Source organism: Pezoporus flaviventris, unplaced genomic scaffold (assembly GCF_033815535.1).
Source record: "Pezoporus flaviventris isolate CSIRO_AGI_PZ_B2104156 unplaced genomic scaffold, CSIRO_AGI_Pfla_v1 ptg000043l, whole genome shotgun sequence".
Classification (NCBI taxonomy): Eukaryota; Metazoa; Chordata; class Aves; order Psittaciformes; family Psittacidae; genus Pezoporus; species Pezoporus flaviventris.
In genome coordinates this window covers 1,926,390-2,029,145 of record NW_026892591.1, presented here as the reverse complement: position 1 = coordinate 2,029,145, position 102,756 = coordinate 1,926,390, and the positions used below count along the sequence as shown (strand labels likewise).

Sequence of the window (102,756 nt, the reverse complement as noted above, 5' to 3'; positions counted from 1 at the left end):
TATCTTGGTACATACCCAAAAAACCTTATCTTTTATGGCTGTGGGAGTGAGGGGCAGTATTCAGCAGTCACAGATCAAAACATGATTTATACAGCAGAGGACAGGCATGGTTCAGGGCTCTTCAACAAGGCTTTATATTCTGAGATGGAGTTTTACAGGCTTGTGCTGTTGAGACAGTATTGGGGGTCCTGCGCCAGCTCATGGGGAATGGTTACCCCTGGTGAAGCTCTTCCTGCTGTGCTCTTAGTAACTACACCAGTATCTTGATAGAAAGGTTGGACCAGATGATCCTTGAGGTCTCTTCCAACCTGCCAGTCTATGATTCTGTGCTTTGATGCTGCAGAGCAGTATGCTGGTGACTCTCTAAAGGGGGCATACAGGAAATCTGGGGGGGGATTTCTTACAAGTGCCTGTAGGGACAGGACAAAGGGAATGGTTTTAACCTGCCAGAGGGGAGACTGAGATGAGCTCTTAAGCAGAAGCTCTTCTCTGTGAGGGTCCTGAGGAGCTGGCACAGGGTGCCCAGAGAAGCTGTGGCTGCCCCATCCCTGGCAGTGTTCAAAGCCAGGCTGGACAGGGCTTGGAGCAGCCTGCTCCAGTGGAAGGTGTCTAAGCAGCTATAAGCAACTATAGTCACTGATACATCTGCCACAACACCAACCTGTTTGTGTCAGCCGGGCTATTGGAGCAGAAACTCTGTTTTCAAGCCATCACTCTGCTGCGAGCTTGATTGTGTAATGCTGGATTGGAAAGGAAGGTGGGGACTGAAATGTGTAAGCAAGAAAATTCAAACGAGTCACTGTATTTGTTTTCAAATTAACCTTTCCAGCCACACAGGTATTTATAACCCTGCTTATTATAACTGTGCTGACTAACAGCTTTAGAAAAGTCTGGAAATAAAGAGCTGAGGGACAGCGTTTTAGTAAGATGAGAGAACAGTCTTAAGTGCTCCAGGAAAGCATTATTGCACACTGGCAAACAATAATAGTACACATGACCTGTCCTCCTGAGGCTTGAAAGCAAGAATGATGGGGTAGGATTTTTTCTGGCCTATGTAAGGCAGGAGGATGGAATACATCATCTTAAGGAGATTCTTACTTCTTTTCTGGCCTTAACCTCCGCACAGCTGTGCTGCAGGGATTCCAGAGCTGTGGTCCACAGGATTAGCTCTTGCTCCTTGTTTTGACTGAACTAGTAAGTAGCACTTTAACAGCTTTTCCATGTAAAGAGCAGCTGCCATTTGCTGAAGGACCCATTTTTTTTTTCCCTTCTTTTTCTCCACTTGTGAAGAAAACCCCGGGTTAAACTAAAGCCATTTGTTGTTGCCAAAAGGTGAAACGAGGAGCTGCAGGGATGGGTTCCGGCATTACCCACTCAGGTGGTTACAGGCTGTTCTATGTCCCGCTTGATGCATGATGTTTGCATTTTAGAGTGTGTGCACGCATTCATACATGTACTTAAATGTGGTGTTATACAAGAGATAGAGCACGTGCTCAGGCATGGAAATAGCTGAGTTCTTATAAAGAGCTTTAGCAGAGTAGTGGTGGTACGAGAAGAGGGTACAGGCACAAGGAAAGGGGGGAAGCATGCAGAAGAGGGGAAGGAGCAGAAGCTGGTTCAGCGGAGCAGGGGCAGGATTGCAGCAGGAGCCAGAACTGATCTAATTCAGCATGTCCCTGCCCATTGGAGGGGCTGGAACGAAATGACCTCTGAAGGTCTCTTCCAACCCCAACCATTCTGTGGTTCTTTCTCATGAAGATTTACCTCCTTTGTGGTTTTATTTGCACTCGTGAAAGGTTCCTATAAAGTAACCATCACCACTTCATTCTTACTTTAGCACCGGGTAAGGGGCTGTATTACCTTGCAGTGACAGGAGAGAAAATCAGGTCTTTGGGGATGTTCTGTGTGGGCTCCATCCCAGTTAGTGCTGCCGTGTCAGCTTTGTCACCTCACACGGCCTAGCATGGGCTGTACCTTCCAGCTCTTTCCCTGGCACCGTTCAAGGCCAGGTGCGATGGGGCACCCCGTTAGTGGAGGTGTAAGCTCCCTTCCAGCCCGCTCCGTGTTCGTACCCTCTGGGGGCAGGTGCCTGTTCCGCTGCGGGCGCACCCCCTGTGAGCCCCGTCACCTGCCCGCTGCCTTCCTCCTGAGGGCTCGGACAGGCTCCGGCTCACCACAACCCGCCCGCCTCCAGCAGGCCCGGGGGTGCCCCGCTTGAGGGAGGCCCCGCCGCGGGGCCCTCAGCGCTGCCCCACCCGCAGCCAGGCCGCCCTCAGCCGGGGGGCGCGGGCGGGAAGGGGGCGGAGAGGCCAGGCCAGGCCCGGCCGGCGCCAGCGGGGAGCGGAGCAGAGCCCGGGCCGGCTCCGCCCCGCGGCCGCCGCCTCCTCGCTCCGCCCGGGGCGCGCAGAGGCCGGGCAGGGCTCGGAGCTCCGCGGAGATCGGGTCGGCGCCGCCCCGGCGGGGGAGGCTGGAGGTGAGCGGGTGAAGTAGCGGAGGGAAGGGAGGGGATGGCGGGGCCGAGGGGTCCCGCTCGGCCTGCGGGAACCGCGCTGGGAAGGGGGGGCCGGCTCCTCATGGAGGTCCCGCGCCGGGACTGAGGGAAGGGCTGCGAGGAGCCGGCTCCCGCCTGCCCGGCCCGGCGGGGAAGGGGCCGGGTGGGCTCTTGGGGGAGCCTCGAGAGGAAGGAAACCCTTTCGTGCTCTGGTACGGAACGAGGCGGAGAGAGAAGGGTTCCGTCGGGCTGCCTTTGGGCGCAGGAAGGTCAGGGCAGGCGCCCGACAGCGGCGGTACTTAGGGGAAGCCGCTCTGTCCTCCTGAGGTACCTTTTAGCGGAGGCTTCAATACTTCGCCCTTAACCCTTCGCATGAAGAACTTGGGGGAAGGTTTTCCTACTGGCAACAAAACCAGTTGCCAGGATGGCGAAGCCGTGAGGCTGAAGGAAAACGCGTTTAATAGTTCAACAACGGGTTTGTGTCGCGGTCGCAGTTCAGGTGGCACGAGGATAAATCAAAAGTCGTTGTCTAATGTTAAAGGTGCCAGAAAACCAAGCGCTCGATGGCAAATTGCACTTCTGGAATCGTTGGAAGCCAGGTGGGATGCTGGGTTTTAAGAAGAGTAAGAATAAAATCAGGGATCAGAGCATGAGCGTTCCTGGGATAGACACCGATGCTCTGGGAAGTCAGGCACCTGGATTTTAGTTAGCCGGGCTTGGAAATGCTGGCTTAATCTACACCATTTATCAGCACTTAAAGGTAATTCCTTGGTTTTCAAGTGTAATGTGAAGTGTTTGAGGTCAGTTTTGCAGGAGTCGGGCGGAGGGTGCATTAGAGAGGACAGATACGGTGATGTTTATCCTCTAAAAGATGGACCAGTCTTCTCCTATGGCCAACAGGGACGACTGGTTCCGAGATGTGAGGCTGTGCTGGCGATTGATGCATTTCCGAGCTCAGGTTTATCAAGATAGGAGGCTTAGTGAGACAGAAACGTACGGAGGAGCTTTCCCCCATTTCTATGTGGGGGTTTTGTGTTTGTTATTTAAAGGGAAAAGCTGCTGTGTTGTTAACCGGAGGCTCTGGAAGGTAACAGGCTTTGTGAGAGATGCTTGTGTTCAGAGCAGCGAAGGAGCTGGCGACATTGGAAAGTGCGGCTGATGTTAAGCCCACTGCTTTTTACCTGCTGAGCGAGGAGTCCCTGTTAGCGTGTGCAAACGGTGAAATTCCCATAAAGCGTGGATTTTCACGAAGCTCATTCCCTTCTCGTGTTAGAGTTACACTAGGGGATAAAGCAGAAAGTGGCCATTTCCCAGGTTGATAGCATTCCCGGCAGGAAGGAGAGCAAATACAGTGAGAAGTGGTTATTACATTGCCCTCCTGTTATAGACCACCTGAGTCTGCAGAACCTGGGTTGATTTGTACAGTGTCACCCAGGGGATTCAGAGACTCTGCTTCCCTGTTCACGTGTGGCAAAGACTGGATTCCTGCTGCTAACCCCACAGGCTGTGCTTGAGGAGCTAGTGCTCCTTTCAGCTCTGATTGAAACACAGCGGTCTCTGTTACCGTGTTCTTAGTGCTTGGGGAGGCCCTTCCCCACCAAGAGAGACAAGTGGTGTTGCTTATGGATGTGTCAGTTCTCTGCTTTTACCTCCCAAGTTTACCTCGGGACATGGACCTGTCCAAGCTCTGAGGCCCTGAAGTTATGTACTCCTGCAGACATCATCACAGGTTTCAAAGGGCAGGTTTTTACATGCACTCTTTTGGGCAGAATTAAGGAAGGCTCCTTTTTAAAATGTCCCCACTTGAGGGAGTCCCTTTTCCCTTCGTGGAATCACCAGCTGGTTGTAAGACATTTATTATTGTGGTTTCAAAGGCTTTTCTGACATCCTTTAGAGTGCAGAACTGAAATGGTGTCTGGTCTGAAGGAGAACCTGAGCTCTGAAGAGTCAGGATCATGGCAACAGCCAATTTTTTATAGAGCCAGCAGTGTCAGTAAACACCAAAACACCCATATCGATCATTCCTGCAGCTGAGAATCTTCCTGAAAGGCAGCTGATGAGGATCTCTTGACAAGGGCCTGTAAGGACAGGACAAGGGGGAATGACTTTAACCTGCCAGAGGGGAGACTGAGATGAGCTCTTAGGCAGAAGCTCTTCCCCATGAGGGTGCTGAGGCGCTGGCACAGGGTGTCCAGAGCAGCTGTGGCTGCCCCATCCCTGGCAGTGTTCAAGGCCAGGTTGGACACAGGGGCTTGGAGCAAGCTGCTCCAGTGGAAGGGGTCCCTGCCCGTGGCAGGGGTTGGAGCTGGAGGAGCTTTAAGGTCCCTTCAACCCAGACCACTCTGGGATTCTGTCATTCTTTGTGATGTGATGCTAAGGGTCGCTGCAAATTCATTGCATATGTACATTCAGAAAATGCCTGGGGCTGCATGTATAATATATTTAGGGTTAACTTTGTGTTTTGTTTTCAGACTCCTTTTGCAGAAGCCAGTAAAGACTTGAAGCTATGAATCTGGATATTTCCAGGTATGCTGTAGCAGTTGGACACTCGGAGCTCAGTGGAGGGGTTTTCTGCAACAGAACGGTTTGATGAGCATGAGCTGCCTTTCTGCAGCCACTTGTGCTTTTCTCTTTTACCTTGCAGTGAGCCTGCACAAATGATTTTGAAGGCAGGTTGCGAATTGCATTGAGGAGCCAGCAGGGAGTAAAACGAACCCCAAGTCAAAGAAAAGAAGCTGCAAAGTTTAAGTCTTTTTTTCAGGCTGATTCTCTGTGAAACCTTATACATTCTTGTGTTGAGTAGGGGGGGTGCGGGCAGTGAAGTGGGAGTGATGGCCAGGAAGGGGTGGAGGCCAGGCTCTAGTCTTTGATGGCAGTGTTGGTTTACACTGGCTCTGTGTTATAAGGAACGTGTCTCAGCAGGGGAGTCCTTTCACACTGGAAAGAGCAGTGGTTTCATTTGAAGGATTGTAGTGGATCTCTCCACCCATTGATAGACTCTTAAAGGAAACACATCTGTTTCTTCCCTTGCTGTGGTCGCTCGTGCTCTGGTCTTTGCATCCTTGTGCAGCGGGTTATAAAGCCCTGGTATATACAGTGCAGGTTCTGGTTTTGTCAGAAGATCAGTTCCAGGAACCAGCCCAGACTGATATCTGGTGCAATGCTACCTTGAAGGGCTGAAGTGTGCAAAGTGTTGCTTTCCACCAGTTGCATCCTTGGTGTGACAGGACTAAGAGCTCCTCTCCCATGTAGGTTGGACAGGGCTTACAGCAACCTGCTCTAGTGGAAGGTGTCTGTGCCAGTGGCAGGGGGTTGGAACTGGAGGAGCTTTAAGGTCCCTTCAACCCAAACCAGTCTGTGAGTCTATGAACTTCTTCAAGTACTTTGCTGTGGAGGTTGTTGCACCGATGGCCACGCACACAGGTATGACATGTGTGACGTGGCCTTCCAGCCCCACAAGCGCCAAGGCTTTGAATCAAAATACATAAGGCAAAAAAGCCTTTAAAGAGACAAACTGCAGGCTGTGCTTAGGTTATGTTTTTGTAGCAAGTGGTGGTATTTTCACTCCTGGGGCACTATCAGAGCTTTTGGGGCAGCTGCTTCCTTGTTGTTCATCTGTCTTTGTCATACATATAAGAAAGGTCACCTCCTTCTAGAGGATTTGAGATGTTATGTCAAAACGTGTGTGTAATGTTTTCTGTTCAGAGATGATGCTCAGGTAAAAGCACAGAGGCAGAACTCCCAAAATCGTAATTTCTGTGTGATTTTTCTCGTCGAGTTATTTGTGGTCAATTGAAGCAGAGAGAAAGTGATCCTTGGTATCTTGTGTTTTAAAAATAACCCCTGAGCTCAGCCAGCATGAACCAGGGCTGGGAGGTTCTGACTTTGTGAGGGGGATCCAAATGGCTGTGGCTGTCACTCTGGCCCGTGCTCCGGGCTGAAGCTGGTGCAGGTCTGATTGTCTCAGCTCAGGCAGGGCCAAACAGCTGCCTGCAGTGCAGAGGGATTAATCCATGGATTGGAGAGAGATTGGCCCAGCGTGGACCAAATGTGGTGCAGGAGTGATTGCGAAGATGCCCCAGTGTACATCACATCCAGATACCACCCCATAACGCCAGAGGTGCTGGGTAAAAACCATGGTGTGGTTGCAGCCTTCCGTATCCTGACAAATAACATACTGCCCCATCGTGATTTATTTATGTAAGCGGTAAAGCACACTTGGAGACAGGTTCTTTTGATGTTAGATAATATTTCAGCAAAGAAGAGGACAGTGCCTGCTGAAAGAACTTGTTACGTTCTGCTTTATAAGCTCTCCATGTTTGCCAAGTCCTGCTCCCGCGGGTCCTGACAGTATTACAGGGCTTTCAAGTTATCTTTCTAATCAAGACTAATTCACGTCCAGATTTGTTTTTAAATCATCTTCATCATCTGATAGACCGCATTTCTCATTAAGCAGTAACGATTGTGAAAAGTGAGTCACAATTCTTTTAATGTTGGAGAAAGGCACAGCTTTCTATTGGTTGCTGTTTCTTTCTCAATGCTTTTGAATGTGTTTTGCATTTGTGGTATAGTTGGGAGCGCAGATGTCATTCTCAGATAAGGTTTTGTGTTTTGCAATTAAAAATGATGAAAACGTGCTAGTTCGGGGGGGGGAAGCATCATTAAAAAAAAAACTTAATTAAATTCCTTTTTTTTTTATTTTCTCCAAGCTTTGGAACAGGCTGGGGAGTTTGTGGGAACAAATACCTGGGAAACTGATGGAAGTGGTGATACTGAGATTCACAGCCGGCTCATACAGAGTAATTAAAGCCTGTGTGTTTCCTGCAGGAGGGACGAGAACGAGGACTGTGAGAAGTCCTGCTCTGCATCGTGTAGGTGTAGTCAGCTGTAGTACAGGATGCCTCCCTCCACTTCCCAAATGCATCCCAACTGATCAAGAATTTTCCTAATCTTCGTTGGCATTCAGGATGATCTGATTCCACTTTGATGTTTTATCTTTGCTAAATCTGGGGCAGAGTAGTCACAGGCATCTGTCCCTTTGTCTCGTTTGTCACAATTGAAATGCTGCCAGGGCTGGAGCAGCTCTGCTCTGGAGCCAGGCTGAGAGAGCTGGGCTGGGTCAGCCTGGAGAAGAGAAAGCTCCTGAAGGGGAGACCTGAGAGCAGCTCCAGTGCCTGAAGGGGCTGCAGGAAACCTGGAGAGGGGCTTTGGACAAGGGCCTGTAGGGACAGGGCAAGGGGAATGGCTTTAACCTGCCAGAGGGGAGACTGAGATGAGCTCTTAGGCAGAAGCTCTTCCCTGGGAGGGTGCTGAGGCGCTGGCACAGGGTGCCCAGAGAAGCTGTGGCTGCCCCATCCCTGGCAGTGTTCAAGGCCAGGTTGGACACAGGAGCTTGGAGCAAGCTGCTCCAGTGGAAGGGGTCCCTGCCTGTGGCCGGGGTTGGGTTTGGATGAGCTTTAAGGCCCCTTCCAACCCAAATCAGTCTAGGATTCTATGAAAACTGAAGGAGAAGGTCTCACTGGGGCTGCCTGACTCTTGCTGTGTTTGGTACAGATGAATTCAGAGAAAGAAGACATGGGCAGTTCAGGTAGAAGTAAGCTCCTTGATTTATTTCTGTGGTTTTCCATCCTGAATTAGCTACCTGTGGCCTGAGACCGATCACTTCATTTTCTTCCTCAGTTAAATCATGTGATAACAGCCAGGCTACAGCAAGACTGGAGGAAATAGCAGGCATTAGAAGAGAGAATGAAGGAAAATACCCAGAGAAATTGTTGAGTAGCTAATCTGGATTTTCTAGGTGCCTCCTTCTTGCATTTTACATTTGTACTGTCTCAAGGTACACACGTAGCTCTGGGACTGTGTGTCTTTATTTGGTGGAGATGTTCTAGCTGGTACTTCAGATGCCTCGGTTGCCTTACTTGGACACTAGTCATGGCTGATGTACTCCCTAACATTTCAGGAGGGTAGGCTTTGCCTTGTTCTGGTGGGATCTCATGGGAGAGTGGTGGGCAAAGGGGCCCAGCCACTTGGTTGATCTTCCAGGGCAGCCTCACCTAATCACAAGTGTCGTCCATCCCAACATGCAAGAAGGCAAACAGAAATGGTAGGAGGCCAGCTGAGATTAACATGGACTTGTTAGCTGAGCTCAATCACAGAATGGAAGTATCAGGAAGGTGGAAGTGGGGGTAGATGGCCAGGAGGATGTCTGTGTGTAGAAGAATGGAGATAGGAAAACCAGACCTTAGCTGGGGTGAGGGATGTGAAGGGCAAACAGAAGGGCTCCTGTTGAAAGTACACTGGCAGTAAGAGGGAGGGTAAGAGAACTCGGGTCTGCTGCTCTGACTACCTTCTGACCAGGGACATGGTGAAGCCAGAAAGCACTCGGGGCCTTTTCTTGTTTTTAACTGGTTAAACCAGTACTTGTTTTTTCCTGGGCAAACCCAGGGAGCTGTGCTCATCCCCCTCAGTGAGGGATGATGGAATGAGTCGAGCTGTCTCATTTGCATCCTGATGTGGATGGGTGACATCAGCCTGGCACCTGCGCTCTGGGTCAGACGGGGCAGCCTGCTTGGGAGTCAGCCACTCGCAGGCAGAGCAACCCAGCAGCAAAGGGACTGCCAAGCAGGGCACAAGGTATGGAAGTTCGTAAGTATCTTATGGTGGCTAAGGAAGATGGTCACTGCAGAGCTAGGTAAGCAAGACTGCCTGCTCGCTGGGCTTTTTGTTTGCAGCTTCTAACATTTGTTTGGGCATTTTATGCTTTTTCTGGGACAAAGATCTCTCAAAAGAGGGTGTATATGAAAACTTGCCTTGGAACAGAGAAGCACATGTCCAGCATGCACCAAAGCGTGAGATAGGGTTAATGTTGAATGAAAAGCTGGGAAGTGTAGGAAGCAAGGCAGAGCAAGCCAGCTCTTAGAGGGCTAAAAGGAGATGTTTTCTTAGGCAGAGGGTTTTGGAGGTGAATTTTACCTTTCTGCTTTTCAAGTTAGCAGTGAAGAATCAAGCTTCTGTTGGACTGGTGGTGGAAGTAAGCAAATGGTGAGAAGTTCCTTGGAACAGTTGAAGAACAGCAAACTGAATTGATGCAGGGGTGGGCAGCAGACATGAAATAGATCACTAGGAAATGTCAGCTGGTAGATCTAGGTGAGGTGAACATCTGAAAGCCAGGAAGTTGAAGGTAACTGGTCATTGCAAGAGAGATGAGAAAGCTGGGGACCAGAAGAGAAATAAAGTAGAATTAGCTGCAGGTAAAGAGAGATTCGTACCCAAGGTTCATACCAGAATCCATCCATGTCTTTGGGGATGCTGCATCGCTTATGGCCAGAACAAAGAGACTTCTAGTCATCTCCAAAAGACGTTCAAAGAAATGGAGGTGGGTTTGTAGGGAAGTTATTTGGACAGAGCGAGGAGAAGGCATGCCATGAGAGTGATGGTCAATGGGTGATTCATGGACTGGAACTATAGGGAAAGTGGTGTGGGTTTGGGTTTGGTGCTGGTTTGGTTTGGTTTGGTTGTTTGCCATGGGAGGACATTCTTAGAGAGGCATTTTTCTTGGTGAATGAGTTTCAGCTGTGGCCTTTGGACATTGTTCAGGGAGAATTGACCAGAGCAGGACTGGAATACAGTGGCTGTTCCAATTGGAAATAGCAGGGAACCATTATAAATATAATAGAATCATAGAATAGTTTGGGTTGGAAGGGACCTTCAAAAGCTATCTAGTCTAACCCTCCTGCAATGAGCAGGGACATCTTCAACTAGATCAGGTTGTTCAGAACCAGAGGATTTTGTTTCTTGACCCCAGCTTCTTCTAAGACAGATAGGACAAGCCTCTCTGTTGTGCTTTCCAGCACATCAAGATCTGAGTGGCTTTGTGGGTTTTCATTATCTCAACCCTAGCCCCATGACAAATATAAAGCAACTTGAATGGAACAGCAGTGTGGCTGCTTCCACATCAGCTGAGCGTTTCCCCCATGGCAGCACTGTGCTGCTGGTGGTTAATCCTGGGAAACTGGCTTTACCAGGAAGTCTTTAGCAGGAGTACCTGTGCTGGTTCTGGCAGCAATGTCCTTAGTATGATGCTTTGCTTAAGTTAAATAAGACTTGGCAGACCTAAGCTTGGCCCAGAGCCACTTGGAGCTGTTTGTGCCTGTGGCATTGTTCACCCACAAGCCTCTATAATCCACCTGCAGACAATGGACCAGCTCTGGTATCCTCCAGAACTGGAAGGCCTTCACAGTCAGACTAAGAGGAATTGAAATAGCATGGTGGGCTAAGTTCTGTATTTGGGGACTAACAGCAGAGCTTTGTATTAAAAACGTGGGTGTTAATGCTAGTCACTCCTCTCATTCAAATTCTTTATTGGGGTTATTATGTACCTACCAGAGGGCTTAGGAACAGCTTTCTAGTATGAACAATTGATGCAGAAACACCACTAATACAGCTTGCTACCCCTAGTGAGAGGATCATTGTTGCTTGTCATAGCAAACAGCTGAAAGTGGCCCAATGAAGTCCTGGATGTCCCTAAAATAAACAGCTTTCTGAGGCAGAAAGGATGAGGAAAGAACTTAATGAGTGCTGTGCTGGAATTTGGAGGGAAGTTGGCTGTTCTATGCTATGGGGATGAGAATCCCTACAGCAAAGACCAAAATTACCATCACAAGCTGCTCTAGTGGAAGGTGTCCCTGCCCATGGCGGGGGTTGGAACTGGAGGAGCTTTAAGGCCCCTTTCAACCCAAACCACTCTGTGAGTCTAAACTGCAGGGTAGGTACCTACACCAGGTCATCATAAAAGTGAGAGGGTGATTATCCAGTTTGCCACAAAGACTCGTCAGTCTTCTCTCTCTTTTTTCTCCACCCTTATCTCTAATATTCGCCTATGTAAATGTACATGAGTATTCATGTGCCTATATTTTAATGTTTAGTTTGGGAATTGGTTCTCTAAGTGCATCAGCAGAATAACTCTGACCATGTCAGCACAGTTACATTTTCTGGCTAAACCTGCCTAGCCATTTTCCCTGTGAGACAAGGAGTGAGCTTTCTAGCTAGACACTGTGCTTTGAAAATGAGCTTGGACATAAATCTCTCCCTAAGGGGCTTCAGTACCACTTCCTGTCTGTGGCTCAGGGTTCAAGAAGCCCTTCAGTGCTGCTCTTTGCTGCAGTGTGCCGATGCTGCAGGTGCATTCCTGCTGGCCACCATGGAAATTCCTGCTTGGAGCAGCTCACTGCAGCCTGTCAGCGGAGACCTTTGTACCGCTAAGGATTCAGATAAAACCCCCAAGTTTAAGAACAAAGGAAAGGCAAGTATGAACAGGGTAAGTATGTGGATAGGGCTGCTGGGCTGCACCAAGTCCAATTGTTTCAATACCTTTTAGCTTTGTCATAGAATCATGGAATGGTTTGGGCTGGAAGGGACCGCCTGCCACAGACAGGGACACCTTTGACTAGACCAAGTTGCTCCAAGCCCTGTCCAAGCTGGCCTTGAGCACTGTGTGAACTCCTAATGCTGATGTGTTTGGTGTCAGGTAGGGGAACGTGCTGCAGTGTTTTCCCTCTGTTCCCGCTGAACTTGTCCGTGAGAGGCTCTGTTACACTTGCATTCAGTGCTGGAGGGCTTGGTGCTGTGTCTTATTACAAAGCTCCAACCAGTAACACAGGATGCTCTGTGAGGCATAAAGAACTTTGGAGAAAGAAAGGGGCCTGCTGATGCTTTCCTGTGGGTGCTCAAAGGACATTTTAAACACGCCATTGTCTTCAGCTTTCCAGCTGCCTCCACTTGGGAACTTGGCCTGTGGGAACTGCAGAAGGTAACTTCTGCCCTTACTGTACGAAGCTATCTCTGTACTTTCATCATGTGTAAAGATAGCTGCAGACATAAGGAAGCCTTCCAGGAAGGTGATCCTGGCTATATATAGTTTGCACATGAGAGTATATTAGATAATGGCTGTTTACTTCCTTAGCACTTTGAGTCTAAGAATATTTCCCCTAAGCAAATTGGAAGACTTGCTTTGTATCCTCCCCACAGAGAGCCCTCGGCAGAGTTCAGCTTTACCAAGCATGCGTTGCAGCTTTTTGTGCTGCTGCCAGATGTCTCGTGTTCTGGAGGGGGAGACTCCTTGGTTGTGTAATTGCAAAGCTTGCTATCGTGGCAGCTTTCCCTAACCTGCCTGCTGCCTTTGCACTGGCAGAGAACCCTGCACTACTGACCACATGGCTCCTGCAGAGCTGAAGCAGGGGGGAGATGCAGTTCTAGGCATTCCTGATGCTTTTCCTAACTAGAGCCGAGGTTGGTGTCTTTCATGCCTTGTAAAGCTCTTTGTAATTCAGACACCTTGCTTAGGGAGCTGACTTCTCCAAGCTGATATCCAGTACGTATCTGAAGAGCATGAGCTGTTCTGCACCACTGTCACCTGTAGTGCTGGTGTGTTGAATTCATTGGAGGATAAGTCCATACTTGCACCGTTTACTTGGACATAGATACTTTCTGCACTGCAACTGTAGAGTTTGTGTTCACGTGGTCTATAGGTGATCTGGGGACATCCTGTAAGCATGGTTCACAGGCTCTGAGGTTGAGCACAGCAGCCAGGCTGTTAGGCAGTTCTCCTGGCAGAAAACGGACCAGGGCTTGGGCCTCCACTAGGTGAGATGCTTTGTGATATTCAGGTCAGACACTTGCTATCTCAATTACATGCATTATCTGAATTACATGCTTTTCCCCTTTGTTTTGTAAGGTAGTGTTTCATGTGTGCTGCTCAGATGAACTCAATGGCATCTCATTCCCGTGTTTCCTCTTTCCTCATTCTATGCCTGCCCAAAGCTGGTTTGACTTCTGTTCAGAGCTTGTGTTTGGGATATTTGTTGGTATCAGCTAGAATGAGCAGCCTCTGTTGGAGGGTGGTGCAGTTCATATTTGTGTATGGGGTAGAATTATCTCACAACAGTTATTTTCATGTTGAATTCTTTGTTACACCCATTCCACTGCCTTTTATGCTGCTCTGATCAGGTATGTAAATCCCACCTTCAGGCATGGTCTTTGAAACTGCATTGCAAATCCAGCTTACCACGTAGCACAAAAATTCTTACCTGGAAGTATTTTCCTTAATCATGTCAAGGAAAATAGGGATCTTTTCTTCTTTTTTCAAAGGTGAAGTTTCAGAGTAACATTAGTTATAATGCATGCACATGTACACAAGGTGGAATTGCAGTCGTAGAATCCCAAACTGGTTTAGGTTGGATGGGACCTTCAAGCTGATCCAGTTCCAACCCCTGCCACAGGCAGGAGCACCTTCCACTGGAGCAGCTTGCTCCAATCCCCTGTGTCCAACCTGGCCTTGAGCACTGCCAGGGATGGGGCAGCCACAGTGTATAAATAGAAACAAATGCAAAAGTTCAAAGACTAAAACACGGATATGTGCATATGAAAGAACAACTGGCAGCCAGCCCTGGAGCAGACTTGCTGCATCCTCCTGATACCAAGCTGTCAGTCTCTACAAAGGAAGCTGTCAACTGAAGGAGCTGCAGTATTCAACTGAAAACCTCCAGATACACCTTGCTGAGAATGACCCTGTTGAAGTCTGAGGCATCTCTCTCCATTTTAGCCCTTTTTTGGTTCTGTGCCAGGAGTCAACGAGCACCTGATAAAAAATCTGGGAGCAGGTTCTCAGTTCTTTGGGCCCTGGTGCAATCCACACCTCTTCTGCTTTCACAGCCAGATGCGAGCTCAGCAAGGGTGTAATCCTTCCTGGCTTCAGTGGCTTGTGCTGACAGGTTTGCTGGGTGCACAGCTGCCCTCAGTTCATTCTGCTCTCTCTTCCTTCCAGGATGGCACGCTCTCTGTACGAGTGGCTCTGGCACCATGAGTTCTGGCTGCCCCCAGGAATCACCTGGGAGGACATGCAGGAGTCTGAAGATGTCCATTACCCTCAGCCTCGTGATGTCCTGCTCAGTATCCCTTTTGCTTTAATCTTGGTTGTCGTTCGCCGTGTCTTTGAAAGGTAAGTTCTTTAGTGCTCTTTATGGATTTTTAGGGTTAATGCTGGCAGTTCAGGTCCAAAAGCTGACTTCAGTGCCTGGGCCAGTGTGTGACTGAAGGGATCCACAGAAATTCCAGCTCATAAAGTCTGCTGAGGGACATTTTTCAGCTCTTCCTTTCCAGCCATGTGCACTGGCTAACGAAGTGTGTTGAACATAGAACACAAAACCTACCTTTAAGGTCTGATTATGAGCCATGTGAATTAAACCAGGTAGGCCCTAAATGAGCTTTATGCTTGTGTTTCAGAAGGCAGACAAGCTGTTTTGTGTTTTGTTGCATATTAGTGGCAGTTTCTGGGTCGAGTGCAGTGGGAATCATATTTAGACTACCCAAATACAGTTAAGTCTCCTTTATCGCGGGTAATGGGGACCTGGGGTATCACACCTGACAGACAAGCCTCAGTACGATGCCTTAGATTAGGCTGAGTCATTTGACCTCAGGATCAGCCACACAAATGTGTGCATGTCACAGACCACTGCTCTGGGTTCAGGAGTGTCATTCCCTTGGCAGAGCCATGTAAAGACATTTGTAGCTGCTGCTTTCTTTCCAGAACCATGTCAGTGTTTTGCGTATTACTCCTCAGCACAGAAAATTTGGGGGGTATGGCAAAGAAATCCTGCAGGGTTCATTGACTCAGAGTTTCATAAGGATCCTGAGCTGGTGCTGTTGGCTTTATGCAGTTGAGTCCATAGTTTGCATGGTGTCTGCCACTCAATATGATTTGCTGGTGGGTAATTGAGATTTACCATAGTGTCAACCATTGTCAAGACTACAGAGTTAAGTCCCCTTTCATGACCCTGAATACTCTTCAGAGTGGTTCTCGCTGGACTGAAAAATCCCTATTCCTTGCTGCTGATGGAAGAGGTAATCTTCTGAAATAGTTTAGTCAAATCTACAGTGGTTTGAAGCTTAGAAAAAGGCAAAAAAAGACAATTGAAATGTCATCTGTTTAAAAAGAAAGATGACAGATGGAAGCACACCTCTGCAGGTTAGGAAGATGTTTTCCCTGCAGACTGGGACAGATTGGAAAAGTTGGTGGAAGCTGAAATGATTCAGAGCTCTGTTGTGATGAAAATGTTTTTAATGAAAACCCCAGTTATAGCCAGGATTTGTCTGTAAACACAGAGACGTCAGTGATGCTTTAAATAATCATTTGACGCTGACGCAAAATTGGAATCCAGATCTCTTCTTTGTAAACAATACGTTTAGTGTTCATTCCAGGAATTCCACGGAGTTCACCGTGCACTTTCCCAAGGACAGAGGTGGCTTGGGTACCTCCACTGATGTGGGAGCCAGGGTGCTGGAGGGTAACCATTAAGACACAAGTGACTCCCGGTTTTATCTTGCTGGTCCACAAGACAGGGCTGGATCCAGGAGTCCTTCAGGTACTCACTGTCCATCAGTGCCTTGGACAGTGGAGATTAATCCCTGTGTCCTGCATTGACCAGGACTCTCCAGTTCTAGGCTCCCCAGTACAAGACAGGAACAGGAAGAAGAAGGAGAGCAACTATTCTTAGTGGTGTCCAGCAGCAGGAGGAGAAGGAATGGACACAAACAGAAATGTGTGATGCTCCAGCTGAACATATGGAAATGTATTACTACTTTGAGGGTGGTCAGACATTGGAACAGGTTCCCCAGAGGAGGAATGGTGTCTCCATCTGTGGAGATACTCAAAACCCATCTGGAAACAGCCCTCTACAGCCTGCTGGAGCTGAGCCTGCTTGAGCAGCAGGGTTGGCCTGGGTGATCTCCAGAGGTCCCTTTCAGCATCGATTCTGTGCTTCTGTGACTCTGATCCTTTATCCCTCTTCCTTTTGCCACACTGCTACCAGTCAATCTAAATGTCTTTTCCGTCTGCTTTAAGATGCTTGCGGCCAGGTTCAAAGATCTTTTTGCTTTCCCATCCAGGCGATGCCTCAGCTGGCAGAGTTTCCCCAGGCCTGGTACTACTTATTAATTTTAAAGCTGTTTTGATTCACAAACTTCATTAAATAAAAGCTTCTTGTCACACCCTTAGAAAAAGATAGTATCGCAGGCCCAGGAAGCCTGTAATCATACCAGTACCTTACCAATGCAAATTACAAGCCAGTATTCTGAGCTGTGTTCTTGTTTGTCCTAACTCTTCTGCAGGCATTTATTTCAGCATGACATCTTCTCATTCTCAATCATTACTGTGTCATGTGCAGTTCATCCTGGAGAAGAAAGCTTCCCCTGGTGAATGGGAGGTATGAACCAGGTCCTCTGTTGCTCCGTTACCTCGTGTGCACAGTGACAGTATTCCTCTTTAAAACAACCTGCACAAAGGGTTGAGAATTGCACACTGAAGGGATGTATGTGTTATTTCTGCTTCTCCGTGTAAACGCCCTTGGCTCTGTGGCTTTGTACATCTGGTCTGTAGGACAAAATGAGTGTATGTAACCAGCATACAAGTTTGGGTTTGGTGGTTTTAGCTTGGCCTCTGGCAGTTTATTCTGCCCTCACCTATTTTACATGCAACTGTGCAGGGATGCAAAGCATTTTGTTTTCTCTAGAGACACTCTGTGTTCCTGCTTGTACCTGCTCTGGGCTTTCAGAAACACTGTAATGTGTTCATGTCATTCATCTGTGTTAGAACTTCAGGAAAATACTAAAAGGAGGAGAAGCCCAGAGGGTTTTCTGCAATCCTTCATTCAGCAGTTGCATGAACCACTGTGTTTAGCCAATGGATCCATCTTCCTTGTTTGGAGATTAAACCTGGGAAGGACCCTGCTTCCTCGAGCATGGATTTCCTTCTCCTTGGCATCTGCTGGCTGAACTGGGATGAACTGACATCCTTTTAAGATGAGACTGACATCCTTTTAAGAACCATTTATGCTGTGGATTAGGTGGTGGCTGTGGGAAGAGGGCATGCGATAGCTGGGTGGGGCCTGGGAGAGCTGAGGACGTGGGTGCAGCCCTTGGGGAGAAGAACACTTGGGTGAAGCAACTCTTCTGGGAGGCTGTTTGCTCTTGGGAAGGTGCAGAATGGGGGCATTCAGTGCTGGAGAGCAGAAACCTTCCTACCTCTGCAGTGCCTCTGATCTTTGCCATGACCCTGAAGCAGGGGAGTCGGTGATGATGTCCTGACAAAAGAGGGGGCCTGGAATTTGGGAACCTCTCCTCTTCCTCTGGTGTTTCCAGATGTTTATGAGTAGGTGGTACATCCTGCACCCATGATTTGGAGGCTGGTTTTAGGCACCTGTATACCTTAGCAGAACTTCACCCTGCTTCTCTTCTATAATGTTTGAGGTCCTTTTGTTTAACAACCAAATTCTTGGGAGTGCCACGATTATGAAGGAAGCACAGCTTCCATTGCAGAGTGTTTCTTGCCTGTATGGTTAGGCAAATGTGGGAACTGGAGTGCTTTTGAGGGACAGCAAAGCAGGAAGTTGCAAGCCAGGATGTACATACCATTTAATTGTGTGATTTTAGACTTGACCAGTGATCTTGGGATGTTGGGGAACTGAAAGTCAAGGTGGGTGAATTTGAATTCAAGTAGATGAGGTTTCTTAGGAGGACTGCAACTGCACGAGCCGTGGGATGACCAAGGAAAGAAAGGGATACTGTTGATCCGCAAGGAACAGATGCTTGAACTCAGAACGAGAAGAAAGAAGAGGGCACCCTTCCTTCTGAAAGGGCAAGCATGAAGCTAAAAGAGATTGTACTTCAAAGAACCCAAGTTCCAGTTGCTGCTGTCCCTGGTTCTGCATTTCTTACTCCTAGAAGATGCTGACAGGGGGGCATCCTAGTAAATTCAAAACCATTTGTGGGAGAGGCAAAAACCCCACTCCCCAAAGCTCAGTTATTTCTTGTATCTGGTGGTAACTCAGAAGCCTCTGCAGGAGCTGTGTGGCCTCATTTTGCACGGTGGGGGAGCATCCTTTATGCCCCTTCCTGATTAATCCATTTAGTTTCAATTGCAGCAGGTTTTGCACAAGACGGTTTGTTCGTTAGTGCTTGCCGAATGAAATGGCTTAGTGTGAACCTTCCTCTGTAAACCATGGAGTGCAAGAAGCTCACTGGTGGAGGAGGCTTGAGATGAGAATCATTCTGTGTCTTGCCTTGCCTACCTGTAGCGAGTGGTACTGATTAGTCCTCAGACTTCCTCCTTCTGTCTTCCAGACAGCTGATAAGTTGCCATGATGAGACCATCCCTGCAGCTGAGATGATGAATCTGTGATGTTGAAATCAGTACCAGCATCATCCTTGGAACCAGATTTAAATGAAAACTGAGTCAGAGCATACATCCAACATGTACCAACGTCCCTTAGGAAGAAGTTCAGGCCTTGATTTCCCAATGATGGTCATAAAAATAGGATTGGCCCCATAACTGATGGGTAAAACCTTAACAACAAAGTGATTGTAACTTTGGTTAATTACAGCCTGTCTTCATCAACTGCAGCTGCCTTGTTTCTGTTATAGTGTGATTTTATGCCATGACTGTAACAAGCCAGCAGGAAGGAGAAGAGAAGACAGGGATTAAACAAAGCTAAGAAATCAGTCAGGAGAATTGAAATAGTTTTCCCATTAAAATGCTCATTAGCAAACTGCCCTGACACCTGGCAGGAAAATTCTCTTTAATGTGTCTGGAAAAGTTCAGACCTTTCAGTTCCTGATGTGGACTGATAAGAAGGTGCAATAAGGTTCTTCTTCAGCAGCAGAACTTGGTTACATCTTCAGAGGAGCTTGTGTTCAATGACTTGCTTTTTAAAACGAAAGCTCAGGCCCATTTCAAAGAAGCACTTAATGTAAGAGCCAAGACCTAGTGCAGAGCTTGGATGGGGCTTGGAACAAGCTGCCCTAGTGGAAAATTGGTTGGACCTCCTTTCACACCATTGGTGAGGGAGAGAAGAGCGTGTGTAATGGAGGAGTTGAATTGTTGAGCACAGCAATTCCATGCCCAGTTTTGTTACCACTTGGTGTTTATGCAGTAGTTTTGCCCTGCATTGTTCCCCTGTGAAGGGCTGAAGATGCACAGCTAGCACAAGCATCCTTGTGGCTACGTTTCTAGTTGCTGTGTCTTTTATTTTACAACCCATGTTTGACTTGCCTTAGGAAAACAGAGCTAAGTTACTCCAGTGAAGACCAAGTGACCTCCTGTTTCAGCAGGACCTTTCATATCGCACATCTGATAGAGACTCTGTCTCGATCCTGAGCCAAATCCTCAGTTCAAGTGGATGCTGTGTATGTTCAGGGTTTTAGATGGAGCAGTGGCCTTATCATTAAGGCCTTATCAGCAATATGTAACTGTGCATAAGCTGTAAGCAAGCCAGAGAGCACTGATAGGTATCACAGCTGACTCTGCGTGCCTGGGCTTAGTGCCATAATCCTGGATGACCAAGCATGGTGGATTTAGAAGTTGGCAGAGGAGGATATAGCATTTCCCAACCTTATGTGAGCACAGACCTCAGGACGAGTCCCACTGTTTTTGCTGTAAATTTGGGGTTTTTTTTTCTTCTCCGTTTCTTTATCCATCTTAGTTGCTTGGTGTGATACTTGTGCTTCAATTCAAACTGTGGGAGGCAGCTGGGATGTAGTACATCATGTTTAAACAGTGCTGCAATATCAGAAATCACTGTTCTGGTTTTGGCTGAGCCTTTATCTTTTCTGTTGCAGAGCCATAGCCCTGCCCCTCAGTAGCAAACTGGGTGTGAGAGACAAGCAGAGACCAAAAGCTCAGCCCAACCCTGTACTGGAAACATTCTACAGTACACGCTGCAAGAACCCGGGTGAGGTAAGTCCTTTCTTCCTTTGCTTTCCTCTAGATTCAGCCCTTGTGTCTTATTATTGGGCACAGAATCACACACAATTCTGAGGCTGGGTAATGCCACTCGTATTTGGAAGCTCAGTGGAGCAGCAGGAACCACTAAAGCACTGGCCACCCAACACCAGCCACAGGAGCCAGAGATGTTCTGCTCTCTGAGATCTTTACACTAAGACCAGACAGCTTGCTGCAAAATGCCTTAAGATTGACCAGATTTGGGCTTGTGAGGAGCTCCAGCTGGGCTCTGTGCTGACTTGGACAAGATGCCCATATTGCCACATCTGACCTTCCAGGCTGGGTCTGACCCCTGCTTTCTCCCCTCTTTTCCAGGGCGAGCTGCTCGGTTTGGCCAAGCAGTGCGACCTGCCGCTGAGGAAGGTGGAGAGGTGGTTCCGGCGCCGGAGGAACACGGACAGACCCAGCCTGTCCAAGAAGTTTTGCGAGGCCTGGTGAGCAGCAGCACAAGCCATGAGAAGCAGGGGCCTTCCACCAGAGCTGAGTTCCGTGGGCAGCTCACTGCTCCCCAGCCTGGCCTCCACCCCTATGCAGAGAGCATCCCAGCTCCAGCAGCTCCCCAACCTGCCCTCCACTCCTATACAGAGAGCATCCTGGGTCTTCCCTGCCCCACATGGGTTGCAGTTCTTCTTTGTTGCTTCTCTGTTACTGAAACAGAGCTGCTTTTCCCCTTTATTTTCACTCCCAAGTCTCCTTTTATTCCTGTCTCACCTTTATTCCTTCTAGTACTTCTGGTTTTGACTCTGTAAGTCGGCATTCTGCTTTGAAACACAATTGTGCCTGAAAAACTCCCTACTGCTTTGCATCTTACTGCTTCTTGCCGCTTTGCTGCCCCCGAAATAGCCTTTCTGTTGCCTTTCCTGTGACTTCTCTTTGCCTCAGTGCAAGCTGATTCCTTCTGCTGCATCTTTTCTGCAACTGTTCTGCCCGCTGTTGCTTTCAGAAGTCACAGGCAGTGGGCTTGATTGCATTCTGCCTAAAATGTATCTGTCTGAAAGTGTGTAACCAAAGGGTAGGCATCAACTTTGAGCTAATCCCCTTGTGCTCACTTAGCACTCAATCTCTCATTCAAAACCCCTGCTTAAAACCCCTCATTTATTTATAATATTCTGGGTAGTTGCAGCTAGAAATACAAAGTCTGTGGACGAGGAGTTGTAAAGCAGTCTGCTTCATCTCCTCCCATGAAGATGCAATCTAAATTCCCCTGCACTTACGATAAATAGGAAACAGTAAATAGTTGGTGACTCGACTCAGTGAGGATGGAGTCCTTCCACCTGCCCTCTGTCACCAGGCAGGGTCTGTAGAAGGAATCTCTGTCTGTGATGTAGTAGCTTTGCACTGGTTATGTGTTGCTTGGAGCTCCTGGGGGTGTCATTGGCAGGTAGGGAGTTCCTTCTGATTTGTTATGGAGATGTTTGGAAATGTAAGGACTGGTTTAGATCATTTGAATCCTTTGAAGGTTTCTTGTGTTTTGTTTTATCAACAGCTTGCTTATCCCATTGGGGTGAAATTCCTTCATTCCTTATTATGTGTGTATGATCGGGTGACCTGCCTCTGTCCACTGAACTTGGCAAGCAGCTCATATGTATTTGTATGTGGGTTTAATGTGGTTAAACCATTACCAGCTTCTGACTGAGCTCGAGCATGACATACTCATTACTTCACATGATAATGAATTAAGCATGCCCTATCTCCAAAGCCTAGGAGAGGGATTGGTGCTGTTTGACTGCCAGTGCTGGGAAGGTTTGGAATGATTATCTGGGAGATTTTAGGCAGCAGGATTCTTGTGTTTTCATCTAAAGCACAACAATTGCTCTTTGTGACCTGGTGGATGTGCCAGTGACACGCAAAGAGCCACTCCTGTTAGGGGCATATTGATATACATCTACCTTAATAGCGCCATTCTTTGAAGGGGTAGGGTTGATGCACAGACCCGCAGGGGGGTGGTTAATGAACGGCTTCTAACCTGCTCTGTTTTGTTTGTTTGTAGCTGGAGGTTTACGTTTTACATCACTTCTTTCATCACCGGGCTCGCTGTCCTGTACGATGTGAGTACACGAGCAGTGCCACCTGCTGTTCTATCCAGCCAGTGCCTGCAAGAACGGCAGCTTGTCTGGTCAAACATGTCCTTTCAGACCTTCTCGTAGAGGTTTTCCCCCCCGGTCAGTGTGTATCCCCTACACAGCACGTTTATGAGACCACACACAGATCGGCCCCTGCTTGTTTTAAACGCTCCAGCTCAAACCCAAGAGGTTTCCTCTTCTTCTGGCAAAGCAGAAGACAGTTGGGGTTGTGTAAAAATACATTTCTGTGGGCTAGGAGATGGAACACTTACCTGAGATGGAAGCTGCAGGGCCTGATAGTGTGTTATATCTGATACCTGCTAAGGTAAAAAACTCAGGTTTCCTTTGGAGCATGGACTGCAATTTAATCATTTCATGTATTAGTCTTCTTTTCCTTGCCCAAGGTGTGGTTGGTTCAAGCTCATGCCTCTGCCTTTTCTCCAATCTGATAAATAATGAGTTCTCAATACAAATTGAACTGCCTCAACAGGCAGAAGAGGTAATAGAAGCCATGAATATGCTCTGATCAGTGAGCTGACTGGGGCACAGGCCTGCCTCTGACTGTGTGTTAGACATTCTCCTGGCTCTCTTCCTGAACCACTTCCCCAGGTGAGCTTTACATTGGCCCATTCTGAGGGGTTAAGGAATGGAAAACCTGCAGCTCCCAAGCCTGCAGGCACAAACTATGCTTGTAACTTCTCATTATGGTAACAAGTGAAGAACTTCTGAACTTAGACTGACTTCTGAGTCAGAATTTAAGGTACTCTATGAGCTAGCAGAGGACTGAAAGTATCTAAATCCCAACTGTAGTGTTTTGTGAATCCCTGCATCCAAGTTGAAGGCAAAATCCTGTTCTTTTGCATGTTCTGACCGTTCTAGGAATAAAAGATCATCCTCACGTTTCAGAAGAGTCTTTCTTCAGTACATGTCTTCCAATTTTCACAAGAGAGGGAGGCATCTACAGACAGCACCTTTAGATCCTGTAGCAGGTAGCAGGTTAATCTGTTAGCTGAAGTTGTAACAAAATGAAGGACAAAGAATGAATGTGACAGGGCTTAGTTACTTGTGACATTTCCTGACTTTTACATGTTTACTTTGTAATGTGAGCAGTGTTTTATTTGTTCCTCTGAAGCATCTTTCTTTAGAAAAAAAGCAAGTGTTTAAAGCTCATCTTAGCAGCTGAAAGCAGAAGACTTCTGTCCCATGAGTCAGAAATACCAGTAGGAACTTACAGAACCATAGAACGGTTTGGGCTGGAAGAAACCTTTAAAGCTCCTCCAGCTCCAACCCCTGCCACGGGCAGGGACCCCTTCCACTGGAGCAGCTTGCTCCAAGCCCCTGTGTCCAACCTGCCCTTGAACGCTGCCAGGGATGGGGCAGCCACAGCTTCTCTGGGCACCCTGTGCCAGCGCCTCAGCACCCTCCCAGGGAAGAGCTTCTGCCTCAGAGCTCATCTCAGTCTCCCCTCTGGCAGGTTCAAGCCATTCCCCTTGGCCTGTCCCTCCAGGCCCTTGTCCCAAGCCCCTCTCCAGGTTTCCTGCAGCCCCTTCAGGCACTGGAGCTGCTCTCAGGTCTCCCCTTCAGGAGCCTTCTCTTCTCCAGGCTGCCCCAGCCCAGCTCTCTCAGCCTGGCTCCAGAGCAGAGCTGCTCCAGCCCTTGCAGCATCTTCACGGCTTCCTCTGGGCCTACTTATCTCAAGTAGGCCACCAGAAAACAGCTTTTCTTGCTGAGAGTAGAGGAGCGATGAAATTCAGGACCTGTGGTTCCTACCTAGTTCAGGTAACACAGTGTGCCAGAGTTTCTAGATCACATTTCTCCTGGTTCTGTACCTGTATCTGCTGGAAATCCTGCTCCCAACCCCACTTCCAGCCAGCAGGAGGCTGTGTCTACACAGCCTCATTACCACTGCTTGTAAAAGCCACTGCTCTGCTATCTGGAGCCTTGTAGAACTGTTCTAGACAATTACCCTTTCAGAAGCAGCATAGAATATGTTCCATCACTGTATGCTCTGATCAAATCAAAGGGTCAGAGCATGCTCCATGCAGGGAGAACTTTGGGGGACTTTAGTTGCCAGGGTTTTATGGAAGCTTCTAAGTTGTCAGGCTCTCAACTGGCAATTTGATATGAAGTGTGGCCACAGTCGGATCTTCTCAGAGGTTCATTACTTAACAGACTGCAGCACGAGCCTCACATTTAGAGGAGGAGCCATGTTCTTGACACACAAGTTTTCAGCCTTTTTGCTACATTTAAGTGGTGGTGTCCAAACCACAGAGATTCTTAATGAAACAGTTGTCATTTAATATGCTCAAAACATCACCACCCCAGACTTGTAGAACAGGTTGGTATACCCCTTCTTTGAGCTCTTTTATTTAGGACCAGGCTGAACAGCCTGTGAAAGCTCAGCTCAATGGCCACAAACTGGTAGTGCCACAAGCAGCTGCAAGTTCTTGCAGTGGAAACCTCTTTGCAACTGAATTCCAGACAGTGTGCCCATCTCTGCCTTTGATAAACCACGGCAAGGTTTGTAGTAGGCGAACTGAAGGAGTCAGGTGGGTGATGAGAGAAGAATTCTTCTGGCATTCTCACGTTCATGTTGTGTTTTCTTTGCAGAAGCCTTGGCTTTGGGACCATAGAGAATGCTGGACAGGATATCCACAGCAGGTGAGTCCTGCAAGAGGGAAAACTGCTGTTACAAACCATGTAGTGTCATTGCAAATCAAGTTGTCCTGGTGACAAAAGAAAGAGCACTGAACTAAATGCTCAGGACTCTGCACAGTGCTAAAGAAACACACCAAAAATTCCAGATCTTCCTGGTGGTTCCTTAAATGGTCCACATGATTCAGCAAAGTGGAATTTCCTCAGCAATTTGCTTTTGCCTCAGCACAGCTGACATTCCCCAAGTAACTGCCTTGTTCAATGGAAGTATTCCCCCCTGAAGCTGCAAGAACCAGTTTGGTTGGTTTGGTTTCTGTGGTTCTTTGGCCTAGGAAGGAGCCTTCACTTCCAGCCTTTGCTCTGCTTTAGCTGATGGGTAGTTCCCTGTCTCTCCCTCTCTCACAGCCCCTCCAGTCCTCCCTGTTCTGGTACTACATGCTGGAGCTCTCCTTCTACTGGTCATTGGTCTTCACCCTGCCCTTTGATGTGAAGAGGAAGGTGAGTGGCAAGGCTTAGGGAAGAACCAAGCACAAAGAGGCTGAACGCTGGGGACAGTGACCTTCAAGAGCAGTGTATAATGCTGCTCTGAGGTGCTAGGGGACTCTTTCCTTGCTCATTCCCAGGACTTTCCATTCCCAGTCACTGGCTTCCCTCCCCTCTGGGAAGTAGAGCATACAAACCCTGATATAGAAAGGCACAAACTGCTGCAGAGTCCACAATCTGGGTGCACTGATCACTGAGAGGGGAAGAGAGATGGTTCTCTGCCAGTTAAGCTGCATGTGGACCTAGGTGCCAGTGCACCACAGAGAGGGTGCTGCATGGTTACATACACTTGAGGCTGCAAATGTACCCTTGTAAATAAAGAGTGATTGAGTCTCCATCAGTGAGAAAGGGGTATGAAATGATTGTGCAAACAGGTAGGAACTGGGGCACTGCTTTGTGATGGAAAGGAAGCTCTCTTGATGTTGAATCATTGGTTTTTACTCTTCTGTCTTCTGATTTGTATCATCCTGGGACCATTACTGAGGGAGGGAGAGAGTGTTCTCTGTTGCAGGATCCTCAGTTTACACCATAAACTGGTCTCTTGGTTGCCTGTGTTTCTGGAATGTGTTTGGTAGAAGAGTTCTATGGGTAATACCTTACAGTGGAGGTTTCTTAGTCATTGGGTAGAGAGAGATATTAGGTGCATTATGGATTCTATTCACTGCTGTCCCCTTTCTCATCAGGATTTCAAGGAGCAGATAGTCCATCATGCTGCAACCATCTTCCTCATCAGCTTCTCATACTGTGCCAATTACATCCGCATTGGGACCCTGGTGATGATCATTCATGATGCTTCTGATTGCTTCCTAGAGGTGAGCTCCACAACTTACGTGCCAGGCAACGGTGCTCTTCAGCCAAAGGGTGCCTTTTGACCTAGCACAGTGTGGGCCTGGCATTAAGATGCTTCCCAACCAACTCAGTACTGATCTGACCCAGCCTAGGGTGCCCTGCAACCAGCCAGGAAGAGGCATGATTGACTGCATGCAGATTGTGTCAGATCTGGCTCTTTAGCACCCTGGAGCACATGCAGATGCACTCACTGTCTTGGCATTCGGTTTTATTGTTCTTTCTCCTTCCAGCCAACTAAGATATTCAATTACATGAAGTGGAAAAGAACTTGTGACAGCCTCTTTATGATCTTCTCAGCTGTTTTCCTCATCAGCCGCCTGGTCGTTTTCCCCTACACGTGAGTCTGCTGCAGGAGAGGGGAGTGGAAAAGCTGCCTTCAAAGGGACAGGATCCTACAGCTGGGGGCTGAATCTTTTGCTGCAGCCTTTGCTTTTCAGGCCTTGAGCATATGTCCCTGCCCTTTGCACAGGCCACAGTGGCACATGGCTCTTGCAGCTGCCCTGGGGTAAAGTAGGGTGGCCTGCCTTGGAATTCATAGAGTAGTCTTAAAGTCCTGAAGAATATTGCAGAGGAGGAGTCCTTGGCTCTACCCTCTTATTTCTGGTGGGAAACTGGGAGCTGGCTCACATGTGCTATATATATATGAAGGTGATTGCCCTTAAACTTCCTCTGTGACCAGAGCTTTCTAGGGCTTAATTACGGCCATATTAACAACATACTTTCCCTCCACTGCAATTCCCCCTCTTTTGCAGAGTGCTCTATAATACCTACTATTACTCCATGGAGATATTCCAGCCTTTCTTCGGATACTACTTTGTGAATGCTCTCCTGATAATTCTGCAGCTGCTCCACGTCTTCTGGTCCTGCCTAATTATTCACATGGTCTACATGTTCATCCTCAGAGGCACGGTATGGATGGGTTTGTAGTCCCCTGTGCATCACACGGGGAGGGAGGATCCACCTCGACTGCTTGCCACCAGTCCCAGCACTTGCTCCAGGGTGATCTGCATTTGTAACAAAACAAAGAGATTAAAACAGGGAAAGTTGGGATTGGTGAGGGCAGTGCAAAAGTGCTTCACCCTAAAGTACAGGATTTGTAATGACAGCATTACTGAGATCACAGAATCACGGAATGGCTGAGGTTGGAAGGCACCTCTGGAAGTTCTATCCATATTCATTCCCTGGCTCACTTAGAAGTAGGTTGCCCAGGATCATGTCCTGCCAGCTTTTGAATATTTCCAAGGACGGAGACTCCAAAACCTCTCTGGGCATTTGTGCTAGTGCTCGGTCCCCTTCTCAGTAAAGAAGTGTTTTCTGATGCTCAAAGGGAGCCTCCTGTGTTTCAGTTTGTGCCCGTGGCCCCTTGTCCTGTCACTGGGCACTGCTGCGAAGAGCCTGGCTGCACCTTCCTTTCAGCTGTTAATATACATTGATAACATCCCCCTGAGCCTTCCCTTCTCCAGGCTGGACAGTACCAGCTCTCTCAGCCTTCCCTCATGCAGTCCCTTCATCATCTTCATGGCCCTTCACTGGACTCTCTGCAGTATGTCCATGGCTCTCTTGTACTGAGGAGCCCGGAACTGAACCCAGAGCTTCAGGCGAGGCCTCCCCAGTGCTGAGCACAAGGGAAGGATCACCTTGTCCTGTTGGCGATGCTCCTCCTAATGCAGGCCAGGGCATGTTGCTGGCTCCTGTTCAGCTCGGTGTCTGCAGAACTTCCAGGTTTGTCCTAGAGAAACTGCTCAGCCCCCAGCATGTTCTGGTGCCCGGGTTCCCACTTCCCCCCTGTAGAACTTCACAAGGTCTCTGTCAGCCCACTTCTCCATCCTGCCAGGGTGCCTCTGGATGGCAGCACGATCCTCCAGCGTACCAGCCACTCCTCCCAGCACATTTGCTTAGGGTACACTGCCCCATCATTAATACATGTTTCATACGGATTGTCTTGCAGTGCTGTAGATGTCTACAGGTAGATATTTCTGTCTAAACTAGCTCTCTGGACTGTTTGGAGCAGTAGAGAAGTCCAAACCATAACCCATTCAGTGTTGCACCCAGGTAGTGCTGTTCATAAGTCACAGAGCAACCCTAGATGAAAGTCTGAGATGCAGCTGTATAAACTTAAGGGAAGGGCCTCCCACTCTTTCTGACCCATCATTTGCTGTGAGACCAAACTGCTGCTCAGCATGAAATTCTTCCCAAAATCAAAGGCATGACCTAATGGCATTTAAATTGGCCACATGCAGAAGCTAGAGGCCAGGAGTAAGAAGTCAGTGCCTTGTGGGAGTTGACCTCATAGCCCAAGATGAGTTGTTTTATTAGTATCCAACTGGGGAATTCTGTGTTATGGGAACTGAGAAAAAGCATTGAAGGCTCATCTTCATCCATATTGTCCCCTTTTCCTCCCTTAAGGTTGTGCAGGGCAAATTCCTTGCAAACCAGGAAACAGAAGTTTCACAGGGCAGAAAATGAAGACACAGTTGAAGATGCCCTTTTACTATTTTCCTAATCTTAATTTAGTATTTTACTAATTCCTGGCCAGAGCAGTGTGCTCAACCTGCAGCCATCCAGGCCAGGCGTGGTCAGAAGCTAGTTCCTTGGCCCTTTTAGAACGTGTGAAAGAGCCTCTCCCATCCTTCTTCCATCCTTTATGCCCAAAGCACCAGTATGGATCTCCTCAGTCTCCTATCATTGCCCTCAGTCCTGGCTGGCTGTGTTTTGGTGCTGCTTCTCAACCAGTACTGTAATTTGTAATGGTTATCAGGCCAGGTTGGAGCAAGCTGCTCTAGTGGAAGGTGTCCCTGCCCGTGGCAGGGGGTTGGAATGGATGAGCTTTAAGGTCCCTTCCAAGCCAAAACATTCCGTGATTCCATGATCACAGCTAGGATTACACTGAGACTGAAATCAAAGAGACAAGAGAGAATCTTGTTTCCAAAGGTGATGTAAGCCTTCCAGTATCTGAAGGGGGCCTATAGGGATGCTGGGGAGGGACTCTTCATTAGGGACTGTAGTGATAGGACAAGGGGTAACGGGTTAAAACTGAAACAGGGGAAGTTTAGATTGGATCTAAGGAGGAAATTCTTTCCTGTGAGGGTGCTGAGGCACTGGAATGGGTTGCCCAGGGAGGTTGTGAATGCTCCATCCCTGGCAGTGTTCAAGACCAGGTTGGACAGAGCCTTGGGTGAGATGGTTTAGTGTGAGGTGTCCCTGGCCATGCAGGGGGGTTGGAACTGGATGATCTTAAGGTCCTTTCCAACCCTAACTATTCTGTGGTTCTGTGTAAAAGCTGAAAGGACACAGCAGGACTGCGTGCCAAAGGCTGAGGCACGCGTTCATCTGAGGCAGCAGATGAATGTTCCTGCTGTGGCTCAAGCTAGCACTGCTCCTTGTGCAGACTTGTATGTTGTCTTGCTTCTCATTTACGTGTTTCTTTAGATGGAAAAGGACATGAGAAGTGACACAGAAGAAAGCGACAAGGATGAAGAAAAAGAAAAGCTTAGGGAGAAGGAGAAAAACGGGATCACGTATTTCAGCAGCGTCACAAGCAACAGCTTTATCCAGAGGAATGGGTCTGAGCCACTGAACAACAGAACCCATCTCACCAACGGCCACGTCAAGGAAAGATAGCTACTGCGCCCGTGCTTCTGATCTGCTCTGGCGTCAGCCCAGTTCAGTGTCTTTAGAAACAGTTTTGCTTATTGTATAGATAAATTGGAGTGCAATTGCAGTATCATAGCTGAATTCCTGCTTCCTGCAAACAGAAGTGGTTAAGGTCAGTGCTAGTTGGAGGAAGTTTTTGGTCTTTCTTCAATACAAGCTTACTGTAGCTGGTAGCCTTGAAGCAGACAGAAAGGGATCAAAGCGGTTTGACTCGGGTTAGGCTGTGCCACAGTTGTTGTTAAATGTGTTAATCTTGAAAAATGCTTTATAAAAACAAAAAAAAAAGGAGGTGGATAAACTCTGACAGCGTCAAGTTTTAACCACATAATGCTGTGTGAAAGGATTCTGCTTAGCCTTTACCAGCCCCTGGAGGCCCTGGCCCATTGCCACTAATGGTTATGGCTAACAAGTTAAGTGTGAGACTCCAAATCCTAATGTGGGGAAACCTTTGAGAAGACAGGTGCCCATACACAGAAGATTAAACCTGAGCATAGTGAAATGGAAGCTTTGGAAACACATAGGAGAATACATGTGCTTCTCAAAGGAAATGTGCTGTGTGCCCTATGGATCTCAGCCTCTTCTGTTACCAGCATTATTGCCACAAAAGTGGGAACTCCAAAGGCCAGACTGAGAGAGCGCCCACCCAAATCATAGCTGGAGAATCCAGACAACTGTGTCTCAACTGTCAGGTAATCCTTTAAACCTGCCCTGGGGGTAAGCACAGCAGCAGGAGGGAGGTGACAAGAAGCCCACACTGATTTAAGTGCTCATGTTTTCACCTAGTGTGATTGGCACAGCAAGAAACGTTTACAGGGTCAGCTTGTGGCAAGAAGGGAACACATTTCCCCTGAACTCAGAGGAAAAAGGATCCAGAGAAGGTCTGCTGAACCTCATGGAATAATGCTTTAATGTGGCCTTCTAACTCTAGGGCCTTAGCCTAGGTGTATCGAGAAAAGCAAGTTTGAAGCAGTAGTCCATGAAGTCATGATGCAGTTCTGATGCAGTTTGTTCAGATGTCTTAGGTCTTACATCCTGTGTAGTCTTAGACTTTGAATTCTGTAATACCTCGAAAGAGTTAAATTCATATGACATGAATTTCTGGTTCATAGATCAATTAGTCTGTGAAACCAAAGTATTCACAGCTTCATTGCAATGAGTGCAGGGACAATGACTGCCAAGGCCATGCTGACACTTTCCTCTATGTGTCCAGTAAGAACCAGTGCTCACTGGGGAAGGACATGCACCAAGGAAACACATGGCTTCAGAAGCACGTGTTTAAAAGGCAAGTGACAGCATAGAAGAGGGTTTTCAGCAACCCACCTGGTTCACCTGAGATGTGGCTGAGAGAGCTTGGCTCTGAGCTTGCATGCGCTCATCTTGGGTTTCAGTTAAAATAATCTGGATCTCTTCCCAGGGGGAAAAGTGGCTCCAGTGGGGGGGGGATTCCAGGGCAGTAACGTGCTCTGGGAGGAGAGCATCTGTTCCTGCATCATCCTTTCCATTCAAGATAGTTTGTCTCTGAAGCCTTGAGCTGATTTGACGTTTAAAGCACATGTTCTGTATCCCGTCATGTTCCTTTCATCTGAGTCTGCAACCTTGCTGCTCCTCTGTGGGCGATGCGTGCAGGAGGGATGGTTGTGGATCGTTTTGTACTACTGATTGTAAACAGTCTTTATAAATGACTTTTGAAAGGTTGGAGTGTCTGGGCTCTTTTGTGCTGCTTTAACCAGCAGGAGGTAACCTGCCTTGGTCGCGCCTTGTCGGTGGTGTGTGACAAGGAGACACATGCGGGTGCCATTGCCAAGGTCAGGACACATGCAGTGTGCACGGTGAGGAGGCTGCATACCCGGGACATGCAGGCACATTGGGCCATGCTAACAGAGAACACCTCATTTGGCTTCAAGTAGGTAAAGATGTGTTGGGTGCTGGAACAAGGGACACCTTGGGCACCCCTAGACCTAGGGGCAGGTTCCTTGGTACTGCCAAGGCAGTGGCAAGTCCAAGATTGCAGCACTGGGGAGATGCTTTGGACTTGCAAGAACAGGAGGAGAGGAGATGAATGTCTATTTTTCAGAGAATCATAGAATGGGTTTGGTTGGAAAGGACCTTAAGACCAACCAGTTCCAACCCCTTGCCACGAGCAGGGACACCTCACGACCACACTGCAGGGGGGTCTCATGAGATGTGACCATAAACCCACTGGTAAGAGGTTTTGCAGAAGCCTCTTGCAGAGGTGTGGGAGGGGACCTCAAGGGTGCTCTGGATTCAGGTAGCACTATCCTGCTTGAGTCTTGCTGAATGGGTTCTTTGGGATAAGGGGCATTGTTCAAGGTCACTGTGCAAACCTCTCTGTGGCGTAGCTTGGTCTAAACACTTTGCACAAGTTCACTGTGTGGAATCAGTGAGCTGCTGCTTGTACTATGACTGCTGATTTAGTGCACTGAGATTGAGGATGACCGAATATGTGACAGCCATCTAGCTTTGAACAGGAGCACATTCCTTCCCCCATCTCTTACTAAAAGCATGCAGTTACATACATGCTAACTACTGCCAGCATTCTGGAATTTAATCTTAAACCTGAACTGGTGAATGATGTGGCTTTGGGGAAATCAGTGGGTTTGTTCCCATAGTTGTTTCCTATGGTTTTGATTTGCAGAAGTGAGAAGTATCATAATGGATACGGGTTCAACATTCTTCTACTGCTTCTGGCTGTTTAGTGAGTGTTTGAGGCAGTTTTGGCTGTTCCTCCTTTTTCCTCCTTGTCCTCCAGGCCCTTTGCTTGGCTGATTCACTGTGCTCGTGTCTGCCTGAGGTAGGTGCCAGTTAAAAGGGGGGGTTTTGGTTATACAGCTCTGCTCTGAAAGCAGCAGGAAAGACTGAAGAGCAAAGCAGGAGGGCAGAAACCACGCTTTATTTTTAGCACAAGATTGCCTTATCTTGTATTTACCCTGGCTGGGGGGGGGGGGGGGGGGATGATGTTTCCAGAGACCTCACAGGAGCAAAGGCTGAGTTAATTTTAACCGCCTGGCACTCGAGGAGCATGGAGCCCGCACAAGAGCCGGGGGAGCCGGGGCCTCGGGCGGAAGCGGTGGCAGACGCGGTTCTGGAGGTCGGGGGGAGCCTGTTCCAGGTCAGCCGCAGGGCGCTTTCCACCCACAGCCGTTATTTCGAAGCCATGTTCTTCGGGGGAGCCCGAGAGAGCTCTGAGCACCACATCGTGATCAGAGGGGTGGAGGCCGTGCCCTTCCGGGCGCTGCTCGAGTTCACTCGCACAGCCCAGGTGCTCCTAGAGCAGGAAACCGTGACCAGCTTACTGGAAGCGGCCGATTTCTTCCAGTTTGACAGAGTGAAGCTGCTGTGTGAGAAGTTTCTGGAGAGGGAGCTGCACGTTTCCAACTGCCTGGGCCTCATGAGCTACTCGCAGCAGTTTGCCTTCGCAGAGCTGCACGCCTCTGCCATGAACGTGGCTCTCACTCACTGGGGGGACGTGGTGTGCCAGGAGGAGTTCACGGCGCTCCCCAAAGCAACGCTGCTGCAGCTCCTCCAAAGCGATGAGCTCTTTGTTTCCCGGGAAGATGTGGTCTTTGACAGCGTGATGAGGTGGGTCATGGAGGACCCGGCCGCAAGAGAGGAGGATTTCCTGGAGCTCGTGGGCCACGTCAGGGTGGCGTTTCTGAGCCTCTCCTGCCTCGACTTCTTGGTGAAGCGCAGCAAGCGCTGCGGGGAGGCAGACGCCTTCTCCAGCCTCCTCAAGAAGTTAGAGCTGTGTCCTCCACCCAGCTGGCAGAGCACAGAGCTGCGTCCTCATGCAGGTCGGAGCTACGACACCCTCTATGTGCTGGGAGGAAAGCATGACAAGGACCAGCAAGAACTATTTCTCTTTCACCCTAAAACGGGGACCTGGCAGGCTTGTTCTCCACTGCAGCGCAGGAACCTCACCCAGTACGCGGTGGCAGCAGTAGGTAACTCCCAGAGAAGTGGGACTGAGCAAATGCAGGCAGAAGTTGAGGCTGAGAGCCCCAAGTGTAGGGAATTCAGTTGCTTTTCCTGTAAATCTGTGCTAGTCAGCATTGCTAAAACCTCACTCCTATTTGTCCGTATATTCAGTCACAGAATGGTTTTGTTTGCCTTAGTCCTGGGAGCACGTTAGACAAGGGTGAATATTGCTTTTCATTTAGCAGAAACTATAGAGCCTGAGTTATCATGGAATGGTTTGGGTTGGAAGGGACCTTAAGACCATCCAGTTCCAACCCCGGACACCTCCCACTAGAGCAGCTTGCTCCGAGCACCCTCACAGGGAAGAGCTTCTTCCTAATACATTACCTCCATCAGCTTTATCTGCAGTGAGTCCAGTGACTTCACTGAAGGGGTATTTTTGGCCCTCTCTTTCATGGTGGCTTTGACACACGGTGACTTCCGATTTATAGTTGCCATGAACTTAAACTTGCCATAGATTTTGTGAAATCTTCATGCTTTGAAGACTTCCAAGACAGCTCAGTGCCATGGCTTCCCTTATCTAGTGCTGGTGATGGTGCCATTTCAAGTGGGTGTCTGGGTATCGGATCCCAAGAGGTTCTTTCAGGCAGTGTTTGCATGGTTCTGTTGAAGAGCAGGAGCAGACCCGGGAGGACGCTTCCTGCAAGGACCCCAATACTGCAAACCAATAGAAAGAGCAGCCCTTTTCTCTCCTCATCTTGCACCTCATTGGTACAGCCCAGGGAGAGATGAGAGCTGTAGCTCTTGGGAGCCAGTTTTAGCCTTCCTGTAACAGATACTTTCCCCTGTTGTCTTTCCAGGGAGCTTCCTGTTTGTGACAGGAGGATATTTCCGGGATGAGTTTGTATGGTATAGCGTGGATTGGGTTCTTACCTACAACTGCTTGGACAATAGCTGGCTGGAAGGCCCTGCCATGAAGAAGTCCCGCAACAGCCACTGTGCAGTAGGAGCAGGGCTCTACCTGTATGTGCTCGGAGGGAGCACAGATGAAGGGATAATCCCAGCAGTGGAGCGCATGGCTTTGGTGGACTCAGAGTGGGAAAGCATGAGTCCTATGGCTCAGCCTGTGGAGAGGGGAGATGCGGTCAGCATGGGGACCAGGATCTATGTGGTCTGTGGCCTGGATGAAAACGGACATGTCTATGATGGGGTGCAGCGGCTGAACACGGAGACAGACAGCTGGGATGTCATCTCATTCTCCCCGCTTCCAAGGTAAGAGAGAACCTTCTGGGGCCTGGCAGGAGAGGAGAGGTTCTAGTGCTGGTCCTGCTCCAAGAAGAGAAAAGCAGAAGTCCACCGACACTTGTATGGATTCTCTATTAAATGGGACTCGTGATTTGAGGACCAAGGTCCCACCGAATGCTTCAGGGCCAGATGTGGCTGTCGATTCTGATCAAGGGTTTCTTCCCTCCCAGGTATGATCTCTGCATCACATCACTAAATGGTGCTTTATACACCATAGGAGGAGGAGCTTTTCGATTCGATGTGGAGACAGATGAATGGACCCAGGTGGATGAGGAATGCCTGACCCGCAAGTTCTTCATGGGATGCAGCACTGTGAATGGACGAATTTATCTCCTTGGACAGAGGAAGGGCAACGGTGCCCTCCCCATTGCGGTGCTCTTTGATCCCTACACTGATACGTGCCAGGTCATCGATAACAAACTCCCTTGTCCCCTTCCTATTAATGGATGTGTTTCTGTGCGAAGATTTGATACGTGGGCATGAGCCAGGCCAGATCCAGCCTGACCAGGAAGAAGTCCTGTGCATTCCGGCTGATGGGAGTCAGATTGGGTCAGGTTTGGGCTCAGAAATGATTTAATTTAGAGAACAGCTCTGTTCCTTCATAACAGTCTTATTTTTGCTACCTGGCAAATGAACCTGAAGCAAAAGCTGCTGGAGCTGTTGTGTCTACACAAAGACGGCATCATTGAAGAGTGGTCAGTGCTGGTGTGGTACACAAACCCCTCAGGGTCGATGCTAAATAAAGGGTTGCTGTGACCTTGAACCTCTGTGGTGCTCTGTCCATTGAACAACTTGGGAGAGGCAGGAACGTCACTGCATCAGTGCTGGAAAATAGTGTAGGAGTAAAATGATGTGGTCAAAAGAACCTTCGGGAGGATGGATGAGCTCTTAGTGCTGTAGGACAGAGCAAACCAACCCCAGCCAGCCACTGAAGTGGAGCCGTACCCAGTGCCAGCATCATTTCAGCCTGGAATAAGCAAGTTTCCCAGGTTACATGATTATAGCTGAAATTACCTTTATTCCAGGCTGGGAAGCACTGCAGAAGGAGGGAGGCTGTTCTGGATTTATGCATTTGACAAGGGCCTGTAGGGACAGGCCCAGGGGAATGGCTTGAACCTGCCCGAGGGCAGAAGCTCTTCCCTGTGGGGGTGCTGAGGCACTGGCACAGGGTGCCCAGAGAAGCTGTGGCTGCCCCATCCCTGGCAGTGTTCAAGGCCAGGTTGGACACAGGGGCTTGGAGCAAGCTGCTCCAGTGGAAGGGGTCCCTGCCTGTGGCAGGGGTTGGAGCTGGAGGAGCTTTAAGGTCCCTTCCAGCCCAAACCAGGCAGTGAATCCATGACCTCCTCTACTCAGAACTCCTTAAAATGCCCACCAGACAAGGGACCAGCTGCTGCCACCTCTCACTGATTTCCTGCCTCAGAGGGGTGCACGGGTTCTGATGTGGTCCCTCCTAATCCTGCTGTGCTCACGGCCCTCCTGAACAAATGTGACTGGATTTACAGCTGAGGAGGACTGCAGTGGCAGGCGCAGAGCACCTTTTCAGATGAAAGCCCAGACATTTAGGAACAGATTCAGTTGTATTTATTTACTCAAAAAAATCCTCAAATCTCATTCTTTCTTCAGTATAAAAGAAATAAAAATGTTTACTTACAAATCAAGTTCCAACAAGCAGAACCACAAGTGGACAGCCACAGTATAAAAATATGCAGTATTTCCAGACACTGCCTACGGCTGAACATTAGGATCTTACATATTCTTCCCCTAAAATTCTGAGGATCAGATAAGTACTTCCACAAGGTTCATGTCCTTTAGCCAAGAATCATCCTAGAAGTTAGTCCAGTCCTTCTGTAGAAACGTGGGAGCTTTCTGATGCACAGATCCCAGCCCCAAGGCCTGAAACAAGTGCTAGAAAAGCTCTTTTTAGCTACAAAGCCTGTAAAGGTGATGACAAGGTACTATAGAAAACCAGTTGTCCTGCATGTGGAGCAAGCAGGCAGAAGAGACTGAACAGCAGGAAGACTGTACCATATTGCTTCTTAGCTGAGTACTGCTCTCTAAGAGGAAGAAAACCATGTTCTAATGTATTTAGGCTGTAGATTAATTTAAATACATTTTAATGTATTTAAAAACTTAAAGGATATAACCGATATTCAGGGGACTCTTTACTAATTTTATGTGGTTGTTTCAAAACTCACAAGATCAAGAGGGCCTCAGACAATTCCATGACAATATGTGACCCCCTGGCAGCTCACAACACTGTAGTTACACATTTACTGGGAGGGGGGAAATCAGAACGTACTTCTTAGATGTCATGCCCCATCCTTGCATCATTTATGGCAAGCCACAAACATAAGAATTGATCATTCTTTCACACTAACAAACCCACATTTAAACCCCTTCCCCAACTCAGGAAGCTTCTCAACACACTGATAAGTTTTCTCTGATGATTTGCACCCCTGAAGTCGTCAGAGGCAATCCAGAGCAAGCACTAGCCATCTTGCTGCTGAATGAAAGGGTTTGGAATAGCTTCCATCCCATCCTGGGGGCAAATAAGAACCACAGAAGTCCCTCTGCAGACCACCAGTCCCAGCTGACGTGTGTCTTCTGTTAATTTGTACTGATCATCTGGATCTGAAGAGCAGAGATCCACAGTTAAAATGGCAGCATAAGGAAAAGAAACCAAATTCCAGCAACTTCAAAAGGCACGAACAGAGCTGTGTGAGTTCTGTGATGAAAATGGTTCTGGGGAGGGGAAGGAGCCTTATACAGGCAGCAGGTTACTTACCTCGCATGTATTCAATGGTACCATCAAGCACAAGGTTCAGAAGAGGGTCGAATCCTTTCAAGACACCACTTGCTATTGAAGCCCACACATAAAACAAAGATTAGAGACCAAAATCAGGTATACAGCAACACAAAACTGCAGGAAGAGCAGGTTCAGTTCTCCAGTGCTGCTCCCTCCTTCAATCAAGGTTATAAAGCAAACGAGACCACTGCCATGAAACAAGTGTGCTCTTTAGCAAAGTGCAAGGCAGGGGCACCCTGTCTGTGGGGTCACCCGGAACTCACAGGGGGTTTTAAGCAACGCTTCAAAATGCTCTTCAAAACACACTTTGTGTGCACAGAGGAGTTCACTGAGTAAGACTACACAGAATGATCCCCCAGTATGACAAATACCTTCTCATTACCACTAACAGCCCAACTCAGACAAGAGATTTACAATCCCAGGTGTCAGATGAACATCATGAAAGAACCTGGTGTGAATCGTTTGGGAAGAAAATCTAAGCCAAGGGATTCAATGGAATTGACAACTGCCCCAAACCCACCACCAAAGAGAACCACACAACCCCCAAACCCACTTTGGGGGCTAACACAGTAACTGTTGTCTGCTTATCAATAAGGAGGACAAGTGAGCTTGTAGGCATCAGGAGCCAGGGGAGTTTTAACATGATTTTAACAGCCTGCTGCCAACCTTGAGACAAACAAGTGGTCTGCAGGTGGCACCGCCAGCGCATGCCATGGACAACTGCACATACACAGCAAGGGAGGAGGAGGAGAAATAGTGCCACAAGAGCCTTGGAAGCGATGAGAAGGCCTGGGGAAATGTATTGAAACAAGGATGAAGTTTACTGTGAGGGTGCTGAGGCACAGGGTGCCCAGAGAAGCTGTGGCTGCCCCATCCCTGGCAGTGTTCAAGGGCAGGTTGGACACAGGGGCTTGGAGCAAGTGGAAGGGGTCCCTGCCCGTGGCAGGGGCTGGAGCTGGAGGAGCTTTAAGCTCCCTTCCAACCCAAACCAGGCTGGGATTCTATGAGCTCCAGGCACATTTAGCATGTTGAGAGATGAAAGGGATAACAGGCGAGTTAACGGTAGCACCCGTAAGTCTTTCTTTGCTGCTTTAAGTGCAGTGTGGAAAGAACAGCTAAAAGCAACATGACAGTTAAAGACAATGAAAGAACGGTACAGGAACGAAACACTGCGATAAAACCGCAGCCTGGGGTCAATGGCAAAGGTAAAGCAGAGAAGCTTTTACCCCGGTAACAGCAAATAACGACAAATAAAAACCACGGATGGTCGTTCCTTACAAGACCGGAACGGGACCACCCGGAAGACGAGGAAAAGCCCCGTAAGCTCCATGCTGCACCCCGCCTCACCTTCCCTCCCACCTTGGAACTTCACCCGGATCGTTTTATCGATGTACTTGGAGAGATCCAAAATACTCTCCTTCTTCTTCTTCTCTTTGTCCTAAAAGAGAGGACCAAAAGCAACCTGGATGAAGAACCCTCCCCGCCCGCTCCCACACAGAAACCCCAGCACACCCCTTTTTAACATGCTGGCGTTAACGCGGGCACGGAAACGCGAAGGGACGGGGGGGGACGGGCCCGGCAGCCCCGCAGCCCCGGGCCCAGCCGCGCTGAGGTAAACCCGGGCCGGGCCCCGGACCCCGCGCCTCCTCACCGCCATCTTGCTCCCGCTCCCGCCGCCGCCACTCGCCATTTCATTCGCCGCTGCCAGAAGTTACGTCGTCCCTCGGCGAAGCCCATTGGCCAATGACGCAACGCAGGGCGGGACTTCCGGGACAGGTTGCTGGGATACGCGGTGCGGAAGAGGGCCCGGCCCGGCCCGGCCCGCTCGGAAACAAAGCGGGCGGCGGCGGCGCCTCGGGCCTGGCATGGCGGCGCGGCGGCCCCGGCCCCGGCCCCGGCTCCGGCTGCAGGTCTGGCTGCTCCTGCAGCTCCTGCCGCAGGTGAGCGCCGAGGGGGAGGAACCGCGGCGGACAAAGCCGGGTGCGGGCCCGGCTCTGGTGCTGCGGCCCCGGCGGGCTTTGTGGTGCCGGAGGCCGGGCGGTGTGCGCCGGTCTGGGGCGGGCAGTGAGAGCGCGGGGCCGGGGCTGCCCGGCGGCAGGAGGGGGGAAATGGCCGAGCGGAGGCTGCTTGTGCTGCTGGGGAGAAAACGGCGTCTCTTGTACGTGAGGCCGCAGGCTGCGTTCGTGCGCGCCCCGCTGTTTAGCAGCGGGTTTATGTAACGCAGGGGCACGGAGGGGTTGGGGTGGGAAGAGACCAGTTCCAGTCCCCTGCCGGTTCCATGAGCAGCACCAGTCCGATCGTCTCTTGTCCAAAGCACGCAGCTCCTTGTGTCCGTTAAACCTCTCTGAGGTTCAGGTGCCTCAATCGGTTGATAAAGCCAATGGAAGCAGGAAAACCGTATGGGGCATGCGGGTGAGTTCGGGACAGAGGCAGGGAGGAAGGGACAAGACTGAGGCGCTAGGTTGGCTCAGTCGCTCATACTGCAGCTTCTTGAACTGCGGGTGAGCTGGATTCCTCCTCTCCATCTCCTTCTATGTTTTTACCTTGCGAACCCCGGAACTTGTCTCTGAGCCGTGTTAATTCACCAATATCACCCAAAGCTTCACTCAGCAATAAAACTCGGGAGCGTTCTGATGTTTTAATGTATTAAATGAGCCATGGAAGGATCTGATGAGGGTCAGAGCAAACAAGTGTGCTCTTAATGCCACCATTAGGTTGGCTCGGCTCCCTGGTGAGTTGTGCTTTGCACTTGTGTTGTGTGAAAGCCTTCTGCAGCTTTATATAAAGCACTTTGCTATGTGTTAGTTGTAGAGCAGTCTCCATAAAGCTGGGATTCTTACGGAGCTCCAGCTTTGCAGAGGTCTCGCTGGTACCACGGCACTGTTGTTTCTATGGATGCCTGGTTGGTGAGATGTTTAATTGCAAACACTCTGCCGTTATTCATGCGGGAAAAGTGGGTAATTCCCTAATTAACTGGGAGATGCTAATTCTGTTATTTGAGGCTTGGAAGCCCATTCCCATTGAAGCTTGTTGCAGTGCTTCCTACGTTATTATGTATTGTAAGAAGCCAGTATCCTAAACCACCGTGTTGTCACAAGAGCTGCTGTTTTCTGAATGCCCTTTGGGGTTGTAGGAACGTGGTACAGGGTCTGCGCAGATTACATTTCCTTATGGGTTAATGTAGCGTATGGACTGAACTCGAGGAGCTAAGAACCATCAGAAGCGTTGCCAACGTCCCAGTGCATCAGCTGTGTTGTTTTGAACTTACTTTTGTTCTCTGCTACCTGATGCCATACAGAAAAATGAAACAGGAAGCATCAAAGCTCTGTGGGACTGATACAAGAACCTCTGCTGTTGACAGACTTCAGAAGTAGGCTTAGATGCTAAGTGAGAATCGCATTGTAACAATGTCTGTTAATCCACGTTCTCCATGGACGCCATTCTCCGTGGGCTTCCCAAAGCTCTGTTCACCCTCTTCAGCTTTTAGCCCTGCTCATATCCCCTTTAATTCCTCTCATCCTTGAGTTCTTCACTTGGCTTTTGGCACACAAAAACACAGAGCTTCTGAAATGGTTTGAACATTTCACATTAAGAACCTTTTACTCCCTTAATACTTCTTTAAAGAGCATCCATTAAGTTGCTCAGAAAGCGTAATTGGGTATTACTGTCCCCAGTGTTCCATTTGGGATTATTACTGGGTCCCAGTGATGGTTATTGAAATGGAAATGTAGCAACACACCCTGTACTTATTCCCTTCGTTTAAAGGCCTGTAGTTTGTACCTTAGAAATGTAACACTTTTAGCTGTGTAGATTGATTGTTTCTCAAATGCATAAAAGTGTTGGATCACAGGGAGCTGCTCCTGCGGAGCTGCCAGAAGAGTTTGGATGCACTTTGGATACAGGTGATATTCAAACCCGAGCTACTCGGAGTTTGTTTGTTTAAGCCCAGTCAGATCCTGTAACGAGGAGAAGCAGGAAATGCCTTTCTTGGGGTCTTTTGCCTGGCTCTGTATTTTGATCTCTGTAAGTTGTTGCTCTTGGAAAATTCAAGATGTTGATGGCTTCTTTTTTGCTGTGCGTTCCTTTTGGTGGGCGGGGTTTAGGTGCTCTGGATAAATAGCTGAGATAGGGGTTAAAAAGTCCGCCTTGGCGAGTAGTTGGGTTTTGCTAAATACGTTTTCTCCTTATCACATATGCACAGTAGGATCTCGTATCTTGGGAACTTGCACTTTGATTGAGTGGCTTTAATCTGCACTGAAGTAAACTCTGTCACCTGCTATGCCGAGCACGCTTCAGGACCAATGGGATATGTTTTAGAGTGCTTAACGAACACTAATGTCCAAAAAGTGTCTCCTCAGGGTGCAGCATAACTTCTGTGTAGTGGGGGTTGAAATAAAGAGGGAGAAATGCGAGCGACTGGTTCTTTGAATGAGGTTTTGAACAAGACAACTTTGGTGCTGCCTCCAGTCATCTTCAGCATCTTGTTTCTCACCTGCTGCCTGGAGAAACAAATGTGTAAGACGTAGCTGTAAGAGTGTAACTGTATAATTATCAACTCATTAGCCTGTTTAGCTTATGAATGTTCAACTAGATGTTGTCAGATCAGTCTGTCACAACTTTGTCTCATTTGAAAGCAGCAGCGGTTAAGGATATTACATTGTGTTTCTCTCCAGAGCAAGATTTCATCAGTTCTGATAAGCACAGGGGCAGGACTGCAGGTGTCTTATCTGTTCTGCAGTAATCCGGTTTCTTACTATTGCTCTGGTTATATACTTACATGCTCCATTGTAGCTGTGTTGTTTGGGATTGTTTGGGGTTTTTTGTGTTTTGTTGTCTTATAGCCATCCGGTGAGGTTTCATTTGATTCTTAAACAAAGTCAGTGGGTACAGGGAATCTGCATAATATATCTGTACTTGTTTGAAGTGTGATAGAAATAAGAACAAATTCCACTGTACTCCCTGCACAGATACTGAAACTTTGTAGAATGGTTTTTTTTTCTTTCAGATACAAAGCAGGGCAGTCAGCAGCAAGTTGCACCCATCACTTCTACTTCATGTGATCTTGTTGGGAATCTTTTGCTGTGTTTTCAGGTGTACTGTGAGTATGGGATGGTACATGTCCTTTCGGAGATGCCCGGCAGCAAAGGAAAGGACTACTGTATCCTCTTCAACTCTCAGTGGGCCCATTTGCCACAGGATCTGGGTAAAGCTGTAAGTACCTGGCCAAGCAGAAGAACTGGGTCAGAAATGCCTTTGGTACAGGGAAATTTCTAACTTGAATTCTTAGGATTTGAAATAACTTCTTTGTTTGCTCTGCTTAGAAGATATTTCTCTCTGTTAAGATCACCCTAGGCAGTGCTATGATGGCAATATTCTTTTCTATACAGCATGCCAAGGTAATAGCTATTCCTGGTTCAAAACAAAAATCTTCCTTTTGTACAATGTGACCAATTAAATGCGAATGGCACTTACCTGTGGTTGGAAAGGAGGTTTTGTACGAAGAGATGCCTGTATAGCTGACTGCTGATGTAAGAGTCAAGCTGTCAGTAGCTCCAAGCTGATTCAGAAACTGATGTCGCCAACCTGGACATGCTTTTGTGCTTTACCCCAGCCTGTGTTTGTGTTTCTAGCTGTTCCATACCTTTACATCCTCTCAGCCTGCAACTCTGTGCCACCCTAGCAATGACAGCACTTTGCTGTAGTCCTCCTACATCCTGGATGCATGCATCAGAACAGCAGCAGGGCTGAAGAAAACGAATGCAAGTGCATGAACCCAAAATTTATTACCAGCAGAATTCTGTACAATAAGTTGAAGCAAGGCAGGACCCTAAGTAATAGAGAGGCCAGCACTGGTTTTAGCTTTCAGGTTTCTCAGAGTGCTCTATTACTCCATTACTTGAGAGTTTGAAATTGTCCCTTAGAAACTCTTTGATTTCTGCTATTGACTTCTTTTATAGTGTTTTATATGTATATATGTATGCATTTAATTAATTTCTTTCTTTTCAGTCACTCTTGGAACTGCAGAATCAGACAGCATCTGTTTTGTGTTCTTCTTCTGATGTACCTCACGGGGGATTTAATAATCAAATCCCCATGGTGATGCGAGGGAATTGCACCTTCTATGAGAAAGTGAGGCTTGCTCAGATAAATGGAGCTCGTGGGCTGCTGATTGTTAGTAAGGAGAGACTGGTAAGCTTCCTTCTGTCTTTCCCACATTGCTGATCCTCCTCTGATGTTAGATATTGTCTTGTCTTCAGTGCTCACTGCTGGTATTTGATGCTCCTCTTTAAAATAAATAGTATGTGTGTGTTTGTGCGTGTACATACATTGCACAGCTATGCATGGAAATAATCCATCTGGGAGAATGAGGAGGAGGGTACTCATTCAAGTAGGAAATGCTGCATAGAGCCTATGTCAAGCCAAGGGCTCAGAATTATCCTTGTCATGTGAAATACTGGAATCAAAGAAGGAGTTTGGTTTATTGACTCATACTACTACCTTGAATGAGATCTAGGTCACAGAGAATCCAGTGTTTTAGATTCAGCTGGAGCATCACCACTGCATGTTTTGTAAAATCAGTGGGTTTGAATGTTCCAGTCAATACTAGGTGCACACATCAGTCATAAAGTCTGATATGCAAATGATATTGCTTGAAGTTTATTTGCTGCTGTTACAGTCTTTCTCAAGTTATGTTTTAGTGGAAGCAGGCATACATTTTTACTTTGAGTTTTTGCTGTCGTGGTGTTCCTTTCGGGAGTATTTCCCAAATTAGTAGAAATAGAATTTGCAACTTTAACCTTCTGGAAGCAGTAGAAGAAGTGAATATATTCTTACCTGGACTGAACTGTCTTTCAGGTTCCTCCCGGGGGCAACAGGAGTCAATATGAAGAGATTGATATTCCTGTGGCTCTGCTCAGCTATGATGATATGTTAGATATTCGCAAGGTAAACTTGATACTACATTCTCTGGTTTGTATTGTCTCATTTAAATGAGTCACTCAACAGTTTTTGAGGTCCATCTGAAGAGCTTTGAATCTGTAGAGCGCTGTAATAATGAAGATGGTATTATTATGTTGAAAATATGTATTGAAAAAACCCACATCTCTTGGGAGGCTGTTTCTCACTTTGGAGCCTGGTGCTAGAAATGAACATCACTAATAGCAGAGCAAATAGATTACTCTTAAGTAGTTCTAATAAAACCTGATTCTGAGGTTGCTTAGTGAAAACTAACTAACTGAACCTTTGCTGAGGTAACTTTCTGGAAGTGATTCATATCTTGCACTTACCTCTGCAGAATTTTGGCACCCATGTGAGAGGGGCATTGTATGCACCAAATGAGCCTGTGCTGGACTATAACATGGTGATTATATTTGTCATGGCTGTGGGGACTGTTGCAATTGGAGGCTACTGGGCAGGAAGCAGAGACGTTAAAAAGTGAGTCCCTGGATTGGAGTAAGTCAGTTTTCCTGTGTCTTTCCCAGAAAAAAAGAACATGTGGTATTTATGTAAGATCACTTGGTAGCTCTGCAATGGGGTTTGGAGACCAAAGGATAACAGCGATGCATGCTATGTTTGTTATGAGTCTTGGGTTGAAAGCTCATGGTTATTGTTTGCCAGTGAGGGGAGGAGGTCAGCTGTGCCACCCTGCTTTCTAACATTTGCTTTATATACACAACCTGACTGGAGGATTTCTTCTGAAGTCACCAAATTATTCTGCAGTATTTCAGGTTTCTGTTGAGTTCTTAGTGAATGAAAAATAGTGCTGTTGGTAAACGAATGCAGTGCTTACTGGCTTGTGCATCACATTATAGCTGATGTTCGTACGTCCATGTGAAACGTGGAGTTTCACTGACTTGAGTGGAAATCAGTGCACAGGCATTGGTTCCGTGGTGTGTTTTCCGACCCCATGTTGTTCTCTCTGAAGGTTCAGTGCCCTTTCCCATTTTGTTGCGGAAGGAATGGACTGATTATAGTTGTGTTACTCTTTCAGGCGGTACATGAAGCACAAACGCGATGATGGCACAGAGAAACACGATGATGAAACAGTTGATGTGACTCCCATAATGATCTGTGTGTTTGTAGTGATGTGCTGCTCAATGCTGATCCTCCTTTATTTCTTCTATGACCACTTAGGTACTTTTAAAGTTGTATTTGTACTGATACATCTTCAATATCACTTCTTTGATATTTTATCACAGGTATTCTCAAACCTATACTGGTCTTTATGTTATTGTTCAATTTGAGGTTAAGTAATGGGATCCAGGATCGATTTTTTTTTATTGTTATAAAGATAAGTTTCTACTGATCACTTATTAAATTGATTGACAAAAGCGCTTGAGAGCTTAATGCACTGGAACTTCCATCATATTGCTAAGGAAGTTGTAAAAGATGCATCTCATCTGTATTAATTCATTTTGCTACTGAGTGATTTTAAGAGTTGCCATGTGATGCTCATGTATACTCATAATGAGAAGAGAAACACTTGATTTGTTGGGCTGTTGCATAAAGTACACCTGAGTAAAATGAGCTAGAATTAAATCCTTAAAAAGCATAGATTAATTAACAATTGTTTCAAGGCTCTGAATTTAACTTTTCCTAGTGAGCTGTAAGCCCTGTTTCTCATTCAGGCTCTTTGATTTGTCTGTTCTTTATTCAGTCAATGTATGGCAAAAAAGCATCTCTTACCTTATCCTGCTTGACCTTACTACTCTTTCTTTCCCAGTCTACGTTATCATAGGGATATTCTGCCTGGCTGCATCAATTGGTCTTTACAGTTGTCTGTCACCCTTTGTAAGAAGATTCCCCTTGGGAAAGTGTAGGTATGTGGCAACTTCTGCATTTTTAATGGGCAGAGTTAATTTTATATAATATAAATGTTGGGGAGCTGTGGGATTTACAGGGTGGTTTCAGGCTTCACCATGTTTCTGAAGGAGGAGGGGAACTGCACAGACAACTGCAGCTTTGGTATGTGTTTCATTTTCAGAATCCCAAACAACAACTTGCCTTATTTCCACAAGCGGCCACAGGTCCGGATGTTGCTGCTGGCAGTGTTCTGTATCTCTGTCAGTGTAGTCTGGGGAGTCTTCAGAAACGAAGATCAGTAAGTGTATGCTTTAGTATCTGGGCTAGAAATCATAGTATGCTTTATAGTATAAGTAACTGACATCCACATAAGCCTAGACATGGCCAGGCTGTAGAGTGATAAGAAAGAAACTGGAGACCTGGGCAGAAATTCTCATTGGAAAGCCTTACTAAAGTCTAGATAGACAATATCCTCACTGCTCTCCCCTCACCTACCATTCATTTAATTGTAGGAGGTATTCAGGTTGATGAGGCATAACTTCCTGTTTGTGAATCCATGCTGACAGCAAGGATGTTAATAGTCTTTTGTCCAAGTGGGTCCCTAGTGAGGACAAGGTTTGGTCTGGTTTTCCTGCTGCTTCCTGCAAAAATATTACTCTTCTCTCTCTTTAGGTGGGCCTGGGTTCTGCAAGATGCTTTAGGAATTGCTTTCTGTCTTTATATGTTGAAAACAATTCGCCTGCCTACATTTAAGGTATAAAAGTTAAATGTAGAAAGATGTTGTTTGCCTGTATATAATTCAACAGAGGAGTTGCTTATAATGGAGTACATTGGCTTGGAAATGCACTTCCATTCACATGTGGTTTGGAAAACAGTAAAGTAATGACTAAAATGTAGACCAGTAAGTGCTATGTGATTGTTATGCACGGAGTCCTGTAGTGTTGAGCACCAGTAAATCACACACCACACACTCATTTGTGGGGTTTGGGGGAGGCTTGTTGTTTGGGGTTGGTTTTTGTTGGGTGTTGGGGGTTTTTTGTTCTCACATTTGACACCCAAAAAGCATCATTCTGGTGCTTTTTTCAGATCTTCCAGAACTTATTCAGTATCCTAAGACAAAAATCAGAATTAGTCATTTAGTTGCCCCTTAGGCAGCTCTTCAAACTCTGTTTCAAGTCATCTTCAGCTATAGGTTTGTTTCCGTGTACAAATGGGCTAAAGGAATGTGGATACTGTTCCAAGCTATGACCTTCTTTTCTTTGGTGCATGCAAGACCCAATTCTTCCATCTGAAACATTTAGGACTGAAGAGAAATAACTTGCTCACTTGGTTTTGTTAGCTTTTTGCCTTGAATAGTCTGAAGTTGCTGATTATTTCTTTGCTGTTTACTATTGCATCTGATTGTCAATACCACATATCTTGTCTCCTCCTTCAGGCTTGTACCTTGCTCCTCCTGGTTCTTTTTGTGTATGATGTATTCTTTGTATTTATCACACCTTTTCTAACAAAGGTAAGTAAAGTATTTCTCTAATGCCTGCTGCTCGCAGAGTGTTCCTAAATGATCCCAAACCTGCTGAGTGAAGTGCTGCTTTCCAATTTCCCTTTTTTTTTCCCTTTAGTCTGGGGAGAGTATAATGGTGGAGGTGGCTGCAGGTCCGACTGATTCTTCCACTCATGAAAAGGTACTACATGTAGACTGAAAGCATGGCACTAATTTCCAGCTATTACACTTGCAACTTCTCCAGAATTCGAAGGCCACAAAGCTGAAAGGGAGGTGCCAATCTGAAAAGGATTTAATGTGGAAATAAGCACTCCTGAGCTCCCTGGAAATCTGTAATAAACACAGGGGGCAAATCGGGCTTTTAGTGGTTCATCACAGCAGCTTCGGTCTCCTTGGGTTCTTTTTAGAAAGTATTTCGTTATTTGTACCTTAAATCCGTTTTGTTAATTGTTGGCAGTAGCATTAAGAAACTATTTTAAACGGGAAAATAAAATTCCAAGAATCTATAGTGTAAAAACAAGAGACATTTGCTCTATTTTGAAGTCTGCAGTTTCACTACAACAGGAGCAAATGCTGGTAGGTGGTGTCAGTATGTAGAGGAAACAGCTTTTCATAAGGCATCTGTCTCTCCTTCCAAGCTCCCCATGGTCCTGAAGGTTCCACGCCTGAACTTCTCACCCTTGGCTCTGTGTGACAGGCCTTTTTCTCTTCTAGGATTTGGAGACATTTTAGTTCCAGGTATTTCTCGCTGAGCATGTGAACAATTTTACTTGTTGCACTGTAATAATAGTTTATACCTCTTGTATTTCTACTTCAGACGGGCAGTTTGAGTTGACTACTGCACTAGTCACCTTTTCCCATAACAAATTCAATGCACATCAATCTTATGGTTCAATTCCACATGCAGTGATGCCAAGAAATGTAGAGAAATCTCCAGAGTTGGTTTAGCAATTAATTTTATAGTATAAAACATATTTAGTAGTATGGTGATAGAGGAAATGATTTGTCTGTTTGGCCATGATTTGGGTATATATGTACCTGACCACCCAAAGTGTCATCGTTCTGTTAGTCACGCAGCATCCAGAGTTTCTACCACATGTCCTCTCAACTTTGGCTTTAGCTAGTATGTAGAGGCATGCCTGGCATCACTGCAGGTGAGAATGAGTTGCACCTTCTGGCTTTCACTTTTTTTTCTGTGAAATTATTTATTATTTTGTGTGTGTTTTGGGGAAATGTGAACTGTGTCATCCCTGGTTGTGTGCCCTCTGACCTACAATAGGCATAGACATCAACCATAAATTCCTGTCTTTACTAGGAGCTGGAAGGGATGAACTTAATCTTATTGTTGTTAACACTATTTTACCGCTGTTTATTAGGAATGGGCTGATGTTTTGTATTTAGTATCTGTGTATCTGTAGCTCTTAATTTGATTATTAGAGTGCTGCTGTTACACGGGGCTTGTGGGAGACCTGTTCTGGAGGCTGTGCAGCCTCCTGCATGATGCTCTCATAACACTTAAACACTGGGGTGCCCAAGTAAGGCTTGGAAGGGGGGAAAAAGTCTTAGATAATTTGATGGCTTTGTATATCTTAAAGCCATGAATGGGTTGAAAGCATGTTGTAATTGTTCTTTCCTTTCCCAGGCTTACTGGTAGCCTATTGCCATAGATTTGATATTCAGGTCCAGTCATCCAGAGTGTATTTTGTAGCCTGCACCATAGGTACGTATAAAAGTGACTGAAAAAATACTGGAGATACTGCTTTGCATATTACTTGACCAAAGTTCCTGTTCGGATGCTCCTCTAGCTCATTATTTAGTTCTTGAGCGAAGCTGTATCTGAGTAACGGGGTTTTGCTGGTTTTATTTCCCTTCAGCATATGGCATAGGCCTCCTCATGACCTTTGTTGCCTTGGCAATGATGCAGATGGGCCAGCCTGCTCTCCTCTACTTGGTGCCCTGTACCCTCTTCACAAGCTTTGCTGTGGCTTTTTGGAGAAAGGAGCTTGCCATGTTCTGGACGGGCAGCGGCTTTGCGGTGAATACCAGTTTGATATGAGTGTCTTCAAGAAATACTAATGTTATAAAAACCTAACTAGAATTAAAGTTGAGTAAAATATTGCAGTATTATCAAACCAACCCAAAGATTATTGTTGTGCTTGATTCTTGGCTTTTTTAACTTACTTTTTATTTGCCTCAGGAAGGTTTTATTTAATGTTTATGGCCACTTAAACCAGTTAGTGAGAGGTAAAGTAGATCTCGTCTCTCCTTCTGGATTGGGACAGAGTTTTACTCGTTTAATCTATATTGAAATTACTATTATTAAATATTAAAATAATGATTTCTGTTATTAAATACATCCTTAAAATATTTGTCTTCTGCTTATGAAGGTAGAAATCTGGTTCAATATAGTAAATTATCCCCTTGTTTCGCTGGGGGCAGAAGTGAAATTAATTTGATTCCAAAAAGAGTCATTTCCATTGGGATGCATAATTCTAGGTTCTGAATAATTACTTGAAGGGCAGATCTATCAAGCTAGAGGTTCCCCCCACAGTCATATTTATTTGTTATTCAACTATTTATGATAAACTTCACAACTTTCCTCTATGGTTGTGCATTGAGAGTATAGGTGTGGGGAAAACCAGAGCGTGACCAAGTGCCAAAGTGCTCTTTGCCTCTTCCTGTGTAATCAGCAGGGAATAATCAAGCAAAAAGCAATTAAACACATTTCTGGAAGAAAAATCCCCTTGTGTGCTATGAAACACAAAGATGGGATAACTGCATGTGTCCACAGTGATAACGGAGATGATGGACCTTTAATCTTCATCTTGTACAGCCATCACTCCTGCTGCCTGAGCACGGTAATTCTTGCTTTCCATCCTTCTGACTGTGATCTTCCACTTACAGAAAGACCTACCTCAGCCTCCCTTGGTGATAGCTCCTGTCAACTGCCCTGAGCTACCCAAAGACAGCAATGTACCAGCCTCTCAACAAGACACAGAGCAGATGATCAATCCTACCCTCCATGTGAAGGAGCTGCAAGGCCCCACCTCAGCTGCAGAGGAGCTGGCTGATACCACCACAAAGAGGGACCAGTCAGAAATCCCTATTGCACAGAGTGAGGAGGAACCAGCTGGTCAGGATAAGGACAACGGTGAAAGCAAAGGCGTAAATACAGAGCAGAAGCAGCTGGAATAAACAGTGGGATAAGAACTCCTTTTCCCTCTCAAGCATATCCATGTAAAACCAGTATGTATTTAGGACTGGTTTAGTAGTGTTTGCGTTCATTGAGGAACCTCACTGGGAGTCTGATCATCAAATCCAACAAGGAATGTTCTGCCTCCAGCTTCGGTACAGCTAGACAATTCAAACATCTTTCTGAAATATGGTGCTCTACAAGGGTTCTGATGTATGGATTTCAATGCTCATTTTATTAGGGAATGCCTTTGACCGTTCCATTTTCTCTATAGCAAGGTAGTATTTACAAGTTTATTTACACAGTACTCTGTGCTTGTGTGGCTATTTTGCTGCTTTAGCATAGTGTAGATTCAGAAGGAGGAAAAGCATTGAACAAGTCTGTTACAATGCTTAATTGAGAGAAACATGATAGGGTTTGGGGGTTTTTTTAGCACTTTCCCTATTGTCACCTTTGCTTTTTCCCTACTTGTCACAACCATTGATATAAGGGAATGCTTTAGTACAAACTCATTCAGGAAATGCAGAGAATGGTTTAATTACCAGCCTCTGAAAGGATTTATACTACCATGGTGCATTAAATGCATCTCTTAACGTTTTCGTCTGTCTTCTACTCCAGGTACCTGGGTTGGTTACTAGTTTAGTTTAAAAGGCAGGATGAATGGAGCTACAGGAAGCTTTCGAAGCACTTGTGTGAACTCTAGGGGCTGTTCTGAAAATAGAATCACAGAATCATAGAATAAACCAGGTTGGAAAAAACCTGTAAGATCATCAGGTCCAGCCTTTACCCCAGTACTGCCAAGGCCACCACTAAACCATGTCACTAAGGGCCTTGTCTGTGTGGTTTGTGAACACTTCCAGGGACACTGGAAGCAAAAGCATATTAGGAATGTTTAATGTTAGAGGAGTAAAACCCAAGCCAAATAGGTAAGAAAATAGGTAGCAGTGCTATACTAAGCTTAACAGGCAGCATTTTTGTTGGGAAAATGTTAAAGCAGTAGAAGTTCCAGTGTTTGAGGGTTGGAGCTGCTGCTTGTTACTCATTTGAGGGATGGAATTGTGATTTCTGGTTCTGAAGAAAATCAGCTGGTGATTTTATTCCCAAGGGAGCACATACAGTGCTACAGTCAGCTGTGATTTTAAAGCTTGCTTGCTCCTCAGTAACTGCCTCAGTCATGCTTTGTCCCAGGAGTAGCCAAAGCATGAGCTGTCAGGCTCTGGAATGAGGCTGTGAGCTAACCTGTTCTTTTGCACCTCTTGCTACATGACATTGGGAAGGACTAAATTGGTGAATTTAAACCTTTTTGGGATGCATCTGGTCTTATTTTATATATCTGAAATTGGGCATTTTCCTGTATAACATGATTAAGTCTTAGTACATACAGAGGGATGATGGGATTTGCAGGTTATTTGTTCCATGCAAGACCATCTGGTTTTATCAAAGGTGCCTGATCTGTTCTGCACTCAAGTTACAATCCCAGAGAGCCTCAAACACTTCCTATTAAAACTGACAGAGAAATCTGAAGTATTGTAGGATCCTAGAATGGCATGGAAGATAGACTCTTCAGTCTATGTCATTTACAGAAGTATTATGATAGTGACATGGTCGGAGGTGATGCTTTTAAATTGGAAGTCTCCCTTGGCATGTTGAGTTGGATTCTCTTGTGATGTCTGGCTGTTAAGTTTCTGCCGTTGTCTTTTTGGCTAGGTCTTCCAAAACTTTACCCTGGGCTTTTTGGATGGCACCTTCTATTTCTGCTTCACTTTGGGTCGGTACTGTCCTTTCTCTGGAATGCAAAATGCTTTCTGTATAAACCACATTTAAGGCTTCAGAGTTTGAGCAGCTTCTGCTTAAACCTGCAAGCCCTGATGCTAAGTTCATTCAATGGTGAATTTCTTGAAAGGCTTCCTGAGTCCAAAGGCCTGCACTACATCTGATCTTCGACTCACCCAATGGAAGATGGTAGTACTAAAGAGAGCTCTTTCTCAATCTCCTCTTTAATGGACTATGTTACTCTTGCCAGCAGTAATCTGAACCAGTTATTACTAATAAAAGCAACAGAGACATTTTCCTGAAACCTTCAGCCAGCTGGATTATGCCTTACTTTAAGCCATTGTATAAGTATGTATATTAAACTAAGAAACCAATCTTGTGTTTAAATAATGAACTTGACAGCAAGAAAACAAGTTTGGAGACTGACTCAAAGATGTGGGTTTCTTTCTTGGTTGTCTTTCAGTCATAGTGTAACTTGGAATAGCTTTTTATATACCTAAAAGCCAGTAGCTTTCTAATGATGAAGTATTAAGTTTGATCATCGACTTGAACGTGTGTTTTAACATTTGTTCTCATATGTTGTGGGTTGGGTTAGGAAACACTTCCAGGTGTTTAGAACTGAATTAAAGTAGAAGAATGGATGACATTTAACTTGTAGGCATTTAACAGCTGCTTTATTCCCATTGCATTCTACGTAGGTGTGCTTGGAGCATTGTGCTTCGCCTCATGGTTCTGGGAGTTTCACATGTATTTCTAAGTATGATTTTATTTAGTCAATGAGGAAAAACCCCAAGAGCTCCTCAATGCAGTATCTCCAGTTAAAGTCTAAACTAGTATTGAGTTACATGCTGTGACTATTGCAGTACTGCACAAATTGGATGACCCTGGGCACCAGTGTGGCTGTGACTGTTCGGACCCTGATCCTGGGCAGTTCAATCACTTCCCTCAAAAACCAAGGTCATGCATTTTGTCTTTTAAAAGCCTCCCTGATCAACTTGATGTAAAACTTAATGTTCTGTGGGAAACTGCGAAGGGACGTTCAGTGTAACTGATTTTATTTGATGATTGTACCATAGGATCCCAGCCTGGTTTGGGCTGAAGGGACATTAAAGCTCACCCAGTCCCAACCCCTGCCACGGGCAGGGACCCCTTCCACTGGAGCAGCTTGCTCCAAGCCCCTGTGTCCAACCTGGCCTTGAGCACTGCCAGGGATGGGGCAGCCACAGCTTCTCTGGGCACCCTGTGCCAGCGCCTCAGCACCCTCCCAGGGAAGAGCTTCTGCCTAAGAGCTCATCTCAGTCTCCCCTCTGGCAGGTTCAAGCCATTCCCCTTGGCCTGTCCCTACAGGCCCTTGGCCAAAGCCCCTCTCCAGGTTTCCTGCAGCCCCTTCAGGCACTGGAGCTGCTCTCAGGTCTCCCCTTCAGGAGCCTTCTCTTCTCCAGGCTGCCCCAGCCCAGCTCTCTCAGCCTGGCTCCAGAGCAGAGCTGCTCCAGCCCTCACAGCATCTGGTGTGCATCCCCCAACAAACTTGAGTGCAAAGGCTGACAGTAATGATGCTACTGCTCAAAGGAAAGTTGGTGCAGTTCTTGGTTACATCTCTCACATGCTAAGCCTTTAGCCATCTTCCTTAATTCCATAAGGATTCTATTGCTAAAAACTTGGATGTATTCAGGGGAAGCACCTTTTTGAGTCAAAAACCTCAAAGAAACAAAGCCACATTAACCACCCACAGACACCCACACCCCGACATCTCTTTGCATCACAGCATCCGAGAGCAATACAGCCAGAACCCAGGTATGTTTCCACCCTGGCTTTGTGCCCATGGGTTTCGCTGCGTCCTGCCTTTCGCTTTGAGGTACAGCAGTGAGATGGGAAGACAGAAATGGAGGAGTTGCTTGTGTGAGCTGGCTTTCAAGCCAAGAAAGACTCCAGCAGGACAGCCTTTCTGTGGGGGCTGCGGCTGCGGAACCAAGAGACAGCGCCTGCCATTCACACAAAGAGGGTTCCAAACCAGAAAAACTGGTTTTGTGTTAAATAAAGGGTACTAAATGGGAAGATACAGCCTGGCCACAAAGCTCATCCTAAGTTACTCCAAACCTCATCCTCTCGTGGTTAAAACAGCAGCTAGCATTCCAGCTTTAAACATAGACCGGTATGCTAGGACAGAATTAGCCCGATGAACAAGCTGTGTGTATCCAGTGTGTAGACACGGGCAGAGCAGTTGTTTGAAAACCAAACACAGATAAAGCCTAAATTATTGGGTTTGGCACAGAGTAATGCTCCAATGGGGAATTGAACTGCTCAAACGGGAGCATGGCATCATCTGGGTCGGGTGAGACCCTAAACCAACTGCCCCAGGGGTGGAAACGCAGCCCTCCCATTTGCCATGAACTGATCCAGACTGCACTGCACCAGCTACCAAGGAGGAGAAAAATGACTGCTACTGCTGAACCCAGGACACTGCCCTTCTGAGGAACTTGGCCCATGGTTGTACCACGCGTGCATGATGCATCCCTTAGTGACTCTGAAAGCACCTCCAGTCTGATGTGCTCACTGAAGATGTGTCCTGCGTGACCACTTCTGCATGTGCAGCAGCACTTCGTGTCCACTGCTTCCAAGCATCTCATCCCTGTACGAATTCCTCAGCCTTGCAGCAAGAAGCCCCTTGAGGAGTCTGTGGAAGGAGGATGCCGTCCATCCCGATGGCTCCATTAAGCACGGGAATCGCAGAGGTGATGCCTGAAGCTTGCCTTCAGGGCACACTGAAATTCCTGCACCAATTCCTCACATGCTTTCTTGGGAAGCTCTTCAGTCAGCTCCTGCTTTCAAGTTAAGTCATTGTCTCAAATCATTTCATGGTCTCACCTGGGCAGATGATGGAGAGCTCCCGGACCAGCCTGATCCACGCATGTACCTTCTGGTGCATCACTACGTTTCCCCGCTTGTTCTGTGGAATTTCGGGGATGACATTGCTTTAGCGCAGTGTTTGTTGTGTCTGGATGCTGTAATGGTGTGTAGAGCAAACCCGCAATGGCCAGGGTGGCCGCAGCTGCCCCTTGATTTTGATTGCCAGTGATTAAAGGCAGGTTGGATGGGGCTTGGAGCAAGCTGCTCTAGTGGAAGGTGTTGGGAGCCGGGTGAGCTTTAAGGTCCCTTCCAACCCAACGTGATCAACAGAGCGTGGGCTGGGAGTGCTGTCGATGTGCCTGAGGCAGTGAGGGGGGGTTTTGACGTGCCCCCCTTCACCGGTTTTACCCCGTTGGGGCTGACCCTGGGGCCGGGTACGTTCAGTGCTGCTGACGGGAACCACCGGCGGCGGTTTCGCCGCCCAAGTGAACGGGAGCTGCAGACCCCGCCGCAGGCTTGGGAGGAGCAGGAGCGGGGGCATCCCGAAACCCAGCGAGGCAACAGGCGAGCTCCTCAGGGCTCCTGCTGCGCCTTTAAGCTCCGTATGCAAAATCCCCGTGTGCCTCCCACCCTCGTCTCTGGTCACCGGGGGAGGGAGCCGGGAGGCGCCGCTCCGGGGGAGGTTTCCAGGGAAGGAGCACCTTGGTGGCAGCGGGAAGAGCGAAGCGGGTGAGTTCCTGCTCCCTCCTCACAGCCCCTTCGGGTTCCTTCGAGCGGCCGGGCTCTGGGCAAGGGGGGGAAGAGAAAGCGTGAAACCTGCCCCCATCCCGGCCATTGCCCCCATCCCGGCCATTGCCCCCATCCCGGGGTGCTTCTCGCCCCCTGGTCCAGCGCGGATTGCGGGCAGCGCAGGCAGAGCCGCATCCCTCCTGTCCTGTCCCATCCCCATCCCTGCTCCCGCACTTGGACATTTCCAGGCCAGCGCCAATTTGGAATTGCTCCTCCCCACTTGAATATTCCCCCCCCCCCCCGCCCTATCCTGCTTGGGGAAATTCCTCTTGCTCTGTTGGCTCTAAGTCCAAGGAAGCGGCTTCTGTCTGAATTTATTGCTAATAGGGTTTAATAGGTTTAATTGCATCAACCCTTTTATTTAAGCTAAGAGGCACAAATAACTTCGGCGCTTCCTTCTTTAGTCACTCACGGCTAAACCAGAGAATCAGAATCACAGACTGGTTTGGGCTGGAAGGGACCTAAAAGATTAGGGAACCCATAGAATAGTTTGTGGTGGAAGGAAAGGACCTTCAAAGGTCAACTTCAACTGGATGAGGTTGCTCAGAACCACATCCAGCCTGGCCTTGAGCGTTCCCAGGATGGGACAATCTAGTTTCAAGTCCCTACAACGGCCCGGACACCTTCCACTGGAGCAGCTTGCTCCAAGCCCTGTCCAACCTGCCCTTGAGCAATGCCATGTCTTCCAGCCACGAGGCTGCCCTATGGAGCTCAGGCATATTGCCCTGTATCCTGCTGGAAGGAGGACCCCGTGGGTGAAGGGAACAAGCAGCGCAGAGCAGGGTTGGAGCATCGTGTGCGCAGCGTTCTGCAGCCCGTGCTTGGGGACACGGGCACAGCAGCTGCCTTCAGCAGACGGTGCTACCCCACATAGGGACCTGCAGGGTTTCCTTCTGCGTTTCCCTCTGAAATCAGTGGCTCAGGGGCTGGCAGTCCCCTGCGTGGCTGAGATCTTGTATCACTGCCTGGTTTCTCCCTGTGACCCCTCCTTTGAGGGAGCAGGCGTTGCAGGCGGCTGCTTTCAGGGCAGCATGGAGGGGGTTTGTGCCCATGCACATCAATGCCTGTCAAGCTGTAACAGCGGCTGAAGCTGGGTACTCCACACATTGCTTCTGATGTGTGGATGCTGGTCAGAAGGAGCGCGGTTATCTGCAAGACAAAGGCATCTACTGCAGCCCCTGTTCTTCCAAGAACCCCCGGTCTCGGTGCCTCCACCAGCTCCATCAGGACCTACACGTCTCCAACAGCCTTTGCACTGGGCCAGATGCAGTGTCCAAGGGAGAAGGGTGGTTATCTGTAAAGGAGATGCCAGGAGTTAAGGATGTGAGTTTTTCTTGGCCATTCGTGAGCTGGAAAGGATCAAATGATAAAGTGCTTCTGTTGTGAAAAGTAACTGGACAGAAGTGGCGCTTCCTTGCTCACAGGATACTCCCCATGTGTATTCTGTATTTACTATCATCTGTACAGAGCTTTTGGGCCAGCATGGCTTGGGGGGGGGGGGGAAAGGCAGCTTTTATTTTGCTGATTTTAGTGATCCACGGCTTTAGAAAGCAATTGCAGGTACAAATCTGCCTGGTTCCCTGTTACCAAAGGGAGAGCCTGGGGCTGAGCGTCTCCAAGGTGGAAATGATGCTGAGCTTGTGCTGCCGGTGCGAATGGAAGCAGAGGGGAGCTCGGCCGCCTATCATGTCCCAGCTGCGAGGGCAGAGCTGGCAGGCAGGGAGGGGATCTTCTTACTTGTAAATCGAGAGACACTGGAAGTCCAAGAGGGACAATAAACAAGGCCCGCACAGTGCCATGGGCCTGGTGTGAGCAGGGCTAGAGCTGAACCCGCTGCACCTCCAAAGAGGGAGGCCAGCGAGCAGGCACCCACTCAGGTCATCACTGCACCCAGAACAGGCTTACAGTGCTGGGGGGCCTTTGCTCAATAGAGAAGAGGTGTCCCCAGCCCGGGCTCTGCAGCCTCTTAGGTGAGAGGGTTTCTTTCTGCTTGGAAGGAGGTCACAGCCTTTGAAATGCAGCACAACCCCACTGAGCAGTAACCTCCAGAGATGGGGGGCATGCACCGCTCTGCACCTCCTGTTCCAGGAGCTGGAAATGGGTTAAAGCAAAAGGGTGTTGGGTGGCTCCAGGAACCAGCTGGGTGGCAGGAGATGCTCGTGCCACATGGAACAAAAAGGCCGCCTTAGCCAAACCTGGCTTGTCTGTGTCGCACTGGTGATGTGGATGCCTATGGAAGCACCATCTGGTCCAGCTGGTGTGATGCTGAGCAGCTCTGGCCTCTCCTCTTGTGTCCTACTGGCCGGCTGCACAGGGGTTTGGTCTCTCCACTCTGACGCCTCTTTGCACCCCCAGGGGGTAACTGGAACATCACAAGGTTTGCCCTCATTTTAAATGAGGGGTTTGGGCTTCTTTGTCCTCACTCCCCGGCTGTGCCAGCAAACTGCACACAGCATCTCTTCATCTCCTCTGGTCCTGCTTCTGCTTTCACTTGCCACAAGTGACCGCCTCTGTTGTGCCCAAGCTCACGCTTTGGTGGCACGGATGGGGTTTGGAATGGGGAATGCACCAAGTGAGGCTCCTCTTTCATCCCGGGCTTTACCCTCGTGGAGCAGCGCGATTCCGCTCCTGCTCAGCCCCTCCTGCTCAGCCCCTCCGCTCTTATCTCGCTGATGAAGTCCTTCACCCACCTTTGACCAGATGCTCTTTGCTGCCTGATCTGCTGCTGATCGTCCTTGCCCCAAGCAGGTCACATATTTCCCATACCAACGGCACCGTTTTGCAAGGGCTCTGTCTGGGGGGGGACTTCCAGGCAGGACCTTAGACCACGAGACCAGTTTTACAGCCCTGGTGTCTGAAGGCTCAGCAGTCACTGTGCTGAGCAACGCAAACCCTGCCACAGCAGCATCTTACTGTGGGATCAAGCCAATGTCCTCCTGACTCTTGGTTATCCACATGCAGCGTTTCGGATGCCCTTTATAGCCATAGCACTGGAGAAAACCACCCCATAATGCTAGAATGGAGAAACGCAGCACAAAGGCTCCGGAGCAGCCTGAACTCCGCCATAGGAGGGTTTGCTCCCTTTCGCTGTACATCAGTGAAGCTGAGTTTTGGGACATGGGTACCACCGTTTCCTTCCTCTGCTTCTGTCTCTGTGCCTTTGCTCACCAAAGGGGCTTGGTTCGTGGCCTTGTGCTGGGAGGCTGCTGCTAGGGGCTGGCAGAGCAGGGACAGAAGCTGGACAAGAGCAGAAGGGAGCTGGGCGAAGCAGCATGAGATGGGTGTGAGCATCCCTGTTCTGAAGGGACACAGAGCAGGAGGAGCTGGAGAGGACTGGGACGGTGGGAGGAAAGGCCTCAGGAGGGGAAAATGTGAAGGGAAGGGCACAACAGAGGCAAAGAAAGAGAAACCCCAAGTAGTGCAAGAGAAGAGGCTGGATCCTTGTCCCGCATTGCTCCTGCCCACGATGTGCTCCTGACCTGCTCCATGAGTGCACGCACGACACAAGTGCTACTTTCTTGTGCTCCTTGATGAGAGGAGCAGCTGTTAGTGACAGTTTGGCTACTGAGAAGGAGGGTAAACGGGTGTTTGTGATGTCCCTGTCTGCACCAGTTGAGAACGAGCACAGAGCTTCCAAGGCAATCCTATGGAACAGCCCCAGGCTGCCCTGGAGCCAAACCCAGACTCCTGTGGTGAACACGAACCCTGGGCTGCCAAGAAGCAGAAGAGCAGAGGGACCGCTGGAGATGGTGATTCTCATGGGACAGTTGACGTTTTCCATTGCCTCCCCTGCTAAAGAGGAGCACTGAGAAGAAACCCCACCGAGACAGGAGTGGAAGGATTCTGTTAGGCTGCTGGTGTCCCCAGTGTCAGGGCCACCACATTTTATAGCCACTCACAATTGATAATCGGGCAGAAATACACATATGTGCTTTTTCTTGTCAAAATTCCCCACTGGAAACTCCTGCTCCCCTCTCAATGCCTGCCCCCAGCAGCTAAATCCCCTTTTCACCCATGCGGTTTCATGCAGTGACGTTCCTCAACGTAGCTCCTGGAATCCCATCTCCAGGATGGATTTAGAGAGGGCCCTTGTCTTCTGTCACTGGAAAAGCTCCAGTCTCTATTTTGCTCTTGCAAGGTGGGTTTTCTGTTGGTGTCTTTTCTAACCCCACTCACACAGAAGGAAAATGAACTCTTTGGATGCTAAAAGGGGGAGCAAAGAAGACAGGTTTGGATCGTTTGGGGAAGCAGGAGGCTTCTGTGTCTCTAAATGTGCTGTTTTTTCCAGTTAAATATCAGTGCAATCAATAATACAGCATTCTTTCCAGGCTCCCAAGTACCTTTTATTGTAATATGGCTTTTTATATGCAGCCAAGCCGAGTTCAATCTAACTTGCACTGTCAAAATAACAGCCAGCCTTGGCCCGTTGCATCTGTGACCTTAATTCATCCTCAGATGTGGTCGTTCCACCTTGAAAGCCCATAGGTAGGAAGGCCACGGTTCCACCGGTCAGCACATCTGGATGAGAGTTTTGAGCTTCCATCCTGCAAGAGTGACCCCAAACCCCCTTGGAAGCCTGGAGGAGGGGTCACTCAGCTGCAGGTATTGGGGTCTCAAGGACCACGGGAGAAGGATGTTTCCTGCCCATCTGCTCTTGGGCAGAGCTGAACGGCCAAACGGAGATGCTGTTAGGGAAAGCCCAAGTGCCAGGAAAAGAGTGTTTGGAGATCTGTTAGCACAAAAAGAGGCATCTTGGGCAGCCTGTCCCTTCCTCCCCCCCTTCCTCCTGTCTGCTGCTCACAAAGAAGTGACCTTTTCACATCTCTTATCTAGAAGCTTCAGTTTAAAGAGCTGCTGACGCCTCTTGGAAGCCACTGAAAAGCTCTCCCGAAAGAGCTCTGCTGCTTCCTGCGGCCTGGGTTCTTTTCCTCCCTCTTTCTCTTTCAAGGCTTGATGCATTTACATGAGAAAAGGTTGCTCCTCCGCGGCTTCCCGGTTTGCTGGGGACAGCCTGGTTGACAGCATCACATCGGCTGCTGCAGCCCAACACCTCAGCATCTTCTCAAGTGGGCAGTGCAGATGAGATGGGATGGGATGAGATGTCCAGCAGCAGGACAGAGCTTGGGACTGAGGAAGGAGAAGCTGAGTGACTAACATGACATGAACGTGATGGACTGACTGTGGATACAGGATAGCCCAGGCTCCTTCATTGCTATCGATAGCCAGTTGATGACACGCAAAAGAAGGCCTACCACAGGCTCACGTTGCTACAAGAGTGCAGACGGAAAGCCAAGAGAAGTGCCCTATTTTGGGCACTTTTGGGATCCCAAGGACTCCTGGATCCCATCAGTACATGAAAAGCACTGACACAGTGAACCAAGTATAGCAGAGGCCATTGAGCTGATCTCAGGAAGCAGGAAAGGTCACGTGAAGGGACTTTGATTCCTCTGCAGGTTGTTTGTACCACTTGGAGCAAGATACTGGGAGCACCAGTGCTGACCACGGGGGAGGAGGAGCTGCTCACCACAACAGCAGCAGAGCTGTAAGTCAAGCAACGTTGATTGCTCCATACAACTATGCACTGGCAGCAGAGCTAAGCACTGTGTGTACAGGATGTTATACCATGGGAATATAGGCAGCCTAGGGCCAGGATTTCAGTAGCCAAGTTGGAATGATCCAGTAGAAGCAGACAAGGATTCTAGAGGTTTTCCATCCCAGTTGCCTTTGGTACATTTACTGGCCCTAGTCCAGACAGGTCTGCCCCCACAGCTCTCTATCCAGACTGCAGTTTCATGTTCAAGGATGTGACTGCAGCCCAGTCATGTCATTTGAGGCCTGGCTGGAGCCCAGTGATGCCAGGACCCTTGTTCAGCACTCACCCAGAGCTTGTGCCACCAAAAGTGCCTGTGCAAAGCACGGGGATGGAGGCATCAGGCTGGTTTGCACTCACAGTGTACGTGGCCGTGCTCAGAGGTGGACCACCACGGGTGATGTATTCACATCCCAGAAGGGATGCAGTGTGTGTCCATCCTTTGACCTTTTGTGCTAATGCACTGGTTGGAGCTCCTGGGGTGACCACGGCTGTCACGTTTCATCCTGGACTTAGAATCATAGAACCATAGAATGGTTTGGGTTGGAAAGGACCTTAAGATCATCCAGTTCCAACCCCCCTGCCATGGCCAGGGACACCTCACACTAAACCATCTCACCCAAGGCTTCATCCAACCTGGCCTTGAACACTGCCAGGGATGGAGCATTCACAACCTCCCTGGGCAACCCATTCCAGTGCCTCAGCACCCTCACAGGAAAGAATTTCCTCCTTAGATCTGATCCAAACTTCCCCTGTTTCAGTTTGAACCCGTTACCCCTTGTCCTTTTGCTTCTCTTTTTGATCACAGGGGCCACTTGTAGAGCTGCTCAGAGAGCATGGACCAGGTGAAGCCGGAGCTGGGAGCCCAGAGGAGGGGACTGAGGGCCAGCTGCTGGAAGGGAGCCATTGCTGCTGCCGTGGTGGGCAGCGTCACAGCCCTGTACCTGGGGATCCTGCTGGGTGAGTGTGCAGCCCCATTCGTTCTTCCAGCTTCTAGGCTCCAAAACCCCAACGGGCTGCACAGCTCAGCCCTCCCAGCACAGAGCCCCAACGCCTTCTGCTGAGGCCAAAATGCAGTCAGCTCCCCACAGACGGCACTTTATCCTCAGTGCTGCGTGACACCTCTGTTCTATTCCCCTCCTGCTTCACTGACCTGAACTCCTTCTATGCCAGGATGACTCCGGGGGTGAGGATGTGGACTTTGCCTACCCAGGCTTTAGTTCGACACCACTTCCCATGTGTATTTAAAGACGTGGTGCTTGGGGACGTGGGGTAGTGGTGGACTTGGCAGTGCTGGGTTGCGTTAAGACCTTAAAGGTCTTACCCAAGCTAAATCATTCCATGGTTCTATCCTCTAATCTGCCCCGGTGACTGCCACATTTCCCGTCCCTGCGCCTCCCTGGAGGAACCTTTTGTAGAATCAGAGAATCATGGAATGGTTGGAAGGGACCTTAAAGCTCATCCAGTTCCAAGCACGGGCAGGGACCCCTTCCACTGGAGCAGCTTGCTCCCAGCCCCTGTGTCCAACCTGGCCTTGAGCACCGCCAGCGATGGGGCACAAACTTTTGTCCCAGGCTTGAACAGAATCCACCATTTTCAAGCTCCAAGGAGCTCTTTGCCAGGTTCTTCTATTGCAGGGGAGCCCAGCGCAGCCGTGGGGCACCCCCAAAGCAGGCAGCGGGGGTCAGGGACACTCAAGCTCCTCGAAGTGGAGGACACGATGAGAGCCCTGCTGCGAAGCAGGCGGCGAGGAAAGCCGGGTCTCACCGTGGCCCCACAGCCCCACGGGTGCTTTGCACCTTACGAGCCCTCTTCCATCCCCTTAGCCTGGCATCCTGCGGGAGAGACCAGCTTCGAGCACACGGTGGAGCTGGGCGGCATCGCCTTCAACAGCAGCCTGCAGACGGAGAGCTCGGAATACTACCGGGTGCTGACGCCTGCCCTAGAGAGGCTGGTGAGTTCCTGCGGCTTGGGAAGGACGGGTCTGGCTCCCCAGGACCCAGCTTCCCAGCCTTGGGAAAAGGGCTCCGCATGGGCACCGCTTGGGCTGCCTGGACCCCTCTGGGCACCATCCAGGGCTCCTGTGCCCGGTGACTACGGGCGCATCGCTCTTTGCTTTGCAGTTCCTGTCCAGTTTCCAGGAGTCCCGCTTGGACTGGATGTGCACCGGTTGCACCATTCTGGGCTACAGGTGAGTGGGGGCAGCTCCCTGCAGGCCGGCAGCTCCTTGTCCACCCCAAAGGTGAGCTCGCATCCGCATCCTTGTCCAAACCCAGCGCAGGTTTAAGCGGCTTCTTGGGCAAGGCTGGGTTTTCCAGGCTCCCAGCAATGGGAAAGGCAGTCAGAGAGGCAGAGGGAAACAGCTTTGTCCAACCAAAGCTGAGCTTTGGGCCATAGGGAACACGGCAAGGGACCGCTCCAACCCGGGGAAGCTCGCACCTTGACTTACTCAGAACCAGTTTTACTCCCCCCCGGGTTCCCTGCCCCTTGTCCTGGCCCCGGAGCCAACGTCCCCGTTGATTCTCCCCGCAGGAACGGGAACTCCTCGTCCGTGATCGTCCGATTCCGCCTCCGCTTCGCTCCCCAGGATTCGCATCCCCTGAGCTCCACGGTGGAGGAGGAAGCCCTGCGGCGGGGGCTGGCGGCGGCCCTGCACAAGCAGGGGCTCTCCCTGGATGCCTACGGGACCATCTTCTCGGCTTCTCTCACAGGTAGGGGCAGAGCAAGGCGCCAGCCCCGAGGGCACAACCACGGCTCAGGCACTCGGGGCTTCAGCCCTGGATGCGCAGCTGAGGCTGAGGCTGCTGCCCAGCAGCACTGTTAGAGATGGAGGCACCCAAGCAGTCCCACAGAAGATGCTCTGCCTGTCCCCCAGGAGCCCCCAGCCTCACAGCACAGCACCAGAATCAAGCCTGGGTCTCGGTAGCTGTGGGCAGTCCCTAGGTCCCCTTCCAACACGAATCTGGTCCTGCAAGAGCAGCTTTGGGTGCCTGCAGCACAAATTGCAGCTGCTTTGGCTTTGCTTTGGCGCCCGGAAAGAGCCCGAGGGATAAAAGCTGGAGCTGCAGGAGGCTGATTGCTGGCTGGTCTGTACCAGGCGTGGGCAGCCCTCGGAGCTGCAGCAAGCATTCCTGCTCAGGTGGATGCTTCTCATATTTGAGTTGTTCTCTGGAGCCACCTGAATGGAAACTCCTTCCCTTCGGTGCGCGGAGTTTACATGGCCACAGGACTGCAGCTCCAGCGGGTTTAACCCTGGAAAACAGGGGGCTCCTCTGTGCTCCCCACAACGAGGGAGCGGATGCCCCACCTGGGACCCTTGTGCAGCCCACGTGGACGGGGCAGGGGTAGTGCCCTGCTTTAGGCATCGTCCCTGCCCGGGGTCAGCTTTGGAGCCTGCTCCTTGGGAAGCTCTCCCCAAACCTGGGGTCATCCCAGAGCCTTGAGGGCTGCAGGGAGCTGGGGAAGGGAACGGGGCCAGGGGCTCAGCGCTGGCGGTGGGGCAGGGGAAGCCATTGCCAGGCAGGAGGAGATGAAGCAAAGCCTGGGAGCAGCGGAGTCCTTGAGAGCACAGAGCTCCTGGGATACCCTCCCTCAGCCCCATCCCTCCCTCAGCCCCATCCCTCCCTCAGCCCCATCCCTCCCTCAGCCCCATCCCTCCCTCAGCCCCATCCCTCCCTCAGCCCCATCCCTCGCTCAGCCCCGTTCCTTCCATGTTGTCACAGGTCCCAGTGAGGTTTCTCCCCGCAGACCCGGACTGAGATCAGGTAAGAGCCAGCAGCAGGAGCCGTTGCCTTGGTTGAGCTCCGCAGCCGCAGCTCCCGCCTGCTCCTGCTGCCTGGCTGCGGGTACAGCCGGGGTTTGTGCCCCATCCTGTGCAGCCTGGAGAAGAGAAGGCTCCTGAAGGGGAGCCCTCAGAGCAGCTCCAGTGCCTGAAGGGGCTGCAGGAAACCTGGAGAGGGGCTTTGGCCAAGGGCCTGTAGGGACAGGCCAAGGGGAATGGCTTGAACCTGCCAGAGGGGAGACTGAGCTGAGCTCTTAGGCAGAAGCTCTTCCCTGGGAGGGTGCTGAGGCGCTGGCACAGGGTGCCCAGAGAAGCTGTGGCTGCCCCATCCCTGGCAGTGTTCAAGGCCAGGTTGGACACAGGGGCTTGGAGCGAGCTGCTCCAGTGGAAGGGGTGAAGCTGTTTTCCCCCTTCGTCCTGAGGGCGCTTTGCCGGGCGCAGCATCCCAAGGCCCGGGCTCTCCCCGTCCCTTGCAGACTGCGGGCGCCGCCCGGCCATGCAGACCCCCGGCAGGATAGTGGGGGGCTCGGCGGCATCCAGAGGGGAGTTCCCTTGGCAAGTGAGCCTGCGAGAGAACAACGAGCACTTCTGCGGCGCCGCCATCCTCACGGAGAAGTGGCTGGTGTCCGCTGCCCACTGCTTCACTGAGTAAGCTCCAGCACCCCCAAAGCTGCTGCTGGCCCCCAGCTCCTGCTGCACCCCCGTTTCCGTCCCCCGTGGGGAGCCGCTGTCCCAGCGGGGCAGGCTCAGTGGCCCTGGCTGTCCCCCTCTGGCAGGTTTCAGGACCCAGCCATGTGGGCAGCTTACACGGGGACCACGTCGCTCAGAGGCTCGGACGGCGGCGCGGTGAAGATGGGCATCGCACGGATCATCCCGCACCCCTCCTACAACACGGACACGGCCGACTACGACGTGGCCGTGCTGGAGCTGAAGAGACCCGTGAGCTTCACCAAGTACATCCAGCCCGTGTGCCTGCCCGATGCCGGGCACCGCTTCCCCACCAGCAAGAAGTGCCTGATCTCTGGCTGGGGCTACCTCAAGGAGGATTTCTGTGAGCAAAGCGGGGTGGGAGCAGGGCAAGAGGCACCAGGGAAGGGGATTCGGGGCCATGGTGCTGGGCTGGGACAGGGTCTCCCTGCCCTGAGCTCATGGTCGCATCCTTCTCCTGTAGTGGTGAAGCCTGAACACCTGCAGAAAGCAACGGTGGAGCTGCTGGACCAGACACTGTGCTCCAGCCTCTACAGCCATGCCCTCACCGACAGGATGCTGTGTGCTGGCTACCTGGAGGGCAAGATAGACTCCTGCCAGGTATGCTTTGCCCGGGGAAGCCAGAGACCCCACAAGAGTCTTTTCCCTCCCAGTACGCACCAAGTAGCACTTCAAGGAGCAGGATCTGCCAGAAGTGGTTACCCTAGGTTTTATCCTTGTGTTGTGGCATCTCGAGGGCTCAAGGCTTGATAGCCAAAGGCCAGCACAGGTGATGCTTCAGCACCGGTGGGTTGGAGGGAATAAGCAGAGGTGAGCTGGGGCGCGCAGGGGTACCGAGCATCCCCAGGAAGAGCTCACCCTCTGGCTCCTCTTGCAGGGTGACTCTGGTGGGCCCCTGGTTTGCCAAGAACCATCTGGCAAGTTCTTCCTGGCGGGAATCGTGAGCTGGGGCATTGGATGCGCCGAAGCCAGGCGGCCTGGGGTGTACACCCGTGTCACCAAGCTCAGAGACTGGATCTTGGATGCTATCTCCGAGTTCCCCACGTCCATCGGCCGCACCCTCCCCTTAACCCACTCCAGCACCAACAGCAACGCAGTCAACCCCAAAGAGCTCAACTCCACCCCAGGCAGAGCCATCCCCACCTCTTCACCAGCCCCAGCCGCCAGCAAGGCGGTGACTGCACCGGGAGCACAAGGTACGAGCACCCAGCCTGGGGCAGGTACAGCTCCTAAGGTCAGGATTGTTCCTCTGCTGAGCTCAGCTCTTCCCTGTGAGGGTGCTGAGGCACAGGGAGACCAGAGAAGCTGTGGCTGCCCCATCCCTGGCAGTGTTCAAGGCCAGGTTGGCCACAGGGGCTTGGAGCAAGCTGCTCCAGTGGAAGGTGTTGGGGTTGGAGCTGGAGGAGCTTTAAGGTCCCTTCAACCCAACCCAGGCTGGGATTCCATGACTCTATGGCTGTGCACAACCACCCGCAGGGACTGCCACGATCAGCTTGGGCTGCCCTGTCCCTGCTCGGACTCAACTGCTTTGAGAGACCAAAAGCCTCCTTCCTCATTGCCTCCTGCCAGGAGCACTCACGTCATTGCTTTGCCTTGTGTTCAGAGTGCGGGCAGCGACCGGGGTTCTCGAAACCCATCAAGATTGTCGGAGGAGCCGATGCTTCCAGAGGAGAGGTGCCCTGGCAAGTCAGCCTCAAGGAGGACTCGAGGCACTTCTGTGGAGCCACCGTAATCGGGGACCGCTGGCTGCTCTCAGCAGCTCACTGCTTCAATGAGTAAGAGCCCATCCCTGCACTGCTGCTCCAGCTCACCCACCCACGGCCACGGAGCCAAACCCACCACTGGGGCAAACCAAGAACACCCACTGGAGTGGTTGTAGCCAGAGATCCATAGGGAAAGGGATTGGGATGAGGCAGAGAAAGGTTAAAGTAGCCCGGGCAGGGAGCAAGAACTACACAGCTAATGGGTGGAAAGGTGCCACAAGAACAAGAGTTTCCTCAAGAGAACCTTCAAAAGTGGCTGTTATATATGGAATAGAGGGGAAATGGTCAGTTCAATCCTGCAGAGCAAGAGCCCAAATTGATAGCCTGGACAAAGAAAGGTGTAGCAAGAGGATAATGCTTGTCTGAAGGCACAAAAGGTGGGGGACAAGCTATGAAGTGTTTCGAGATGATCTTATGCTTTAAATAGCCTGGCAATAAAGCAGCAAGGGAAAAGCAAGGCTGGCAAGTGTGAAGTGAGGCACATAACAGGAAAGCAGTGCTTTTGGTGACTGTGGGTCTCCATCAGCTTTACCATTCCAAACAAGAGGTCAGAAATACTGTGGGTATTGCCATGGGAACAAGTTCTGTGGGCAGTGGCAATCAGAGAGCAAGGGGATGCTGGAAATCATTAGAGGAACAACTGAGGGCACCAGTACATTGCTGGTAACCCAGCACGTACCCGCTTCCCGGACATCTCATGCAGCACTGGGATAACACTGGGAAAAGGCTAACGCAAGGCACAGGGATGAGGTGGGGGCAGCATCCACAACAAGCATGACGAAGTAGAGCAGCCCGGACTTGGGGAAGGAGACAACAGGGACCATACAATTCCAAAAGGCACAAAGTGTGTGGGGAATACTGAGCGTTCGCCTGCTCTTCAGGAGCCATCCAATGCGTGCGGCACCGGGAGCGGCTCTTCGGGCCTGGCTTAGCAGGGCTGTTCTGTGAGCCAAGCTCTGCTTTGCCAGGTGAGGTCTCAAACGCTGATCATTGGGAGCTGTCTGCAGTTTCAGTGTCAGAATTCCCACACGTGTGTGTGTGTTTGCATGCTTAGAGTTCCACGTTTGCAGGACAAGTGCAGAAGAGATCGAAGCCCACGTGGGGACAACATCGCTCAACGGAACAGATGGAGGCGCGGTGAAAGTCAACGTCTCGAGAGTGATCCCGCACCCCCTCTTCAACCCTCTCCTGCTGGACTTCGATGTGGCTGTCCTGGAGCTGGCAAGGCCTCTTGTCTTCAGCAAACACATCCAGCCCCTGTGCCTCCCGCTCGCTGCGCAGGACTTCGCTGCTGGCCAGCAGTGCGTCATTTCTGGATGGGGTAGCCTCCAAGAAGGGAACGGTGAGCAGGGGTCCATCACCAGCCCATCCACTTCAGAGCAGTGACAGCATCGGCAGCCAAGCCTGGGCAGTGCAGAGGCCACCCGGGCCAGGGGAACAGGGACACAAGGATAAGGGCCCACAGAGCACTGCCTTAACCCATAGTTATGTAGGAGCCAGCAGCAAAGAAAACGAGAGCAGCGTGGCAGGGACCAGGCTGGGCTCCTCTCAGCAGTTAAACAAGAGCGGGGCACAGGCTCAGAGCCCTGCTGTAGCTCTACCAGGACCCTGTGCCCTCCTCAGCACCCACACTCAGTTGCAAAGATGCTCCAAGTAGTCAGAAAAGCAAAGATCCCATTGTAGGAGGAGGGTTTAGCACGTGAGCTACCAAAGAGGCCCAACTCTCCCTCCAACAGCTAACCAGGAGCCCACCAGCTGTCGAGACAATAGAAACGTGCTGCCTGTGTGCAGTATCCTTTGCACAGGTAGGAAAGTGCATCCTGGTGCCACTGCAAGCTGGGAAGCCAGGAGCATCAGGATGCTGGGGAGGGACTCTTCATTAGGGACCGTAGTGACAGGACAAGGGGTAACGGGTTCAAACTTAAACAGGGGAAGTTTGGATTGGATATAAGGAGGAAATTCTTTCCTGTTAGGGTGCTGAGGCACTGGAATGGGTTGCCCAGGGAGGTTGTGAATGCTCCATCCCTGGCAGTGTTCAAGGCCAGGTTGGACAGAGCCTTGGGTGAGATGGTTTAGTGTGAGGTGTCCCTGGCCATGGCAGGGGGGTTGGAACTGGATGATCTTAAGGTCCTTTCCAACCCTAACTATTCTATGAGTGCTGAGAGCTGATGTAGGATCGATGGGATGTAGGATTGATGTAGCTGATGGGCTTAGGGATTGTTTTCCATGAGTTCCCTCTTCCCTCCGCTCCACTCACTAATGCTGTGGTTTCCATGCAGCCACCAATCCTGAGGTCCTGCAGAGAGCCTCTGTGAGCATCATAGACCAGAAAACCTGTGACTTCCTCTACAACTTCTCCCTCACTGACCGAATGATCTGTGCTGGCTTCCTGGAGGGGAAGGTAGACTCGTGCCAGGTAAGAGGCTGGGATTTGTCTCTACTCTTCCACGGCTGGGTCCAGAAAGCTGGGCTAACTCCCAGCCTCAGCATGTCCTTGGGTGTAATCCACACGTCCCTTAGCTCAAAGACCCCAGCCCACGGCCTTGGAGCTTTAGAGGAATAAATAAAGCCCCCTCAAGTTGAGCAACAACCTCTCACTGCGCAGCGGGGCCAGGCTGGATGCAGCACATCCCCTGTGGCTGTGAGGCAGTGGCAGCTGGTGGTGGCCATCCTGCCCGGGTGGAAAGGTGCTGTCAGGAGCTACCGATGTCACTTGTATCCGTGCAGCCACCGACGCCACATCCATCGCACCCATGCTGCAGACCTGCAGGGCTAGAGAAAGGGGAGTTAGCCAAGTCCTCCCGGTGCGGCTGAGCAGCAGCTCCCACGTAGACCTGTACTGGGGAGATGAGGCTGAGCAGCCGTCGCCTTGCTTCTTCTTCCCCAGGGCGATTCAGGAGGCCCCTTGGCCTGTGAGGTGACCCCAGGAACGTTTTACCTGGCTGGCATCGTGAGCTGGGGCATTGGCTGCGCCCAGGCTATGAAACCCGGGGTGTACTCCAGAGTCACCAAGCTCCAGGACTGGATCCTGGGCACCATCTCGCCGTCGCCCAGTCCTGGCCCAGGCAGCCCTTCCAGTTCAGCTCCTGCAGCCATTCTCACCCACCAGCCCAGCCCAGCATCTGCAGGTCCAGACAACAGAACCACGCTGGGGATGAGGACAACCACAAGCATGAAAGAAACCTCCCCAGCGCTGGAAACCAGTGAGGCTGCCGAGCCCACCCAAACCCCGGGTAAACCTGATTCATTGCCATGCTGGGACGAGACCTCCAGCCCCAGCACAGCGGGTAACTGAGCAGGGTATGGGTTATTGCCTTCCAGTGGTGCCTTGCACCAGCCTCACCTTCAAGTGCTCCAGCAAGGTCTGTATTGGAAAAGAAAACCCTGAATGCGATGGCATCGTGGACTGCAGCAACGGCTTCGATGAGCGCAACTGCGGTGAGCACCACACCTGCTGCTCAGCCTCATTTTACACTGCCCAGCTCCCCACTGCAACTCCCCAGCTTCACACGGGTCTTGGGCCCCATGTTTTATGCTGGGTTCCTGCCCCAGCCCCTTCTTGCTCTGCCAGAGCCTATAAAGAGATGAAGATGGATGAGCAGAGATCAAATTCTATGCCAGAAAATTTGGCATCTTCCCCTCTGTTAGAACCATCAGACCCACTCCCCAGCCCTCAGGTCTTCCAGCCAGTAAGGACAAGCTGGCAAGACCTCTCTGCTCAGTGTGGCAGTCCAGAAGATGCCCTGTCATCCCCAGGACTGGTCCTTGTGACACCAAGTAGAAGTTCCCAAACCACACCATGTCTGCCAAGCCTTCCCTCACATGGGCGCCCTATGGATGTCTCCCCCAGAGGCTGCCCCATGGCATGGGGAATGGAAGGAGGGCAGCTATCCCCTTCACTGCCTGGTGTTTAAAGCCATAGCGCCTCTTCCTCTGCCCCAGATTGCGGCTCCACAACTGCTCTGGCCTTCAGCAAGATCGTGGGCGGCAGCACCGCGGCGCGAGGAGAATGGCCCTGGCAAGTGAGCCTCTGGCTGCGGCGGAAGGAGCACAAGTGTGGGGCTGTGCTCATTGCCGACCGGTGGCTGCTCTCTGCAGCCCACTGCTTCGATATGTAAGTCCAAGACCCCATAAACCCTGCTGCCCTCCCCGTTCCTTGCCTCCAGCACCGTGGCTGCGATGCTGCGCCCCACTGGGAGCACGCACTACTGCACATGTGCCCCTGTGGGTTAAGTGTGAAGAGGAAGGAACTGGAAACCCACAGACTGGTTTGGGTTGGAAGGGACCTTAAAGCTCACGCAGCTCCAACCCCTGCCACGGGCAGGGACCCCTTCCACTAGAGCAGCTTGCTCCAAGCCCTGTCCAACCTGGCCTTGAACAGCACAGCCCAGCCCCACGAGTGGAGGAACAGCCCTCCTTGTGAGGCCATGCTCCTAACAGCCAGGTTTGCTGTCTTTCCGCAGTTACAGTGACCCCAAAATGTGGGTGGCCTTTCTAGGAACCCCCCTCCTGAATGGCGCTGATGGCAAGATGGAGAAAATATTCCGTATCTACAAGCACCCCTTCTACAACGTCTACAGCCTGGACTACGACGTGGCCCTGCTAGAGCTGAGCGCGCCCGTCGGGTTCAGCACCACCATCAGACCCATCTGCCTCCCGCACACTTCCCACGTCTTCCACGAAGGAGCCAGATGCTTCATCACAGGCTGGGGCTCCACCACGGAAGGAGGTACTGGTTGAGGAGGTTCCCTCACATCCATGCCACCCTGTGAGCCCAAACATCCCCATTCCCCCTCCAGTGGCCCAAGCACTCCCCCACCAAGGGCTACCAACCTTGGTGTCACCCCGATTTCCCCCCCACGTGCATGGTACTCCTCCATCTGGTTACACCTCTGCCCTCCTGCAGCCTTCCCAAGCTTTCTGCATCCCAGCCACAGTGCTCCCCATCCCTGCCGCAGCGGCTCCTGCAGCACAAGAACCACCCCGGTACCATTTCTATCTGGTCAATGAGCCTAAGGGACCTTCCAGTGCTTGCTCTGCCGGGAAGGATGAGGCCCAATTCACTTCCCCTCTTAGGTCTCCCCCTTTGCAAGCAAGCACGGCTGCAGAGCCCCATCTCCACGTCCTCCTCACCCGCTCTGCACCAAGCTAAGGGCTCGGCTTGCCCCCTCCAGGTCTCATGGCAAAGCACCTGCAGAAAGCAGCAGTGAACGTGATTGGAGACCAGGCCTGCAAGAAGTTCTACCCGGTGCAGATCAGCAGCAGGATGCTGTGTGCTGGCTTCCCGCAGGGCTCCGTCGACAGCTGCTCAGTGAGTGTGAGCACAGCAAACACAAAGTCCGATCCCAGGCTGCATTCCCCGAGGAGAGCCGTGCCCTGCCTCCCCCAGCTCAGCTCTCTGTCCATCCATCCCCACTGGCGCTTGCAGTCACCCAGGTCCCTCATTCTGCCTGTGCCATCAGCCTAGGACAGGGCAGGGAATGAGGCACGGAGGTAATGAAAAGCAGGAGACCACGGGCACACCGTGGAGCCTGCTTCATGGCCTTCTTTGCGCCTCCCAACACTCTTCCACGTTCCAAACCCTAACCTCACGCAAGCACATCACTGAGGAGCCCTCCAGCTTGCAAGCAGGCTCCGGGGGAGGTGGGGGACAGGACAGCAAACTCTCCTATGTCCCGGGGAGGAGGAATGCCTCAGATGGGGAGGGCTGGGCTGCAGCCTTGGCTTGATCCAGGTCCTTTTCCTCTTCCTGCAGGGCGACGCGGGCGGGCCCCTGGCTTGTAAAGAACCCTCAGGGAAGTGGTTTCTAGCAGGAATCACCAGCTGGGGCTATGGCTGTGCCAGGCCCTACTTCCCTGGGGTCTACACCAAAGTCACGGCTGTGCAGGGCTGGATTGCGCAGAACCTCAAGCTCTGAAGCTGCGTTTCACCACTCAGGGAAGAAGACAAAGGCAAAGAGTCATTGTCAGAGGATGCACTAACCCCTCAGCTACTGTGCACTTGTTCTGTTGCTGCAAAGGAGGGATGATGGCCAAGCAAATGCCAGGGTTGTGTGACCCACAGCGACCGTGTCACCAGGGCATGTGATAAGTGCTTTGCATAGAAAGGTACAAATCTAGACGTTTTCTATAAATAAAGGAGGCCTGTCCATCTTAAGACCTGGCCAAATATCCCATGCATTAAAACGTGGCCTTTCTAGTGGGAGGGGTGACTGAAACGTCTTCTGCCTCAGAGCTCATCTCAGTCTCCCCTCTGGCAGGTTCAAGCCGTTCCCCTTGGCCTGTCCCTACAGGCCCACGTCCAAAGCCCCTTTCCAGCTTTCTTCTAGGCCCCCTTTAGGTACCGGAAGGCTGCTACATCTCCATGTAACTTCTACATCTCCTCATAGATCCAACCACCAAAACTGAACAACAGCTTCTATCCCAACCCCCTTCCTAATCTTTAGCACTTAAACTCTGCATCTAGGTAGAGCAAGAGGTTTCTTCTTTCCCACCCCAAATCCACCACTTCCCCAGCTAGAACACCAGCAAGGTGGCAGCCCGGCTTCCAGGCACCGCTTAGCTCAAGATGGGTTCAAACCCATGGCTCCAACACCGTGGGATGCTCTGATCAATGAAACAGGACTGCTGTACGGGCACTACCATGAAACTCATGCAGCCAGGAAGAAAAGTAACAAGGCCTCTAAGCAAACCTGGCTGGAAAGCACATCCACACTGGATGGGCAACTCCAGTTTCAATTAATCCAAATACCCAGTTATCCCCCAACGGTTCACCTTGTGTGAGAACGCTTTAGTCCCTTCATAGAAGCCACCAACCACACTGACCCACATCCTGCTGCAGAAGCACTTCTCCCTCAGAAACCTAAGAGCTTTACTTAGGAGGCAGGCTCCAAGACAGAACCTTCTGTGCCAGAGGCAAACCAGGCAAAACCATCACAGCCACACAACACGTTTTATTGTAGAATGAACTCAACCCAAGGATTTCCCAACCCTTCCCATCCCCAGCTGTGCTTGTACAAGTAGGGGCAAGGCTGTGCTGCAAACGCCCCCGCTCCCCAACACACTGCTTGAGCTGATTCAAAGCCTGCGAGCCCAAAAGTGAGCCCCCAACCTGCTATCAAAATACAAGGGAAGAAGGAGCCGAGCGTGGCAGCTGATGGGAAGGGCCTGGGTTAATCGTGCCGTGGCTGGGTCCATGCTTGCTTCCAGGGCAAGGGCTTGGTGCTCCTTGTCCATAGGATGCTCCTTGCCTCTCGCAGCCCTTCCAGCAGGGATTTATCTGCTGCTCCACGGCCAGTCTGGAACCAAGCAGCTCACGGTGGCTCTCGAGGCTGGAAAAGTCCCTCGCTCCTGGGGTTGGTTGCTAACAAAAGCCAGTGGATGCAGAAGGCTCAGGGAGGGTTTATTGCTCTGCCATGGTCGGTGCTGGAAAGGCAGCAGGATTGCACCCCCCAGCCTGGCCGCTCGTCCCGTGCCCACATGGGTCCTTCCCTGCTGCAGGCGCTGCGGCTCCTCACATGTTGGCTCTCTCCCGCTGCAGCCGAGAGTTGTAGGCTCGGGAAACCGTGTTCCAGGCGTCCATGTACCGGTCCATGCACATGGCGATGCACTTCTGCGGGGCACGGGGCTCTCAGCGCCTGCCCCCGGGGCTCGGCCCCGCGGCTCCCGCTTCCTTCCCCCACACCACCTCGGCCACCATCGCGCTCACCTGCTCCGAGTTGTCCAGGGCTCCGCCGGGCTTCCCGATGCACTTCCGAAAGCACTTGTCCGTCATGCGCTGCGGAGAGACGGCGTGAGGGGCCGGGGGCAGAACCGGGAGACAGGCCGGGAGAAGAACCGGGACGGGGCCAGGGGGAGAACCGGGAGAGGGGCCGGGGGCAGAACGGGGGCTGGGGGGAGAACCGGGAGACAGGCCAGGAGAAGAACCGGGAGAGGGGCCGGGACGAGAACCGGGAGAGGGGCCGGGCGGGAGAACCGGGACAAGAACCGGGACAGGGGCCGGGGGAAGGACCGGGAGAGGAGCCGGGGGGGAGAACCGGGACAAGAACCGGGACAGGGGCCAAGGGAAGAACCGGGCCGGGGGCAGAACTGGGAGAGGGGCCGGGGTGAGAACCGGGACAAGAACCGGGACAGGGGCCGGGGGAAGAACCAGGCCGGGGGCAGAACCGGGACAAGAACAGAGACGGGGCCGGGGGAAGAACCGGGAGAGCGGCCGGGGGGGGGAACCGGGACAAGAACCGGGATAAGAACCGGGCCGGGGCCGGGGGGAGAACCGGGAGAGGGACCGATGGCCCCGGCCGAGCCCAACCGGATGGCGCCGGCAGCACCGACCGCGATCGCGTTCTCCCTCCTCGCACTGCACCAGGGCCGGCCCCCCCCAAGCCCCGGGCCCCAGGGGACACCCCCCGTGCCCGGCACAGAGCAGGGCCGGGACCGAGCCCCCCAACCCCCGTCCTGACCTGCAAGAGCTCCTGAGCGTTGGCCACGGCGATTTGCACCTTCACCTGCTCCATGATGAGCCCCGGGTCCAGCTTCCCCCCCCCGCCGCCAGCCCCGGAGCTGAAGTCGGAGCCGAAGTCGGAGCCGAAGCCGCCCTCCATGGCGCGGGCCGCACGCTGCCGCCGAAATGGCGGCGCGGAGGGACTACGGCTCCCGCCCTGCACCGCGGCCGCTCCGGTCTCCCTCCGCCGAGCCCGGCGCGGGTGAAGCGGCTCCGGGGGAAGCTTCGGTGCCGGAGGTGAGGTCCTGAGGGTGGAAACGGGGCCGCGGTGCTGGGAACGGGGAGCGCTCGGGGCTCGGACCGGGACAGGCTGCGGGCAGCGCTGACCCCACGGTGTGAGACCGCGGAGGGACTTGGTAGAAGCAAAATGGCATCAACGCGGCCACGGAGTAAATGGGGTGTGAGGGAGGGGATGGGTGCGCGAGAGGAGGAGCTGCGCTCCAGCCAGAACCGCGCTCATCTTCACCAGCTGGAGCGCGGTGTGAAGCACGTTGTCCATCCCTGCACCGTGCAGCGCCCCTGTCCATTGCCCAGGGCACGGAACGGGGTGGGTTGGAAGGGGCCTTAAAGCTCCTCCAGCTCCAACCCCAACACCTTCCACTGGAGCAGCTTGCTCCAAGCCCGTGTCCAACCTGGCCTTGAACACTGCCAGGGATGGGGCAGCCACAGCTTCTCTGGGCACCCTGTGCCAGTGCCTCAGCACCCTCCCAGGGAAGAGCTTCTGCCTAAGAGCTCATCTCAGTCTCCCCTCGGGCAGGTTCAAGCCATTCCCCTTGGCCTGTCCCTACAGGCCCTTGTCCCAAGCCCCGCTCCAGGTTTCCTGCAGCCCCTTCAGGCACTGGAGCTGCTCTCAGGTCTCCCCTTAAGAAACCTTCTCTTCTCCAGGCTGACCCAGCCCAGCTCTCTCAGCCCCTCCCTGCCCTGCTGCTCACAGCCAATATGGGCTTGGCATCGATTGACTGAAAGAAGGAAGCCAATAAAATGCAAAACATTTATTTGAGTGTGTTGTACAAAAAGGTTCCAGTCATAAAATGTATATTACAAATCATTGGAAAAAGACAAGACTTTTGGCATGCATATTCTAAAAAAGAAAAAATAAAACAACCACTCTGAAATGATAAAGTCTAGATCATTCCATAGCTTTCATAAATTCCACGTGAACATGTTAATCCTGTTGTAATTCAATTTGCACCCATTTTCACAACTCCTCCTTTTAACAACTTGAACCTTCCAAACACTCTTCTGCAGCTGCTGATCCAGAAGCCAGTGAAGCCCAGCAGTGACCTAGAACAACAGCCATCTAAACAGAGATTGTGTTTAAAAACGTGGAAAAAGAATAAAAAGCAATAAATCGCAATTCAAGTCACAAGGCATCACTGCTGAACTGTAGTTTGTGCCCAGATGGGTAGCGTTTTGGCTTAAACTCGTTTCAAAGAGCTTACTGGTTCTCAATTTTAGTGTAGTGATTCTGGAATACACAATTACATCTACCTTGGATCAACGTGGAATAGTCATTATGAACAAAGCAGGAAGTTTGGAAGTTCAAACCCGTTCTGGAAGTTCAAACTGAACTCCAAGTCCATTCATTGTTTCCGAGTCTTTGAATATTAAGCATCCTTTTCTCTCTCTAGACCTTAGCATTTCAAGAAAGGCATTACGTTTACAAATAATAATTGCATGTAAATATGGTCTTGTATAAAAAAATCACCACTTTTAAATTATTTTAAATTGGTTTAAAGCGAAGCATATTGAAGGGCAAATAAAATTCTGTTTCCCAGGCCATTGTAAGGGAGAAAAGAAACTCTCCAACAGAATTTGTCTAAAAAAGAATGCTTTGAACCAAATGCAATCGTCATCTCACCTTCCACTCACTGGTTTACAACAAGGCTTTGTTTCCTGCACACACGGGGCTTGGACCCAACATGGCAATGAAATCCAGTATCAAATATGGATATGCCTTTGTTTAGAGATAAGACTTTCAAAGGAAGATACAAACAGAAGGGATAGAATGGCTTAATAGCGAGGACGTGGCTACAGGAGAGAGAAAACACACAGCATCAAAACCTTTCACACCAAAGGAACGTTCTCAAATGTTCTGGGGTGTAGAGAGGTCTTCTACAAGCTTCTCCTATATCCTCTGTTCAGGTTGCAGTTAAAGGGCCTTTATACAGGAGAAGCATAAAAAGAAAAGAGGGTGTATAAAAAACCCCAGTAAAATCCCTGAACTGACCATGAGGTGTCCTGTTGCTCTAGGATAAACGTGATCTCCTTTCACAGTACAGTCTGCTTCATGCTGCAATACAACCGTCATGACCCATGCAAGCTGCAGACAAGCCCGTCTGGCTTTGACATTACAGGTCACGGGAAGCAGATATTTTCTTCCTGAGACTTGGTTCCTGCTACAAACTCTGCCAGCCAATTCCCATCCACTGGCAAAACAGCGCTGCAGATGAGCCATCGATGCATCAGTGTAAACTATTGGCTCTGTCAGGGCAAATCTGGAGTAGCAGCAGCCCAAGTAGACACACTGGGAAATGAAGCTACACACAGGAATCACAGCCACATCGTTACTTGGAATTAATCACTGCAACATAACAGGTAAAGTATCATATAGAAGTGAAGGAGAAAGAAGGGAATGAAATGTCAGAGGCTCTCCATAACCATCTGCAGGATGTCACATTCCTAGTGCTTCTGCAGAGGATGAGTTATTCGCACACAAGTGTTGTCACACAGTACAAACTCATGATTAGGTGGTGTTTGTTTATCATATTTTTTTATGATTTTATGATCTACACAAGGAAAGGACTGGCTTAACTATTCTGCTGTTATTCCTTCCCCCTCTTAACCACTGAGAATTATTTAGGAATCAGTTTTACTATTCCACCCAGAATAAAGTTTTTCTTGGAACAAGAACATCCATAGGGGTAGTTACACTCAAGTAACTACTCTGGTAAAAGCTTTACTGGTTGATGTCCTTTATCAGCCAAGCCTGAAAATACTTTGCCTCCTGACAAGTCAAATCTTTCTCCTTCAAACTCTGCACCAGGTATCAGACACTGGAGAAGAAACGCTGACTATGCTCCAAGTGTGGTTTACACATAGGACTGAAGAAGTAGGGGAAGGGGGCACTTTCATTACCCTGAAAAAAACAAATTCTTGAAAGACAAAAAAGTAATAAAAAAATAAAAAAACAAACCCACAACAAAGCAATGCTTTTCTGTTTGGTAAAGCCAAAAAAACTCCCAGGATGGAGCACCAGCTCCAAAGGGATAGTGCTGTTATACTGAAGCTCAGCGTCAAAAGCAAGAGGAAAGGATGGCACCCAGAGAAGATGCACATGCAACAAAGGAAGTCCATGGAATACAGTAGTTTTTCTATGTCTTGTAATTTACAGCTTGGATCCATGGATCAGATTTCCAGTAGCCTGCAGGCTGTTCCTGAAGGGCACAGTGCCCATCACAAGGTCTGCAAGCACCAGTCCTTAAGGCTGCAACACGACACATTCCCCATACAGTAGCTGTTAAGAAAACTATGGCTCAGGTAGCAAAGAGGTTTTCCCTCGTTGAAGCTGCCTTTCCCAGCCCATTCTTTACAGGAGAAAAGAACAAAAATCACAGGAAAAAATACAAATGAACTACACGCTCACTGCATTAGTATTTAAAGATCACAGAACAGCTTACAGGACAATCTTAAAGCAGAATAAGCAATCTGAAAACTGGCCAACGTGAAAAAAAAACCAAACACATAAACACAGAACTTTATGGCAAAGAAGAAAAAAAAAAAAAGGCAAAAAGCCCTCAACCATCATTTAAAGTATGTTCTAGAAGCTGTGGGTCAGAAAGGGAAATGCTGTCCAGTGGTTGGAAGGTGCATTGCAAAAATGCTTTTACATTGATTGCATTCATTTGTCTAACACCAAATTTAGAAAAGGTAATTGATCACAGTATGTCTGAGAAACATAATTCCACTAAATACATTTGACAGAGACGTGATTTACTACATATTTAACCTTCTACTCAAGCAGAGTGGGAAAATTACATTAGAAAACCAGCCAAGTACATCAATGGAGTTATCCCATTAGCCCAAACAGCCAAACTTTCATAGTGCTTTTCTGTAATGGATTCTCTGATAACGGTTTACAATGTAATTGTAAATAGCCATTAATTTCTGGACTTCAGTCATCCCACTCAAATAGAGAAAGTAGCATCTTTGATTTATTTTTAAATGGCAAAATAAATCCATAAGCTTACCCCCCCCCCCTTTTGTTCCCACCCTGCTTGCATTACAAAGCCATCAGTCAAAGCCACTAAACTGACTTTCTAGGTTATATCTGTCAGTCACAATAATGTTCAGAGAACATAATGTCCAAAAGCCACCGAAAACATCCAAACCTTGTAGCTTGTTTGATGAATCTAAACTACTTGAAGGACAAGATCAGAGTTCAAGAATGCAGGTAAAAACAGGAATCTATGCTGGCATCAACTGGTATCCAAATTTTGTATCCAAAGCTAATAACTAGTGGAAAAAAAAAAAACCACATTTGCTTGTACAGCAGCAAGTACATTCTTTGGAGCAGTCAAGGCCTTTTCCAAGTGCTTAAAGATGTGCTACTGTAGGAATACTAACCCTGATAGGAGTCAAGAGCTTGCAGAGAAGTGCAGCAGAAGAAACCTTAATTCAAAGGGACACTGTCAGACACAGAATGCACCATCCTGAACCAAAAACCATCTGCTACTCACGGAAAGCATTTATTATAAAAAGCATTATTGTCCCTTCACTTCCTGTTAGACTTGACTTTAAGCATTTGAACACCACAAAGCAATGCTAACATCCTAAGCAGCAGTTTCTCTTAGCTTTTTAAAGAGGTTCTTAAACTATGTCTGTAGTATTCTGCAAATGCTGCTCCTTAAGATATCTGACAATGCCCCTTTGACTGTAAGTATGGACAAGCTGCATCCACCTCCGATTAAAAAAAGAGAACATTTATGCAGGATAACCTTTAAAATCCCTAATATTTATCACTGCCAAAAGTAAAAACATTTTCAACATCTAAAATGCTCATCATTCTGCTTAATGCTGAATATGTCAAAAGTGTTAAATCATGATGCTTCATGGCATAACGACTGCACATCACAACCTGCATCCATGATTTAACAAGGTCTCATTGGTGACAATGTCAAAATCCCCCCAAAATAAAACAGTTAAAACTCTGGGTTTGACACTTCCACACCTTAAGGTGTAGTGTATTCAGTAAGCAGAAGCCTTCATCCTCCATCTCCTGAAATAATTATATGGAGCTAAAGGTGTTGACACTCAGACGTTTCTACCAGTGTCAAACCCTGGGGTAGGACAAGATGTTCTGGTCCCAAGTCTCCAGCACAACTTCCCTTTGGTTCCTTCCCTGGAGGAGCACTTTTACATGAACGTTGGGTCTCATTTTCCTAAGCTGGACACTGCTGAGGATACCAGGCAAGATTCCTCCACGATTTAAGCAATGGTAGTAACATTGTGGGAATCTCTCCTGGGGCCCTACAGGTGAACATGCCTTCCTAAACTTCCTTTTGGAGTTTATCCTGGCTATATCTGCAATTATAGATTTACCATACGCTCCAGGAGTCTCAACCCATTTCTGCTGCAGGTTCGTACATAAGACTTTAAACTCTGGATATGGGAAAAAAGCATTCCACTCTAGTGTTTCAACAAAGAGGGAGGAAAAAAAAAATTACTATTAAAAACTCTGGCAGTTTGGTTCAGGAAAAGGTTTTTTTTTTGTGTTTTCTTTTTATAAAAATGTACCAAGAGTAAACTTCAAAGAAATCAGATGATGCATATAAAAATAGTTTTCAGTGGCTCTGGAGGGAAAAAAATTAGCCAAAATAAAAAGAAAGAAATGGGGAAAAGAAGCAAATAGTAGTTTTATTTGTTTCTTTCTTCACATCACAGCACATCCTCTGGAGGTTGTTCTGGGATCGCCCTAAAATAAGACAGAAAAAGCTGAACTCAATTCTTGCTGGCTTTTCATGTTGTAAGCCTGGACTCTGGTTATACTGAAGTAATAGCACAACTTTAGAGAAAGCACCATGTAAATCACAGCCTACTGCCAGGCTTGAGACACTGCTGGTCTCCTTGTGGTTCACTGGTTAATCTCCATCCTTTCAATACTGATACAGATGACAAATGACAGTCAAGATGGCATTAGCTTTACAGCAAACTCAAAGGATGTTTCTGTTGGAAAGAGCTCTGTGCTGCACAACTGCTCTGTACTCTGCCACTGCTGGTCAGGTATTACACAGGCTTATGAATATTATATTTTATATATAATGAATATATAACTACAGCTTATGAAGATGTAAGGTATTATTAAGAAAATCAAGTTCATTTCAGACATGGCAGATATATACTATGAAAAGTAAATCACTAAGCTGAAGCTTGCAGCAACAGGCACTGTACTCTTGTACTGCTCAAGCAGCAACTCCTGGAGCAGTCACACAGGTTATACTCCCTGTACACTGCAACAATGCCGCAAGGCATTCCAAGTTTGTCCTCTGCAAGCATCCATTGGAAGAATGGACCAGACAGCTCGAGTTTAAGAGACCCTGACTAAATCTTACGCCTGATTAATCAAACAAATGAGGCACAAGTTAAATATCTGGTCTGCATCTTGTTACCTGTTGGTTGAAAAGGTCTTCCTCTCCAAACTCTGCTTCATCCTCTTCCTCTTCGTTCTCTCGCACAACTACTGATTTAGTGACACTTCTCACTGCAACTTCCTACACAAAAAGACAGACAAGGAGACAGCAGTAGTCTATAGCTACCTTAAGCTTTTGCTATCCCATCACAGTACAATACCCCTATTAAATTTTGGAGGTTTTAAAGCAACTTGCCCTAGATCTAACACTAAAAACAATTCCAAAAACCAAGGTTATTTCAGTGTTAGAAACTTATTTTGGATGGGGGGGGACCTTAAAAAATCAGGATTTTGGCATTGCCATCCCCCCAGCAGTGCCCTCCAAATGAAGGGCTCTGGGAACTAACCCAGCCCCCAGCTTCTTCCTACCTCTCCTTCGGAGTTGACAAGGTACGTGCGGATATTCCCTCCGGTGCCCCAGCTGCCTTGATTCTTCCACACGAGAACAGAAGGGGGGCTATGGGATACTCCTGCATCTGCACCCCAAATCTAGTGAGAAAGACATTCTGTAATTACCTGGAGATGCACCTTTTAGTTTTATATATACACAGAACCCCCTAATTCTCCTACTTTTTCTTTGCATGTTGGTTTTGTTCCTGAATTCCACTGGCAGTTTTACACCACTACTTGTAGTAAGTTATTATTCTGTCTACAACAAAGGGTAACAGTGGCCATAACAACAAACAACTCTCTACTATTGCAATTATCAATTCTTAACACACAAATTCATCCTTCCCATCTCAATGAGCCTACTGCATGGAGCCAAGGCAAACTGCAGCTTCTAGTGTAGCAATGCCATCTTTGTATGTATCTGAGTAAGATACATATAGAAATAGCTGGAATTGATTCAAAGAAAGTCATCTTTTTTCCTCTGAAATTGCATCTGTTGCAATAACATGCAACATATTATGCAAGTCAAACACACCATCAGAGAAAAGCGGCTGTTCTACTACAGTTAAGGCTGAGAACACCCAGTTGTAACTAAAGTTCACAAGACTGAAGGAAAGCTCTGAAACATTCTATTTCATCAAGAGGTTGAGCAGGGTTCCTGTTCCAAACCTGGGCAAAGGTGTCTGAAAACCAACACCCACCTACCCCCCCCCAAACCCACCTTTTTCTTCAACTGTATCTTGTCCCCAAAGTGGTTTCATGCTTCACATAGAAATTTCTATTCTGCATTTTTGTAACTGAAACCCTGCTCCTCTAAGACGAGATCCATGAAACCCCAAGTTTCACATCAAATCAGGCTGTACCAAGCGTTTTACAACTGCCACAGTATCGCTAAAAGGAGTACGTGGTTGACACACTGTAAGCAGAACTTACTGTTACAGTCTGCCCAGCTCTGAGGATATACTTAGGAGTAAACTTGTAGGCAATTTCTTCTCCATCTCCAATTTGTCTTTTCAGTCGCCAGTTACCCAAAGACTGATCCTAATGGAGAGAGTCATCAGGTTATTTAGGGTGAGCAAAACCAAGCAAAGAGGCACCACAGCTTTCTCTAGGTCTCTCTATTAAAATGATGTGGATATAAATTTACATGGTTGGTAAACATCTGCATTCTAACTTCAAAGTATTTTTCTATACCCACTCATAGTCTCAAGTGTAAATTCCATCAGGTCATTCAGCAAAATTGAAAAAGACATTTCAGACAAAACCATTCTGCCAGAGCCAGCAAGGCTATTCACATGAGCAAGGTACCAGCACAGGGACATTGGGACATGAACTATGCTCTCTTCTTGCCGCAAACACCACATATACTAGTACATTGTAAGGTTCAACTTGGATTCCTGCCCCTGTTAATGACCACAGGATTCTGCACCTTGGGACACTGCTCCTGCTCTCCAGGTGACTCCACCTACTTGTGCTACAAAAGGCTGTGCCCTTTCAATTCAGCTCCTCCTTGCTCTCCAGGAGTTTTGCTGACACTCACCTTGTCCGAGTTGTTCTTCAGTTGAACATATTTGCCCTCCAGGTCTATCTCTTCTATGCTGATACTTCCTGTAGCTGAAGCTTGCTGGGACATTTGGAAGCTACTGCTGCTGCTACTGCCACTGATACTTCCAGTGCCAATCCCACTGGTTCCACTGCCTGAAAGCTCCTCTGCCTCAAGCCGTTTTCTCTTGCCTCGGGAAGAGCGAACAAGTGAAGTGCTGCTACTGCTGCTGCTGGAGGTAGCCCGAGAGACTGTCACACGGGAGGAGGGACTTGGAGACAGCTTCAACCTTAACACAAGGAAGCAAGAATTTTAATTAACTCAGCCAGGGGACTGCACACCAAGCAGGAATGCCACAATATACTCAGGAACCAGGCTGTAATATGCAAAGCATAAAGGAGCCTCACTGTGTGTGTCAGGAGGGCTGAATATAAGGAGCAGGGTAAGGGCAGGATGTGGTAATCCATCCCTGAGAAATTGCCTGGTAGCATGATAATGTGACGTGGAAAGCAGTGCTAATGAGAGCAGGACAGACTGCTTAACCCTTCCCTCCAGTATATTCACTACAAAACACAATGTTCTTGGGTCACATGATTTTAAAACTTAGAAGTATAAGCACTTGAATAAAGAGAAGATGAATGTCTGCTCTGCTTTTGAGAGAGCTGGCCTGGTTCAGCCTGGAGAAGAGAAGGCTCCTAAAGGGGAGACCTTAGAGCAGCTCCAGTGCCTAAAGGGGCTGCAAGAAACCTGGAGGGGGGCTTTGGACAAGGGCCTACAGGAACAGGACAAGGAGGAATGGCTTTAACCTAACATCCAACCTAAACCATTCTGTGCTTCTGTGAATGTCAAGCATGGAATGATATATTGCACTGTACTCTGAGACCATTATAAAAACCAAAATACAGTGTTCAGAGAACACCTACATGTGTTTTATGTAAGTCTTCCATACAACACATTGTAGTGTGAAGCCAGTATGACTTTAGCGAAACCGAAAACATAAGAAGTGCAAGTAACTCCTGTGAGTCCTAAGAACATGGAATCTGTACATACCTTTCCTCTTCTCCTTCCAGGAGCTTGCGGTAAGCACTGATCTCCATGTCCAGTGCTAATTTAACATCAAGCAGCTCCTGGTACTCTGTGAGCTGCTGCTGCATCTGGTCCCTCATGTCTGTCATTTCCCTCTCCTTTGCATCTAGCATCTTCCTAAACTTCTCCCGCTCACCAGCCATCATTTCCTCCAGCTCACGAATACGATCTTCTGCTGCACTGGCCTGGGAAGACAGCAAAGGAAAACCCACTTGGTATCTGTGTGGGCACAGGGAACATGGTAAAAATTCAACTCCCTCCCAAAGGAACATAAAATGAGACCCCACTTGCAGCACTGTGTGCAGTTCTGGTGCCCTCAAGGTAAGGACATGGAGCTGTTGGAGCAAGTCCAGAGGCCACAAGGATGATTAGGGGGCTGGAGCACCTCCCGTATGAATATAGGCTAAGAAAGCTGGAGCTGCTCAGCCTGGAGAAGAGAAGCTGCACGGAGAGGTCAGAGCAGCTTCCAGTGTCTGAAGGGGGGTACAAGGATGCTGGAGAGGGGCCCTTCATCAGGGACTGTAGCAACAGGAAAAGGGGCAATGGGTTTCAACTGAAACAGGGGAAGTTCAGGTTGGATATAAGGAAGAAGTTCTTCTCTGTGACGGTGGTGAGACACTGGCACAGGGTGCCCAAAGAAGTGATAAATGCTCCATCCCTGGCAGTGTTCAAGGCCAGGTTGGACAGAGCCTTGGGCAATCTGGTCTAGTGTGAGGCAGGGGGTTGGAAGTGGATGATCTTAAGGTCCTTTCCAACACAAATCATTTTTCTCCATAAAATTCAGGAAGTATTAAGGGATGGAAGTTCATATATCCAAACAACACTGTGCTCTGTAATAGAGGAGAAAGCAATTTCAGACCCTTACCTGTTTCTGAAGGCCAGAAAGCTGGTAGCTGAGAGTTTCTATTCTCATGCGAGCCTCCTTCAACTCCTCTCGAGCTGCACCAGCAGCTTTGTCATTTTGGTCAGAGGACAGTTTGGCATTCTCCAGCTGGAAGGCAAGGTTTAGACAAGTCACTTGCACTGATTTAGATAACCTGCAAATATCCTTTTGGAGGAAGAACTGGACTACTGACATCAAAAGCCCTTAGAGCAGGAAACATTGTCACATTGGTCATTGCATGACATCGACTATTCCTACTGAGTCCTCTGCAGTGACCATGCTTTGTCTCACAACGAGGCCTTTCTTGGCTAAAGCTACTCCTGGCTATTTACCCCCCTTGAAAATGCATCTGCGCACAAGCACCAGAGGAGGCATTAGAACAATGGGACAAAACTTCTTCCAATTATAATTACTTGTCTCCTTAAAGACAGTAGGGCTGATAGAAACCATTTTATCTCAGCAAGTGGACATCCTGTCAGACTGCAGGTAGCAGGAGTTACCTTGGCCTGATAGGTCTGCTCAAGCTCCATTTTGTACAGTTTGACTTGTTCATCATGTTGATTTCGCAGATCCTCCAGGGCCTGAGTCATTTTGGATTCATACTCCTGTTGGCGACTCGTGTCCACCTCAACTAAGCGATGTTCATGACGTTTTCTTGTCTCTCTTATTTCCTACACACACAAGGGGGACAAATTACCACATGAGGGTAAACCAGTACAAGCAATTCCATTCAGACAACAATTAACTATTTCACTCCTAATTAGTACATAGGAACTACAGTACTAAAAGCATTTAAGCCTAAGCATTGCTCCACGTACTAACAGATGCAAATTACAGTTCTCATTTAGCAGGATCTAATTCTTAAGGGATCTACAGAAGTTAAAACAGGGGGAAGATGGGGAGAAGAGAACATGATTTTTTACATAGCAAAGAGATCCCATCTGCTGCATTACAAACCCTTTCCTTCTCTATATACATCCCTACAGTACAATAGCAGTCTACAAGGAGTCAGATAAAAGTTAACCCCTTTTGTGACCATTACACATATTGAGTGTGAATATAGCAAAACATCTGCATTTTATTACAGAGAAAAATCTGCATCTTCAAGTTTCACTTTTAAGCACATGCAGATCTCCTGTCTCATTCTATATACTGGATGACCTCTACTCATTAGAGCTGGTGCAAGTAAGGAGGTCCAGAGAGAGGGAACAAGACATTCCCTTTCCCACAGTAGTCAGCTGCTATGTAAGCTCACATGCCCATAGACAATACCCCTGTCACTCAACTCCGCCACTGATTTACTGTCTAACTCTGGCAAAACCTTTGACTATTTTATTACTCCATCTATTCCTAGCAAGGGTAATACTGATTTTCCCTACCTGGACTAGTTGGTAACTGCTTACAGTCAGTTTGAGTAAAAGCTGCCTAAACTTCAGACTATGATAACTTTATTAGGTTGACAATACCTCCTCAAACACATTCTTCCTGAAATCCAGATCCTCTTGCAAGCTCTGGCACCGATTCTCCAGGTCCACACGCATAAGGGTCTCCTTCTCCAACTGCTTCTTAGCCACAGCGTGACCATCTTCAGCCTAGGCAACAGTTTTAAAGGTAAGGATCTAATTTTGTCTGGACCCCTGTTCTTGATCCATAATTCCCTTATGGTCTTCATCTGCCATCTCTAGACCAATTATTCACACATCTAATGACAAGCCATTTAAAGGAAACAAAAAGCCCAACGACAAAACCTCAAACAAAACAAAACCCACCACAACAAAAGAAAGTGTGTGCAGGCTTATGAATATTTAAGCAAGCTTTTGTGTTTGTAGACTGGTTATTTAAAACATAGGATTATTTCAATACAGGATGGTAATGGAGCTGAGGAATATTAATTCCTCAAGCACAATACATTCTGCATGTTCTTCTTGCTAGCATTGCTCTACTGGGTACTCTAACCTAAGTCTGAATTATGCAGGACATTACTAAGGACAACATTTAGTATCTGATACCTCATGACTATACAAACACCTACCAGAAAGTTTTAAATAAAAGCTTTTGACTAGTAACATTTCTAAACCATGATGTTGCTGTGGTTATTTTAGACATTTCTTACTATTTAGTTTTATATTCAAGAGGAGCAAGCAAAGGTTCACCAGTAAGAGAGACGGATCTATTATGTTCAGATTATAAATTAACTGCAAAGAACACCACGTGTGACAATACTGAGTCTAGAAGCAGTCACAGCCATACCTTAGCAAGCTGGGCTCTCAAATCAGCCACCTCTGCCTCCAGACTGCGTTTCTCATTCAGGACAGTGTTGAGTTCTGCTTCACTTCTATGGAACAGCACTTCAAGATCCTTAATGCGACCCTGAGCCACAGACAAATCTGCATCTTTCTTCTTGTAGCTAAAAACGAAAGTTCATTACATTTATTAAGTGGGTGCACACGTCTGGCGCATGTCCTGGTTAATACTACAGGTATTTGGTTATGATACACATTTGATTAGGATAAGTATACCACTACATGGCTGCTACAGTAACCTGCAAATGCAGCTAATGAAAGCAATAGTAAATGCCTCTTAAAACTCACAGCTAGTACCAGTGTGTTGTAATTGCATTGCCTAGTAAAGAATGTCATGGGCAGGCAAGAATAAAACAAGAAGGCAACTCTGCCAGCTAAAAGATGACAATAAAGCAGCTTCACACACAAGGTGTGGAGTATTTTGCCATCTCAGTGCTTCACAGCACATTTAATTGCTGACATCTATCATTTTGGACTACAGCCCAAGAAGCAGAGCACATGCATCTCCTTAGAGGCACATGAGCATTCCCAGTGTTTTGTACTTGATGTGGCCAAGTCCATTCCTCAAGATGTATTCCCACCTGAAGTAGTAAAGTAATTCACTGTGGAAATGTGGTCATAGGAATAAACCAGTATTTCTCAGCAGTATTCATTACGAGCAAAGCAGTTCTGGTCACTTTGAATATGATTATTTGAGCTGTTAGGTCCAACTCACAGACACTATCAAGGTCATCTTCCTCCTGCCCACCAATTACTTGTCTGCCTTTTCCTCTAACATACTGACTTTCTGCAGCTTCTCTGAGTGTATGTCATTATGTTATTAAAAACATAGGGTTTTCTGTGAAGCACTATGTCCTTGCTGCAGTTTAAGCTCACTTTAATCTCACACCAAGAACACAGGGAATGGCTTCTTGCCTTTTCCTCTTAAACCATCTTAAAATTCATCTTCCTTGGTGCAATCTCTGAATTTGTTTTTCATTTCCCTATAACCAATTCTTTTAATCATTAGTCCAATCTGTTTGTGTGAATTCTGTTCTGCAACATATGTGCAGTGTCTTCAAGCTCAGCAGCTTGCAGGAAATATATAGACAAAACACAACTTCTACTTAAAAACAGCTATTCAGCAGCAATCGGAAAGGCTTTAAAACAGACTCCCCAGACACAGGACCCTGCATCACATGCGTTATGCAGTAAAACAACTCACTGTAAATGCGTTGCAGACAATCAGATCTGGAATCATAGTATATAATCATAGACCAGTCTATGATTATATGATTCCTTTTATAACTACTTAGATGCAAATGAAGGGAGATGGGTGACTTACAGTAGGACTACTGGATTAAAACCGATTTTATATCCATATATTAATTTTAAAAATGAAGTTTCAACTGCTGACCAGGATTTGGTTATGAAAACTCCCTGGTGGGAATGGAAATGATGGATTGCAGTTGGCTTCAGAGCCAGTTTATCAGGCCAATTCTCTGTGATTCAGACTGAACAGCAGGTTTTTAAAGTACAGTTGATACAAGATCTTCTTGCAGCACACTTGCGTTTTAGCTTCATGTGTTTTTAAGGCAACACTGCTTCCGTATTCCCGAATTCCTTAAGGCCACCCTTTTCCTTCATTTCTGCTATGAGTCAGAGCACTGAAGCAGATTATGAAACTGATAACCTTTAAAAGTGAACCTTCCTTGGATGGGTCAGTTTTAACTTAGTTTCTCAACCTGGTTTACAAAGCAGCTTCCATTGTGCGTGGTCACATAACCAGAGACACAGGAGGACAGAAACAGGCACAACTAAACTTTTCTGCCTCTAGTTGTCTGAACTGCCCAACTCAGAGTATACTGGTTTTGTTTCTACAAATACATTTGTGAACATACTGGTCAGATGATCTGCCCTGATGAGCTGTACCAACAAGCCTCTATCTTCTCACTGATCTGCAATGCATCCAAAAGGCATTAGGAAGACCCAATAGTATCACTCCTACTGCAAAAACTGCCCGTTCCAATGCAAAAAATCATCATCATCTTGCATCATGGAAGATTTTCCTTACTTTTTATTGAACTCCTCAAGTTCTGCTCTCAGTTTTCCTATTTCAATCTGTAGTCTGGCCCTCTCTTTGGCAGTTTCATCCAGAACTCTTCGAGCATCAGCCAGTTCAGATTCATAGAGACTCTTGATTCCACTCACCTAAGGGGAAGAAAGTATTCAGATATGAGAACAACTCAAAGATTAACAGTCCAAGAAGGGACCTTAAAGCAGTTCCAACCCCCTGCCACAGGCAGGGACCCCTTCCACTGGAGCAGCTTGCTCCAAGCCCCTGTGTCCAACCTGGCCTTGAACACTGCCACGGATGGGGCAGCCACAGCTTCTCTGGGCACCCTGTGCCAGTGTCTCACCACCCTCACAGGGAAGAGCTTCTGCCTCAGAGCTCATCTCAGTCTCCCCTCGGGCAGGTTAAAGCCATTCCCCTTGGCCTGTCCCTACAGGCCCTTGTCCCAAGCCCCTCTCCAGGTTTCCTGCAGCCCCTTCAGGCACTGGAGCTGCTCTGAGGTCTCCCCTTCAGGAGCCTTCTCTTCTCCAGGCTGACCCATCCCAGCTCTCTCAGCCTGGCTCCAGAGCAGAGCTGCTCCAACCCTTGCAGCATCTCCCTGGCCTCTGGACTCGCTCCAACAGCTCCATGCCCCCCCTTGTGGTGTTGCCCCAGAGCTGGATGAGGACTGCAAGGGGGGGTCTGCCCAGAGCACAGCAGAGGGGGAGAATCCCCTGCCTTGACCTGCTGCTCATGCTCTGGGGGTGCAGCCAAACACACGGGGGTGTCTGGGCTGCTCCATGCTATTGATTCTATGAAAGGACACCAGGACAACTATCACTAACGTTAAATTCAGAAAACAGAGCAATCAGGGAGCGAGAAGAGCCAAAAGCTGAATGCACCATCTTTAGGAAGAGCAATTTTATTACAAAGCATAAAACACAGGAACAACAAAGCAAACTGTGCTATTCCTTGGAGTGCCTATTCCAACATCACAGTGGCTCCAATGCCAGACTCAACCATCTGGTCTTCAAAAAGACTGATGAAAAGCAGTCGGGATATAATGAAAGCTCCTGATATAGACTATAGTCTCTAAAGCTTCTGAAATTAACTAAAATACAACAGTGTAAGGGCTGATAAGCCTTGGTTTATGAGCAAACCACACACCAGATCTGATTTGGCTGTCTACCCATGCAAACTTACTACCTTCTTTTTAAAGAATTAATTCTTTCAATCTTTATTCTACTTAAGCTTGGGGGTTTTTTTACTCCATAGCTGATAGTCAGAGGTTGTCAATGGCACAAGCCAACTCTACTCCATATTACCAGTTACAAGATAAAGAAATTCCTACAAAGAGGTGTACCATGACTATGCTGAACTCTTTCATACAGCGCCAAAACAATGGTATTCTGAACAGAGAATAAACATTTCATGCAACTCCTGTGTAGAGAGAATGTCATTAGCTGGAGCTGAAAATTGCCTGACAAAAGCTGTTTCAGAACCTGTTGGTAGAAAGAGAACCAGGGACTGTGCTTCTTAATTAGAAAGAACTGATTCATTCATGGCATAACCAGTGTGGTAGCTTGGTATGGATTTCATTCATGTTAACCACATCTCTGCTCTTATTCCAGTAACAAACATTAGAAGGAAACACAAAGCTCCAATTCCAAAGTCAAAGTGTTAGTCAAAAAGCCACTTTCACTGGCATTTTAAGGTAAAGCATTGAACAGCCAGAAATAACTGAGAGGTAAGGACACAGTGCAACTTCCAGCAGAGGCAGCAGACAGCAATGAGCAGGAACACCTTCAATCACTGAAAAGAGGAAAAAAAGCAAGAAAAACCCGCTAAAACCTTGCCAGAACTCTGACAATAGGATGCAAAGAGAATATGGATTTATGATAACACCAAGGAAAGTTCTAGATTATCAAATTGAACAGGAGAACACTTCAAGATGGGTTTATTCCTTGTGCCAGGCTTTCACTCAGGTGGCAGGGGTCTGGAATTCCTGAAGACTGGTCTGATAAGAAGACAATGAGTACATGAGCCTTCCTTATGTCCGAGTTTAGTCTGGACCTCCTTGCTCATCCATATGGCCTCCTGCCACCTTTGCTCCACTTCCTGATTGTTGGGATGGACCACTCTTGAGCCTGGAGGAGGTCATCCTTGAATATCAACCCAGCTTTGACGGACCCCCTTTGCTCTCTAGGGCATGGGATTCTACCAAGCAGAGGCCTGAAGTGGCTGAAGCCTACTCTCCTTGTATCCAGAGCTGTGGTCCTGCTTTTTGTGCTGCTTCATCCTCTACAGATCCCAAACTTGACCACATCATGGTCACTGCCCTTCCTCATTTATTAAATATTAGGTAGCACAAAATACCTAGCAGAGCACAAAAACTAGGGCATGTGAGGCTTCTCCCAGCTGACTTGAGGCGGCCTCATTTACCTCTTCTTGATCAGGTCAGTAGCAGACGCAGTTCACAACATCACCCCGTCTTGGTCAGAATTAGTAGGCAGACCAACAGGTTCCCAGCTAGCTCTTAACCTGTCTTCAGGCAGAGCTCTCAGCATTCCCACTGTTCTCCCTCCCCACCTTCCTGAAAAGCCTGTATCCATCCATCCCAGCACTCTAGTTGTGTGAGCTATCCCTGATCCCAATGAGACCACAGAGGTGTAACTGCCCACAGACTGCTTGCTCCTTGTCTGCTCCCCACGCTACACACACTGGTTTTTCAGAGAAGCACCCAAGTGATGACTCCCCACGCAGGGCAGTAGAGCTTTCCCCACAAGACTGTCCCATAGGCACTTCCTTCTTCATGCGCCCATGCTTGGGGTGTTCCCATTCCATCCTTTTTCTGTTGCTTTCTCCTCTGCTTGCACAACCCCAGGCCTTTTTTGCTTGCTTTCCCCATCCACCACTTCCTCACCTGAGAGGAATCTCTCCCTACCCCATCATTCCCATATAAAGTTCTTCTTAGCAGGCTGACCAGCCTTGCTGGCAAGGAAAAGTTTGCCTACTTAGTCAGGTGGATCCCCTCTCTTTGAAGCAGTCATCAATCCTGAAAGACAGTTCTGTGGCGGTAAAAACCAAACTCCTGTTGTCACCAGCAGTGGCACAACCCAGTGTCACTCTGCAGGATCTGCTCAGCCATCACAGAATCACAGCCTGGCTTGGGTTGGAAGGCACCTTAGAGCCCATACACTTCCAACCCCCTGACACAGGCAAGGACACCTGCCACTAGAGCAGCTTGCTCCAAGCCCTGTCCTTCTCTTCCTGCAACTCCTCCTGTACAGAGGCCAAGTTGAGCATCCTACAAGTTGCACTCTGAAGGTGCTCCCATGTTTTTTCCCCTCTTTTGCCAAGGAAAGAACCTCTAAGTCTGTAATTGGGCCACACACAAAACAAGAAACTAGAGCATATAGAGAACAAGGAACTAGAGATGCTTCCACAGACCAGTCTGAAAGGCTGATGCTCCTCAACCGATCAACCTGTGCTGGGAGCACTCTGAGCTCCCTGTGCAGCAGTTCAAGGATAGACACAAGAACACAGACTCTCCCATGGCAGTATCTTGAGAGAAGCTGCAAGGCTTCTCAATGAAAACACAGGAAACACGCCAAGAAGGCAATGAATGTGCTAGGCAAGAAGCCCCATCCAACTCCAAGTGAGTCCAGAGAAATTTAGTAATAAAACATTAATCTCACTAACATGCATTTACATGCTAAACATAAGTGTATTCCCACCATGTGTGGCTCAATATGTTCTTACTCACCCGATTCTGGACTGACAAAGGGCTGCCAGTCAGCTACAGCTCAGACTCACCCGGAATATGAGTCAAGTTCTCAAGAACAATGATGATGTGTGTTGTGGACCACCACCATCACCTCCCAGATGATGTCTGCAGTGCCCTAAGACCATTTAACCCCACATCTTGGAGGCTACAGCTCCTGAATGCGCATCCACGGCAGCATCTGAACATGTATTTTGCAGGTGGCAACACCACACCTACTACATCTCTGCTCCTCCTTTCTGTGGGTGAGAACAGTGGGGTATCTCTCCCATGCCCATCATGGAGGGCTGCAATCGTAAGCATTGCAGGGGAGGAGAAGGACTTGGTAGAAAGGGAACTGAGGAGAGCTCTAGGAGCTTTTTCCTCTCAGCCCTTCCAGCATTTCCTCCTCCCAGCCTCACAAATGAGGTCATTGTAACAGTAACCCCAGCACAGTGAGAAGTGCATCAGTCATATACTAGGCAAGGTAGAAAAGCAAGGGGATGAGCTAAAGTTCTCTTGACATAGACTAAGCTAAGGGGATTCATGCAAGAGAGCAAACAAGAAATCAGCATAACCACAGGTTCGTCCAGACACACAAAGTACTCTTTGCATTTGTCTGAGAACCTACTGTTATATATTTGTAGCTCTCTAGAGGCCTACTGCACACAAGTAGAGATAGAACAGCATTGGACAGTTAGGAAAAGCAGGAAAAGGGGCTATAATTAGTAGAGGACTAAAGATGAATCAACTTCTGTAAAGTTTCTTTTCTTTGCTGTTAAGAGGTGGCAGCTTTGTGTTCCTCAAGAAGAGCCATGAGGCAGCTGTGGTCTGTAGGACTAAGGAGATTGCCCAACAGAGGGGAAAGTGGCTGCTTCCTTTTACCTTCTGCAGACTGGTGACTAAAACAAGGAGGAAAAAGAACATTCCAAGCAGCTGATGATTAAAGAGCCTGGCACAACACTGACTATGGTCCTTGCCCAAACAGCACCAAGCAGGACTTCACTCATCTCAAAGACATTCCCCTAAACCAGAGCTTTGAGAACAAGCTCAGAAATGCCACCCCTTTGTTCCCATGCATGCAGGGGTGGGGACGAGCATGTCAGAAATGATCCCATCCCAGCCCCTTTCTCAGACATGGTTACTGTGGGATACTGGAGTTACAAGCAATGGACAAACATCTTATGATACCATGCTCTTGTCTACCGTTGGTCATAGCAATCCTCAGCCTCCCGTTTGCTTTGGACTATAGATCCACCACCTGCACTCAAGGCAGAAGGCTCAGGTGTCAACATAGAGCCCACTGGTGAGCAGTCACTCCTGTTTGCCACCCCGCAACATGCATCATTCCATCTACCAGAGTAGCAGATGATGGTCCCTGCCACTACTAGAGCAAAGCTGAAAGTATAACAATATTTAAACAACTAAAACAGATAAAATAGAAAAAAATCAGAACAAAATTTACACACAGCTGAGGACAAGGGGGAATTTAATGAAAATACTCTATTTCAAATATGTTGAATAATATAAAGGTGTATATATATATAATGATGCAGCTAGAACAGTGCCACCACCACAGGACTACACTTAACTGTGCTTCTACACAGAGTTGCTTTGGGATGTGTTTATTTTTATGTTCTTTTTTGTTTCGTTGGGGGGTGGTTTTGATTAATATCTTACTTCATGCTAAGCCTAATCACTTTATACACGTGATTTCCAATAAACTGTACCAAGTATACCAAGAAAACTGAACTGTCAGCAGAAAATCCAGTTTACTAGATAGGTCCTGAAAGTGAAAGGAAAGGATTCCTCTACTCCAGTAAACCCCAAATCTGACAGTTTTACTGCTCTCACAGTCATAAACCACCATCCACCAGCCTGCACAGGGAAAAAGGAAAACCAAAGGGCAAAGCAAGCAAAGGATTGCTATCAAAATCATCAAGTTTAATTTCTGATTACTACATCCAGAATTGTTAACACAGAGAACTGCCATTAGGAGTTGGTTTATGCCTGTATTAAAAGTCAAATGAGATTGTATCTATGTTGTCTGCTTGTCCTGTTGTTACTCATTACATGTGTGCTGTCAATGCCTCCTGCATTTAAAATGCAGTAAAACTCATTCCCGCCTCCAGCAATCTATGACTTAAAAGCTCCCTGAATCAGAGGTGGTTATTTTGTTTATAGCACGATTTCACATAGGATAAGTGATGCAGCCATGCTTTATGGTTAGCAATATCTAGTTATCTCGAAAACATGGGAGTTATAATCTATCATTAAGTGGTACCAAGGGACTTCAAAGGAACTTCAGTCCTAGGTGCACAGACTGCAGGTAGGGCAACTATTCCCACAACAAGACACTATCATATCCAATCTGCTTAAACAAAATGAATTCAAAGCCTCCTCCCAGCCCAAGCAGCATCAAATCAGACCCTTAAAGGGGGGAGGAAAAAGAAAAAGGGAGGAAAAAATAAAAGCCTACACAGTGGCACAGCACAAGCTGCAGTAAAGGCTGCTATCTACAGGCTTCCCACTGAAGTTTAACTTCATCTCAGAGGTGGGCCACCTCACCTTGCAGATTACCTCCACCACATGATGTAGAGGGGGTTTGGACTGGTACAGGATGGGTGGGAGTGCCCCCAGCTGTGTCACTGACCACATCCTTCCTCTATACGGGAAGGAGAGTCCTGGGGGAAAGCCGATACAACAGAAGAGGGAAAAGCAAAATATGGCTTAGGGAAAAGGATGTGCCGAGTTTTGCCTCCAAGATCACGGGAGTAGCTCATAGAACCACAGAACGGCTTGGGTTGGAAGGGACCTCAAAGCTCATTCGGTTCCAGCCCTCTGCCACAGGCAGGGACACCGTCCACTCGATGATTCACACACCAAGGATTTCATTCCCACATTTCCTCTGCTGAGAAGCAAGTTTTTCATCGCATCCCATACGAGACGCGGCCATCAGCACACGGACCCTAAAGGGAAAGTTAACGCTCCGCTTGCTATACAACTCGCACAGAACACGCGTGCTCGGCACGGGGTACCGCACACCCAGCAGCCCGCATGGGGAACACACTACAAACTACAGCAAAGAACCACCCCGCGGCCGCTGAGACCCGCACGCAGCCCCGGCGGACCGCGAGAACCGTGCTCGGTGCAGCGGGCCCTCCCTGGCCCAAACGCGACGAGCACCGCGCTGCTTCGACCACCGCCGGTCGCCGGCCCGCTCCCGACACCGGGCCCCTTCCAGGTGCCGGCCCTAAGCCGCCTCCAAGGTGTCACTGCGCGGCCGCCGAGCCCCTGACAGCCCCCGAGGGGCCGCACAGGCAGGAGCCGGATCTCCACACGCACTCCCGCCGCCCTCCGCGCTCTCCGCTCGGCCCGGCCCGGCCCCCGCAGCTTTCGCCCTCGGCGCCGAGCCCATGGGCTGGGGTCGGCCGGAACCCGCTTCCCGCCGGGGCGAGGCGGGACGCGAATGGCGCCGCCAAGCCCGCGGCCACACGGAGCCGCCACAGCGCGCCCCGAGCCGGGCGGGCGGGAAGGGCTCGGCCGAGCCGCTGGGCCGCGGACCCCCGTTGCGGGACGGAGCGGGGAAAACGGCTCCAACGGGCCGCTGGTGGCCGGAGCCGCGGGCCCGCAGGCCGTACCTCCCGTGTGGTGACCTCCTCCTTCTCCGAGATCTTCACCAGCAGCCGGTCGTTCTCCAGCTCCAGCGCCCGCACCCGGTCGATGTAAACGGCCAGGCGGTCATTCAGCTGCCGCAGCTCCTCCTTCTCCTGCAGGCGGGAGATGCGGGTCGGTGACAGCGGGGTCCCGCCGGGGGTGCCGCGGCTCGGGGTGCCTGACATGGCGCTCAGCTCGCGGGAGGGCGGGCAGCGCGCTCATTCAATCCAGCCGCACCGGGGGAGGAGGAGGCAGCGGCAAGATGGCGGACATCGCCTCCCCCCGCCGCGCGGCGGCATGGGAGATGAAGTACTGGGGCCAAGATGGCCGCGCCCCAGGGAGCGCCGGGAGGAGTAGGCTCGGCCGCCGTCCATTTTGTGAGCGGCCGGGGCTGTTCTTTAAGGCAAATACTGCTTTAGGCTGTTGTGAGTGCAGGGAGAGAGGGGACGGTCTCCATGGGAAGCTCTGTTTGGTAATAAAACCAGGAGGGACCAGAGCTGATAAAGAACTCCTCAGGGGCTCCTGGTCCTGCTCTCAGTCGGAGCAGCGCTTAGTCCATGGCGGGTGATGGCACTGGGATCAGGGTAGTATTTAACCGACATAACAAATCTTCGTGTTAGTTATCTGACATACAGTGCTGCTTTGAGCTGGTTCTGATTGCTGTGAGCCCAGATCCCCCGGGGAGTTTTCCATTCCTTAAGAATTGGGCTATTCTTTTTCCCAAACCATATTTTTTACCAAATACACCCCCCCCCCCCCCCCCCGCCAGTTCTTGAGCGTTAACGTAAATGGGATTACAATTCCCGTGAACTCATTCCGCGTGTCCCAGAATTCTGGAGGCTGAAAAGCTCTTCTGGCTGTTGTGCATTTGGGCTACAGGGGAAGGCTGAGAAAAGGGAGATTTTTCTGCCTGAGAAGAAGAAAAACCAGATTCAGAGTCCGTTGTTCATATCCATGGACAGCAAGGAAGAAAAGCAGCATGAGCATAATGCAGAGACTGAGAAATAGGAAAGCAAGCAGGGAAATACTGCACACAGTACATGGAAAGAAAGCTAGGGAGCCAGGCTGACCCAATAGGTGCGAATGGGTTTATCCTCAGAGCAGAAGCTAGATGATCCTCGTGTTAGCACATCTGGGATCATCAAGTACACCTCAAACTGAAAAACCTCAGAATAATCCAGGAATTCAGAATCCAGCCTGGTTTGGGTTGAAGGGACCTTAAAGCTCCTCCAGCTCCAACCCCTGCCACGGGCAGGGACCCCTTCCACTAGAGCAGCTTGCTCCAAGCCCTGTGTCCAAGCTGGCCTTGAACACTGCCAGGGATGGGGCAGCCACAGCTTCTCTGGGCACCCTGTGCCAGCGCCTCAGCACCCTCACAGGGAAGAGCTTCTGCCTAAGAGCTCATTTCAGTCTCCCCTCGGGCAGGTTCAAGCCATTCCCTTGGCCTGTATGCAGCCGATAGGAAAGGCTTGTCCTGGCTTGTGCTGTGCACAACAGAGCGCCCACCCCACCTGCTTGGCGACCCTCTCCCAGCAGCGATTCCTCCTTCACCTCTATCTCCTACAGAGAGCTGAGGGCAGGGATTTCCACACCATGTCTGTGAAGCCGTGGGTATCAGTGGGTTAACGGGAGGGAGTTATGAACCGGTATGAAAGTAAGCCTGGGGATCACTCCATGTGCTCAGTCTGTAGGCATTTACACAACCCCCCTGTTCGAAGGTGCCTGCAATCAGCTCTTTGTCAGTGCCATCTCATAATCCGATATACAGCTTTGGGGTGAAACTTTGCTTTCTGATTGAATTCAAGGGTTGGGGGATTTTAACGTCAATTGAGCTGCAAAGGAAGCAGGAAGAAGAGACTACAAATCCCAGAGTGCTGCGGCCTCTCTGCCTGAGCAGGGAGGTCAGCTGCTGCCCCGTCTGCGTGCTGCGGGCAGGGAGCTGCAGCAAGGACAGCCCAGGAGCCCCTGGAGCCGCCTCCTTCCTCATTGTCTGCAGCCGCGTCTTTGGATTTGAAGTGCGGGGCGTTTTTTGAATTTTGGCGCCTGGCTGCAAACTGGAAACCAACTGCTCCTGGAGCAGCTCCAGCCCCAGCTCCTGGAGCAGCTCCAGCTCCAGCCCCAGCCCCTAGGAGCGGCTCCAGCCCCAGCCCCTAGGAGCGGCTCCAGCCCCAGCCCCTAGGAGCGGCTCCAGCCCCAGCCCCTAGGAGCGGCTCCAGCCCCAGCTTCTGGAGCAGCTCCAGCCCCCATCCCAGCCCCTGGCCGGCGCTGCCTGTGTGCTATCTGCGTCGTTTCAAACCTCGCTGCCTTCCCCCGAGCAGAGCAAAGCAAAGCAAAGCAAAGCACGGCAATAAAAACCCGTGTGCGAGCACGAAGCCCTGCCCTTGAAATGAACTTGTTCCCTCCCAGCAAGCAGATTCCAACCTCGGGGAAGACCAGTTTGAAACTTCAGTAATGTTAAGCCATTAAAAAATATCATAGGAATGCTGCAAGCCTTGGCATAAGTATTTTGGGGTTAGCTCATTTCATCTCTTGTGATTTGATGGGATACTCTGTGCATCTGTCCTAGTTTGGAAAACCTTTTAAACCTTTCGCCTCATTTTGATTGCGAATGTCATCCAGATGGAAAGCCAGAAGTTCACCCCAAACTCCCCCATTATTTTGTCTGACAGATTTTTTAGATAATGGTTAAGTTTGAGTGTTTCAAGGGTCGTTTGGGGCATTTCGGTTTGTTTTCGGTTTGTTTTGTTGTTTGGTTTTTTTTTCCTCAATAATATCAATACCCTGTGTATTCTGTATGTTTTAAGGAGGTCCCTTTCTTTAGCACTTGCACACTTTCATCCTTGGCACCTATCTCCCTTGTGAATGTGTTTGTTCACTTTTCCTATCTGGTAAAAAGAAGAGAACAGTTTGGGAAGCAATGGGGGTAGGGAGAGGAAAGCACAAAGGGGAGGAGGGGAAGTGCAAAAGCCAAGAGCCCACTGGACAACTGTGTTTTACAGGGAGCACAATGCCTGCTTTAGTCCTGGAATTAGC

At 49.1% G+C, this 102,756-nt stretch overlaps 7 protein-coding genes across 9 annotated transcripts; 4 read left to right on the top strand and 3 right to left on the bottom strand.

Annotated features, from left to right (window-relative positions):
• Window positions 1–4,922: 4,922 nt before the first annotated feature.
• CERS4 (ceramide synthase 4) lies at window positions 4,923–30,629 on the top strand. Of its 2 annotated transcripts, none has more exons than XM_061466866.1 (11): window positions 4,923–5,017; window positions 14,313–14,486; window positions 20,159–20,276; window positions 20,637–20,755; window positions 22,312–22,369; window positions 24,995–25,045; window positions 25,445–25,537; window positions 26,266–26,394; window positions 26,662–26,768; window positions 27,184–27,340; window positions 29,861–30,629. In XM_061466866.1, the coding sequence occupies exons 1-11, from the start codon at window positions 4,998–5,000 to the stop codon at window positions 30,050–30,052; spliced, it is 1,218 nt and encodes a 405-aa protein (XP_061322850.1). In that variant the 5' UTR covers window positions 4,923–4,997; the 3' UTR covers window positions 30,053–30,629. The 2 variants fall into 2 exon arrangements, with proteins under 2 accessions (XP_061322850.1, XP_061322851.1); XM_061466867.1 differs by lacking the exon at window positions 4,923–5,017 and adding an exon at window positions 7,337–7,362.
• A 2,450-nt stretch (window positions 30,630–33,079) lies between these two features.
• LOC133276131 (kelch-like protein 24) lies at window positions 33,080–36,153 on the top strand. Its single transcript, XM_061466656.1, has 3 exons — window positions 33,080–34,047; window positions 34,882–35,293; window positions 35,497–36,153. Exons 1-3 carry the CDS (start codon window positions 33,126–33,128, stop codon window positions 35,807–35,809), a joined length of 1,647 nt encoding a protein of 548 aa, XP_061322640.1. The 5' UTR covers window positions 33,080–33,125; the 3' UTR covers window positions 35,810–36,153.
• A 731-nt stretch (window positions 36,154–36,884) lies between these two features.
• Window positions 36,885–39,877, bottom strand: LSM7 (LSM7 homolog, U6 small nuclear RNA and mRNA degradation associated). Its single transcript, XM_061466851.1, has 4 exons — window positions 39,784–39,877; window positions 39,480–39,570; window positions 38,112–38,183; window positions 36,885–37,957 (listed from the first exon to the last, which is right to left on the bottom strand). The coding sequence occupies exons 1-4, from the start codon at window positions 39,820–39,822 to the stop codon at window positions 37,815–37,817; spliced, it is 345 nt and encodes a 114-aa protein (XP_061322835.1). The 5' UTR covers window positions 39,823–39,877; the 3' UTR covers window positions 36,885–37,814.
• Window positions 39,878–39,982: 105 nt separating this feature from the next.
• On the top strand, window positions 39,983–54,052 carry SPPL2B (signal peptide peptidase like 2B). 2 transcript variants are annotated; one of them, XM_061466849.1, is made up of 15 exons: window positions 39,983–40,072; window positions 43,224–43,343; window positions 44,139–44,321; window positions 44,988–45,077; window positions 45,427–45,566; window positions 46,123–46,265; window positions 46,855–46,951; window positions 47,116–47,232; window positions 47,607–47,688; window positions 48,370–48,444; window positions 48,554–48,616; window positions 49,074–49,173; window positions 50,078–50,155; window positions 50,310–50,470; window positions 51,340–54,052. In XM_061466849.1, exons 1-15 carry the CDS (start codon window positions 39,998–40,000, stop codon window positions 51,628–51,630), a joined length of 1,815 nt encoding a protein of 604 aa, XP_061322833.1. In that variant the 5' UTR covers window positions 39,983–39,997; the 3' UTR covers window positions 51,631–54,052. The 2 variants fall into 2 exon arrangements, with proteins under 2 accessions (XP_061322833.1, XP_061322834.1); XM_061466850.1 differs by having other exon boundaries at window positions 50,310–50,538; window positions 51,340–51,478.
• Window positions 54,053–56,826: 2,774 nt separating this feature from the next.
• TMPRSS9 (transmembrane serine protease 9) lies at window positions 56,827–75,148 on the top strand. Its single transcript, XM_061466848.1, has 19 exons — window positions 56,827–56,977; window positions 63,436–63,587; window positions 64,454–64,581; window positions 64,751–64,818; window positions 65,160–65,338; window positions 66,350–66,391; window positions 66,885–67,056; window positions 67,185–67,459; window positions 67,580–67,716; window positions 67,994–68,312; window positions 68,720–68,891; window positions 69,950–70,221; window positions 71,159–71,295; window positions 71,767–72,112; window positions 72,201–72,317; window positions 72,822–72,993; window positions 73,343–73,608; window positions 74,054–74,190; window positions 74,635–75,148. The coding sequence occupies exons 2-19, from the start codon at window positions 63,464–63,466 to the stop codon at window positions 74,794–74,796; spliced, it is 3,225 nt and encodes a 1,074-aa protein (XP_061322832.1). The 5' UTR covers window positions 56,827–56,977; window positions 63,436–63,463; the 3' UTR covers window positions 74,797–75,148.
• A 663-nt stretch (window positions 75,149–75,811) lies between these two features.
• On the bottom strand, window positions 75,812–77,539 carry TIMM13 (translocase of inner mitochondrial membrane 13). The gene is made up of 3 exons (XM_061466654.1): window positions 77,338–77,539; window positions 76,587–76,655; window positions 75,812–76,490 (listed from the first exon to the last, which is right to left on the bottom strand). Exons 1-3 carry the CDS (start codon window positions 77,476–77,478, stop codon window positions 76,392–76,394), a joined length of 309 nt encoding a protein of 102 aa, XP_061322638.1. The 5' UTR covers window positions 77,479–77,539; the 3' UTR covers window positions 75,812–76,391.
• Window positions 77,540–80,273: 2,734 nt separating this feature from the next.
• Window positions 80,274–100,088, bottom strand: LMNB2 (lamin B2). The gene is made up of 12 exons (XM_061466847.1): window positions 99,708–100,088; window positions 92,325–92,461; window positions 90,219–90,375; window positions 89,435–89,560; window positions 88,469–88,639; window positions 87,951–88,076; window positions 87,050–87,270; window positions 85,997–86,288; window positions 85,390–85,497; window positions 84,436–84,555; window positions 84,047–84,148; window positions 80,274–83,352 (listed from the first exon to the last, which is right to left on the bottom strand). The coding sequence occupies exons 1-12, from the start codon at window positions 99,906–99,908 to the stop codon at window positions 83,311–83,313; spliced, it is 1,803 nt and encodes a 600-aa protein (XP_061322831.1). The 5' UTR covers window positions 99,909–100,088; the 3' UTR covers window positions 80,274–83,310.
• Between the last annotated feature and the right edge of the window lie 2,668 nt (window positions 100,089–102,756).

Bases quoted from the DNA above. Each gene is read 5' to 3' on its own strand.
- SPPL2B (XM_061466849.1), top strand. From the start codon at position 39,998: ATGGCGGCGCGGCGGCCCCGGCCCCGGCCCCGGCTCCGGCTGCAGGTC. The intron at 44,322-44,987 runs GTAAGCTTCCTT...ACTGTCTTTCAG, and splicing joins TTGTTAGTAAGGAGAGACTG to GTTCCTCCCGGGGGCAACAG. The intron at 50,471-51,339 runs GTGAATACCAGT...TTCCACTTACAG, and splicing joins GGACGGGCAGCGGCTTTGCG to AAAGACCTACCTCAGCCTCC.
- LSM7 (XM_061466851.1), bottom strand. From the start codon at position 39,822: ATGGCGAGTGGCGGCGGCGGGAGCGGGAGCAAGATGGCG. The intron at 39,571-39,783 runs GTGAGGAGGCGC...CCTCTCTTTTAG, and splicing joins GGAGCGGGAGCAAGATGGCG to GACAAAGAGAAGAAGAAGAA. The intron at 37,958-38,111 runs GTAAGTAACCTG...TCTGCTCTTCAG, and splicing joins TACCATTGAATACATGCGAG to ATCCAGATGATCAGTACAAA.
- CERS4 (XM_061466866.1), top strand. From the start codon at position 4,998: ATGAATCTGGATATTTCCAG. The intron at 5,018-14,312 runs GTATGCTGTAGC...TCTTCCTTCCAG, and splicing joins ATGAATCTGGATATTTCCAG to GATGGCACGCTCTCTGTACG. The intron at 25,046-25,444 runs GTGAGTCCTGCA...CCTCTCTCACAG, and splicing joins GGACAGGATATCCACAGCAG to CCCCTCCAGTCCTCCCTGTT.
- TMPRSS9 (XM_061466848.1), top strand. From the start codon at position 63,464: ATGGACCAGGTGAAGCCGGAGCTGGGAGCCCAGAGGAGGGGACTGAGG. The intron at 72,318-72,821 runs GTGAGCACCACA...CCTCTGCCCCAG, and splicing joins CTTCGATGAGCGCAACTGCG to ATTGCGGCTCCACAACTGCT. The intron at 74,191-74,634 runs GTGAGTGTGAGC...CTCTTCCTGCAG, and splicing joins GCTCCGTCGACAGCTGCTCA to GGCGACGCGGGCGGGCCCCT.
- LOC133276131 (XM_061466656.1), top strand. From the start codon at position 33,126: ATGGAGCCCGCACAAGAGCCGGGGGAGCCGGGGCCTCGGGCGGAAGCG. The intron at 34,048-34,881 runs GTAACTCCCAGA...TTGTCTTTCCAG, and splicing joins GTACGCGGTGGCAGCAGTAG to GGAGCTTCCTGTTTGTGACA. The intron at 35,294-35,496 runs GTAAGAGAGAAC...CTTCCCTCCCAG, and splicing joins TCATTCTCCCCGCTTCCAAG to GTATGATCTCTGCATCACAT.
- TIMM13 (XM_061466654.1), bottom strand. From the start codon at position 77,478: ATGGAGGGCGGCTTCGGCTCCGACTTCGGCTCCGACTTCAGCTCCGGG. The intron at 76,656-77,337 runs GTCAGGACGGGG...GTCTCTCCGCAG, and splicing joins ACGCTCAGGAGCTCTTGCAG to CGCATGACGGACAAGTGCTT. The intron at 76,491-76,586 runs GTGAGCGCGATG...CGTGCCCCGCAG, and splicing joins CCCTGGACAACTCGGAGCAG to AAGTGCATCGCCATGTGCAT.
- LMNB2 (XM_061466847.1), bottom strand. From the start codon at position 99,908: ATGTCAGGCACCCCGAGCCGCGGCACCCCCGGCGGGACCCCGCTGTCA. The intron at 89,561-90,218 runs GTATGGCTGTGA...ACTGTTGCCTAG, and splicing joins TGAGAGCCCAGCTTGCTAAG to GCTGAAGATGGTCACGCTGT. The intron at 84,149-84,435 runs GTAGGAAGAAGC...CTTTTTGTGTAG, and splicing joins TTGTCAACTCCGAAGGAGAG to GAAGTTGCAGTGAGAAGTGT.